This window comes from Acartia tonsa, chromosome 5, assembly GCF_053477335.1.
Source record: "Acartia tonsa isolate MP-2025a chromosome 5, ASM5347733v1, whole genome shotgun sequence".
Taxonomy (NCBI): Eukaryota; Metazoa; Arthropoda; class Copepoda; order Calanoida; family Acartiidae; genus Acartia; species Acartia tonsa.
In genome coordinates this window covers 47,022,675-47,144,665 of record NC_137264.1, presented here as the reverse complement: position 1 = coordinate 47,144,665, position 121,991 = coordinate 47,022,675, and the positions used below count along the sequence as shown (strand labels likewise).

Below are 121,991 nucleotides of genomic sequence, written 5' to 3'. Positions count from 1 at the left end.
TATTTTTCTTTTTACAAATATTTAACATCTGCTATATAACTCAGTTTGTTCGTTCGTTTGTCAATCCTAGATTTTTTGTGCTTCGTTACTTATGGATGTTATTCTTTCTTGTTTAAATTAAAGAGAACCCCTTCGAGAGCAAAATGGTTTTCTTTTTAATGAATCCTATTATATAAAGTTTGTAGCAAAGGATATCTCTAATCGCTGAACCGAAACTGTTCTCCTTTACAGTGAAGCTTCTTATAGGTACAGGGATGGTTTTAGGTTATTTTTGTAAAGTCGGGGTTTGGTTTTAGGCCTTTTTTCTGACAATCCATATAGCTTCGAATATAGAGCCCCTAGATACTAGTATAAAATAAGATAATCATATTAACTAAACATGAATTCAACAAGATTGACAACATCCATAAATTGGTATCATAGACAGCTTTCCGCGGTTAGTAATATTAAAAATCATAAGGTTAATTTCAGTTTTCAGTTGGCCCCAAGGGGAGAAAGGAACGAACCAACAATACTTTTATCTTTTTGTGATTTGTATTTGTATTTGTATTTGTGATTTGTATTTTATTATTTGTGCAAAATTTTCTATAATACGACACTATGCATGCTTTTTCATTATGGCTCATAACCGTCTCTAATCCAGCTGATATGGACATACAAACATAAGAGAAATTTAAAGAGCAAATGTTTATTGATCAAAAATAAAAAAAATATATAGAAACTCACGAAAAATTTTACTTGTGTTTTAAATATGTTTTAATATCTATATCTTTTTTAACATGAGTGACAGACTAACAGATTAAGCAAATGATATACTGAATAATTAATTGGTGTATAGAATATTTACAACAACATTTCTATCTCAAATAAGAGCCAAAAAAATCTAATTTATTTCGCCAGATACAATAAAAACAGACATTTCGAATTCTAGAGTATATTCGCCACTTATAAAGATGAATGATAAGATATGATTGACGTTGGATTATTTGCGCATTTTTGATATTTACCTAATATAATTGATAATTAAGCACGGAATATATCTTAATTGGAGGTAAACGTTTAATATTTTTTCCAACGGTTATATCCCCGTTAAAGTCAAGCGGAGCACCTAAAGCCCCCAAGGAACTAAAGGAATAAGACAATGGCCGATGAATTCATCCCAAATGATGATTCAGAAAATTCAATAAAATTCCCAAGGTTGTTAAGCCAACAAATAATATAACATTATTATAAAACTTTGGGAACTAGTGTAATAAACTGTCAAATGTCCCCTCCCTCTCTGAGGGGGAAGGGAGGGATTTAAGAGTGGTCCACTAGTGGATAAGAAGGAAGAGACCCTTTTCAACGCATCAGACAGATTGATTGACGTCAGAACAAGTGATTAAACAAATTAAAAGTATTTCAGTTTTCATCTTTTTATACTTTTTACATAAAAACATTTGTGCGCATTATCAATGGTCTTCGCAATTATCCTTATAATAAAGTAACAGGATGTCTATGTGTCTGTCTGTCGGTACTGAAGGATCTCTCTAACCTCTGAACCGATATGGTTCTTCTTCTCCATTACAATATAGGTCCTGGTAAGGTTTATATCTATTTTGGGGGAAGATAAATCGCCCGTAGAAATAAATGAATTTGTTTCTTTTAAAAGCGAAGTTTTTATATAATTAGGGTCGGTCAGTCCGTCCGTCAGTCCGCAACGGATAGCTTTTTTCGATAATTTGGGCATGTTAGAATTGTCCTATCGATTTCAAATTTTGCATGATGATTCCTGTAGTAGTTAGGTACGATTTATAAAGCGTAGCAACTCTATAATCGTTACCAGAATGTCCGTACGTCCATTTTAATCATGTTGTTTTTTTAACTTTTTAACAACAATTTTTTATGTAATGAATTCATCCGATTGATCTGATTTTTGGATTACTGATTCTAATTACAATAAGGTATAGATTATGAGCGAAGCATCTTTATAATCAAGTCCTAAAAATGTCAGTATGTCCTTCAACAGAATTCTTCATTTAAAAAATTATTATTCAGTTCTGACACTCTACAACAGTTAATGTTCGTCTGTCATACAGTTTCAGAGCTTCGCTTTTATGGATGTTGTCATCCTTGTTCTTTTTGACACTATAAGGGTAAACTCCCCCCCCCCCCATCTAACACAAGTGACCTTAGTGGCCTGTAGGGTCGTAACATAAAGGAATACATTCTGTGTAGGATAATTTGTAGGTTTGTCAACCATTCAGTATTTTTTATAAACAAGGATGACAACATCCATAAAAGCAAAGCCCTGAAACGGCCGGGTAAATGAACTTTAACAATTGTAGAATGCCAGAATTGTATATAATTGTATAGGTCTAACTAAATTGTATGTAAATTTGTTGCAAAACTGTTTAATTACAGGATGCTGTTTAAGGACATACTTACATTTTTAGAACTTGATTATAGAGATGATTCACTCACAGCATTGTACTTTGGTGTCCTAGGAATTTTTAGTATGGGATGGCTTGTCTGTCGGTTTTTCGACATGTCAGTAATTCATTCTAGCTCTTGATATCCAAAATTTGTTTAATCTATTTTCTTCTACCTCTAGGAACTCTAGGAACACACATATAGAGCATATTCATTCCTAAAAAACATACAAAAAATTATATTCTGGGTAAATGTCGAGTTTTGTGTTATTTATGTATGGAATAATAAAACTATGTTTGTCTACTTTACAGCCAACCAGGGATCCAAAGGATAAGACAATGGCCGATAAATTGATGTACATTCCTAATGATGATACCAAAATTAGTGGTTGAAACGTTTGGATACTCAAATTAATGAACCAACCAATAAAAGTCCCAAAGGTTTCTAAGTCAATGAATAAAAAACGTGATTATAAAACTTTGGGGACTAGTTAATAAACAGTCCAATGTCCCCTCCCTCCCTGACAGCCAACATACATAGATAGTAAAACCAGAAAACTAAGCACAACACAATGGGGGCTTTTCCCCACATAATGCCTGTCGAGTACTGAACCCCTTTCCATCCTCCACATGTTTAGAATAAATCTAAAATAAGGATGCTAGTCATTTTTTTCTCTATACCTAACCTTTTCAGGGTAAACACTTTAACCTAACCTAAACCATTAAACGAAAAACTACCCAATATTCCACCTTACTTTCAATTCTTTTAAAAATAATAGCGGCTTAGCCTCTAGCATCTAGCGGCTCTGTATTTCAAGAGCTAGGAAATGGCCTAAAACCATCCCAAGACATAAATCCGGAAATAAAATAGCCTAAAACCAGCCTGGGATATATTTGAAGATTCCTTGAAAAGGAGAACTAAATCGCTTCAGTGGTTAGTGAGATCCTTCGTTACAAAGAAAAAAAAGCTTACTACTTCATATTAAGGTTGGGGGTATAAGGGTAGGGGGATTTCTGTGCTCAAAAAGGCTTCTTGAGGGAAAACACCATAGAGTCTCATCAAACAATATTGCTATCATGGACAATGATAAAAATTTAATGAATTTTACCAGAAAAAATCATGTTAAGTTAGTAAAATAATTTTCTCGTATTCATTCGAATCCGGTAAATAGAAACCGGTTCTCATTCATACGAAAAAACTATGTCTAGCATCGTATTATATCCAGCTTTCTACGAATATAAAAATGTACAATCATAAGATTAAAACTTAACTTATAATTGTACATTCTATATCCGCGGAAAGCCGTTTATAATACGATGCGAGAAATAACTAGAATTATAAGAGAAGAACTATAGTGTGAACCCCTTTTTCGTAAATCTGACAAAGGAACTCCTCCAGCGGACAAAACACCTTTAAATTTTTCGAGTATATCATTTCTAGAAAGCTAACTTTATATTAAGGAATTCAACAATCCATAGCTAACTTATTAAAGGATTTGTAATATGCTTTACACTATACAAGAAAAATAAATTTTAACACGATATAATTTACGTGAGAAATGCTTTATCTTAAGAAATACGACTATTTACAGCTGACTCTTTATATGAACAAAATGAAAAAAAAAATATGCCCTTTCTTCTTACCCATATGTGTACAGTGTATACACAGTACAACGCTAGGTCCTTTTGAAAACGTAACGAACGTTCTGTTGTATTGCTATTTGTTGTTATTTTATTTTTATATAATTTATTTTGAGGTAAACATGAAACAAACTATGAATTTATGTATTTTAAATGTTTATAATATATATGAATTACAAATTAAAACCCGGTTCCAGAAAATGAAAACAAAACCGGTTTTAGGCTTCATAATTGCATCATTTTCAGTACAAATCCCCCCTCTACTACCCTGGCTTTCATTTCTCCCTGGAGCAGGCAGTGTTGCTTACTTCCGTTTGCTGGTATAGCTCAACAAAGTTTGAAAATCATGAAAATTCAAAATACCCCATCTAACTTTTTTGTTTTTATAGTAAAGTCGCTGGTTTTTTTTCGTTAAATCTAAAGTTTATTGACAAGTACATCTATTTGTGAATTCGTTTTATTTAAATTATTATTTTTTATATGATTTTTTTATCATTTTTTTTACGCCCTATATAAGCCCGGTTCGGCATTTCCATTTGGAGTCTGAAATTTTAATTACCCGGTTTTACTAATAGATCTTTTTTGACAACAACAACAAAACCGGGTTTTTTTACCCGAAAATGGCAGCACCTATAGCCGAAACACTAAATTTGAAATAAATCGCTTCGTATATTACTTGTAGCTCTATAGATTACATGAGGTTATGTAGTTTTCAATTACGGATTTTATCAAAGTTCTAAAAAGTGTTGATCTAACTTTGGGCGTTCAAAAAATACATTTTTAAATTTTTGGTCTAAATAACCGGGTTTTTACAGCAAAACCGGGTTTTAACGTCGGCGGAAACCGCCCAAAACAGGTAATAATGCCTGGTTGGTATTTATGGCCGAGCCGAACCGGATTTTTTTGCAACTTTCCTGTGCACGCCACTAGAGCAAAACAAAAAAATACGTTTTCCGTTTTTACCATTATAAAGCTTCCCTGAGATTTTTAGCTCGATCAGCCCATAAAAGTGGTGCTCGGCACTAATGGGTAAATAGAAACTCAAGAAAAAACTATGATTTTATTAATTTAAATTCATAAAGGGATTTTTATTACTTTATAACGATTTCAATAAATAAAGCATATTTATTATTAATGCACAGATAAAACATAGATGTGAAACAACAATATGAAGGCAGTACTTCATGTGATGGACTTGATTCGAGTAAAAGTTGAAAGAACAGCTCTAAATAACTCTAATGTGTAAAACTAGAAAATTTCAGTTTAATTTAACCAATGACAAGTTATGAAAGTTCTGTTATCCTCCTGCAGAATTTCACATTAGACATTATTTCTCTAGAGTAATCACTCTACTGTGGTATGTACTATAACAAGAATGACAAAATTCATAAGTAGCAATGAACAAATAATTATGGATGCACGGAGAGACAACAGGAAGAGAAAGCGTAAAGTGTCATGGGTGACGTCAAAAAAGAAAGGATGAAAGGAAAAGTGGAAAAGAAACCCCCCCAAAAAGAGATAGTTTTTTTATGACGTCACGCACATGACATTTCAGGTTTTCTCAACATGAGTTATAAAGCAGATATTGAGAGAAATACAAAAAAAGAGAATATTTGATTATGAAAAAGTATAAAATCACGAAACCTTACTAAAATATATATAAATTTGTCCGTTAAGCTTGACCAACAGACTAACGGATAGTGAATAGTTATTTCTCGCATCGTATTATAAACGGCTTTCCGCGGATAAAGAAAGTACAATTGAAGGCACCGGCTAAAAAAACTGGTTTTAATCTTATGATTGTACATTTTTATATTCGTATAAAGCTGGATATAATACGATGCTAGACATAGTTTTTTCGTATGGATGAGAACCGGTTGCTATCCACCGGATTTGACTGAGTACTAGAAAATTATTTACTAGATTCACCTAAACTTTGGATATCTTAACAAAAAAAAACAGTCTATCTGAAACATCATCCGAGAAAATATCATTTCACAGACGTCCTTGTTTTGTATTTTCTGGATAAAATAAATTGAAAAGTGAACGAATGTAACAAAAAAAGTATTTCTTAACTCATCCAATAAAATTGGGGTAAAAAAAGTGCTGATTTTTTCAGATTCAACAATTTTGAAAATTCACTTTAATCATGAAAAGCATTTAAAAATATAATTTTAAGTAAAAATACTGTTATTTGGGCGGTTTAATTTACATTGCATCTGGACAATAAAAAATTCTTATTTTCGTTAGGTTAGGTTAAGAAGCTCTACAGGGCTAGATCCCTCTTCCGCAAGGGCTAGAAAGAAGTTCTTTTCTTGTACAAAAAAATACAGATAAGGTTTCGGAGGTCAAGAAACAAGTTTGAGGGAAAGCATCTGTTGTAAGTTTTTTTGTCTGAAACTTAAGATCTCAATAATTGCAGAACCGATTGGGTTATCTATTTAAGGTAAGCTTTCAAACTTCAATCTTGAGATTGTTCTAAGCTATTTTTCTGGCCCCCCTATCTGCCCCTGTGAATATATATGATTTAAAATAATTAATGCATGTCTTTTGTACCATGACCGACAGACCGACGGACAAAGTAAGTTGAATGCGTTACGGACGGACGGATGGACTGACGGTCAGGCAAATTAAAGTATAGAGCAGCTTTGTGACTCCAAAAAAATTATATGAATATTTTAATATTTATTGAAAAAAAAACTAAATTTAGAATTGATTTAAAAATACTCCGTTCTATTCATGAAATAAAATGAAAGGTCAGGACTCAGGAAGAATTAAAACCAACTGTTATTTCTCATTCAAACAAGAATGACAATATCCATAAAAACGACGTTTTTATTAATTAAATCATGGATGGACAAACAGACAGAAGTGAGTTACGAAGCAAATGTTCGGTTGTCATGAAAACGAAAAGAGATAATATGTGGTAAATCATAGGAGGAAAAAAAATCCAAAATTTTCAAAAATATTATGTATCTATGCAGGGAGTAAGGGAGGGGACAATGGATCGAATATTCAATCTTTAGGAGTCTCAGACTTTGGGGACTGGCTTAAAGGGAATGTGCAAGAATTTAGCAGTTTCTGACTGAGTTTGGGGACTTGCGCAAGAAATGCCGTTACTCGCTATGTTAGTTTTGAATATATATAGTTTTGCAGACAGAGAGTAGTTCAAATATAAATACACGGCCCCCCTCCCAAACTATATTTCACTCCCTTCATCCCCACCTCCTTTTTAAAAGTAGACTAGAAAGGGAAATGGAGAAGGGAGGTGGGGGAAATGAACAGGATAAAAAGGGGCAGGAAGGCGTGCAGGTCATATACTTGCCCATCCAGCTACACACCTGCCTGCCCCTTTTTTCCGTGTTCACATCACTTGCCCCCAAATCTCTTTTCTCTTTCCCTGTCATCTGAAGAGATCCAGGGAGATATTTCTAGTAATTAATTACAGAATGGTTATGTCAGTCTGTAATACTGGTAATCTTATTTTCAAATGATTGCTTTTTTTCTTGGAACTTTTTTCTTAGTTTATGGTTTTCTAGATTTAATCAACAATCACTTTACAATTTCCACCATATTTTCGGGATTATTCTGGTTTTCATGGCCTTTCTTCAAAAACTCTCAAATTGAATTAATTGCCCATTGTCCCTTGAGACCATAACCAACAGACTGACAGACAAAGTAAATTATATACTGAATGCATATGGCACAGAAAATCTTCATCAAAATTTCAGCCGTCTATCTTAAATATGAACTAAGATCTTAAACTTGAAATATATTTACACATCCTCAGTTGAGAGAAGCAGAATGTTTTAACTTGACGATTATAGAGTTGCCACGCTTCCTTAAACGTACCTAATTGTTATAGGAATCATCATGCAAAGTTTGAAATCGATAGGACAATTCTAACTTGTCTAAATTAACGAAAAGCACTGACAGTTAAACGATCAAAGCTAACCGTTATAGACGGACGTACGGATTGACAGACCCTAATTATAGAAAAGCCTCGCTACTAAAAAGTCTGAATACTGTGGAGATTATCCTGACTTTGGCGTAGCTGACATTGAAAAAGTGTCGAGTTGGCACCACATGTATCATCAGATGTATGTATGTACAGTGCAGGGAGGGAGGGGACATTGGGCTGTTTATTACACTAGTCCCCAAAGTTTTATGATTACGTTTTCTTATTCGTTGGCTTACAACTTTGGGGTTCAATATATTGCTAATTATAATCTACAGAAGAGGTAATTTTGTGTATCATCATTGATGAAATACATCAATTTATCGGTCATTGTCTTATCCCTTTATATCCTTGAAATATGTATGTAGTCAATTACCTCCGGCTGTTGGTAATTCAGGATTTATGAATCAAGCTAAAACAGCTCAATTTTCACTCAATACTGATAATTTCGGTCTCGGTTATAGTGTTTTTAATATCAGGGAGGGAGGGGACCTTTTATTACACTAGTCCCCAAAAGTTTTATATGGGGACTTTTCCAAAATTTTTGCTTTGTCCCGCACAACCCCCATTGCAAGTCCATATCTAGATGCTGTGTAAATGACGTGGATCCATTTGACTCACGTTCAATGCCCCCCCCCCCCCTCCAGCTAACAGTCACCTCTCTGTAGCAACCAGGAAGGGAGAGGACATTGGGATGTTTATAACACTAGTCCCCAAAGTTTTATATTAACGTTTTCTTATTTGTTGCCCTAACAAGTTTGGGGACTTTTATAAATTTTGATTGAAAAATTAGGTTGATTTTCCAAACTTTTCAACCACTAATTTTAATCTACAGAAGAGGTAATTTTGTGTTTAATCATTGTGGATGTACATCAATTTATGGGCCATTGCCTTACCCCTTTAGATCCCTGGAAGAAACTCTAGTGAGGAGTTTGGTGTACTCCGTCGGAGCCATTAAGCAGAATCGATAGCCGCTTTTTTTTTTGTAGCGAAGCTACTCTATAATTAACGTTCTCTGTCTGTCATTCCGTAAAGCTCTATGGGGGGGAATGTGATTTTCTTAGCAGATGATTAAGGTAGAAATATTTGATGAAGAATGTCTGTTCCAATAAACATCCAGCATATAATTCATTTGGTCGGTCGTTCATGCTCCAAAAACAAAATACTTTTATCTTTGTATAGGTTACGTGGTTGCGGGAGCAAATAATTTTAAAATGGCAGCTGATTGGCATGTGCGGATGATTTGAAATATCACCTGACCAAAGTATATTTGTGGCAGCAGCAGCCGTGTCCTAGTATTAAGTGCCTCTCTCTCTCTCTCTCTCTCTCTCTCTCTCTTTGTCTCCAATTAGAAGTACCTTCATTTACATTTTACAGTACAATCTATAATACAAAGTAGCTTGATGTCTATCCGTCTTTCCGTCCGTCTGAAGCTTAAGATCTCGGTAACCACTGAACCAATCGGATTCTACTCTTCAGGAAATATACCTACTGGTCCTGTGTTGGTTTTAGGCTATTTTCTTGGGGGATGGGACACCCCCAATCCCCACAAAAACAAAAAAATCCCTCCCACATTTTTTTTTTTTGTAGGAGTTATCTTGGTCCTTTTTTTGTAGAAGATTTCCTTGGTCCTTCTTATTTTTTTTTACGAATTTCACCTTAACATTTTTTTATCATCTCTTGGGGAAAAAGCCCTTATCGGCTAGGGGCGAAGCCGATAGTAATGTATATACTATTGTATATTGTATATATTATTTGTCTGAAGCTTAAGATTCCAATAGCTATTGAACCGATTGGGCTCTCCATTTAAGGGAAGCTTAAAAATTGTTCTTGGAATGGTTTTAGGCTATTTAACTATTTAGGTTTCCCTTCAAATCAACAAAAAGGTCCTAGATGATAGGGGCGCAGCTGCTAGAAGTTTATCATGTGGTATTATTGAGACAACATCAATAATAATAACGCCATGCTGACGGACTAAGATAATGATTTAAGAGATGTAAAAAATTCCAACCGTCTATCTTAAACAACAGCCAAGAAAAGCTAAAGGATAGACGGACAGATATTTATAGGATATAGAGTAGCTTTGCTACTAAAAAGGCAGCACGTATATAGAAATATCTTTCTATACATATTTTATATTTAACAAACAGATGTTTAGGCCTTTCATACCTCGGCTTTGCCGTAAATTTAAACTAAATAACATTATAGAAACACTAGCAAAATGTAGTTTTTTTAGCCACAAAGAGGAATACTCTGGAAATTCGAACTGATATCATTTAGTTATACCTATATAGAGAGCCCCACGTTTTTACTTAAACCATAAGTGCATAGCATAAAGAATAAATTGCATTTGAACTTGAGTATATTTTTTCTTGAAAAAAAGCTGTAAAAATGTGTTTTTAACCTTAAAAAATCATAAAAAAAAATCCGCAAGTCAAAATATGAAAAATCCGGGAAGCTTTTTAGTAATAAAGTTCATTCTTAGTGTGATTATTTCATAAATAACAAACATGCCATATTTTGCAATAGATCATTTAAAAGCTCTAAAACAATTTGTGTTGCTGGTGAAAGAAAAGGCAAGAATTGCCAAGATTAAGAGAAAAATGAAAAGTTGTTTGTTCTTGCAATTCTGGTGCAAATGAAGGAACTAACAGGTCTTTGTAATACTTGTAAAACATATTTGTAATTATGAATTATAAATTCAAAGTGATGTGTCTATTAAAAGCATAACTGTTCTAAAAAAAGTGACGGTCCGTTCGCCCGTCTATATAGTTTTTTCCCTGTTAACTTAGGCATGTTAGAATTGTATTATTGATTTCTAACATTGCATGGTGATTCCTTTAGTAGTTAAGTATTTATTTAGAAAACTTAACAACTGTATAATCATTACCTACCAGAGCTGGATCTTTAAAAATGCGCCGATGTGATTGGCTGAAATTTCGCGCGGGGTGGTTTAGATCACCATTGAAATGATTTAAAGATCAAGCTCAGAATGTCTGTGTTAATGTTAAGTGTTAATGTTCGTTCGTCCTAGTGACCTATTCCAGTATGAGAATCTGAATCGCTATAATAATTTTTTTGAAATATTTATTTTATCTACTTTGAAATTTTTTTTTTAAATTTTGAATGCCATCTTAGTTAATTAAATGTAGGTATTTCTATACAAAAAAAAAACCCAAATATTATTGTGGATTTAAAACAACTTTATATAAAATAAATGAATAAAACTTGTTGAAATGATGTTAGATTTTTGGAAAATAGAGGGTTTTATTAGGTATTAAATATAAAAATATGAAAAAATTAGGCTATGCACTTATGATTTAAATAAAGACGTGGGGCTCTCTATTTAGGTATAAATAAATGAGAACAGGTCGAATTTCCAGAGTATTCCTCTTTTTGGCTAAAAAACCTACATTTTACTAGTGGAAAATATTTAACATATTTTGGACACAAACATTATAATTCTGTATATAAAAGTTATTATTATTATTACGTAGTTTATTGGTTCTCATAGGTCCAAAGAAGGTTCATAACTATTTTAGGAGGTAGGTTGCCACCATCCCAAGAAAAAAAATACCACCAAACCCCAAAAAATTAATTTTTAGGGAAGATTCTCATGTGTCCTATATAACATATGGCTATTTTAAGTCTTTGGATGGTTTAGGGCTATTATTCTGCCCTTTCTTCTCTAGTTCTCTACAGAGAGAGAGGGGACAATGGGCTGTTTTTTACACTAGTCCCCAAAATAATATAATAGCGTTTTCTTATCCGTTAACTTAATTGTGTTGGAGACTTTTGTGAATTTGATTGGTTGGTTTATTAGGTTGAGTGCTCAAACATTTTAATCACTAATTTTGATCTACAGGAGTGGAAATTTTTATAATATCTTTTGGTATGTAATTCTATTTACGGCTATTGTCTTATCCCTTTAGATCCCAGAGTTATCTGTCTCTGAAAGAAATGGCAATCCGTCCTTTACTAAGTGTTATTATAGAAATAAATAAGTAAATACAATATTCTGTTATGATTTTACCATTATAATATGTATATTATAATATTATTTTAACACTATGTGTGTTATTTAATCTATAATAAAGTGTATTATACTGTTACTTTTAGTTTATCATATGTGATTCATAATTATTGAATGATTTATAAATATGTATGATATTAAAAGCGAAGTTTTCTATATTTATGCCTGTGCCAGTCCGTCCGTTCCTTCAGTATAGGAGACAGCTGTGATCTAAAAGGAATATTCTTGTAGAGATTAGGTAGAATATAGAAAAGCTTTGAAAATAAAGTTATTATCAAAGAATAAATCTTTAAAAGTTTTATTCTTAACATTGAACACCATAGAATCTTTTAACCAGTAAGTCAAGGTTTGCTACTATGGATTCCTATGATTCCTCTATTATATTAGGTATGATTTAGAAAGACTAGCAACTCTATAATCGTTATCAGATAGTCTTACGTCCAATTAAAACATGCTGATTTTTTTTACTTTTTTGACAACAACTTTTTGTGTGTTATAATTATCCTATTCATCTGATTTTTGACAATGTTATAAGCGAAGCTTCTCGATAATCAAGTTCTAAAAATGTAAATATAATCTTAAACAGTATCCTGTATTTACGCAGTTTTGCAACAAATTTATTTAAAATTTAATTTAAGCATTTTTATATTTATTTTGCTTATTAATTTCTGACACTCTACAATAGTTATTGTTCGTTTGTCCTTCCTTCAGATTTTAGAGCTACGCTTTTATGGATGTTGTCATCCTTGTTTTTTTTCTACATACATATTTATGAAAAGCTGTATTTATTCCGATGTGTATATTAGTATATTAGTATTACCTAAGTATAAGGCATGTGATTTTTTTATGTTTATATCAAGGAAGGTATTGGACATTGGACTGTAAAATATCACTGGTACCCAAAGTTTTATAAACTTACTTTCTTATTTGTTGGCTTATAAACTTTGGGTACTTTTATAAAATCTCAAAGGGAAGCTACAAAAAGTAATGTTTAAACTTGTGAACCAATAATTTTAGGGGTTTTGTTTATGATAATTGGGAACGTACATCAATTTATCTTTAATTGTCTTATCCTTGATCCTTGATCTATATATGTAGTATTTAATTTCATTAATATCCCAGTATTAAAATGTGTGTATATGTTGATATCAATATTAGTTTAATAAGTGGAAAATAACGTGTTATTATCTATCTATAGTGAAAACACATGAAAAACTAAATATCTATAAAGTGAAATAGTACATTATCTTTTCAGTTATTAAAATTACTTGTTGCTCCGCCCCTAGCTTCTAGGGAGGGTCGGTTAGTTTGGGAAAATAGCCGAAAACCACCCCAGGATATACATAAAGCTTTTTTTAATATAAAACATCTTCAAATAGGTAATTTTAGAGATATTTAGCTTCAGACAAAATAATCTAATTACTTTTAGCAGTTTTAAGGCTATTTTTTATCTTTTTCAAATTTTACCCGTTATCTTTGAAGTTTTTGGTCCAATCTTCTAAATTATCGGCTTTGCTACAAAAGACCAACACCTACAAAATACCAACTCTACAAAAGACTAACTCTACAAAAGACCAACCCCTACAAAAGACTAACTCTACAAAAGACCTACCCCTACAAAAGACCAACTCTACAAAAGAGCAACTCTACAAAAGACCAACCCCTACAAAAGACCAACCCCTACAAAAGACCAACTTTACAAAAGACCAACCCCTACAAAAGACCAACATCTACATAAGACTAACACCTGCAAAAGGGTCGATTTTTAAAAAGCAAGGATGTATCGGGTTCAAAACCATTCTGTTATGTTTTGAATTTTGTCCCTGTATTTTATTGTCATATTGGATACCATTTAAAATTGGAAGATTTTTTCTTCAAAAATTAAAAGATTTTCATGCAATTATTTCATTACATTGATACAAAAAATAATTTTCTGTTTATTCTCGTAATTGTGTCGTTTATAATATATTTAAGCAATCATTTTATTCATTTGATAAATACAGATATAATTTTAGACCATTTGCAGCTTTAGACCTTCTAGCATTACGATTTTTTAAATGTTGGTCTTTTGTAGCAACGCCAAATTATCCGTCGTTCTAAGTGATTTTTGTATTCAAAGATGAAAGAACAGGTAGCTTATTTTAAAATTTTTTTTTACAATTAAAGATGTTCACATTAATGCTTTTCTAAATAGAATTTAGATTTAATCGGTTAATTATTTGAATATTAATCAATAATTTGTTTAACATTTTCAGATGTTTATTTTACTGCAATTTGTGGTACAATTCGACCTCTAATGGCGGTTAAGGTGGCAGCAGTTGAATTCGTCCCCCCCCCCTTTCATCTTTTATTTTAGTTTCAAAATGAAAGAAAAGCTCTTAAAATAAGTTATGCACCTTTAAAGGAACTATGAAAAGCTGCATTGTAAAGGAGAACCATGTCGGTTCAGCGGTTGGCAAACACCCAGAGATCCTTTTTCTTTTTTATAAAGAAATTTGAATCAAGAAAAATTATAAAAGCACCAATTTTATTTGTATGAAGCGCAGCCTTAATAAGTAGGGACTGTTTCACATACAATCATTTAATAACCGTCGGACTTACGTACTAACCTTAGTGCTAGAGCAGCTGCGCTTTCTAAATAGGGAAAACCAATACCCAATTAGATTTCAGGAAAAAATATTCCATAAATGATAATTATTATTCTACCATTTTACAGTATATTCATAATCCTTTTATAAAATTGACAGGATGTCTCTAGTGTCTATGTGTTTTAAAAATCAGCCATGTGACGTCATAAAATTGGGGGATTATCCAACACTTTTTTAGTGGTTTCCTTTCACACTTCTCCTCTCATCTCCCTCATTTTTATGTTGTTACATGGCTGATTTTTGAGACACTGTCCCTCTACATGTGTTTTTCGCAGGATATTGTTAATCACTGAACTGAAATGGTTCTCCTTCACAGTAAAGCTTCTCATAGGTGCAGGGAAGGCTTTTGGGAGGGTACTAAAATCCTCCAAAGAGAAAACGCCTTTAATAAATTGAACTCTCCTCCAAAAAAAAAATGAATATCCAGTTGCTAATTGACTATTTTATTAAATTAATTTACTTATTTTTGCTGCGCCACTAGCAGACCTTGTTTATGTTTTTAGTTTTATACGGTTAATTTCAATAATACGAGCTACAAAATTTTTCGCTGATATCCTGAAAGCTAACTTTATTTAGAAATTCACTAATCATTGCTGATTTTATTATACATGTTTTGCCATATTGTACTTTATGATACAAATTTACCCAAGAAAAGCTTTATCCTTAAAAATGCAAATATTCATAGCTGTCTCTTTATGTGAATGAAATGAAAAAAAATTTTCTTTCGTAAAAAATCTGTACAGCTTGTAACCAATAGTATGAACGGATTATTCTGTTTTCCTATTGGATGATTTTGAGAGTATGTATATAGATTATATCAATTAGTGGAATAAACAATGAATACATAACTCTTTATTGCACTTTGTGGAAACTTTTTTTGGTAGCAAAACTTCTCTTTAATCCTGAGGAAGGGAGGGAACAATATACTGTTTATTACATTAGTCCCCAACGTTTTATTATAACGATATCTTATTCGTTGGCTTTACAACTTTTCTTGAATTTTGATTGGTTTGTTTATTAAGTTGAGTGTCCAAACGTCCAAACTAAATAAAATCTAAAGAAGGTAAAATGTTGTGTATCATCATTGCATATGTACATCAATTTATCGGGCCATTGTCTTATCCCTTTAGATTCTCATGTCCGTCTGTAAGCTACAGTAGAAAATGTGATTCATAACAAATAAGCATCTTTCACATAACTTACTTTTTCCGTCTGTCGGTTAGTAGATTTGATAAAATTAACTGGGAGGGAGGGGACATTGGACTGTATCGTGCACTGGTACCCAAAGTAGTTTACATTATATTTTAACTCAAAAACTTTGGGTACTTCTAGTAGAATTTGATTTATTGGTTCTACATAAAGGACTAATTTTGTTTATCATCATTGGGGATGATTAATTGATTTATAAACTTTGCTCCTTATAAATATTGTCATCCTTATTTTCTTTTCTTGTTTTGTGAGGAATCAAGGATGACAACATCCATTAGTAGCGAAGCACAGCAAAAAAAATAAGGAAGACTAACGGACAAAATGAATGATATAACAGGTGTATCTAAATAAAAAATATACAATTTTTCGTATTTTCGTCTTTCGAATCATGAATGACAGATAGACGGAAAAAATAATGTATGGAATAGATGCGCACATTAGGATATATAAGTTGGAAGGAATTTTAATGTTAGGGGGAGATTTGAAAACTGTATCAAATTTTAAGGATTTTTTATAAAATTCGTTTTTTGTATAATTCTTTATCTAAAAGCAGAAATACAATTTAAGTAAATTAATTTTGACACCTGTGATTGGTGGATTGAAAACTATCTGGGGTCTGATTGGAGAAGCTTAGGTGTCGTATATCATTCACCCAATTAGAGCGCAGGTAGTTTCTAATCCACCTATCCTATTGGTCAAAATTAATTAACTTAAATTGTATTTCCGCTTTTAGATAAAGAATTATACAAAAAACGAATTTTATAAAAAAAATCCTTAAAATTTGATGCAGATTTCAAATCTCCCCCTAACATTAAAATTGACACAATACAATCTTTCCTGATTTTGTATTAATTTTGCGGAACATGATTCCAGTTACGTCATATTTTTCTTTCCCGAAAAAGGGAAGGGGGGAAGAAAATCTCTTCAAAAGAGATGGGGAAAACCCCCTTTTCTCCCATCTCTTTTTTTCTTCCCCCCTTCCCTTTTTCGGGAAAGAAAAATATGACGAAACTGGAATCATGTTCCGCAAAATTAATACAAAATCGGGAAAGATTGTATTGTGTCATTAAAATTCCTTCCAACTTATATATCCTAGCGCACATTTCCATACAATTACAAACTGACTGACTGATTAACGGACAGACAAAGTGAATTATAAAGTAGCTTCGCTACTAAAAACCACAAACTAGCCTCTAATTTAATCTTTCTTTTTCCATTTCAGAGAAGATATAAAATGAATGCTTAATTGATTGGAGAGTTATATAAAACATTATTTCTTACACATACAATTCATTTTATTCATCAGCAAACAGGAATTATTCTTAACATTTCACAATAGGCTAATTTTAGGGGAAATTTTGTACAGTACATTTTTTAAACTTTGTGTGATGATTCCTGTAACAGTTAGGTACAATTTAAAAAGCAAATGCCACAATTAATACCATGACCGGTTCTCAGCCATGCCAAAAAATTATGTATATCATCGTATTATATCCAGTTTTCTACGAATATAAAAATGTACTATCATAAAATTAAAACCAGTCTTTTAGCCCGTTTTTTCGGCATCTTGTACATTTTTTATCCGCGGAAAGCTGTTTATAATTCGATGCAATAAATAACTATTAAAACATGTTGATTTTGTAACTTTTTTGGCTGCAAGTTTTATATTATATGATATACTAGCGGATGCGCACCTAGCATCTAGTGGATCCACATTCAAAAATATATTGAAGGGGGCAGAAAAATAGCCTAAAACCATCCCAGGACATAACTGAAGCTTATTTTTTTTAGGAGTACAAACAGCATAATCTTATTTACATTAACCTTATTCCAGGGGGAGGGGGGGGGGGGTAGTCTATATGTTGCCCCCCCCCCTGCTATCTTGGAAACCATAAGAGGTAGTAAGTAGAAATCAAAATTAATTGTTTTGATTGTGTCGATTCTCTAGGTCCTCTATTTGCAATTTAAAAGAAATTTTAAAGGAAATTTATTTTTGAGGAGGGATGTCATTTTTTCTAGGGGCCAGGCGATTTCTCTTAAGAGGTTTGAGATATCTTCCCCCAAAACAGTTATTAACTTTACCTGGACCTATAAAAAGCTTCACTGTAAAGGGGAACCATAAGTCGCTACTTTTTACAATAGGATAACAATATAAGTATAAAAAACGGACAAAGCAAGTTATATAGCATATGTTCGATTGTAATGAAAAATATATTAATGTCTTTTAAAGCATGACCGATGTACTGACGTGCCGAGTAAATTATATACTGAATGCTCTTTGTTATGGAAAATCTTCATAAAAAATCAGAGCTGGATCTTTAAATCATTTTAGCGTTGAGCCAGATCGGGGTGAGCCGAATTTCAGCTAATCACAGCGCAGCATTTCATAAAATGCTGTAATCTCATTGGTGGAAAGTTGGCTCAACCAGATCTGGCTCACCACTAAAATGATTTAAAGATCCAGCTCAGCTAAATTAGAATAGCGTTACAGACAAAGTTAATTATAGAGTAGCATTATTACCAACAATGATGCCATTGTTAAAACGGTCAGAGTATCAGGACTGAATAAGCAGAATATAAATGTAAATGTCGAAACAAAATTATAAGTAAATTTGATGCAAAACTGCTTTAATACAGGATACTATTTAAGAACATTTTAGGATTTTATTACAGAGATGGACGTAGGGACTATCTGATAACAATTATAGAGTTACTGTTCTTTCTAAATCGTACCTAACTGTTAGGAATCATCATGCAAAGTTTGAAATCGATATGACGAGGAATGAGAAACTGTCCCAATTTTGTATAACTTTTACGGAACAAGTTCCAATTCTGTCATATTTTTCTTTCCCGAACAAGAGAAGGGGGAAAGAAAAAAAGGGAAGGGGGGAAGAAAAAAGAGATGGAAGAAAAGGGGGTTTTCCCCATCTCTTTTGAAGAGATTTTCTTCCCCCCCTCCCTTTTTCGGGAAAGAAAAATATGACGTAATTGGAACTTGTTCCGTAAAAGTTATACAAAATTGGGACAGTTTCTCATTCCTCGATATGACAATTTAACATGTCTAAATTGACGAAACGAGCTAACCATTACGGTCGAACGGACCGACCCTAATAATAGAAAGGCTTCGTTGCTAAAAAGGCTGGTAACTAAATTATGCTTAAGACAAATACGTCATATGTCAGCAGGATGTAAAACAATTCTACTAATTTTATTAATAACAAGGATGACAATATCCATAAAAGCGAAGCTCTGAAACGGTAGGACAAACGAACATGAACACTTGTAGAGTGTCAAAGCAGAATATAAATGTATAAAAATTGTCATGGGAATCAGTATTTAAAAAATCAGACCAAAATCGGATAATTTTATCACATAAAAATTTGGATGTTAAAAAAGTTAAAAATCAACATGTTAAAGTGAAAATATGGACATTCTGGTAACGATTATAGAGTTGCTATCTTTCCTAAATTATAACTAACTATTATAGGAATGATAATGCAACGTTTGAAATCAATATGACAATTCGAACATGCCTAAATTAACGAAAAGAGCTAGCCGTCGGACGAAAGAAAATGGATGATAAATATAGAAAATCACGAAACCTTATATATATTTATTTCTTTTCAAAGCATGACACACAGACGAACCAAGTAGGATATATACTGGATGCTCATGAATCTAGAGAATACTCACAAAAAAATATCTATCTTGAATAATAGCCGAGAGAACTAATTTTCCCCAGAGCGTTACAGACTGACAAACGGACAGACACACACGGTAAATTATAGGGTAGCTGTGATTCTCAAAAGAATGAGGGATAGGATAATGGAAAATGAATGATTGAAAATTACCCTTTAAGGTTACAATTATATGTGGAAAAGTTTGGACACTATTAGTTAGTAATTCAAAAGTTTTCAAAAACGAAGCTTTTCTATAATTAGGGACGGTACGTACGTCCGTCACAGAGAGATAGCTCTTTTCGTTAATTTAGGCATGTTAGAATTGTCCTATCGATTTCAAACTTTGCATGGTGATTCCTATAGTAGTTAGGTACGATTTGGAAAGCGTAGCAACTCTATAAGCATTACCAAAATGTCCGTGCGTCCATTTTAAACATGTTTATTTTTTTCTTTTTTAACAACAAATTTTTATGTGATCTAATCATCTGATTGATCTGATTTTTGCTATATTGATTCCTGGGACAACAAAGTATAATGTTATATGCGAAGCAAATCTATAATTAAGTCCTAAAAATGCAAGTATGTCCATAAACATTATCCTGTATCAAGCAGTTTTCAACAAATTTACTTACAATTTTGCTACGACTCTTATACATTTATATTCTGATTATTCAGTTCTTACAATATACAAGTGTTAATGTCCGTTTATCCTACCATTTCAGTGCTTCGCTTTTATGGATGTTGTCATCCTTGCTAAGCTTGTAAATAACAGAAGTTTATAAATTTTAGCGGCCAATTAAAGACGTCCAAGCTCCATCTGAAACTAATTATAGGAGCCAGCTTCATGTTTTAAAAACAGAAAAAAATTACAATAACAACAAATTAACCAATTTAGTCTTTTCTTTGTCGGAATACTTCAATTTAGAAAAATGTTGTTTCTACACACTGGAACACATACACACACACACACACACACACAAACACACTCGAACACACACAAACACACTCAAACACACACACGCACCCTTCCACCGTCGCTACTCCGATGAGAGAATATACATACATATGAACAGGTTTTAAAGCCATACAAATCTTTTGTATTACAGCATATTATGACTTGAAAACAGCCAACAACTCTATTGTTATACACTAATAATCATAGAACCAGCAATATTTATGAAGAGAAGGAGACGAAAGAAAATTAACTGTTGTAGAAAGGGGAGAGTGAAGAGAGGCTTCATTACGGTGCAACATTGAGTCCGCAAAAATATAAACACAGCCAACTCATGAAGCTGTTTGTAGTGCCTACAAAATAATTGTCACCATACAATACAAATGACCAATGATAGGCCAATTACTCAGACTAAAATACCAATGGCAGGCCAGAAAACATTTTGATTGACCAATGGTAGGCAAGTATGATGTCATTTTTTATAATCACTATAAAAAGCTTCCCTTTTACAGAAAAAAAAATAATACAATCTATATTTAGCAAAGCAAAAAGTAAAAAGCAAAAATAAAATGATTAAATAGACAGATATTCTTTATTTAAAAAGCAAAAATAATTTGAAAGAAAATAGAAAGTCACGAAACCTATCACTGACAGACCATTGGACCAAGTAAATTATATACTGGATGCTCATTGGTTAAGGGAATCTTCAGTCCTCCATCTTGAATGGCAGCATAGAAAATCTAACTGACTGACGGACAGACCGACATTTTATATCATAGAGTAGCTTCGCTACTAAGTTACATATGATTATCTTTTTGATTAAAGGATAAAACAATAGCCGATAAATTGATGTACATCCCCAATGATGATTCATAGAATCACCCCTTCAGTATATTAAAATTAGTAGTTAAATTTAATAGAAGTCCCAAAGGTTGATAAGCCAAACAATAAGAAACAATATTATAAAACTTTGGGGACTTTTGTAATAAATGTCCATTACCTTCCTGAATTTAGCTACTTTATCAAAATATTGGTTGTGCGGGAAAGATGGAACACCATTCATTACTCGTTGTGTAGAAATAGGAGTAAAATAGAGAATAGTGGTTCAAATACTAGAATAGTAGAATAATAAACTTGGTACAGACCACAACACAGCAACACAACAGCTAAAGTTAACACAACAACAACAACAATAATGAATGTGGGAGAAGTTAGAGTCGCCGAAGACACAGACTTTGCCCTGTTGAAGGTAAATTTGTTAGTTGCTTTGCTACAAAATAATTCTTTCTGTTTGTAATTTTAGTGGAGAAATTTTGCTTTTTTTAGGTTAAACCATGATTTTGACCTTGACACGATTGCTTGAAAAATGCATTTGAGCAAGAAAATAAAAATATTTTTGTGCTATTCTAAACTACTAGTGGCATATAGAGGCTCAATTCAAAAATAGAAAATATTCTAAAACAATCTCGGAACCTATGTGAAGCTTCCCTAAAATGCAGAACTCAATCGGTTTAGTATCTATTGACGAAAAAACCTTACTTCTTTATAAAAAAAAATGGGGCATTATTTTAAAGTTATATTATAAATCATATTTATATTATTTATAGACAAGAAAAGCAGCAAAAACAAAATAAAACATTAATTTAAACAGTAAAATATTTAAATTTTTTCGGAACTTAGTCTTTTAATTAATAAGTTTATTTTAAGCATAGATCTTAAGGGATAAGACAATGGACTATAAAATGTATTATGTACATTCCCAAAGATTTTAACAAAATAATCCTTTCTGTAGACAAAAATTATTTGGTAGGAAAAATTTAACACTACTATTTTGAAACCAACCTAGAGAAATTCAATAACTTTACCCCATGTTTTTTAAGTTAACAAAAAAGATTTTAAACGCTATACTAAAGTCAAAAATACTAAAATTAAAGAAATGTGTGTGATAAGCATAAAACACAGGTTGATAAATTGATGTACATGTACAATGCTAAAAAAATACCCCTTATGTGAATAAATTTTTAGGTTGAAAATGTTAGTCACAAACGGCCTAAACCAACTAATCAAGATTTTATTTAAAAGTTTGAACCTATGAACACAATTTTTTTTCTCAAGTAATTACTTATTTAGTATCCGCCCTAAGAATATAATATTCAGGGAGGGAGGGGGAGGGGACATTGAAATTAAAATAATACTGGTACCCGAAGTTTTATTAACAAGCCCTATTATTGACTGGCTTAAAAACTTTGGGAGTACTTTAATCAAATAGGTTCAAACAGTGTCTAAAGCTTGCAACCAATAATCTTAATCTACAGAGGGGATAATTTTGTCTATGATAATTAGGGATTTACATCATTTATTGTCCATTGTCTTATCCCCTACTATCCCTGATAATATGATAATCAGCTAAAAAAGTAAACAAAGCAACATTTTTTTTCACGGATTTGCCTTCATTTTTCACTGCGGCTATTTTTTGAGGGGGGTATTTATCTTTTTTTGGAGTTGTGGTTGGGGTGTCCCACACCCAAGAAAATAGCTTAAAACCATCACAGGACCAGCGGGTATATTCCCTGAAGAGAAGAGCCCAATCGTTTCAGTGGTTAATGAGTTCTAAAGCTTCAGACAGACAGACCGTTCTACTTTGTAAATTAGATAAATACAGAAAAAATAATATAAAAAATATTAAATTTTTAGAATCGTCGCCACTCTGTAACTAAATAGGGTGTGTGCGTAGGTCCTTCTGTCAATCCAAGTAAGAACAATGAATATAACTTCTTTTTATATTGATTGGTATAATAAAACTTTGACTTTAAGTGCTAAAAAAGTTATTTTAGATTACATTTTAGTTTAATAAGTTTTTTTTATAGCATTACCGGCAGACTGACGGAAAAATATAAGTTGTATACTGGATGTATTTTGTATGGAGTACCTACACGATAAAAATCTGCCTTTGATAGCATTCGAATGAAGAAAGTGTCATTTGTGACGTCATAAAAAAATACGTCTATTATCCATCTATTTTTTATGTGTTTCCTATCACACTTCTCCTCTCATCCTTCATCTTTAAGCGTATTTTTGTAACGTCACACATGACACTTTCCGCATAACAGAGACAATTTGACGAAAGGAGAGACAAAGTGAATTATAGAGTAGCTTCGCTATTAAAAAAAAAACATATATGTTAGAATTAAAAAGGTGAAATATAATACTATATTTCTTATGAGTGGATTAATTTTCTAATTTTATACTTGATAAGTTGATACCAGAAACTACAATTTAAGAGCTCTATCTTTACTTAACATTATTAAAATATAAAAAATAGATTCATTAATAGCGAAGATGCTCTGTATTTCCCTTGTCTGTACGAAAAGACATCTAGTAAACAGCTTACTTGTTCCGTCAGTCTGTCTGTTATGCTACAAAATACATAGGCATATAACCATTGAACAACAGCTCTATAACTCACTTTTCCCGTATATTCATGTATGTTTTTTTGTGGTTCGCTGCTCATGGATGTTGTCATCCTTGTTTATAATCGCGATTTCCAATATTATTCTGCTGCGTATTTTGAAATTGCTTGCGGTTTCAGCGTATTGCTGAATTTCCATAATCTAATTTTCAAATGAATGCTTTTTTCCTTAGATCTTTTTTTCATTTTATAGTTTTCTAAATTTGATTAACAAACCCTTTACAATTTTCTTTAAATTTTCTTGATTTCATGGCCATACAGCGAAAATTCTTAAATTGAATTAATTGCCCATTGTCCACCCCCTTACTCCCTGGGTAAATAAATAATATCTATATGTATTTGAGAAGGGTAAGAGCCACCCAAGAAATAAAAATAGTAAAGATTTAAGGATGGAAAATGGGCAATTAAAATTATTTCGTCGTATTTTAACAGTAGCTTTTCTCCTATTTTTAGCTCCTGCGTGGGGCTCTAGCCCTGCAGGACCAATTTCCTAACCCTGCGGGCCCGGCAATCATTAGCATTTACCTAACCTAGCCTAACCTAACTTCCAACTATGAAATTGACAGTTTTGTGAGAACGCCTATTTCTAAATATATTTGTAAAAGTTTGGTGGTGAGATAAGAATGAATTCCACTTTTCTTCTGTCCTAACTACTTTACAACAAGAAGGGAGGGAGGGGACATTGGCTGTTTTTTACACTATTACACGGTTCCACACCAAACGTAGGAGTGGAAAAACATCGGAGTGGACAAACGCAGGAGTCCCAAACGTCAGAGTGGGACAAACGCAGGAGTGGGACAAACGTCGGAGTGGACAAACGGAGGAATTTTGGGACAAACGTCGGAGTGGACAAACACAGGAGTCCCAATTTTTTTTTAATTTAAAATTTTTTTTCAATTTTGAATTATTTTTCAATTTTGATTTTTTTTTCAATTTTGATTTATTTTTCAATTTTGAATTTATTTCTCAATTTTGAATTTTTTTTATACAAACCACCACCCACCCCGCCTCGGTCTCGTTATTTTTCTTAGTTAGGTTATAGGCTAGGGGGCCGAGCGCTGCGGCTAGGCAGGCTAGGGGGCCGAGCGCTGCGTCATTATTTTATAGACAGGGGTATAAAAAATTTCAAAAGTTTGGGACTCCTTCGTTTGGACTCCTGCGTTTGTCCACTCCGACGTTTGGGACTCTTACGTTTGGGGTAGGACCTATTGCACTAGTCCCCAAAGTTTTATAATCAAGTTTTCTTATTTGTTGGGTTAACAACTTTAGGGACTTTAAAGGAATATTGATTGGGTGATTCATTAAGTTTAGTGTCCATCCAAACGTTTTAACCAATAAATTTTTAATCTACAGAAAAAGTAATTTTGTGTATCATCATCGGGTAAGGACATCAATTTATCGGACATTGTCTTATCCCTTTAGATCCCTGACTTTACAATGTATTTTAGGAATTAATGTGCCTTCGCCCCTAGAGTGTTATCCCCTATGTTATCAATATCATTATATTTCTTAAGTACTAAAAATTTCATTTTTAAAAATATAAGTTTTTCAAGTGCTTTAATTTAATTCTTATTTAATACTTATATTTGCGGGAACTTTTGTTTAATGAAATCTTCCAATTTTTAACATTTACAAAACAGCCTGCTTTATTGCATCAAGATCCATGACAGATCTGTATAAGAAAAAAAATGTCTATATATGAGCTCAAGTTTTCCAAGCAATAAATGTTTAAAACTCATTGTGCTCCAATAATCCGTAATTAACTCTCATTGACCAGTACAATAAGACCCATTATTTTACTGTATGAAGAATAAATTCCTTTTTTTTTTTCATGTTGCTATTTGAATTATATTGAAGTATTAAATTTCTATCCATAAAACCGAAAATTTAAATTTATAATAAAGTAAATAAAAGAAAACTTAGTTTAAAATAATTTGATACTAGCGATACGTGCGTAATGTGGTCAGATATTAACCCATTAGTGCCGAACCGGATTTTAAAACCCGGTGCCAGAAAATGTAAAAAAACTGGTTTTCGGCTTCATAATTGCATCATTCTCAGTATGAATCCCCCCTCTACTACCCTGGCTTTCATTTCCCCCTGGAGCAGGTAGTTTTGCTTACTTCCGTTTGCCGGTATAGATCAACAAAGTTTGAAAATCATGAAAATTCAAAATACCCCATCTAACTTTTTTGTTTTTATAGTAAAGTTGCTGATTTTTTTCGTTAAATCTAAAGTTTATTGACAAGTACATCTATTTGTGAATTCGTTTTATTTAAATTATTATTTTTTATATGATTTTTTTATCGTTTTTTTACGCCCTATATAGGCCCGGTTAGGCATTTCCATTTTGAGTCTAAAATTTTTATTACCCGGTTTCACTAATAGATCTTTTTTGACAACAACAACAAAACAGGGTTTTTTTACCCGAAATCGCCGGCTAAACACGAAATTTGAAATAAATCGCTTCGTATTATACTTGTAGCTCTTTAGATTACATGAGGTTGTGTAGTTTTCAATTACGGATCGTATCAAAGTTCTAAAAAGTGTTCATCTCACTTTTGGCGTTCAAAAATTACATTTTTCGATTTTTGGTCAAAATAACCGGGTTTATACAGGTCAACCGGGTTTTAAAACTGGGGGAAAGCACCAAAAACGGGTGTTAATGCCTGGTTGGTATTTATGGCCAAGCCGAACCGGTTTTTTTTGCAACTTTCCTGTGCACGCCACTAGAGCAAAACAAAAAAATACGAATTCCGTTTTGACCATTATAAAGCTTCCCTGAAACTTACAGCTCGATCGGCCCATAAAAGTGGCGCTCGGCACTAATGGGTTAAACTAAAATTTAACAGTTAACCAAACATTTTAACCCTTTCAGGACGATAATTTGAAATAAAAAATATTAAGATCCTAAAATAGTTTAAAGGAAGCCTGCAAGAAATACCACGCTTTAACTGCTGTAAGAATGCCACAAGTAGACCAAATACCCCAAATTTGAAGCCTTCAGCTTCTATAACAAAAAAGTTCTAGGCATTTTAAAATGACATTTTATGTACATAAAAATTTTGAAAGAATTGCAATGCTCATGTTGAAAACTTTGAAATTAAACTACCTGGCCTAGAAACAAAATTATAAGCTTATTTTTGTCATAAATTTAGGTTTCCAGTAACTAATTATATTTTTACAATAAAAATACCCATTTTTATAGTCAAAATCATTAAAAAAAAATAAGTTTTACTTGCGTTGTACCGAATGTACTGTAGCCAATCAGAAGGCTGAATCAGCTTAACAACCAATCACAGCTAAGCTTGAATTAGTTTACCCCTTTGTTTCCGCTATGATTTTCGTTTTAAAATGCAATTTAAATCGAATTTTTTTCATAGATTTTGACTATGAAATGTGGTGTTTTTATTGTAAAAATGTAATCAGTTACAGGCAATCTAAGTTTCTGACAAAGATAAGGTTATAATTTTGTGTCTAGGCGACGTAATTTAATATTGTTTTTTCTTTTATGAGCATTGGAAATCTTTCAAAAATTCCATTGTACATAAAATGCTATTTTGAAATGCCTAGAACTTTTTTGTTATTGAAGCTGAAGGCTTTAAATTTGGGGTATTGGGTCTTCTTGTGGCAGTCTTTCAGCAGTTAAAGCGTGTTATTTCTTGCAGGCGTCATTTAAAGAAAGAAATCGTCAGGGTGAAGATAATGGAAGAATAGGGTTAATAGTCAGAATTCAGATAACCAAAAGAAAGTAAATAAAACATTGAATAAACCTAGCCAATAGCGAGATAATTATATCGAGCCCAACTTTAGTACTCATATAAGTGCAAACATGTAGATTTTCATTTTATTTTTAAAAACTTACCACTTACCAAATTTAATTTTCTCTAAAGGGATCTTCATGACGTTAATGAATTTAATTAATACAAATTTTGAAATAAAATTCATCAAAATTGTTTCGACGTCATTTCCATATATTTATTATATAATATGATATCTATTGAATCTTAAAAATAGTAAAAGGATAGTTGCATGAAGTGCTTTTAATTAAATAGTTGATCAACTTGAAGTAGTGAACCTTTATTTTTTTTTAGAATTTAGCAATACACCTTTTAGAAAGTAAAAATTAAAGTTTTAACAGATAGTAGACCTTTCGCTTTTAGTTCAAATTTAAAAGGGAAAAATTAATCTTCTCTGTAAAGTAGAATCGTATCGGTTCGGTGGTTAGCGAGATCCTTTGCTACACAGAGACATATACATTAAGATATATAAGTTTTCCGGAATTTTAATGTTAGGGGGAGATTTGAAATCTGCATCAAATTTTAAGGATTTTTTATAAAATTCGTTTTTTGTATAATTCTTTATCTAAAAGCGGAAATGCATTTTAAGTTAAATAATTTTGACCAATAGGATAGGTGGATTTTAAACTACCTGCGCTCTAATTGGTTGAATGATGTACGCCATCCAATCAGAGCGCAGATTTTTTAAATCCACTAATCACAGATGCCAAAATTAATTAACTTAAATTGCATTTCCGCTTTTAGATAAAGAATTTTAGAAAAAACGAATTTTATAAAAAATCCTCAAAATTTGATGCAGATTTCAAATCTCCCCCTAACTTTAAAATTCCGGAAAACTTATATATCTTAATATACATAGATATATTTAAATAACAGTTTTTTCCTTTTTTCATTATTAGCATAGCATTACGAGATAGAAATAGGTTTTTAAAAGTAATAAAATCCAGAGAGGGAGGTTTTAAATCACGTTTTCTTATTCGTTGGATTTAAAATTTTGGGAACTTTTTATCAAACTCTAATTGATTGGTCCATTGACTATTTGTGTACAAACATTTAAATATTAATTTAAATCCATATAAATGGTAATTCTGTTTATCATGACTATACTAGGTATGTGGGTTCCAGGACAAACGCAGGAGTCCCAAACGTCGGAGTGAACAAACGCAGAAGTGTTAAAATATTAATTTTATTAAGTATTTCTAATGAATATTAGGCATTTAAAAAACCTATAAGATGGTCTAAAATAGGTTAGGTTAGGTTAAGTGTCCACTCCGACGTTTGTCCACTCCGACGTTTGTCCACTCCGAAGTTTGGGACTCCTGCGTTTGTCGTAGGAACGATATGTGCATCAACACTTATCGACCATTAAGATCTCTGAATAAACTGAAACTTTTAGGTTCTGTTGACAAGAGACGAGGGCTGGGATTGTGAATATAAGTCAGGTAACAGTTTTCCAGTATGGCTTCGATACCGATTGATATCCGCTGGATTAGAACCGGTTCTCAGCCGAACTAAAAATGATTTATAACATCGTTTCATAAGTAATTTTCCACGAATATTAAGATAAAAATAATAAAATTCATACCTGTTTCTTAACCCCGGCTCCCCTTGAGGCTAACAAAGCTGGTTTTAATCTTTTTCTGATTTTTATTTTAATATCCGCGGAAAGCTGTCTATAATACGATGGAATGGGGTGGGGTAGGGTAGGGGATGTTGTCACCTATCTGAAAAAAATGGGAAGAAGAAAACATACCTGTTTACCTAATTTTTTAAGGGGGAGGGTGTCCCAGCTCACATGTAAAATTTGTATTTGTTTACAGGAAACACAACAGTATGTAGCCGTCCAACAGAGCCTTCAAATTTCAGGTAAAACTTCTGGAGCTTTCCTCAAATTACCTGGTTTGCACAAAAAAAACTTGCATCCACCCTTTACCAACTTATTTTTTAAAACAAAGTGATATGAGAGAGGGGGTAATTGTTTTCTATATACCTAACTCTTGCAGGACCCAGTACCTAATAAAACCTAACCAAACTAACATGAACTAAAGTAAAAACAAGCACACGAAAAATTCGCTTATGATGAACTTAAAAAGAAGAGGGGGGGGGGGGGTAATGGTTGTTCTCGACTAGCCACCTTAAGGGAAACCGAAAAAAAAACTTCCAAATTAATTAAACCTTTGATAAACTTGAGCTAGATAAAGATTACATAAAATTGATTTTCCACATTTTTTTGATACCAAAATATTACCTTTTTTTACTAGGCATAAGTATAATATAAACTGAACATCTGCTTTTACATCACTTTGTCCAAATGTCCATCCATGAATCTTTGTGCTACTTATGAATGCTGACACCCTTGTTATAGGATAAACGTCTGACTTTTTTTTTAGGATGATTCGACTAAAGACGACATTCACGGATCTTTCAGCTGACACATTGTACGACGTGCTACATGATCCAGCCTACAGAAAGGTAATAGTTATTTATCGCATCGTATTATAAACAGCTTTCCACCGATATAAAAATGTACAATAATAAGATTAAAACCAGCTTTGCTAGTCCCAAGATGCCGAAGTCACGGGCTAACAAAAATGGCTTTAAACTGTTTTTAACCTATTTTTAAAACGTATATAAAAAATATACTATGACACCAGTAGAATGAGACTGCAGAGCCTAAATTTGAATTAAGTCCCCAATAAACTTTTTTTGGGGGATTTAAATATTAATTTTTACTGTTGCCGTGATCATTTTGACTGAAGCAAAAGGTCTTTTTTTTATTTGGGTAAAATTCGTAGCTTTTAGAGTGTTTTGCTTCATAAATATTGTATTCTGGTATAGAGTTAAATTAGGCCTTATGATTTTACTATAAAAATTCACTAAAAAGTTAATTCTTTATAATATATCAACGAATTAACATTAACATGTTTGTGTTCTCTCACTTATTTTAAAAACATAAAAAATGGCTGTAAAGGGTTAAATGACAACAAATGTTTATGCAACACAACAAATTTATTTTTGTCACATATACAAATGTGTTATAAAATAAGATTATTCAAACTTATCTTTTAAAATAATTTTAAAAAGTATGTATCTTTTATGTGTATGGTTTTCATTCTTTTCATTTTAATTAAATAAAAAATATTAAACTACATTGGAAATACGTCACTTTGTGAAAACACTCTTTTTTTGAATTGTAAAGAATTATATAAAACGAGACTTCTTATTGGTTAGATTTCAGAATTATTTGTTTTATTGTAAATGTTAGATTTTTTCATGAAATTAATTGTTTTGAAAAAAAAAATTATTTCCAATGAACAGAGTAATGTTTTTTTTATTGTATCAATATAAAGTGAATTATATAAAAATGTTCTGTAAGCCACAATATTACCCGAAGTAACAAAAGAGCTTTTGCTCCGGTCAAAATGATTACAGCAACACTAAAAATTAATTTTTAAATCCCCTAAAAAAAGTTTATTTGGGACTTAATTCAAATTTGGGCTCTGCAGTCTTATTCTATAGGTGTCCTAGTATATTTTTGACCCCCCATTCAAAAATAGGTTAAAAACAGTTTAATACTATTATTGTGCATTTTTATATTCGTAAAAAACTGAATATAATACGATACGATACATGAATTTTCAGTTTAACTTAGAACCGGTTATAATCCAGCAGATATTAATCAGTTTCGAAGCCATACTGGAAGTTTCAAACCAGATTGATTTCTTTTAAAAAGGCATATAGCTTTCGTTTCTTCCACGAATTAAAATTTTATTATCTAAATGGCCCTAGGGACCTCTGAAACAAGAGGTCTTAAAGTTCTCTGTTATCTATGCTTCTTCTTATTAAAACCAAAGGTTGCGTGATCATATAAATTTTAACTTGTCTATTTTTACCGGATTTTTGAGCTAACTTTATATGTAAACCCAGAACCACTTCATTATGCAATCTAAATTTTCCTGGATATTTTGTCCACGGTAGTCCATAAGTGTACAGCTTTATAGTACATTGTTTCTATTTGTTAAAGCAACAGGTATGATAAAAGAAAAAGATTCTGTTTTAAGAAAAATGCTTATATTTCAATCAAAATCTTTATTTTTGTATTTTTTACCGATCCACTTCATTATGCAAATCAAAAGAAAATCAATGGGAAAACGTTTCTTTTGCACTTTTCTCCACTTTTAAAAAATGATTCTGATAAAATAACAATTTTTAAAGGGATTTATGCATTAATTATAATGAAAAACAGTTTATGGTAGATTTTAATGATTTTTCTAAATAAGAAATAATCGAAAAAAAGAAATTCTAGCCCTATCACTTTAGAGGACAGCTGCCGACCCCCAGTCTTATGGATGAAGCTAAATACATGTTAAAAACCAAAATTAGCCTGAAAAGTATACAAAAATGTTTTTTGATGTGTTAAAAAAAATCCATTTTAAAATCTTGATTTTGAGGATGATGGCCTTTAAGATGCTCTTACTGGTGGTGATGGTGAGCTAAATGTTATCAAAGTGCATGCCCATGATGAAATCATATATATTGAACTATAGTCCAATTTTTGTAGTCATAGCAGCCTCCAGCCAAGCAATATTAAAAAAGAAAAAGATTACAATTTTAATTACTAAAATTCATAAAGTAAATAATGTAGTTTTTAGATAATGGTTATATTTCATGTCGAGAGGCTCCACTGGAGGCTGCTATGACTACAAAAAATGGTACATAGGTTAATAGACAAGTTGTTGTAATGGTCATGTACTTAGATAACATTTAGCTCACCTTCACCACCAGTAAGAGCATCTTAAAGGCCATCATCCTCAACATCAAGATTTTAAAATAAATTTTTTTAACACATCAAAAAACATTTTTGTATACTTTTCAGGGTAATTTCTATCTTTAACATGTATTTAGCTTCATCCATAAGACTGGGGGTCAGCAGCTGTCCTCTAAAGTGATAGGGATAGAATTTCTTTTTTTCAATTATTTCTTATTTAGAAAAATCATTAAAATCTACCATAAACTGTTTTTCATTATAATTAATGCATAAATCCCTTTAAAAATTGTTATTTTATCAGAATCATTTTTTAAAAGTGGAGAAAAGTGCAAAAGAAACGTTTCCCCATTGATTTTCTTTTGATTTGCATATGAAGTGGATCGGTAAAAAATAAAAAAAATATAGATTTTGATTGAAATATAAGCATTTTACTTTAAAAAGAATCTTTTTCTTTTATCATACGTGTTGCTTTAACAAATAGAAACAATGTACTGTAAAGCTGTACACTTATGGACTACCGTAGACAAAATATCCAGGAAAATGTAGATTGCATAATGAAGTGGTTCTGGGTTTATGTCTCCAAACCTTTAGAAGCCCTCATTTTAGACCGCCTCCCCTTGTTCAACTTGTTCAAATGAAAAGCTTGGACGTCCTTAATCTAAAGAAAAGAATGGAAAATATATAGATTAACGTTTGTAAAAGCGAATTAGCCAATTAGTAACTTTATACTCATATCATATATTAATTATTTATCGTATTATAAACAGCTTTCCGCGGATATAGCCTTGAGGTGCCAAAGGGACGGGCTAAAAAACTGGGTTTATTCTAATGATTGTAGATTTTTATATTTGTAGTAAGCTAGATATAATATGATGCAAGACATAGTTTTTTTTCGGATGGATGAGAACCGGTTCTTATCCACCGGATTCGAATGCATACGAGAATAGTTATTTCTCGCATCGTATTATAAACGGCTTTCCGCGGATATAGAATGTACAATTATAAGATTAAAACTAGTTTTTTTAGCCCCGAGGTGCCGGAGGCACCGGCTAAAAAACTGGTTTTAATCTTATGATTGTACATTTCTATATTCGTAGAAAACTGGATATAATTCGATGCTAGAAATAGTTTTTTCGTATGGATGAGAACCGGTTCCTATCCACCGGATTCAAATGAATACGAGAAATAAATTTATAGACAAGAAAGACTGTTTCCAGTAAAGCTTCCAAACCGATTAATATCCAGTGTATTAGAACCGGTTATCAGCCATATTGAAAAACTATGTATAGCACCGAATAAAATCTGTTTTTTTTACGAATATAAAAATGTACAATTATATATGTTAAAACCAGTTTTTTAGCCCGTGACTTCGGCATCTCAGGTCTTTACCAATCCTTTGTATTTATTGACAAGCACCAACTATATATATAGTAGCTGTGCTATAAAAAAAAGTTATAGAATATATGTGTTATTCCATTACCCCCCAGTCCTTTACTTCAGGGAGGGAGGGGACATTGGGCTGTTTATTACACTAGTCTCCAAGGTTTTTATTAACGTTTTCATATTGTTGGCTTAACAACTTTGGCGACTTTTATTGAATTTTGATTGCTCGGTTAAAAAAGTTGAGTGTTTAAACGTTTCAATCACAATTGTTATCCACAGATAAGTTATTTATTATGTTATTTGTAAGCTTAAAATTTTGGGTACTTAATTAATTAGTTAATTGTTATTGGTTAGTTCTAAACTAGCGTTGTCCTAAATATTCAACTTTTTTTATCTCAAGAAGGGGTAGTTTTGTTTATCATAATTGTATGGTTGTACATCTAATTACCGTCAATTGTCTTATCCCTGCAAACAATTAGAAACTTACTAGTTATTTATCGCATCGCTTTGTATTATAGACAGCTTTCTGCGGTTATTAAAAAAATATAAACCCGATGGACCGAAGGCTCGTTGTAACAACAATGGTATTAATTTGAAGATTTCTATTTAATTTAATATTCATAGAAAATTGTCTGTAATACGATTCTATACATGATTTTAGAGCATAGCTGATAACCGTTTCCAATCCAGCGGATATTATTCGGTTCCGAAGCAGGAATAAGGTATAACCAACAAGCAAAATAAATCTAAAATAATGTTTGGGGGGCAAATGGAGAGGTCGTCAATTTTACGATGTGTTGCCCCCCAACGACAGCTGAAAAACACGTATAGGTTTCGTGATTTTTTTCCGAATTAATTTCGTTATTGGTATAAGCTGGTTCCGAAGCCATACTGGAAAAAAAATTCTATACGTTGGTGTCAAAATTAAATGCTTTGCTAAGCTCCAATTGCCTCAAATATGTGAATATAATCTAAATTATAAAAAAGTTAACACATTTCAATACAAAGGATAAAGAACATCTAATTAAAAAAATGCCTGAGACATTATTGGCATAATTTTTCGTAATTTCTAATTTTCATTCTTCTTTTTTCTTTAAATGCTGCGCTATTTAAAACATAAATGTTTTTGTAAGAATTGTCCAAAAGTAGGATATTAATATATTTTTTTCACTGGAAATTAAATTTGGTAACCATTAATAATTATTATTTTTAGTAGCGAAGCTACTCTATAATTCACTTTGTCCGTCCGTCCGTCCGTCAGTCAGTCCGTCAGTCAGTCCGTCAGTCCGTAACGCTATGGGGGAAATGGGATTTACTCAGCTCCTATAAAAGATAGAATGCTGAATTTTTTTGACAACATTCCCATTATTAAGGAGCACAATTGACTATGAAACATCATTTGCGGTCGGACCGATTTTTAGCAGGTTTTAGGCTATTTTTATATTTTTCACATTTTTCTCCATATCTTCAGTGTTTATGGTCCGATTTTCAAAATTTTTTCAGTTACAGATATCAAAATTAAATTTCCTGTCGTTTAAAGAAACAATCATGAAGGCCAGACTGCCTTTTCAGCAGGTTTTAGGCTGTTTTTTTTATATTTTTAACATTTTTCTCCATATCTTCAGTGTTTATAGTCCGATTTTCAAAATTTTTTCAGTTGTAGATATCAAAATTAAATATCCCATCTTTAAAGGAAATAACCATGACGGCCAGACTGCCTTTTTGGCAGGTTTTAGGCTATTTATAAATATATTTAACACTTTTTTCCATATCTTCAGTGTATATGGTCCGATTTTCCAAATTTTTTAAGTTTTTAAGGATTTAAAAATTAAATTTTCTGTCGTTTTAAGAAAACAACCATGGCGGCCAGACTGCCTTTTATCAGGTTTTTGGCTATTTTTATATGTTTTACATATTTCCCAAGATTTTGATCCAATTTTCAAACTTTTATGGGATATCAGTATCAAAATAATTTTTCCCATTGTTATGAGCATCTTTAATATAATTTACTTTGACCATCGTCATCATACAAAATAAAACAAGGTTTCATATTTATTTTATCCAATAAATCTATTCTTGATTTTAGTAAAAACCTTTTAAATCTACCTGTACGTATTCCCATCTACGATTTTTTGTGCTTCGCTACTTATGGATGTTGTCATCCTTGTTTCATTCATATTTCTATTTTTAACCAAATCTGAAATAATAGATTAATTAACTCTAGATTAACAATCAGATACAATAATCGCCAAACCTAAAAAAGGGTTCCAGGACAAACACAGGAGCCCCAAACGTTGAAGTAGACAAACGCAGGAGTGTTAAAATTTTAATTTAATCAAGTATTTTCATACAGGTAAGGTTAGGTTAAGATATGAATAGACAAATAAGCCCCCCGCAGGGGTTAGGCATTTAAAAATCTATAAGATAGTTTAAAATATGTTAGGTTAGGTTAAGTTTCCACTCCGACGTTTCTACACTCCAATGTTTGGGACTCCTGCGTTTGTTCTAGGACCTAAAAAAGGAATTTCTAGCAGTGGAAAATTTGTGTATAATTATATATTCAATCCTTCATGAATCAATCAATCAAATAAAACAAGCAACATAATATCCCGATAAAAGCTTTGCCCAAAGAAATTCAAATATACAAAGCTAACTTACACTGTTAAAAATAATTTTTTTTTTTAGCATCAGATGATACTCTGTATTCTTCACATTAATGTATAGTATCAATCCGTACGTAGTAGGAAAAAAACGTCATTACGAAACAAGGAAGTTTTCAATGCTGTAATTAAGTATTAGGTAATGTTCTGTGAAGTAACAGGTAGTGCTAAATAATGTATTTGTCTGTATAGTATTGTCTAATACGCTCTTGGGAATAAAATCCGATACGGTAGAAGTATTTTTTCATTACGCTCCTTCGCAATAGTTGTTACGCTAATGTGTATGAACACTCTGTAAGCAAATCTCTCCTTTTTGTGTCCTACATTTTCTCTAACATTTATTTTTAAGCCAAATTTTCTTCACTTTTTCTTAATATTACGGCGAAATTTAATTTTTTTAATGTAAAGGAATTATAATTTATTCAGCATGTGGGTTTTAAAATAAATTTGTCCAACATTGGTGAATTAGTCCTAGAATTTTTGTTCATTCATAAGGGAATATTCGTCACACAGAAATAGTCCCATTAGAGTAACAGCTGATCTTACTAAATAATGAGAACGAGAAGATTTGATTAAAAATTTAAAATTTTATCTACCCTTTCTGTGAAGCTTGCCGTAGTGTGTTTAATTGATTTATTTATAAATGATGCGATCTGAATGCCACAATTTATTGTTAAATATATTTTTCACAACGTGCCGTGCTTATGTTTTTAATCTGTCTAATTATTTTCGTTTAGTCCTTAAATAGTTTTTTTTTTATTTTCAATAGTTAGTTTTATTTTAAATTCTTATAAAAGTAACTTGTTTAATTTGCATATTTTTAAGTTGTTTAGTTTGGATAAGTGATTCGTTTTTTTTTATAGTTACTTTTATAATTTTCTTTCATGTTTGAAGTGAAGATTTGTTGTAATATTTTATATTATTAAAAGCGAAGCTTTTCTATAATTAGGGTCGGTCCGTCCGTCCGTCCGTCCGAGATAGTTAGCTTTTATTAGTTAATTTAGGCATGTTAAAATTGTCCTATCGATTTCAAACTTTGCATGGTGATTCCTATAGTAGTTAGGTACGACTTAGAAAGCGTAGCAACTCTATAATCGTTACAAGAATGTCCGTACGTCCATTTTAAACATGTTGATTTTTGTACTTTTTTAAAAACAATTTTTTATGTGATAAAATCATCCAATCGGTCTGATTTTTTGATTACTGATTCCTATTACAATATTATTATGAGCGAAGCATCTCTATAATCAAGTATTAAAAATGTCAGTATGTCCTTAAACAGAATTCTGTATTTAAGAAGTTTTGCAACAAATTTACGTATAATTTTGCCAAACCTTTTGTTTTCATATTTTGTATATTCAGTTCTGACACTCCACAAAAGTTAATGTTCGTCTGTCATATCGTTTCAGAGCTTCGCTTTTATGGATGTTGTCATCCTTGTTTTAATACGATTCTGTAAATATTTAAACCACAAATACAAACTCCTTTTTTCTTTAAATTAAACATTCAGACATCATATTATTTTTCTATCAATTAAATACACGGAGGCGCGGAAAAGAAATCGTCTATTTTCAGTGAAGCCTTCTGTAGTAGCGGAATTGAAAATATTTCTAATCAGAAAATTAAAGAAAGATAGGATACAAATTAAAAAAAAACATAGGATACAAATTAATAAAAACATTGTTTTAAAAGTATTCTTCTATAAAATGTTATGGACGAAAAGAATTGTAGAAAAGCTTCGCCTATCTCCCTTTCTTTTTTAAATTATTATTTTCACCTGTGTTTCAGAATTAACCAAATATTGGCAAAATTTATAAAGGGAATCATTTCAGACAACACTCAAAATGCCTACCACTTAAAGCTTCTTTCGTATATACAGCCAAGAAACAAGAATTAGAATGGTTTACTGTTACTTGCAGGTTAGGAAATTCGTTTAAATGATCTTTATGTACAAAGTTTTCAAAAAAAAATTCAAGACTTTGAATTGTTACATATCGGTCCATCAATTAGCGAGATCCTTTGAAACACACAGACACTTAGGGGTCTCTAAAGAATTTTGATTGTCTGGTAGGTATAATAAGTTAAGTATTCAAACGTTTCAACCATTAATTGTAATCTACAGAAGGGGTAATTTGGTGTATTTTTATACAATTTATAAATGAAAATTCAATAAAAGTACCCAAATTTTTTTATTTAACGAATAATTCAACCAGTGTAATTTACAGCCCAATGTTCCCTTCCTCCCTGATGTAGTCTTTTTTAAAACCTATCCTATCATAGGAAGTAGTTACCTTTTGTGTCTGTAGCGAAGGATCTGGCTAACTGCTGAACCGATATGGTTTTTCTTAACAGTGAAGCTTCTTATAGTTCAAGGGAAGGTTTTTTACTATTATTGGGGATGGATGAACTTGGTGGTCAAGGAAACCAGCTCTGAAAATTAAACAACAGCCATCCCACCCCTCTGACAGGTTGCCAGGTTAGTAAAAAAATTCAATTTTAATTTTTTACCCCACCCCATATTACCACCATATTAAAAATCTTGGACGTCCTTGCGATTAAGAGCAGATTTGGCCTTATACCCTTTAAAATTATTACATAATAAAAGTATAACACAACCGGAAATAAGAGGAATTAAAAAAAATAAATTTCGTTCAGGCATGTGAACATTAGGATAAAAATCATAAAATTAATAAAGTAAGCCTGGGCCTTATATCCCTCTTGGTTAACATCTATGGGTCTAATCTCAATTTTTTTTTATTTTAATAACAGCGGAAAGCTGTCTATAATACAATGCAATAAATTACTATTCATTATTACAAAATATGGAGGCACTTTTAGAAACCAAAATGAAAAGTCAAAGGAACTTCCAATTTTTTTTTGCTCTAGTGGCGTCAACAGGAAATTTCGGACTCCTCCCCCATGTGCCGATCTGGGCCTATATAGAATGTAAAAAATGATACAAAAATCATATAAAAAATAATAAGGGGGGGGGGGGCGAAAGTGATACTTTTTGAAACCAAAACTAAAAGTCAAAGGAACTCAACTAAAAAAAGAGTTACAGGTCTGACATTTTGCATGGCAGTTGCTTTATAGGGGTACAATATGGAACTGTGAAGAAACGTCGTCGTAACCGCCAAAAACCGCCGTGAAAAGGCAAAAAAAATTTCGGCGGGAAATGGCGGTTTTCGGCGGTTGCGCCGCCGTTTTTTCACAGTTCCATATTTTACCCCTATAAAGCAACTGCCATGCAAAATCTCAGACCTGTAACTCTTTTTTTAGTTGAGTTCCTTTGCTGACTTTTAGTTTTGGTTTCAAAAAGTGTCACTTTCGCCCCCCCCCCCCCCCTTTGATTAAAACAAATTCACAAATGGATGTAGTTATCAATAAACTTTAAAGGAGGATGTGGAAAATAACCATTTGGGCAAGGGGGGGGGGGTGTTTACTCGAGAACCCTTAGAGCTAGAGGGAGCTAATTTTGGATTTAAGCTTCTGTAGGGCCAAAATTACTTTTAAAATTATCATCGACCCCCCCCCCCCCCCCGAAAAAAAAGTTTTTTTTGTGGGGGGCGGGTGGACTATACTGTAGGGTGTTTCTCAGAAACGACTTGAGATAAATGGAGCAAACCTTGGGATAACACTTTTGTAGGCCTATATTTGATTTTAGAATTATCGTTGACCACCCAACCACCCCCAAACCCCTAATTTAGGGGGGGGGGGGGGTAGATTATACTATAGGGTGTTTCTCAGAAACAACTTGAGATAAATGGAGCAAACCTTGGGATAACACTTTGATTTTAGAATTATCGTTGACCACCCAACCACATCCATACCCCTAATTTAGGGGGGGGGGGCGGGTGGATTATACTATAGGGTGTTTCTCAGAAACGACTTGAGATAAATGGAGCAAACCTTGGGAAAACACTTTTGTAGGCCTATATTTGATTTTAGCATATCATTGACCACCCAAACACCCACTAACCCCTAATTTAGGGGGAAGGGGGCGGGTGGATTATACTAGGGTGTTTCTCAGAAACGACTTGAGATAAATGGAGCAAACCTTAGGATAAAACTTATGTGGGCCTATATTTGATTTTAGAATTATCACACATTGTAGTTTGGGTCTTTCCTTCTAGGGGCTTGTGGAGCCAAAGTCCCCAAAACTAAAAATAGGAGTTCTGAGCTTATTTGAAAGATATAAAACTGATTTTAAAAAAAAAAATTTTAAAGAATAACTGAACTAAGTTACAATAACACATTTTATTTTGGGTCTTTCCTTCTGGGGGCTTGTGGAGCAAAAGTCCCCAACACCAAAAATAGGAGTTCTCAGCTTATTTTGAAAAATATAAACCTGATTTTTTAAAAGAAAACTTTTTAATAAATAACTGAACTAAGTTACCATTACACATTTCATTACAACCAAATATGTTAAGGTTACCTAGTTTAGTTATTTTTAAAAAGTTTTCTTGTATTTATTTGAATCCGGTGGATAGGAACCGGTTCTCATCCATATGAAAAAACTATGTCTAGCATTATCTTATATCCAGCTTTCTACAAATATAAAAATGTACAATCATAAGATTAAAATCAGTTTTTTTAGCTGGTCCCTTAGGTACCTCGGGGCTAAAAAAACAAGTTTTAATCTTATAATTAGTGATGAGAATCCGGATCCGGAATCCGCCCAATTTTCAGCCAATTTTGGAATCCGAATCCGTATCCGGAATCCGTTTTTTATAGCGGATTCCGGATTCTAAATTGGTAGGCTAAAATTACCGTCTTGAGTTTTTTCTTACAACTCCCTCTTTTTGAAGGCAAAGATCACCCCCCCCTCCCAACACACCACCTTCCCCCCCCCCCATTTCTTCCCACATAAACCACGAAGTTGATGTACCAACTGATAACACAGAGCTCTCATTGTCAGGCCAGCGATCACATGATGAGCTATTCAATTTCTACATAACAAATTTTAATAATTACTAATATGATGTAAATGTTTTAGTTATGCTGGAAGTCAACACTGTAAACAAATCAAGGCTTCAACCAAGTAACATAGTGATAAATTAACGAAAAAAGCTATCCTCTGTGACGGACAGCCTTTTAAAATACTGCTAGAATCTGGAATCCGAATCTGGAATCCGCCAAAAATAAGAATCCGGAATCCGCAAGAATCCGTCACTTTTTTTGATGGATTCCTTCAGAATCCGGAATCTGAATCTGGCCCAAAAATTTGACGGATTCCCATCCCTACTTATAATTGTACATCCTATATCCGCGGAAAGCTGTTTATAATACGATGCGAGAAATAACTTTTCTTTGATATCTTTAATATAAGCTTAGAACTCCTATTTTTAGTTTTATGGGGGCTTTTCTCCAAAAGCAAATGATGAATGAAAAGTCCCAAAATAAAATGTGTAATGCTTTTTTAGTTCAGTAATTTTGATAAAGTTTCTTTTAAAAAATCAGGTTGATATCTTTAAAGAGAAGCTCAGAACTCATATTTTTAGTGTTTTGGGGGGTCTTTTGCTCCACTAGCCCCTAGAAGGAAAGTCCCAAAATTCAATTTTCTAAGTTTTACCTATACATTCAGTCACATAAGAGATTTTACAAAAAGAATTAGGTTGATAAATAAAAAATTAGCATACATGTCCCTCCCAAAATTTGATAGGGTAGTGTGGGGTTAATGCGGTCGGGGGGTACAATTCTGGTCAAACGACCAACTTTTTAAAAACCGTTTTTTAACGGTGTTCTAAACGTTTGCGAGAGATCTTCAGAAAAGCAAAGTTGTAGTTTATTGCCTATACTTTCATTTCTTACTTCAGCAAATTATTGTCAGATCACTCCTTCTATGATTTTTTTGCCCTCAAAAAGTTGCAAAAAATTTGCAAAAAAAAAATTTCAAAATAGGCCATGTTCAACCTAAAATTGTGAAAAAATGGTAAGTCCTAGCGACCTCAGGGTTTTTGTAAATGAAAGATATGGCATTCATTTATCGTTTGCAATTGGAGGCGTTGTTCTAACTTGGATTTTTTCATAATTTTTTTTTCGTCTAAAAAAAATGTTATTCAGGTCACTTTTTTTACTTCTTTTTATTACTGTATTTATAAACTTGTATAATACCCTAATGTTTTTTTCAGGTGATCTGGAAGCATGAACAACCCAAATGCATGACCTAAGCTTTAATCATTGCCTTCCCTGTTGTGTGATGTACATTACTAGTCAATTTACTGCTTGTATTATGTCATGTTTTGTTGCCTAAGCTTTTCAATTTGTAAAGACATTTAAAATTTTTCAGACACATTTATATAGTAATGGGAAATATTTGCCTGAAGATCTAACAGATGCATTGGCTCATGTAAGAAGGGGTATGTCTATTAGAAAGACCGCTAGAAGATTTAAAATTCCATATGAAACCCTTGCATCTTTTTCGTATATGAGGGTGTTAATGATTTTTGCCCGGTTTGGATTTTTTATGTCAAATCGGCTAGGATTAAGCTAGAAAGGTGTTTAAGGTGTCTATAGAAAGCTCTTTGCATTTCCTAACATAAACTCCCCAGGATATGGGTTCTATCTCCAAGATTTAGAGTACATATTCAAGATTTTGTATTTTCAAAATTCTTGTTGCATTAAATGTGTTGAAATATTATAGTTAGACCCCATATCATTTCAAGTTAATTGGCAGGCATGTAATTTTACATCTTAACCCATTAGTGACGAACCGGCTTTTAACGCCTGGTTCCAGAAAATGCCAAAAAAAACGGTTCTCAGTTTCAGGATTGCATCATTCTCAGTATGTATCCCCCCTCTACTACCCTGGTTTTCATTTCCCCCTGGAGCAGGCAGTTTTGCTTACTTCCGTTTGCCGGTATAGCTCAACAAAATTTGAAAACCAATAAAAATGAGGTGATTTTAAAATACCCCTCCTAACTTTTTTGTTTATGAAGTAAAGGTAGTGATTTTTTTTGTGAAATTTAAAGTTTATTGGCAACTACTTTCATTTGTGAATTCGTTTTATTCAAATTATTATTTTTATATGATTTTTTTATCGTTTTTTTATGTTCTATATTGACCCGGCTTGGCCCAAGTAAAGATACCCACCATTTTTATTGCCCGGCTCGGCGCGAGTAAAGATACCCGTCAACTTTTAATATCAAAATTTTAAAACTTCTAGGAAATGGGCCTTTTTTAACTGAAAAGGGTGGGACCTATAGCCAAAACACTAAATGTGATATAAATCGTTTTGTATCTTACTTGTAGCTATATCAATTACATGAGGTTATGTAGTTTTCAATTGCGGATTGTATCGTAGTATTAGCTACTCTACAACTCACTTTGGACATTCAAAAATTACATTTTTAATTTTTTGGGCCAAATAACCGGGTATTTAGGACAAAACCGGGCTTGAATGCCGGGGGAAAGCACCAAAAAACTCCAAAAACGGTTACCTATGCCGAAAGAATTCTTTACTCGCGCCGAACCGGGTTTTATTGCAACTTTCCTGTGCACACCACAAGAGCAAAACAAAAAAATTAGAGTTCCGTTTTTACCATAACAAAGCTTCCCTGAAATTTTCAGCTTGATCGGTCCATAAAAGTGGCGCTCGGCACTAATGGGTTAAGACACCTTAACCACCCTTGTAGGTCAATCCTAGCCAATTTGAGACAAGAAAAAATGTATCAAAAACTGCTGTCAAAACTGGCAGGATTTTTAAAATTAAAAATTTTTTGGGAGAAAATCACTTTTTTCAAGAAATTCCAAGACCTGCGAATCAGAAATTGACTCTAATTTATATATAAAGCTTGAAAAAACCTAATCATATAATAAAAAGTATGATTTTTTAAAAAAAGTTAGCATGAAAAAAATTGATGTTTTTTTTGCGATTTTACGACTTTTTTTCAAATGGGGAAAATGTGGTAAAAAAATTGTCTGATCTGCATGCAACTAGTACCATTAGAAAGCTAATGACCTCAGCTTTCTACTCATAGTTTAAAATGTTAAAAAAATAATTTAAGGGGGTGTTCCACCCCCCCAAAGTCAACTGACCGAAATAGCCCCACCGGTAGGGTTATTCCGGTATAGGCCAACCGCCGCCCTTTAAACCGATTTTTGACCGACTTCTAGTTGCGAGATCTTAATGGGACCAAGACAGGCTTCTTCGTTATTTCCATATCTTTCACTTGCACTCTTAAAAACCAGAAAAAATTTTTGGGAAGTATGTTTTTTTTTAAGTTGAAGCAAAAAATTGACCGGAATAGCCCCGCACTACCCTAATAAATTTAATTACCTCTAAGTGTACAAACTTCCCTCCCTTAGAGTCGGTCCGTTTGTCCAGAACGGATAGCTTTTTTTTTGTTAATTTAGGCATGTTAGAATTGTCCTATCAATCTCAAACTTTGTATGGTGATTCCTTTAGTAGTGAGGTACAATTTAGAAAGCGTAGCAACTCTATAATCATTACCATAATGACCGTACATCCATTTTAAACATGCTGATTTCTACTTTTTACTAACAAATGTTTATGTGATCTAATTATCTGATGGATCTAATGTATGGTATACTGATTCCTGGGAAAACGCAAAGCAACTATAATCAAGTCCTAAAGATGTTAGTATGTTAGGGGGATTGGGGGTTGGTAGGTAGTCAATGATAGTTCTGAAAACAATTATAAGCCTACAAAAGTGTTATCCTAAGGTTTGCTCCATTTATCTCAAGTGGTTACTGAGAAACACCCAATAGTATAATCCAACCGCCCCCCCCCTTCTCCCCTTAATTAAGGGTTTGTGGTGGGTCAACAATATTTCTAAGAGCAACTATATGCCAACAAAAGACAAAAGTTTTATCCTAAGGTTTGGTCCATTTATCTCAAGTGGTTACTGAGAAACACCCAATAGTATAATCCACCTGCCCCCCCCCCCCCTAAATTAGGGGTTTGTGGGTGGATGGGTGGTCAATGATAATTCTATAATCAAATATAGGCCCACAAAAGGTTTATCCTATGGTTTGCTCCATTTATCTCAAGTCATTTCTGAGAAACACCCTATAGTATAATCCAACCGCCCCCCCCCCCCCTAAATTAGGGGTTTGGGGGTGGGTGGGTCTTGAATGATAATTCTAAAATCAAATATAGGCCTACAAAAAATTTATCCTAAGGTTTGCTCCATTTATCTCAAGTTGTTTCTGAGAAACACCCTATAGTAAAATCCATCCGCCCCCCCCAAAAAAAATTTTTTTTGGGGGGGTCGAATTTTAAAAGTAACTTTGGCCCCATAAAAGTTTAAATCCAAAATTAGTTCCCTCTAGCCATAAGGGTTCTCGAGTTTATCTATAAGTTTAGAACATACTTAAGGCTAAAAAAAATTCTTTAGTGTTCCTATTTTCACCTTATTCCTGAAAAAAGCAGTTTCTTACATTTTATGATTCTTTACATTTTATGATAAACACAATAATTGGCATAAATCTATCATCCTAAATGTTAAAATCAGATATAGAATCTATTTTAAAGTCAATATAGTGCAAAAAGTAACCAAGTATGAAAATCTAAAGAAAATAGTTCTTTTTGCTTTTTATATACATATCAGCTCAGTGTATATAAAATTAGTGATAAAAACTATAACACTTGTTACAAGTTTTTTCATCACTGTCATCAATTAAATTGAACTTTTAGGTTTAAGAATTACCAAAGTAGTGCAGAAAAACTCTTTCTATGGAGTAATTAATCAAAATAAATGTCAAAAAAAATAACTACAAAATGGTCTACTGCATTATAAAAAACGCCTAATTGTTTATTTGAATTTATTTTGTTTAATATCAAGAGTTTTTATGTGCTACTTTGGTAATGAGTAAACCTAAAAGTGCCTTTTTATCAACGATAGTATTGAAAAAAGTTATAACTTGTTTTATAGTTTTTGATCACTAATTTTATATACATTTATCTGATATGTATATCAAAATCAAAAAGAACTATTTTCTTTAGATTTTCATACTTTGGAAAAATGTCTTGGTTACTTTTTGCACTATATTTGCTCTAAAAAGGATTCTACATCTGATTTTAACATTTAGGATGATAGATATTATGCCAATTTTTGTGATTAATTAAGAAAAAAACATATTTTTTGTTTATAGACCTTTTTTATCATAAAATGTGAGAAACAGCTTTTTTCATATAACAGGCTAAAAAAGTAATACTGAGGAAAAATTTATTGTCTTATAAACTTATAGATAAACAACTTTCATTAAAAGATTTTTTCTAAATTGGTCATTTAAAGCATGAAATTAATTTTGCAAGTTATTATTGCAAATTTTTGCAAATAACTTGCAAATATGATTTCTGCGGCTTTTCTAATTTACATAGGCGTTTTCTGTGTATATTCCTCGTTCCAAAAATACCTCTCTTGTTAAGAATTAGGCAATTTGGAATCATTAGAGATTATGTTATTTTTTTTTTAAATTTCCCCTTATAACCAACCCTGCGGAGGGGACTTTTTCAAATTTTCGTTTATCAAGGTATATCTTACATTCAGTGCCTCTCCTAAGCTTTTAAAGATATTTAAACTAAATCTTTTTAGGTAGGTCAGTAAAAAATATTTAAATAAAAAATGGCAGCGGTAGCGCCGCTCCCGCCGCCATTTTCCGCCGGAGCCGACAAAAATTTTTTTTGCATTTCTTAAATTCAGTGCCTCTCCTCTGCTTTTACAGATATTGAAACATAATCTTTTAAGGTAGGTCAGTAAAAAATATTTAAATAAAAAAATGGCGGCGTTTTCTGTCGCTGCAGGATGGCTTGTAAGGGGAAAAATTGTTGAAAAAAATAACATGTTCTCAAATGATTTCAAATTGCCTAATTCGGCGAGAAACGCAATAAAAAATTGTTATTAGGCGGCGGCGGAAAACTGGATATATCTGTATAAACGAGAATTTGAAAAATATTTTTTACTGACCTACCTCAAAAGATTTTGTTTCAATATCTTTAAAAGCACAGGAGAAGCACTAAATTTAAGATATATCTGGATAAACGAGAATTTGAAAAAAATTATCAGGGGAAAGAAAGAAAAAAAAATAACATGGTCTTAAATGATTCCAAATTGCCTAATTTGGCGAGAGAGGCAATAAAAAAAATTTAGCGGCAGAAAACGGGGGTGGACGGCGGGAGCGGCGGTACTGCCGCCATTTTTTATTCAAATATGTTTTACTGACCTACCTAAAATGATTCCTTATTGCCTAATTCGGCGAGAAATGCAATAAAAAAAAATTTGGCGGCGGCGGAAAATGGCGGTGAACGGCAGGAGCGGCGGTCTCGCCGCCTTGTTTTTGAAAGATACCAAAACTTGGGGTTATAAGTGACCCAGCCCAAAAGATTTTTACCCAATTATCTCTAAAACTAAGGGAGTAGCATCCAAAATAAAATTGCTGGTATGTCATAGCACGAGTCACCACATTTTACCCCCCCCCCCCCGTCCCCCTTTTTTTCTCATTAGATTTTCATTGATAGCTTATGATTTTTTCAATATTCATACATTTTTAACTTTAATAAAATTAGAAAGTGCAAATGTAAGAAAATTTTGTAGTTGAAAAAAAGGTTTATTTAGGTATTTTAAAATTAGGCGCTTCTCGCAAATTCTTCTCCATGTAGTTTAAGTTTTCACCTAGCAATATTAAATATTAAGAAAAATCCCATTTCTCGCTTATTCGTGTAAGTTTTAATTAGATACATATTCTAGTTTTGGATTCGAATGATTCACTATTTTTTAGCCAGTGTCTTTGGCGTCTCGAGACAAAAAAAAATGGTTTTAATTTTATAATTGTACATTTTATATCCGCGGAAAGCTGTTCATAATACGTTGCAAGAAATAATAACTATTCTATTATTTAGGACGTTATCGATGTACATTCCTGGGATGCCCATCAAAGTAGTGGGCGAAACAAGCAAGACTCTACTGAATTTAAGCACTTAGTAATAGTATACAGGTATACTTACTCTTCGAAACCGATTGATATCTACTGGATTAGAACCGGTTCACAGCCAAATCATTAAATTATCGTATTACAGACAAGGGGGGGGGGGAAGTTTTGACACATTTGCGTAAACAGGAAGCATAGGCTTTATCTTTGGACTGAGAGGATAGGTTATTAGAGATAAAATCATCCTTATATAATGAATTTTCCCAAGTTTTAAGATTTTTTGGATAGGCCTCCAGGTTCCGGAGCTCCAGGCCTCCAGGTGGTTTCTGGACAGGTAAAAAAATAAAAATTTCTTATTTGAAGAGTTAGAGGTGAGTTTATAAAACAAAATAAGCTTCTTTTAATATATTATTTACATATTTAAAGAAAAAATTACAATCGACCTCCAGGTTCAGGTGCTGCAGGCCTCCAGGTGGCCTCTGGAGAGGTAAAAATTAAAATTTCTTATTTGAAGAGTTAGAGGTGAGTTTATAAAACAAAATAAGCTTCTTTCACTATATTATTTACATATTTAAAGAAAAAATTACAATCGGCCTCCAGGTTCAGGTGCTGTAGGCCTCCAGGTGGCCTCTGGACAGGTAAAAAATTAAAATTTCTTATTTGAAGAGCTAGAGGTAAGTTTATAAAACAACATAAGCGTATTTTTAGATGTTATTTGCATATTAAAAGAAAAAATTACCATCAGCCTCCAGGTTCAGGTGCTGCAGGCCTCCAGGTGGCCTCTGGACAAGTAGAAAATTAAAATTTCTTATTTGAAGAGCTAGAGGTAAATTTATAAAACAATATAAGCTTCTTTTGATATATTTTTTACATATTTAAAGAAAAAATTACAATCGGCCTCCAGGTTCAGGTGCTGCAGGCCTCCAGGTGGCCTTTGGACAGGTAAAAAGTATAAATTTCTTATTTAAAGAGCTAGAGGTAAGTTTATAAAACAATATAAGCGTATTTTTAGATGTTATTTGCATAATTGAAGAAAAAATTACCATCATCATCCAGGTTCATGTACTGAAGGCCTCCAGGTGGTCTCGGGACAGGTAAAAAATTAAAATTTCTTATTTCAACAGTTAGAGGTAAATTTGTTAAACAAAATAAGCTCATCTTTGGATGTTTTTTTTGTACATATTAAGAAAAAAATGAAATGGGCCTCCAGGTTCAGGTGCTGCATGCCTTCAGGTGGTCTCTGGACAGGTTAAAAATCAAATTTCTTACTTGAAGAGTTATGGGTTAACTTATAAACAACTTATGCATATTTTTTTAATGTTATCTTCATATTATTCAGGTGCTGATGGCCTACAGGTGGACTTGGGAGAAGTAAAAAATCTAAATTTCTTACTTGTTGAGGCCGATTGTAATTTTTTCTTTAAATATGTAAATAATATAGTGAAAGAAGCTTATTTTGTTTAATAAACTTACCTCTGACTCTTCATATAAGAAATTTTAATTTTTACCTGTCCAGAGGCCACCTGGAGGCCTGCAGCACCTTAACCTGGAGGCCGATTGTAATTTTTTCTTTAAATATGTAAATAATATATTGAAAGAAGCTTATGTTGTTTTATAAACTTACCTCTGACTGTTAAAATAAGAAATTTTTATTTGTGTTACCTGTCCAGAGGCCACCTGGAGGCCTGCAGCACCTGAACCTGAAGGCTGATGGTAATTTATTCTTTTAATATGCAAATAACATCTAAACATACGCTTATATTGTTTTATAAACTTAACTCTAGATCTTCAAACAAGAAATTTACAATTTTTACCTGTCCAGAGGCCACCTGGAGGCCTGCAGCACCTGAACCTGAAGGCCGATTGTAATTACTTCTTCAAATGTGTAAATAACATTTAAAAATACGCTTATATTGTTTTATAAACTTACCTCTAGCTCTTCAAATAAGAAATTTTAATTTTCTACCTCTCCAGAGGCCACCTGGAGGCCTGCAGCACCTGAACCTGGAGGCTGATGGTATTTTTTTCTTTTAATATGCAAATAACATTTAAAAATACGCATATATTGTTTTATAAACTTACCTCTAGCTCTTCAAATAAGAAATTTTAATTTTTTACCTGTCGAGAGGCCACCTGGAGGCCTGCAGCACCTGAACCTGGAGACTGATTGTATTTTTTTTCTTCAAATGTGTAAATGACATCTAAAAATACGCTTATGTTGTTTTATAAACTTACCTCTAGCTCTTCAAATAAGAAATTTTAATTTTTTACCTGTCCAGAGTCCACCTGGAGGCCTGCAGCACCTGAACTTGGAGGCCGATTGTAACTTTTTCTTTAAATATGTAAATAATATATTAAAAGAAGCTTATTTTGTTTTATAAACTCACCTCTAACTCTTCAAATAAGAAATTTAAATTTTTACCTGTCAAGAGGCCACCTGGAGGCCGATTGTAATTTTTTCTTTAAATATGTAAATAATATAGTGAAAGAAGCTTATTTTGTTTTATAAACTCACCTCTAACTCTTCAAATAAGAAATTTTAATTTTTACCTGTCCAGAGGCCACCTGGAGGCCTGCAGCACCTGAACCTGGAGGCCGATTGTAATTTTTTCTTTAAATATGTAAATAATACAGTGAAAGAAGCTTATTTTGTTTTATAAACTCACCTCTAACTCTTCAAATAAGAAATTTTTATTTTTTTTACCTGTCCAGAAACCACCTGGAGGCCTGGAGCTCCGGAACCTGGAGGCCTATCCAAAAAATCTTAAAACTTGGGAAAATTCATTATATAAGGATGATTTTATCTCTAATAACCTATCCTCTCAGTCCAAAGATAAAGCCTATGCTTCCTGTTTACGCAAATGTGTCAAAACTTCCCCCCCCCCCCCTTGTCTATGAATATTATAATAAAAATAATAAAATCAATACAAGTTTTTTTTATCTAAAGAAATTAAGCCTTTTCGTGGCTTACAAAACTGGTTTTAATATTATAGTTTTTTATTTAAATATCAGCGGACAGCTGTCTATAATACGATCACAATGTTTCGAGAATTCCAATATAAAACAGAAACTCATAATTCTGTTAATTTTGCTTCAATTTAGGAATTTTGTTTTAATAAGGGATGGCAATATTTTAAAAGGCTTTTTAAAAAAAGGGGGGGGGGGGTTCAATGCAACCATCTCGTAATCAATGTATAAATGGCACTTAGAATCCGAATTTTGATCTAAAATTTTGCATGAGTAATCCTTGGTAGGTCTATTATCCCTAAATCGAACAAAAAGTTAAAAAAGTAATGGCTAATAGCTCAGCCGTTTAGCCGTTTTTTGGCTATTTTTGAAACATATTTTTCCTTTAATCATTTGAAATGATACAAAACAAACATTTTATAGATTTCTAGTACCAGGAACTACCAGCTAGAACCGTTTGAAAACGTTTTGGAGCGGAAAAGAGTAATATGTAAAGATAGGTTTCGTGATGGATTTCCGTTGAAAATAGTCAAAAAATAGCTAAACGGCTGAGCCGCCAGCCGTTACTTTTTCAACTTTTTGTTCAATTTAGGGAAAATAGACCTATCACGGATTACTCATGCAAAATTTCAGATCAAAATTTGAATTCTAATCCGGTGAATTAGAACCGGTTCTCATCCATACAAAAAACTATGTCTAGCATCGTATGACATCCAGTTTTCTACGAATATAAAAATGTACGATCATAAGATTAAAACCAGTTTTTTTAGCCCCGAGGTGCCGAAGTCATTGTACATTTTTATATCCGCGGAAAGCCATTTATAATACGAGAAATAACTACCTAATATAAATATTTTTAAGGTATCAAGAATGATAATATGGCAGCAATCTGACCTCAGCAGACCTCAGATAAGTATTTTATTATCTCAATAGGGGGAGGAGGGTGAGGTGTAGGGCAAATGTTAGTAAACCTTAAACAAGTAGGAACATATGTAAACCTGCGGCCATTTTTCTCTCTCTCCATATCTCGTTAAATTAAACTGTTAGACCTACCTAATTAATTTTATTTTTTGTCCATTTTTTTTTGCCTAAAGATTCTTTGTGTTTTTTCTTTTTAGGTTACACAGGAACAATTGGCATTTTCATTCAAGAACAGTTAGCAGGTAAACAATATCAATAAAAGTGCTTTTCGTCAAAGTACCAAGTGAGCACCCGTAAAACCCTTACCCCCCACCTTATTTAAAAATTTAAATAAGCATGGATGTAGTTTTCTTTATTTATTATTGACCCCTGCGGGGAACCCTTACCCTACAGGGATATCCTGAATGTATTTTAACGTGAAACACTTGGTATTTTGAGGGGAACCACCTGAAAAAAAAGTGGCTTCGCTTATATTATACTTTGTTGATCCAGGAATCAGTATACCAAAAATAAGACCGATTGGATAATTAGATCACATAAAAATTTGTTGCTATAAAAGTAAAGAAATCAACATGTTTAAAATTGACGTACGGTCATTATGGCAATGATTATAGAGTTGCTAGGCTTTCTAAATCTTTCCTAACTACTAAGGAATCACCACGCAAAATTTAAAATCGATAGGTCAATTCTAACATGTCTAAATAAACGAAAAAAGCTATCCGTTACGGACGGACGTACGGACGGACCGACCCTGATTATAGAAAAGCTTCGCTTTTAAAAATCAGACCGATTGGATAATTAGATCATATAAAAATTTGTTGCTATAAAAGGAAAGAAATCAACATATTTAAATGGACGTACGGACATTCCGATAATGATTACAAAAAATGGTACCTAAATACTATAGGAGTCATCAAGCAAAGTTTAAAATTGATAATTCAATTCTAACATGCCTAAAAAGCTATCCGTAAGGACGGACGGACGTACGGACAGACCAACCATCTTAATATATAAAGTAGTAAGCGTTTTTTTGTCTGTCCCGAAGGATCTCGCTAACCGCTGAACCGATATTGTTTTCCTTTACAGTGAAGCTTCTTATGGGTCCTGTGAAGGTTTTAAACTATTTTTGGGGAGGGTGTCTTCATCCCCCTCCTTCCCAAAAAATATTTTTAATACTCTTTTGAGACTCAAATTTAAAATTTAAGTCCACTTTTCCCCCTCCTACATTAAGTGCCTCTAGAGGCTTCTAGGGGGCGTAGCCGCTAGTAATTTATAAACTAGAAGGTAGGAATTATTACTAAAATAACAAGGATGACAACATCCATAAGCAGCGAAGCACAAAAATTGTGGATGGGAATACGTAGAAGTAGATTTAAAGTGTATTTATTAAAATCAAGAATAAATTTATTGGAGAAAAAACAGGAAACCTTGTTTTATTTTGTATGATGAAGACGGTTAAAGTAAATTGCAAACTAGATGCACATAACAATGGGAAAAAATATTTTAAAACTGTTAATGCAAAAAAGTTTTAATAAACACCAAAGATATGGGGAAATACGTCAAACATGTAAAAATAGCCAAAAACCTGCAAACGGGCAGTCTGACTATCATTGTTGTCTTCTTCAAACGACAGGTAATTTAATTTTGATATCTTTAACTGAAAAAATTTCGAAAATCGGACCATAAACACCAAAGATATGGGAAAAAAAATGTGAAAAATATAAAAATAGCCAAAAACCTGCAAAAAGGCAGTCTGACCGTCTTTGTTGTTTTCTTCAAATGACGGGAAATTTAATTTTGATATCTTTAACTGAAAAAATTTTGAAAATCGGACCATAAACACCAAAGTTATGGGGAAAATTTGGAAAATATAAAAAATAGCCTAAAACCTGCTAAAAAGCAGTCCGACCGCCATTGATGTTTTATAATTGTGCTCCTTAATGTTGGGAATGTTGTCAAAAAATTTCAGCTTTCTATCTTTTGTAGGAGCCGAGAAAATCACATTTCCCCCAATTCATTAATTACGGACGGACGGACGGACAGACGGGGACGGACGGACGGACGGACAGACGGACGGACCGACGGACCGACATTGTGAATTATAGAGTAGCTTCGCTACTAATTAACTATTCTGCATCGTATTGATTTTTATGCTAGAACATAGGAAATTATACTATATAATAATACACATTTCTGTACCGTATTCTCCAATGCCCTAGAGCGTATGAAATAGTACTAAATTTATAAACATTTCTGTGTAGCGTATTCTCCAGTGCCTTAGAGCGTATAAAGTAGTACTAAATTTATATACATTTCATTAGCGTATTTTCCGATACCCTACAACGTATAAAATAGTACTATTTTAATATACTTTTCTACAGCGTATTCTTTATTACCCTAGAGCGTATCAATCGATACTAAAAAATGTTATTATTCTGTATCGTAACAATTATTGTGTTATATAGTATTACATAGTGTTATATATTAATTATATAGCTGTAGCGTACTGTCGGGTCCAATACTCTCCAGAGTATCATTTGATACTAAATAAAAAAATTATTTTTAACAGTGTATTTGAATTTAAAAAACAACTGCCTTTTTTACTAAAATCTGTTCACTTTCTAACTAATAACGAGGCCAAATTGTTCTTTGATTGATTAATTGATTAGCCATGGTTCTTAGAGTTTGGACCTGAGACTCCTGGAATCACTTTTAAGAATGGCAGGTGTCCCAGATTAAGTCACCATAATGAATGACACCTTCCTCAGAAGAGCCTGGGATTAAAGGGTTTGTTGGTATTATACAGTACACCTCATTATTAGGTAAAAAACAATCTCCCTTATACCGCAACTAGGGGTGTTCCTATTAGTTCAATTGTTCCTATTCTGTGTTCCTATTGGTCTAATTGTTCCTACACTGTGTTCCTATTGGTCTAATTGTTCCTATTGTTTCAATTGTTCCTATTCTGTGTTCCTATTGGTCCAATTGTTCCTTTACTGTGTTACTATTGGTCCAATTGTTCCTACACTGTGTTACTATTAGTCCAATTGTTCCTACACTGTGTTACTATTGGTCCAATTGTTCCCTTACTGTGTTCCTATTAGTCAAAATGTTCCTTTACTGTGTTACTATTGGTCCATTTGTTTCTACACTGTGTTACTATTGGTCTAATTGTTCCCTAACTGTGTTAATATTGGTCCAATTGTTCCCTAACTGTGTTCCTATTGGTCCAATTGTTCCTTTACTGTGTTATTATTGGTCCAATTGTTTTTACACTGTGTTACTATTGGTCCAATTGTTCCTTCACTGTGTTACTATTGGTCCAATTGTTCCTACATTGTGTTCCTATTGGTCTAATTGGTCTCTACTATCTATATTTAATTTCTAAGATAATCACTTTTAATACCGTGAATAAAAAGAGTGACATCATATACTTTATGGTTATAAAACCCACATGGTTCACTGGGATCTCAGTAGATTTAAGTTTACTTAAGTGATATGACAATGGCCGATAAATTGATAAATCAGTCAATCAAGATCTAATAAAAGTATACAAAACATCTAAGCCAACGAATGACAGAACGTGTTTGTAAACCTTTGAGTAAACCTTTGAGTATTAGTTTGTTTTACAACTTTGGTCCGTTGGTCATGATCACTGAACATCTGCACTTAGTGTGTTTGTCAATCCATGTTTTTTTGCTTCCCTATCTACGGATGTTGTCATCTTTTTCTTTTCTCAATACAGCAATGAAGTAATGATAATATAATGTTACTTTTATGTCAAGAAAATAATAAAGAATTAAAGCAACTTAAATACTCAGCAATCAACATATTTGCCTTACTGAACTCTGTTACAAAGAATAAAATTATTAAGATATAGATAACATTTAATATTACTTTAAGAAAAACTAGCGGCTACGCCCCTAGAGGCCTCTAGGGGGCACTTGAGGAGAAGAGAGTCAAATTTAATAACCCAATTTCTTATTTTAAATTTTAAAAGAAAAATTTTTGGGGGGGGTTATTTTTTTTTGGGGGGTGGGGATGCCTCCCCTTTCATTTTTAATTTTAGTTAAAAAAAAAATTAAAAATTTTTTTTTTTTGAGGGGGGGAATTTTTCATTTTTTAGGGGGGTTGGGGGTGTCTAACCCCCCAAAAAAATAGTTATAAACCTTCCCGGGACCTATGAGAAGCTACCCTGTTAAGGAGAACCCGGTCGGTTCAGCGGTTAGCGAGATCCTTCGGTACAGACACACAGATACACAGACACACAGATACACAGACACACAGATACACAGACACACAGACATCCTGTTACTTTAGTATGAGGATTTTAAGATCATAATTGTAAAAAAGCTGAATACCTTAAAATTGTTTTATGTTTTTCCTTACAAGGCCGGCACACCAAAAAAGGAAAATTCTCTGAAGAAATATCTTTTTTCCTCTTTAAAATGCTAAAAAATCAATAGAAATGTGATATACATTGATTTATTGACAATATCTGCCAACAATTCCTTTTATATTAAGGTGTTATATTCATATTTAAGTTATTCTTAATTGTTTTTTTTTTACTTTTATTTCTGCTATTTCTTTATCTTAAATGTCTGTGAGTCTTTAAAAAACTTAATGGCTAAAACATGAATTTCTCGACTACTGTTCAAGGTAAACAGCTGATTTTTAAAAAGCAGATACCCTGTATCAGAGAATATTCAGAATATAAATTACTTGGTCCGACGGTCTGTCAGTCACCATACAAACAAATAAAGATTAAAACTTATGGATCATAGAAAGAAACGACGTAGCGGGTTTTGTCCTATTTTCACCGTAGCTCTAACCCTGCGGGGCAATCATTAACATCTAACTAACATAACCTAAAATTACCAATCAAAAGTTATTGTGAATATATGACGAAACCCGCTACTTCGTTTTCTTTCCATTAAACATATGAGAGGTTTCGTTATTTTTTTTATGAATTTTTATTTTTAGATATGGGACAAGCATATGTTAGAAAGTGCAGATCTGGGCTGTTTAAATCCTAACAATGATGTCTCCTATTATTCAATCAAGTGTCCTGCCCCTGTCAGGTATCTATCTATCTTATCATTGCCCCCCCCCCCCCCCAAATAAAATCTACTGCAGTTCACGGTAAAATATTGCTGGTGAGCAATATTTACAAAAATCTATGAATTTTAAAGGCTGCCAGCTGCCAAACGACTGAACGTACAGATCATGCCCGGCATAAGAAGGCCTACATATAATCTGGAATAGCCATAAATCAATAATGCATAATTATCTCGCAGTGCAGAGAAATGCGAAAAAAAAACCTATTTTACGCGTTTTTTCTTCAGTGAAGCTTTCCCTGTGCATAATTGGATCTTGGCTATTCCAGATTATTTGTAGGCCTTCTTATGGTGTGCGGGTATGATCTGTACGTTCAGTCGTTTTGCAGCTAGCAGGCTTAAAAATTCATAGATTTTTGGAAATATTGCATGCAATATTTTACCATGAACTGCAGTAAATCCAAATGTCCATCTGTCCGTCCGTAATGCTATGGGTTATCTCAACTGCTCTTTATGATAGGCTGCTGTAATTTTCCCATGGCCTAGTCTTTACATTTTTTGTATGACTCAAAACCTATTTTATTAAAAAGGTTTCGTGATTTTAATTGTTTTTTTTACGACTGTAAAATGCTCTATAAATAACTTTTTTAGACATCGCTACTTATGGATTTTGTCATCCTTGTTTTTTTTCTTATATATGCTTTCTATAAATTTTCTTTTTTCTTTCTTTCATTGTCTATTTTGAGGTCTCTTGGGACAATTTCATTTCTATCTGTTACATTGGATATTTGAAATTGGATAAAACAAAACTTAAATACTTAAAAATTTATTGCAACCAGTCAAAAATAAAAAATATTTTTTTATGGGAGTTTTTCTTGATTTTAAGTCGGAGTCGGAGCTGGAGCCGGAGCCGCACCAAAATCAAACGGCTCCGAAACGCTGATTGCAACAATTACAAGTCGTTGGAAATCTATGTTGTTGTGATTCTTTTGGATATATTTGTCCTTAGATATTTTAGCATTGTTTTAATGACGTCACTCACTACGTGTAAAACATGGTATCCACTAATTTATTATATCCAGTGTCCTATTTAGTTCCCGGGGGAGCCATGTGACCTGCATCTATCTAATTTTATTACTACCACAATACAGGGTGTCCATTCATTCAATATTCAGGGACATTGGGCTGTTTATTACACTAGTCCCCAAAGTTTTATAATAATGTTTTCTTATTAGTTGGCATAGCAACTTTTGGGACGTTACTGTGTTTTGATAGTTCAATCGTTTCAACTACTAATTTTATTAAGTAATTTTGTGTATCATCACTGGATATGTACATCAATTCATCAAACATTGTCTCATCCCTTTAGATCCCTAGTGGACATTCATTTCATTCAACCAGAAGCGTCAACAGAAAAATGGAAACTTTTGGGATTAATTTTGATGGCTCCGATAGCAGATCGCTGATTAAGAAAAGAAATGAATATAATTTTAAGTCCTGCGTTCAATTCCGCTTTATTTAATGGATAATTATAAATTGATCATAAAACCTATAAAATAGATATATTTAAGCATTGCATGTTCAAAAAGTTTTATCTCTATACAGTGTACATTAAATCAGTGATCTAAATGGATAAGACAATGGCCGATAAATTAAAAAACATTCCAATGATGAAACACAAAATTACCCCCTTCTGTAGCGTAAGATAAGAAGTTTGAACCATCAATTAAATAAACAAATCAATTAAGATTCACTAAAGTCCCCAAAGTTGTTAAGCCAACGAATAAGAAAACTTTGTTATAAAACTTTGGGCTTATTGTCCCCCCTCTCTGATATTAAATACCATGGCTCAGCAGCCGAAGCAGCAACTGTGACAGTCAGCGGCTTTATTAGAAATAATTTTTATCTGCTGGGGGCTGAATTCTCTAATCCTAAAATTCGCATTATTGTAACATAACATTTAATTATTTCTTTTTATTTTAGAAATCGTGATTTTGTCCTCCAGAGATCTTGGCTCCAAACTCCAAAGGCATATTATTATTAATATTATTATCATTAGAGGCTATTACAATTCTCTTGGAGTGATTTTACTTGGGAGGATTGTGGTAACCACCCCAAAACTAGTTATCAGGGCTCGGCAGCCGCGAGTTCGCCGCCTGTTAGCCTCAGGAAAATCAATCTTTTGCAATTTAAAAAAAAATAGCTTTAAGGGTCCTGGGGCAAACGCAGGAGTCCCAAAAGTCGGAGTAGACAAACGCAGGAGTGCACACTTAACCTAATCTAACCTATCTTAAACCATATTTTAGGTTTTTAAATGCCTAACCCCTGCGGGGGGGCTTATTTGAGTATTCATATAATATAGAAATATTTACTTAAATTACTATTTATCACTCCTGACTTTTTCTACTGCGACGTTTGGGACTCCTGCGTTTGTCCTGGAACCGCTGAAGGTCTAAACCTGACCCAAAAAATTAAAAAAGCATACACACTGGTTTTTATTTGAGGCTTGGTCGCGGTTGACGCGCGGCTGCCGAGCCCTGAATTCAAAACTGATTTCCTTTTATTCTTTGCATTGATTGGATGTATAGTAAAATTTGCAAATCTTGGTGATTGGTTCGTTCATTAAGTTGAGTGTCCAAACGTTTCATTCAACCACTAATTGCAATCTACAGAAGGGTCAATTTTGTGTATCATCAATAAGGATAAATATAATTTTATCAACAATTGTCTTATCCCTTTAGATACCTGCCTCTACTTGTGCTTGATGAGGTGAGTAATAAGTTGATGAATATATTAACATAATATTTCTATAAATAAATAATATACTCATGACGTATTGAATATTATAATTGGAATAAACATTTATATATTACTAGCGGCTTCACCGGCCCTATCCTAGGTTTGCCGCATAAGGTAAAAAAATAAAATAAAAAAATAGAAAATAGCCTGAAACCACCATAGGACCAGTAGGTATATTCCCTGAAGAGTAGAATCTAATCGGTTCAGTGGTTACCGAGATCCTAAGGGACGGACGGACGGACAGATATCATTCTACTTTGTATTATAGATAAATATTAACTTCAAGATGTAACCATAGCTTATAAGGCAGGGAAAGGCAGACAATTACATTGGACTGTAAATTATTCTGATACCCAAAGTTTTATAACCCGTTTGCACAAATTTCGAGTTTGAAAATAAGATAAAAATAATAATATGTATTTGTGCAGGAGTATTATATAATAAACCACAGCGTGTTCCATAAAAGTTGTCCTAGGAAACATGGATTTGTCAGGGGAACTTCTTTTCTAACAGGTATGAAAGAAAACATGCCTGCACATACTTAAAAGTGGCATAAAAAGTCTTACAACTAATTGAATTATGCACACGTTGTTGTTGTAGTTGTAGCCATGATTCTCTGAAGTTAGGACTCAGATGCACACGGAGACTGGAAGTGAGAATCCTTTGGCCAATCTTAGATTGGTAAGCTTCGCGCACAGCTGATTGTATTCTACGTTACATTACAAGCTGACCCGCAATTCTCGTGGAAGCTACTCAATTATTACATCACCCTGGCCTAGAGTTTTGGCAGGTGTTCCATATTAAGCCACCCTAATTAATGGCACTCTCATACGAGGAGCATGGATGAGGGAAAGCATGGTTAGAGCTGCTTGATTTGTAGAATCCTAACTTCCTACAAATCTCCCCCCTTACAACCCTAGGGCATCTTAGGGAAGGATTGCGTGATCATAATCTGACAAATTGCGACAGCATTTGTCAACCAAGTGCAAAGTCTATGTGGGGACTTGAACTCGGTTTCTCCCAACCACAGCGTAGTGCGCTAACCACTACACTATGGGACACCCATTATGCACACTGAGCACATGGCTAAAGAAAACACGATGAGGAAAATCTGTCTATTTGTTCATTCAATTTTGGTCTGCGGACGTACTTAGTAATTAGTGAATTATATAGTAGCTTCGCTTCCAAAAAGAAAGGAAAAATAATAATAGACAAATTTTACAAAGGTTTCGTGATTATTGTTTTGAATAGGTTTCGTGAGTTTCAAATAATTTATATTTTATTTCAGGGTTCTTGATATCTCCAAATGGAAAAGGTTGTGAATTAGGTAAGTCTTTTTTTATACCAAAGACTGTGGCCATTTAACGCTGGAAATAAAAAAGTTTTAATGAAATAGTATGTTCTATATTTGTGAGAGGGGAGAATTGGCTGTTTATTACACTAGTCCCCACAGTTTTATAACGAGTTTTCTTATTCATTGGATTAACATTTAACAACTTTGGGGACTTTAACTAAATTTTTGGTTTATTAAGTTGAGAGTTAAAACGTTTCAACCATTAATTTTAATCTACAGACAGAGTAATTTTGTGTGTCATGATTGGGTCTATACATAAACCTATCGGCCATTGTCTTATCCCTTTAGATCCCTGGCAAATTTTTGAAACATCTCTCTAATTTTCTCAGTGGAGTGATAAAACCTCCTCCTCCTTCATGTTTAGGGTGAATAATAGTTATTTATCGCATCGTATTATAAGCAGCTTTCCGTGGATATAAAAATGTACAATTATAAGATTAAAACCAGTTTTGTTAGCCCTGAGATGCCGAAGGCACAGGCTAACAAAACTGGTTGTGATATTATGATTGTATATATTTAAATTCATAGAAAACTGGATATAATATGATACATGATTCTTTCAGTATGGCTGAGAACCGGTTCTGATCCACCGGATATTAATCGGTTTCGGAGCCATACTGGAAAATCATAGTTGCCAATTGTAAAAAGAACTTAAACAAGTAAGTTGATAATTTTTGCCTTTTCAAAGAGATTTTGCAACTTGGGTTTCTAATTATAATTTCTTACAGGTTATGTAACACATTCAGATCCAGGTGGAAAGTTGCCAACCTGGGTTTCCAACAAAATTTCTTCTGTTCTTGCACCAAAGGTATTGCACAAAATTCAATGTCTATTTCCCTCTTAGGTTAGGTTAAGTAAGGGTTAGAATACTCTCTAGCGTGGTAAGAGTCGCACAGGGGCTAATAACATGTTTTTTGGTAGTTAATTATGTATTAAAAAGCCAGAATCAATCTAGAAAATATCTTTTATAGGATGAAAATATTTCCTTATATAATCCTATTTTAATAATGTTATTATTTTAGTTGATAAAACGCCTTCAGAAAGCCTCCAAGAAGTACGAAGAGTGGAAAAAAGTAAATAATCCAGGTAATTTTGGGGAGGAGACTTTTTCATATTTTCGGGGCTCCCTCAAATAACGTCATAGTAGAGCTAAAGAGAAAGAGAAGGGGGAAAGAAAATCCCTAGAAAAGAGATTGGATGGGGTGTAGGGTATTTTCTTACGTCAAGCAGGACATCTATCCCCATTTTGCTAGGGCACTATAGACAGCTACTAAGGCTAAAGAAGGATCCTGTCTTCCCTGAGAAGCACAACCCTGTCTTAAGCTTCAGACAGACATGGAGACATCGTACTAATTCGTATTGTAGACAATATAAAATTAAACCACACCAGATTCCCTAAATTAAAGATCTTAATCTATTTTTTTAGTTTCTACCCTACAAGATTGAAATAGTTTATTACCATAGCAGGACAAGTATCTATAGTCACAGTGTCCCTGAAAAGCTTCAGACAGATAGACATCATACAACTTTGTATTGTAGGCAATCTAAAATTTGCATTATATTTTGTTTTGGATCAAGTGCTGTTCATGGTAAAATATTGCTGGTAACGAATGCTTCCTGGTTCCCGAGCTGGATCTTTAAATATGCAGCCGTTGCCGTGGCCGTAGTCGTAGCCGTCGCCACTACCAGTGTTGCCAATAATACATGGAGTTTTAATGTTTGAAGTTTTTACGTATTATAATTATTTTTTTCTTCATATTTTTACTGAAAATTCAAAAAGTGGTTGCATGATTTAAAGATCGCATACAGCCGTGGCCACGCGTAGCCCATTTGATTTAAAGATCGCTATTAGGTTAGTGGCTGTACCTCTGGCAACGGCTACATATTTAAAGATCCAGCTCTGGTATTATTACAAGTTTCCTGGAACTATAATTACAAGAAATATTTCTTTATTTAAGATTGGAAGCCGTGGTTGTATCCTGAACAAATGGAGAAAAGAGTGAAACTTGACGACTGTGTTAGGTAAATTTTTTCCCAGCATGGCTTCCGAACAATATCAGTTGGATTAGAACCGGTTCTTAGCTATACTGAAAAATCATGTGAAGCGTCGTATTACAGACAATTTTTCCACGAATTAAAAAAAAATCCTAAAATTAAAACCAGTTTTATTTAACCGTGCCTTTGGCATCTCTGGACTTTCAAAACTGGTTTTAATCTTATACTTTTTTATATCCGCGGAAAACTGTTTATAATACAATGCGATAGATAACTTCTAGTATGGCGATGAAAATGATTAATATCCGCTGGATTAGAACCGGTTCCTGGCTATACTGAAAAATCATTTCAGACAATTTTTCACGAATATTAAAATAAAAATTTTAATATTAATACCAGTTTTTTAGCCTTGGTAAGCTGTCTATAATACGTTGCCTTACATGATTTTTCATCCCACGCCTGACTTTTTATGCTATTTTATGTCCTATAAAAATTTATGTTACTTAATATGATGACATTTGTTTAGACAATCAATTCTGGTAGATAGAGATTTCTAGTAGTAAATAGTATCTAATTTGTTTAGAAATGATGATGAAGGGAGCGAGGCCTCTACTCCTGAAGATGAAAGTGATCTCTGTATGGACCAACTTAATATCAATGAGGATTAGATTTTATATCCAGAGATAGAGGGGACAAGTTTTAAATAACATTTACTTATTCGTTGGCTTAACAAGTTTGGGGACTTCAGTAAATTTTATTTGGTTCATAATTTAAGTTTGAACTTTTAAACCACCCAATCAATTTTAGTAGAGAAATTGCTTTTCAATAATTGGTTCAAGTAAGTTAAAGAAATTTAATCAAAATATGTTTCATTTTAATTAATAAATCTTCCATTTAGAATAATAGAAAGTTTTTATTTATATTATACAAAGAATTTTTTTTGCAGTTTAAAAAAGTATTTCTTTTTGAAAAGATGATATTATTAAAGAGTTTTTTTTTTACTTAAACATTGCTTTGTAAATATTTAATCAGTTGTTTCCCTCGTATTGCAAATGGACCAAAAACTAAATGTTTAAATTCATCGTTTTTATGCTTAATTTAGGTTAGGTTAGGTTAAATGAAGGATAGTATAGCCCCCTGCAGGGGCTAGAAAGTTTTATTTTCTTTAAAAAGTAAAATGTTAACAATTATAGCTATACTTAAGGTGTCTTTAAAAAGAGCGCCTATACAAATTTTCTAAGCTTTCAACATTCGATTCATGATTGTTATAATTAAAAACTTTTTTCTTACAGTATTTTTTTTCAATCGCTTTATATTTATTTGATATTTGTAAGATATATTTTCTATTTAAAACATATAAATTTATATTTATCTATTAAAGTATTTTGTATATACATATTTAGTATGTTTTGTGTTTGAAAATATTGTATGATAAAACAAGGATGACAACATCTATAAAAGCGAAGCAATGAAACGGTAGGACAAACAAACATTAACACTTGTATAGTGACAGAACTGAATAATCAAAATATAAATTTATAAGAGTGGAAGCAAAATTGTAAGTAAATTTGTTGAAAAACTGCTTGATACAGGATAATGTTTATGGTCATACTTACATTTTTAGGACTTGATAATGGAGTTGCCTCGATTCAATAAACCAAAAATCAGACCAATCGGATAATTAGATCACATAAAAATTAGTTTTTAAAAATGTATAAAAATCTACATGTTTAAAATGTCGTATGGACATTCTGATAATAATTTTAGAGTTGCCACGCTTTCTAAATCGTACCTAACTACTACAGGATCACAATACAAAGTTTAAAATCGATAGGTAAATTCTAACATGCCAAAATTAACAAAAAAATAGCTATCCGTCTCGGACGGACGGACGGACCGACTCTTATTATAGAAAAGCTTCACTTTAAAGAATAAACTTGTAATACATTTGTTTGTGATTAAAATTGTAATAAATAATCAATATTTTAAAGTTAGTATGTTTTTCAACCTGTTTTAAAAAAATACACTATTCTAAGACATGAAGATATATTTCGATTTTAGCAATCATTTTCAATTCATTTTGTCTTAAAAAAATATATGTAGATATGAGACATAAGATAACAGCAAATATGATCAAAGATATTAAACATACATTTATATAGAACAATGTCAAAAATTATTTTGAAACCTTTCATCAGAAAATACAAATGACAACTAGAGAAGTTAGAAAAAAAAGAATTAAAATATTAATTTTTTGGAGGAGGAGTAGGCGGAGTTTTGGACAGGTGAGTTTTAGTTGAAGGAGGAGAAGAAGAAAAAAACATGGGAGGAGAGAAAGTGGGGGGGAGGGGACTGAAGGAAAACAGTGGCGTGCGAACCGAAGGGGGCATTTGGGGTAATCGCCCCCCCCCCCTAGTGACCAAAACGCCCCCCCCTGCCCCCCCCCCTAGCCACCGCCCCCCCTGCCCCCCCCTAAATGTTGAAAAATGCCCCATTTTGCCCCCCCTGGTCAACAAAAATGCCCCTTTTTGCCCCCTACCCTACAAAAAGCAAAACTATCCCAGTTTCCAAAAAAAAGATCAAGAAATACTCAACAAAAAAAAAACAGACAGTTGCCATTCATTTAACCTTACCAAATTTTTTAATTAGTGTAGAAATTAGGTTATAATCTTTTTTCACTGAACATAACAAACCAGGTAATAGGAAGTATTTTATTTGGTATAATATAAACTTTTTACCTAAAGAAATGTTGTACATCCCCAATGATGATACACAAAATTACCTCTTATATACATTACAATTAGTGGATGAAATGTATGGAAACTCGACTTAATTAACCAACCAATAAAAATTCCATTAAAGTCCCCAAAGTTGTTGAGCCAACGAATAAGAAAATTTTATATGAATTATTTGGGATTAGTGTAATAAATAGCCCAAAAACCCCTCCTTCCCTGCATATTTGAAGAAAAAAAATTGCGCTTCGCGCACTTCCAAATAGTTTCTGCTTTTTATCACATGCATTGTATATTTTGTTTTTATTTCTATAAAAACATTTGTAAACAACAAATATTTCATCAAAAAGTTATTTTATATAAAAAAGAAACAGCGTTGATATTTATCTAAGCCTTTTTCTCAACACTGTATGTCTGTCTAAATGAATAACTATATATGATGTCATATTATTTTCAGGATAAGTTTATCATTTTTTTGTTTACATACACTTACAAAAAGACATGTTTTTAATGGCAATTTTCATTAAAAACCCTTAAAACTAACTACACTCTATATTCCTAACTTGATAAAATACGCCACTCTTGTTGTCTTTAATTGATTTTAGTTCAAAGGGGGAGTAAATATTTTTAGGTGCGCTTCATGCACCGCCCTTATAAATCCTTGGAAACACCACTTAATTAAAAATTAACAGAGTTTTAAAGTGCCATTTAAAAAGGGTAGGATATGTTGATATAACTTTTTAGCTTCTCTATAATTCACTATGGCTGTCAGTACGTAATGCTAAGGGGGAAATGTGATTTTTTCAACTGCAATTAAAGATAGAAGGCTAAAACTTGTGTTAACATTCCCATCATTATGGAGTATAATTAACTATTAAAAATTCATGGATGTCAGACTACTTTTCAGGACGTTTTTGGCCATTTTTGTATCTTTTAAATTTCGGGTATAGTCCCTTTTGTGACATTGCCTCTTAAGGTGCATTTCGTTGTATTTTCACAGTAGCTTTTCCCCTATTTATAGCTCTTGCGGGGTCAATTGCCTAACCCTGCAGGGAAATCACCTGACCTAACTTAACCTAGAATAACCTATAAAAAGCTACTATGAAAATACGAGGAAATGCCCCTTAAGAGGCGTTGCCACAAAAGAGACTATACCCCAAAGTTTTCCAAATTTCTAAGAGATTTTTATATCTGTAGATGAAAGGACAAGTATTTTTTTTTATTTTTTACATAGTTCTTTATATCTTTGGTTTTTATGGTACGATAATTTTTTTGTTGATTATAATATTAAAAAAAAAAAATTTCTCGCTGTTTCGAGCATCCAGGATGTAATTTACTTTGACTGCCATCACACAATATGCAGGAAAAAGGATTTGTGACTTTTTCTACCTAAAATATATATTTATTTCAACAGATGCTCTTTAAATCTACTTGTCTGTATTCTTACTAATGATTTTTTGTGCTTTGCTACTTAAAAATGTTGTCATCCTTGTTGTCATACAATAAAGAAATATTTAAAATCAGTTTTACATATTAGGTTAATTTTTGGTAAATTATTTCCAAAATGAGTGTTTTTATCTCCTCCCCCCCCCAAAATTTTTTTAATGGGGTTATTCATCCTTCCTGCTGAGATTTTATAACATCCCCTTCCACCCATAAAAAATGTTTTGTGGTGGGGGGGGGGGAGGTTAAATTATATTCTGTACTTTTTTTCGAAGATGCTTTCTAGCTCCCTTCCCTTCGGTCATTGCAGGGTGGGGAGAAGGGATGGGGGAGAAGAGATGAGGAGGAAGAGATTGGGGATATAAACGGGAAATAGGGATGGGGGAAGGGATGGGGAAGAAGGGATAAGGACTAGAAGGCCCATAATCAAATAATCCCACCCCTTAAAACGCCCTTATTTAAAATTAGTACATATAATCAAAATGCCCCCCCCCCCTAAAGCAAAGTGCCCCCCTGGGGCACTTTGATTCAGGGAGGGGCAAAATTTTACAAATCTTCAAAATGCCCCCCCCTAGACAAAGTGCTTCGCACGCCACTGAGGAAAAAGGTTGTGGATTTATGTTTGTCCTTGATTGAGTATGGGTGGAGACTTGAATTTGAAGTCTGTTGAAAAAATGGGTGGAGTAATTCCTGGAATCTAGTTGATTAGAAAAATTTTTATTCTTTATGATTTCCTTAAAGGTTAGGTTTGGATAGAGGAAGATTTGATGTTCTTTTGTAATAACCAAAAAAGTGAAAGGTATATATGTATTTTTTTGTGAAACTTGAAATGAAAACTACATGGTGAAAAATGTTAACTCATTTAAGATTTTTGGAAATATAATCTAATGATGCAAACAATTGATTTGTGTTTAAGGAAAACCTAAATATCAAAGAAACTTATTTCTTTTGAAATGTTGCCTATATTTGAAATTTTTTTTTATAAAAATTTGCAAAAGCACACAGTTGATTTATATTTAAGGGAGTGTTCAGTAATGAAATATTTTTAGTAGATCTTTGAAACTGCAAACAAATGTTATGTGCTGAAAAAAATGTTGAGAAAATGGGTCTTGTTTGAAAAAATGTTTTTGGGTAAAGCAAATTACACAATTTTATTGAGAGCAGAATCAAAAGACCTAATCAAAAGTTTTTTCCTAGCTGAGCGTATCCAGGGGTCTTCCAACTGTAGTTGAACCGGTTCTGACTGAATGGCTATGCTTGTTGAATCTGCTGGCAATCATTCTACTTGTTTGGTCCACATACTGAGGTCTCCTAACTGCACAGGATCCACTGTTTTTCCTACAAGTAATTAAATATATAACATTTTTACTAGTACAGTCTAAAGTGCTTAAAATAGGGAAGATTTCTTTGGTTTTGGTGTTAATTACTCTTTTACAAAACTGGGGGGAATTGTGACACATTTTACAATTTCTGCCTTAGTAAGAAAACCCGTTTTGGATCATGGAAAGAAAACAAAGTCATTCCTAATTAGGACAGAAGTCACTAGAAACTGGTCTAAGGAAGGCTACTTATGTCCTTCATCTAACAAAATCTAACTTAAGGGAGGTGACTTATGTCCTTTGTCTGACAAATTCTTACATTAGGAGGGCTGCTTATGTTCTTCATGTTGCAAAACTTAGCTTTTCTGTCCTTCACATAGCAAAACCTCACAAAACATAGCATTTCTGTCCTTCACATTGCAAATTCTTGCAAAACATAGCAAATTCTTGCAAAACATAGCAAATTCTTGCAAAACATAGCAAATTCTTGTAAAATATAGCAAATTCTTGCAAAACATAGCAAAACCTCACAAAACATAGCATTTCTGTCCTTCACATTGCGAATTCTTGCAAAACATAGCAAATTCTTGCAAAACATAGCAAATTCTTGCAAAACATAGCATTTATGTCCTTCACATAGCAAATTCTTGCAAAAAATAGCAAATTCTTGCAAAACATAGCAAATTCTTGCAAAACATAGCAAATTCTTGCAAAACATAGCATTTATGTCCTTCACATAGCAAATTCTTGCAAAACATAGCATTTATGTCCTTCACATAGCAAATTCTTGCAAAACATAGCAAATTCTTGCAAAACATAGCATTTCTGTCCTTCACATAGCAAATTCTTGCAAAACATAGCAAATTCTTGCAAAACATAGCAAATTCTTGGAAAACTTAGCATTTCTGTCCTTAACATAGCATTTTGGTCCTTCACATAGCAAAATCTCACAAAACATAGGTTTTTCTGACCTTTTTCTAACAGGAGATCAGACCTAAATCAGAACACACATAACAAGAGTTTTTACATAATACATTAAGATTATCAATTATGCATTTAACTCTGCATAAATTATGATAATTTATTATTATTACCCCTCCCCCCCCCCCATATAAAATTTACCCCTGCATAAATTATGATAATTTATGCTGAGTTAAATGTATAAATGCTATGTTTTGCAAGAATTTGCTATGATTTGCAAGAATTTGCTATATTTTACAAGAATTTGCTATGTTTTGCAAGAATTTGCTATGTTTTGCAAGAATTTGCTATGTTTTGCAAGAATTTGCTATGTGAAGGACATAAATGTTATGTTTTGCAAGAATTTGCTATGTGAAGGACAGATAAACTATTTTATGCAAGATTTTGCTATGTGAAGGACCAAAAAGCTAGGTTTTGTGTGGTGAAGGGAGGCTACTTATGTCCTCCATCTTGCAAAATCTTTGTTAAGGGAGGCAAGTTATGCCCTTCATCTAACAAATTCTCTCATAAGGGAAGCTACTTATGTCCTTCCTAGGAAGGTGACTTCTGTCCTAATTAAGGAATGACTTTGTTTTCTTTCCATGATCCCCCGTTTTTTTTGTCTGCTAGACCTTCTCTCTGTAATTACTGGTTGGAGTTGTGCCTTATTTAAAAAATCCCGTAGATTTTTGGGCCTAGTCCAACAAATCATGGGTGGTTCTGGAAAGGTTCTTTTGAGGTGTGGGTTCTGTGTCATGACTTTTCAAAACTAAACAAAATTATAAATATTGGGTAGTCTGGGATCAAATTTAAGTAAGAGTACAACTCTCTTTACACAATTTTATTCAGTTTTAATCAATGCTGTTGCTCTGGGTAGATTAATGACCTTTTTAAAAGCTTTGACTATGAAGTTTTGTTTGTACCCTCTTCCTAACAATTTTTCTTGTAATATGTCCAGGTGTGCTAAAAAATCTAAATTGTCAGAGCAGATTCGTTTGAGAACTAAAGAGTAGGGAATGTTTTGGGTGATGTTACCAGGGTGACAACTTGATGGCAAGAGATAGGTACATTTCTTGCCAGGTTTTGTGAAAAGGGGTGTCCTAATAAATCCTTGTTCAGTTATGGAAATTATAGTATCCAGAAATTCAACTTTTTTACTCTGAAAATCATAAGAGGCTTTAATAAGTGGATGTATGTTGTTTATGTGTTCTAAAAATTTAAAAGTTCTATTTCGGATCCAGTCCACAGCATAATGCAGTCATCTATGAACCTTCTGTACCATGCTGGGGCTTGGCCTCTCCAAGTTCTAAGCATTCTCCCTTCTATAACAGACATAAAAATATTAGCAAATGTGGGGGCAACCCTGGTTCCCATTGCCACTCCTACTTCCTGCCAATAAAATTTGTTGTCAAAAGTTAGGATATTACAACTGAGCACCATACCTAAAAGAGTTATCAAAAATTCAGTTGGAACTGTTTTATCTTTTCTCATATCTAAAATTTCCTGAAAATAATGCATTCCCTCATCTATGGATTTGTTTGTGTATAAAGCTGTAACATCCAGAGTGACTGGCACACAACCTGCAGGTTGTGGACCTTTCTGGTTTTCAGACTCTATGAATCTGAGAAGATCTGGTGTGTTTTCAATGAAGCTGGGTATATCCTTAACTAAATGGTTACTATGATAATCAACAAAATGACTGGAATTTTCAAAGGTTGTACCTGATGCTGATTCTACACTGTTAAAAATAATTTTTTCATTTAGTATCAATTGATACGCTGGGGAGTATTAGACCCGTAAGTATGCTGTAATTACATAATTAATATATAACACTATGTAGTACTACATAATACAATAATTATTACTATACAGAATCATTACATTTTTTAGTATCAATTCATATCTTTTAGCATATTGATTAATTCTATACAGATTAGTTTATTAATATAGTAATATTTCATACCCTCTAGAGTATGGATCAATACTATATAGATTAGTTTATTATCATAGTAATATTTCATACCCTCTAGAGTATGGATCAATACTATATAGATAAGTTTTATCATAGTAACAATTCATACCTTCTAGAGCAAGAATCTATACTGTACATATTAATTAAAACAGACACCAAGTGTGCACACCTCTCATAGAAGTGTTACAAGCAATGGCTTTGTCGTATTAGACAAAGATAAAAAGTTGCCTTTATAGTTAAATTTATATTTTTGATTTGTATAAGTAAAACAGTTTTTATACTCAACAGGGTAACAAAAATTACAAGGAAGAGTATGAGAAACTTCCTTCTATCATATTGAATTTTATTACATAGAGCGTATTCGATAATACTGTATAGGCACATTCTTTATTTCATCATCATCATCGCCATTTATCTCTTCTTTCCAGAGCCTAGGCCACACACAATGGTTCTCCATTTATCTTTGAATTGGGCCTCAGGGCTCCACTGAAAGATGAAAAATTCTCTTCTCTCAGTTCCTCAAGGAATTCCCTCCTCCAGGTTGTTTTTGGTCTGCCTGGTTTCCTTTTTCCTGTGAAGGGGTCCCAAGTCAAGGCTTGATTGGTTAAATCCTCATGCCCTTTCCTTAGAGTGTGCTCCAACAATCTCCATTTTCTCTGTTCTATTGTCAGTTTGATGTCTGACATATCACTGCGCTCTAAAAGCTAAGCATTTGTGATCTTGTTTGGCCAAAAGATCTTGTGGATTCTCCTGAGACATTTGTTGACATATGTCTGTAGCTTGGAGACCACTGCTGTGTTTAGGAACTAAGTTTTGGCCCCATACAGCAAAACAGACAGAACATTTGACTTGAAAAGTCTTAACTTGGTCTTTATGGAGATGTTGTTGGAATTCCAAATTTTGTTCAATCTGGCAAAGGCTGTTCTAGATTTGTTAATTCTAGCTTTAACATCTGTCAAAGTGCCTCCAGCTCCATCAATTTTACTTCCAAGATACTCAAAGCAGTTAACATCCTCAAGAATTTGGTTTCAATAGTTATTGGTTCTTGGGAGTTTGCATTTAATCTGAGTATTTTAGTTTTTGGAACATTTATTTTAAGTCCAACTTTCTTGGAAGTCACAGCTATCATGTTAGTCCTTCTTTGCATTTGACTTCTATTGCTTGTTAACAAAGCAATATCATCAGCAAAGTCCAGATCTCCCAAATATTTGGGATTGCCAATAACTGCCAGCGAATGCCATCATTGCCTTCACAGTTCTTCATGATCCAGTCAATGGCAAGGAGGAAAAGGAAGGGAGAGAGAAGGCTTCCTTGTCTGACACCTGTTACAATCTCAAAAAAGGTTGATAGTTTACCTTTATACATAACATTTCCACCTCCTTTATGATAGATAGCTTTAATGATATTGATTATCTTTTCTGGAATGCCATATTGTCGGCAGATCTTCCAGAGAGATTTCCTGTCTAAAGAATCAAATGCTTTTTTGTAGTTAATAAAGTTTACAAAAAGCTCAGAGTTCCATTCCTTGGATTGCTCTATGATGATTCTTAGAGAGGTTATCTGATCAATAGTGGAACGGTTTGGTCTAAATCCAGCCTGATTAGGTCTTAGCTTTTCATTAACCTTCTTCTTTATTCTATTAAGAAGAATCTTACTAAGGATACGGCCAGGTACTGAAAGAAGCATTATCCCTCTGTAGTTTCCACATTGGGTCAAGTCTCCTTTTTTGGCCAGTATTGAGATATGTCCATTTTTCCAGTCCTCTGGGCATAACTCATTATTCCATATCTTAATGATCAAATGTAGGAATGCCTCAGCAGATGTGTCTAGGTCTGCTTTCATGACCTCAGCTGGGATGTTATAAGGTCCAGCGGCCTTGTTTTTATTCAAACTTTTAATGGCCTCTTTGATTCCCAATAGATTTGGCGCTCGACAGTCAATGTCAAGTGCATCTGAGGGTGGAATCTCAGTTTCTTCCTCTTAAACTGGAAGATTCAGCAGTTCAGTGAAATGCTCTGCCCATCTATTTAGAATATCCTCATCAGTTTTAAGGAGTGAACCATCCTTGTTCCTGATGTGTGATCCTGATTTTTGTACTTTACCTGCAATGCTCTTAGTAATCTCATAGACATCTTTCATTCTATTTTGATTAGCAGCATTTTCTGCTTGCAAAGCAAGGTTTTCCAAGTGTTCTTTTTTGTCAATTCTGACACTTTTTTGGATTTCCCTGCTGAGCCTCTTATACAGGTCTTTATCTTCTGGAGAGTTATAGAGAGTGTCTTTTGTCTTACCTCTCTTCTTTGATCCATGAGATCAATGGATCTTTGAGTGATCCACAGCTTTTGGTTAGCCTTTTTGAAACCTAATTTTTCTTGGCTAGTATCATTATAAACTTTTTTGATACCTTGCCAAATATCTTCAACTCCATCTTCCTCTTGAAGAGTCAGCAACTCAAATCTATTCTTTAGAGTGAGCTTAAACTCTTGTAACATTCTTTATTTAGTAATACATATTACTCCCCAGAACACTAAGTAATACTCAATACAGTATTGGAATCTTCCTTGTATAGTAATGAGATATTTTTGCTAGAACATATGGGATGATATTATACATTAATAAAATGAATATATGGTATTATCTGATGCTAATTTTTTTTTTTTAACAGTGTACAGGGCGTAGGGGGGGGGGATTTTCACATGGATCCTGGGTCCACATGGTCTTTTACAAGTCCATATATATTGATATTATGACAGGGAAAAAGATTTTTAATTTAGTTTGCTAACATGGAACTCATTTATTGGTCAGTTTGCTTATCCAGTAGAAGGGGAGGATATTGGGTAAAGGGGGTTGATTGGGGTATGGTTATTTTAGGCCGCTGCAAGTTTCACTTTATTAGAGAACATGAGAATCTTGTGTAACATCCATGTAATAATATATCGATTGTTATTACCTCATTGGGGTAGGATTTTCCTTTGTTTTTAAGGAATCATCTAGAGAAGCAAGAGCTTGTAATAGGATCTAATACCCGATCGGTTTAGCAGTTAGTGAGATCCTTCGGTACAGACACACAGATACACAGACAAACATCCTGTTACTTTAGTATAAGGATACATCAACATAATAAAGGTACTAAGAAAGAGAGGTAATGTCTGATTGAGCCAATAAATGAATTGTATCGGAGCATACATGAAATCTCATTGGTTGAATTAAACTGAAGTTTTCTAGTTTTTTCATTAGAGTTAATTAGAACTGTTCTTTCAACTTTTACTCGAATCAAGTCCATCACATAAGTACTGCCTTCATGTTGTTGTTTCACATCTATGTTTTATCTGTGCATTAAAAATAAATATGCTTCATCTATTGCAATCGTTGTAAAATAATAAAAATCCCTTTATGAAATTAAGTTAATGAAATCATATTTTTTTCTTGAGTTTCTATTAAAACAAAAAAATAATATCTCGGACTTCAAATGTACATGATTTATAATCTTTAATTCGTAATTCGTACTATTATAAACATTTAAAATACATAAATTCATAGTTTGTTTCATGTTTACCTCGAAATAAATTATATAAAAATAAAATAACAACAAATAGCAATACAACATTACGTTCGTTACGTTTTCAACAGGACCTAGCGTTGTACTGTGTATACACTGTACACATATGGGTAAGAGGAAAGGGCATATGTTTCATTTTGTTCATATAAAGAGTCAGCTGTAAATAGTCGCATTTCTTAAGATAAAGCTTTTCTCACGTAAATTATATCGTGTTAAAATTTATTTTCTAGTATAGTGTAAAGCATATTACAAATCCTTTAATGAGTTAGCTATGAATTGTTGAATTCCTTAATATAAAGTTAGCTTCCTAGAAATTATATACTCGAAAAATTTTAAAGTTTTTTGTCAGCTGAAGGAGTTCCTTTGTCAGATTTACGAAAAAGGGGTTCACACTATACTTCTTTTCTCCTAATTCTATTATCAATAGAGACCCAAGTACGTGATAAATCAGAGAGAGAGAGAGGGAGGGGGGGACAATGGGCTGTTTATTACACTAGTCCCCAAAGTTTTATTATGGCGTTTTCTTATCAGGGATGTATTGTACATCAATTTATCGGCCCAATGTCTTATCCCTTTAGATCCCTGGTAATAATCTATTATAAAAGTCAATAAACTCAATTATTGTTAATTTATCAAGTACCAGCGGCTTTTTCCATAGCCTCGAAGGGCTTTCACCCAAGAGGTTTGATCAACTTGGGTGTCCCCCTCCCCAACAAAATAGTTATAAACCTTCCCGGGACCTATGAGAAGCTACCCTGTAGTAGAAACCCCCGATCTGTTCAGCGAGATCCTTCGGTACAAACAAACAATAAATTAAAACTCCCTCTATTTAAATAAACAAAATTGCCCCTTTTGTAGATTAACAAGGATGACAACATTCATAAGTAGCGAAGCTCAAAAATTATGAATGGATATCGGGAAAAAATTTACTTAAGAGCAGTGTCATGCAATAAACATTAAACTTGATAAAATAGGGAAATCACCAAGCTTTTAAAATCACGCAACCTTAAAATTACAAAACATTAAAAATCTAGGAATCGATCTAACACCGATATTAAATGATAAATCTTAATGAAACTTGATGGAAATATGTAGAACGCAAAATAAATTCATCTCTGAAAGTTTAAGCCTTCTATCTTGAATAACAATTGAGATAATCACAAAAACTTGAAAATCTAGGAATCGATCTAACATTCCAAATAACAATCAGATGGACAAAACAATGTATAGATTTGATGGGCATATGTCATAGGAATTTTAACTAAAAACTTTAGCTGTCTATCTTAAACAGGGGCCGAGAAAATCACGTTTCCCCCATAGCATTACTGACGGACAGACAAAGTGAATTATAGAATAAAACTATTGGAGTAAATGTCTGGGGAAGGGGGGGGGGGTAATGCAACCATCTCGTAATCAGTGATTAAATTAGGGTTGGGCCGGATATCCGGTGTGGCCGGATATCCAGCCGGATATCCGGCCAGTTTCAATATCCGGCCGGATACCGGATATTGAAACTATCCGGCCGGATATCCGGCAATATAATCTTTTATATTTTACAACAAAAATCTCTGTTTTTTTAAATCTTAAATGGCTGTAATTTTTTTATTATTGAAGCTAGAAGAACATTTTTTCTGAATATGTTTATCTTTATGTAAATTTTATATTAGAAATCTCAAAACATAAATTTTGGCGGTGGCAGCAGTACTTGGCAGCTGACCACAAACCGACGGTTGGCAGGTAAACGGCAACGAATTTTATGAAATTGTAATATGTCATGAAGATATATAAAAACGAATAAGTTTAAAATTTGAAATCTTCAAGTAAAAATTTGCGGTCACAGGAACCGTTTAAAGATTTCTGGAGACCTGGAGGTTCAGGACTTGCAGGATTATACCTGAAACTGAAATCAACTTGAACACATATATTACATATAAGGATGTACGATTACAGGATATTTTAGTATTAGATAACATAAAATGATTTGTTTAAGTAAAAAATATTTTTACTTTTTACCTGAATGACCTTACCAGATTTGCTGCTGGATAGGAAAAAAACAGGGGGGGGGGGGGCAGGCATTCAACGCCACCTCCCCGCCCATCCTCCAACTATTAGGGGTTTACATTACAGATTGAGGGTAGTAATAGTTAATTAGATTTATTTGCTAGGAAGAAAGATCATTTGATAGTTACTTAATTTTTAAGTTTTAACCTTAATTTTATCCTATTATATAAAGTAGTAAGCTAGTATAATATAAAACACCAGTTTATGAAGAAATTTTTGTTGCTGGTATAGTCCCTTTCGTGGTAATGCCCCTTAAGGAGCGATTATTCATATTTTCACAGTAGCTTTCCCCCTATTTCTAGCCCCTCGCGGGGTACTCTAACCTTACGGGGCCAATTGCCTAACCCTGCGGGGCAATCACCTAACCAAATATAACCTAACCTAACCTAAAATAACCTATTAAAAGCAATTTTAAAAAGTCAACGAATCGCCCCTTAAGGTGCGTTGCCACGAAAGGGACTATATCCTTTTTTGTTACTTTAATATGTAGTAATTTGGCCGGTTATCCGGCCGGATATCCGGTAATTTGGCCGGATAACCGGATATCCAGCATTTGAAATCAGACGGATATCCGGTATCCGGTACCCGGCCAAAAAAATATCCGGCCCAACCCTAGATTAAATGACACTTAGAATTCGAATTTCGATCTGAACTTTTGCATGAGTAATCCTTGGTCTATTTTCCCTAAATCGAACAAAAAGTTGGAAAAGTAACGGCTAACGGCTGGCGGCTCAGACGTTTTGCCATTTACTCCAAAACGCTATCAAACGGTTTTAGACGGTAGCTGTTAGTACTAGAAGTTTTAAAAATGGTTATTGCTATCATTCAACATGAATTAAACCAAAAATATTTTTTAAAAAGTTGATTCCTACGTAATTGATGATGAATTTACCCTGAAAATAGGCTAAAAACGGCTGAGCCGCCAGCCGTTACTTTTCCAACTTTTTGTTCAATTTAGGGAAAATAGACCTACCAAGGATTACTCATGCAAAAGTTCAGATCGAAATTCGAATTCTAAGTGCCATTTAATCACTGATTACGAGATGGTTGCATTAACCCCCCCCCCCTTATAGAAGAATGAATGTCAGTATAATTTACAATACCATGTCACGTCCCTCCCTCAGATATCTGGGGGAGTGGGGGGAAGCATAACAAGCAAGATTAGATTTAATTGTTATTACTTTTCTATCACATCGTTTTATAGACAATTTTCCGCGGATAATAAATGAATTAATTCTATAATTTTAATTTACTTTTTGCTGAAAAATCTTATTTAAAAAAAAAGAATAATGAAAAAGGACAATTCATGGCTCAGAACTGGGTATGATCCGGCGGAACTGAATCGGATTGGAAGCCATACCGCGGTTGTCAGCGCCATGTTCTCAACTTTCTAATTTTACACGATTACAAAAATGAAAAAACATTTTTTTTCTAAACATATTTATTTCGTAGCGCAGCTATCCTAAGCTAGGGATCTAAAGGGATAGGACAATGGCCGATTAATTGATGTACATCCCAATGATGATATATAATAGAATATTTCCCCTTATATAGATGAAAATTAATGGACACTCAACTTCATTATCAAAATTTAATGTTAAGCCAACGAATAAGAAAACGTAAATTTAAACTTTGGGGACAACTGTAACTGTAAAAATGTCCTCTCCCTCCCATTTTCCAAAAGTTGTTTATAAAAGCGAAGCTTTTTTATAACTAGGGTCGAACCGTCCGTCCGTCCGTCCGTGACGGATAGCTTTTTTCATTAATTTTAGGCACGTTAGAATTTTTCTATCGATTTCAAATTTTGCATGATGATTCCGGTAGTAGTTAGATACAATTTAGAAAGCGTAGCAACTCTATAATATTTACCAGAATGTCCTTTATTCACTTTTTTTAACATTAAATTTTTATATGATCGAATTATCCAATTGATCTGATTTTTGGTACACTGATTCCTGAGACAACAAAGTACAATATAAAAAGCAAAGCAACTCTATAATCAAGTCCTAAAGTAAGGATGTCCTTAAATATTATCCTGCATCAAGCAATTTTTCAACAAATTGTATCTAACTACTACTGGAATCATCATGCAAAATTTGAAATCGATAGAAAAATTCTAACGTGCCTAAAATTAACGAAAAAGCTATCCGTCACGTCTGTCTGTCCGTCCTCTAAGATCCCGGTAACCACTGAATCGATTTGATTATACTCTTCAGGGAATATACCTACTGGTCCTGTGGTGGTTTTAGGCTATTTTCTTGGGGGTTGGGACACCCCAACCCCCCAAAAAACTAAAAAACCCACCCCCAAAAAAATGTATTTACATTTTTTGTAAAATCTCAGTAACTACTGATCAAATTGGGCTCTACTTCTGGGAATATACCTACTGGTCCTCTGGTGGTTTTAAGCTATTTTCTTGGGGGGTGGGACAACCCCCCCCCCCCAAAAAAAAAAAATCCCCACTTCCAAAATTTTTGATTTTTTAAATTTTTTAAAACAAAAACCAGTAATTGGGGTGGGGGGAACCCCACTGCAACATGAAGCGAAGCCTCTATGAATCCCCCCCCCCCCCAAAAAAAAAAAATTAAATATTTTTTTTTTACAAAGAAGCTGTCTTAACTTTTTTGCTTTTTATTTAAGATAGCTAGTTGGTGCTTTTAGTAAGTAGTAGATGTAAAATATTCCATAGAATTTAGATATGCAATCGTTTTTTTTTTAAACCTCTTATTTTTTAAGTAATTTAAGTTAAAAAAAAAATTAAGTTGGTTTTAAGGTACTAAAACGGAACAAAAAAGTAGTAAGATCTTTAATTTGACACCTTACTTTTTTAATTCTGTTGAGTAATTGTTGAAAAAATCTATTTTTTTTAACCTCGGTTAACGAAAACTTTGAACTGATTTATATCCTGAAATAGACATAAAAATATGTATTTATATATACCTTTAGAATGAGAAAAATATTACAAATCCATTCTAAGCAAAATTGAAAAAAGTAATAAAAGTTGAAAAGCTGTATTATATTAAAAATGGCCAAAAATATTATACATTAAAGACAACCTTTACTTTCATTATTCAGCTGTGAATTAATTTAGCCCAATCTCAATTTCTATTTTACATTTGTTTTGTTATGAAATTAATATTTAAAGAAATACTTTTTTACGATGTATTATCTTTATTATTTTTTAATTAAAGTATTTGATTTTTGTTCTAAATGATCATCAATAAGACATCTAAAATGAATGACCCTCTTTAGATGAAAATGGAAGTTGAAAGCTAGAAAAAAAAGTCTATATAAGTTACCTTTACATAGAAGAAAGAAATTGAGACATAGCTTAAGTAAATGTTGTTAGTAATGTTATAATATTTTGGCAATTTTCATATAATTTTTTATCATAGTTTATTTACTATTTTTCAATTTTGCTTAGAATGGATTTGGAATTTTTTTTCCCATTCTAAAGGTATATATAAATACATACTTTTATGTCTATTTCAGGATATAAATAAGTTCAAAGTTTTCGTTAACCGAGGTTAAAAAAAATAGATTTTTTCAACAATTACTCAACAGAATTAAAAAAGTAATGTGTCAAATTAAAGATCTTGCTATTTTTGTTCATTATGGCTATTACACTAGAAAAGCACCAAATTCAATAATCCTTGAAACCCCCTAACGGTCATGCTTGGATGGATTCTTGTGTGGGTATGCCATCAATTCCACAAGTTGTATTGTTTCACTATGGCAAATACTCAATCCGTTCATATTAATTGGGCGAAGCAAACAGGGAGGAGATTTACAAAAACAAGGATGACAACATCCATAAAAGCGAAGCTCTGAAATATTAATGGATTAGTATAAACAAAATTGTAAATGAATTTGTTGGAAAAAAATTCTCAAATAAAGGATACTGTTTAAGGACATACTTATATTTTTAGGACTTGATTGTAGATATGCTTCGCTTATAACATTGTACCTTATGGTAATGGGAATCAGTATTTTAAAAATGAAGAGGATAATTAAAATATAAACATAATTGTTGTAAAAAGTAAAAAAGTAGTATGTTTTAAATGGACGTATGGACTTTCTGGTGACGAGTATCGAGTTTCTACGTTTTCAAATTCTTACCTAATTGTTATAGGAATCTTCATGCAATGTTTTACATCGATGGTAAAATTCTAACCTTTTTAAATTAACGAAAAGACTGTCCGTGATGGACGGTCGGACGGAGCGACCCTAATTAAAAATATGCGTTTCTGGAGGTTTATATTCTATGAGGCATGGAAGAATAACCTTTAATTTAAGTTCAGAACAAAGTTTTTAATGATTTTAATGATTTTAACTACATAAAAAATGCTTTGTCATTCTAGTCAATTAAAGCAACATTTTCTATACTTGGGGGTATATTGTAAGTTTATAATTGTTGAAACCATCCAATTAATTTTAAACCTGCTGATTTTATAAAATGATGATTTCTGATACTTAATTTGATATAATTTTTTTTATGATTTATGTGTTTTATTAATGTCCCACTTTGTAGTGGCATGTAATTTGTACGTATATCTTCGCATCGTGTTGATGTTTTCATCCTTTTTTTTAGAGAAAATCAAAAATGTTATTTTCAATGGTTCGAAGAAGCTACAAATTTTAGTTTGGTGTAATAAAACTCAAGGAGAAATGGGAGGTTAAAATGTAAATCAAATATACTGTTTTCCATTATTAGTTATTTGGGCTAAAGTCTTTTGGAAAGAAGGTGTCCTAACTTTTGTGTTTTTTTCTTGTTAAATAGCTAGTCGGTGTTTTTAGTAAGTAGTAGATGTAAAATGATCCATAGAATTTAGATATACAATCGGTTTTTATGTAGACCTCTTATTTTTGAAGTAATTTAAGTTTTTTAAAAATTTAACTAGTTTTAAGGTACTAAGACACAACATAAAAAGAAGAAAATTGCTATTATGAACAAAAATAGTAAGATCTTTAGTTGAACCCCGTTTAATAAAAACTTTGAACTTTGTAGGGGACTGATTTGATAGAGCGAGAAGGGGTGAGGGGGGGGGGGTTAATGTACACCAATACAGGGAAGGAGGGGCACACTGAGCTGTTTATTAGACCAGTCCCAAAAGTTTTATAATATTATTTTCTTATTCGTTGGCTAACAAGTTTGGGGACTTTTGAATTTTGATTTATCTGAGTGTCCAAACGTTTCAACCACTAATTGTAATTGTACAGAAGGGGGTAATATATGTATCATCATTGAGGATATACATAAATTTATCGGCTATTGACTTATCCCTTTAGATCCCTGACAGTAATATATCGTCTATTTATACCCTAGTCCCTGAATAAAATAATACACCGGATGGAACTTAAAACTGTACAAAATTTAATTGAATTTCACTGGCCTAACAATTTTAATCTATAATTTTCAGTATGACTTCGAAACCGTATAATAAATAACCGCTGGATTAGAACCGATTCTCAGCCATACTGGAAAACTATGAATAGCATCAAATTACAAACAGTTTTCTACGAAGATTTAAATAATATATAAAATAAAACACTTTTGTTAGCCTGGGCCTTCGGAACCTTCGGGCTAACAAAACTTTGGTAAATTATCTGTAATTCGTTGCTATACATGATTTTTAGTATGGCTGAAAGCAGCCCAATGCCCCCTCTATCCCTGGTAAAAATATATAAATGTTGGGTAAGAAAATTTCCTACGAAAGCCGGAGAGACAGTCGAACAGACAAATAAGCAAAGGAGTAGATTCTACTTATAAAAGGGGTATGAAGGAAAATTTTCTCCAAGGGGGGGGGGGAGTTTGAACGCATTTTCCCTTGTTATCTCGTCTTCTATTAGAGCTAGAGGGCTAAAAATATTTGTCTATGTCTCCAGTTTAAAAAAAATTCCGACCATGTGTCAGTCACAGTCAAATTTTGATTCCTTGACACTTTTATTTAATTACCTTCAGGGGCGTCCAAACTTTTTATTTTGGGGGGGGTAAAATTTTTTTAAGGGGGGGGTAATTCGGTTTTGGGGAGGGTAAAATGGCGCGCGAAGCGCGCCGCAAATTTTTTTTACCCCCCTCAAAATTTTTACCCCGGGGGTAAAATTTGCTTCGGGGGGGGGAGGGGGTTATTACCCCCCCTGAAATCTTTTGGCAGGGGTAAAATTTGTTACCCCCCCCCCAAAATTTACCCCCGGGGTAAAATTTTTTGGGGGGGTAAGTTAAATTTTATCAAAATTTTACTATTAAAAATCAAAAAATTTTTTGTTAGAGATTTTCTATTTTTTGGGGGGGGGTATTTACCCCCCCAAAATTGTTTGGGGGGGGTAAATACCCCCTCCTAAATGTTTGGGGGTGACTACGGCACCACCAGGGTAGGGGTAAATTTAAAATGGGGGGGGGGGTAAAATGAAAAAAATTTTAGGGGGGGCCTACGGCACCCCCAAATTCGTTTGGGGGGGGGGTAATCGCCCCATTAGCCCCCCCCCTTGGACGCCTATGATAACCTTTGTTTGTTTTTAGGTTCCTTTTTACTGAAAAATTTAAAAACTGCCGTAAATTTTTATTTTTAATGCTAGAAGAAAATTTTTTTTCTAAAAAATTTATTCATGTAAATTTTGTATAAAATTTTTAAAACTTAAGTCTCAGTGTCAGCGGCGTTCCATGGCAGCTGCAGGCTGCCGCAATCGGCAGATTTTGATCAAATTTTAATATGTCTTCATAAGTTGAAGTTGAAAATTTGGAGTCCAAAATTGTGTTCTACCCAACCGAAATAACCATCCAACATATCCCCCCCCCCATTCCAAATTACCATCTAACCCCCAATTACCCGTGCCATATGGTTTAAAACCTACCGTCTAACGATTGGTCCAGCCAGTTATTGTATATGTGTTTGTTTGTTCAACAATATCTCCTAAACGGTTGGACGAATTGTATACAAATTTCTAACAAAGTTTACCATTTGCATTGGGTACGATTTAGGCTATTTTTCAGGGGGGTATACTAACTTCTCCAACATATATGGTCCTATAATTATCTACCCCCTGAACAAATTTTTCACCCAAAAAAATTTTTTGGGCTTAACCCATTAGGGGGCCAGCCCCTTAAGGCCACGGCGAAGCTAAAACAAATGTTCCAATGGATATTTGTGTATAACTATTTCCCATAATTGACACTGTACATTAGCGCACAACGGTTCGATAGACTAAATGGTTTTGAGAAACTCTTATTCTTAATAAAACGCCCATTTCCGAAAGTCTACCACTGTATATATTTAGTTTGCTGATCAAAGTGCTTCATTAAAGTCAATAGGTAAGTCTTTTTTGTTATTATCCAATTTTTCTACATTTGTAGTCCATATGTCCTGTTAGAGTTTATTTGGCATGTTTGAATCGCCCTATAGATTTAAAACCTTGCCTGAGTACTTTTTATAAATTATACGAAAGAATTCGTTTTGTAATTTTTTTCGTTTTTTTATAACATTTTTTATTTTGTTAAATAATATTGTATTATGAATACATTTTACCTCAACATTTTTGTTGTTGTTGAAACGAAATACATTTTTTTTGCAGGTTGAATATGAATAAAAAAAATTTAAGGACAGACCATTCAAGTAATAATTATGTACAGTGTCAAAGAACTAAGCAATCTCGTGAGAGGTACTTTATTCATTTTCATATAGGGAGGGAGTGGATATTTGACTCAAATTATGCAAGTACCCAAAGTTTTACAACATGTGGGTCTGAAGTATATGTCACTAAATAAAATATGTTATTTTTTGTGCCATAACCAGGGATTTAAAGGGAAGAGACAATAAATGATAAATTAAAACATCCCCACTGATAAACAAAATTAACCTTTATCTGTAATACAAAGTAGAACGATGTCTGTCTGTCCGTCTGCCCCTTAAGATTTTTACTAAACCTACCCTTCAGGGAATATACCTACTGGTCCTGTGGTGGTTTTAGGCTTTTTTCTTGGGGGATGGGACACCCCCAACCCCCTCAAAAAACAAAAAGATCCCCCCCCCCAATTTAAAAAAAAAATTATGTTTGAAAATAGTGGGTGCACGTCCATTTTTTTATTCCTATATATATTTTTTAATATGTTCGAAATAAGTGGTTGCATCTCCAATTTTTTTAAAATTATCTTGGAGCAAAGCCCATATAGGCTAGGGGCGAAACCACTAGTTTTCATTAAAGTTTAAAGATTTCAAATATCAGTAAATACCCAAAGATTATAATTCAAAGGATGGGATGAGTATGTTTATAAAACTTTGAGTACCAATATAGTTTACAGCCCAATATCCTCTCTCTCTCTCTCTCTCTATCTGTGAGTAAATCAGATTCTTTTACAATTTACAAATAGAATATGAATAATTGAATATATAGAATAGTTATTTCTCGCATCGTAACTTTAAAAGATTTCGTGATTTATTTTAGTTTAATGATCATTATTTTTGACCCACCTCTATAGTTTATTTATTTCGGATGTTTATCCATAGTTTTTGAGCTTCCCTGCCCATGTATGTTGTCATCCAGGTTTACATTTTGTACATTCTTGGTGTACTGGTTTATCTATCACCTAATTGTGTTTGTGTCAAAGGAGCTTGATAACCACTGGACCGATATGGTTTGTTGTTGTTTAGACATGAGTGGAACAAATTGTGCAGTGTGTACTAAACAAATGGACTGTCAAACCCACACCTATGGAGGTAAATATTTTTGACGGTTTGCCTCAAAGTGTCTAGTCTACAGAATTTACTCGAAGTGTCTAGTCTACACAGTTTACTCGAAGTGTCTAGTCTACACAGTTTACTCGAAGTGTCTAGTCTACACAGTTTACTCGAATTACCTAGTCTCAAAGTGTCTAGTCTACACAATTTACTCGAAGTGTCTAGTCTACACAGTTTACTCGAAGTGTCTAGTCTACACAGTTTACTCGAAGTGTCTAGTCTACACAATTTACTCAAAGTGTCTAGTCTACACAGTTTACTCGAAGTGTCTAGTCTACACAGTTTAATCAAAGTGTCTAGTCTACACAGTTTAATCAAAGTGTCTAGTCTACACAATTTACTCGAAGTGTCTAGTCTACACAGTTTACTCGAAGTGTCTAGTCTACACAGTTTACTCGAAGTGTCTAGTCTACACAGTTTACTCAAAGTGTCTAGTCTACACAGTTTAATCAAAGTGTCTAGTCTACACAGTTTACTCGAAGTGTCTAGTCTCAAAGTGTCTAGTCTACACTTTACTTGAAGTGTCTAGTCTACACAGTTTACTCGAAGTGTCTAGTCTACACAGTTTACTCGAAGCGACAGTAAGAGAAAAAAAATTTCCCAGAAATAAGGCCAACTGTTTCTAAAATGTTCAAATGAACATATAAATTTAGTGAAAAAAAGAAAATCTTAAAATAACGCCATTTTGAGAAAATTAGATTTGAAAATTTCAAGTTCAATTTTCATCCCCTAGTAGTTACTGCATAATCATGACAAGAAAAGCATAGATTATTTATTTAAAATTTTGAACAACTTTGCTTTTATGAAGTCTTTCATAAAACCTCTCGAAATATTTATTTAAGGCTGAATTTCCGTGACCTTAGCAAAGCGAATGATAAAAATGGCCATTAATCAACTCCCTTCAGGAGTGGTTTTATGAAGAACTTTATAAAAGCAAACTTTTTAAAAATTTTGAATAAATAAAACTCAATTGGTTTATTAGTGATACAAGACTCCACTAACATATAATACTAGAGTTGGGCTCGATATAATTATCTCGCTAAAGGCTAGTTTTATTTACTTTCTTTTGGTTATCTGAATTCTGACTATTAACCCTATTCTTTCATTATCTTCTCCCTGACGATTTCTTTCTTTAAACTATTTTAGGATCTTGATAATTTTTATTTCAAATTATCGTCCTGAAAGGGTTAAAATGTTTAATTAACTGTTAAATTTTAGTTCAATATCTGACCACATTACGCACGTATCGATAGTATCAAATTATTTTTAAACTAAGTTTTCTTTTATTTACTATATCATAAATTTAAATTTTCTGTTTTATGGATAGAAATTTAATACTTCAATATAATTCAAATAGCAACATGAAATAAAAAAAATTAATTTATTCTTCATACAGTAAAATAATTGGTCTTATCGTTCTAGTCAACGAGAGTTTATTATGAATTATTGGAGCACTATGAGTTTTAAACATTTTTTGCTTGGAAAACTTGAGCTCATATATAGACATTTATTTCCTATATAGATCTGTCATGGATCTTGATGCAATAAAGCAGGCTGTTTTGTAAATGTTAAAAATTGGAAGATTTCATTAAACAAAAGTTCCCGCAAATATAAAAATTAAATAATACTGGTGGCTTTTCCCCTAGACTCTAGTAAGTAAGGGGTTAATCGATTTAACATTTATTAAAATCTTTAGACATACAGACTTTTACTTTTTATCATATACTACTTGCTTCGCCCCTAGTCTCTAGAGAACAAGGATGACAACATCCATAAAAGCGAAGCACTAAAACGGTAGGACAAACGGACATTAACACTTGTATATCGTCATAACTGGATAATCAGAATATAAATGTTTAAGAGTCAATGCAAAATTTTAAGTAAATTTGTTGAAAAACTTCTTGATACAAGATAATGTTTATGGACATGCTTACATTTTTAGGACTTGATTATAGAGTTGCCTCGCTTAAAATATTGTACTTTGTTTTCCCAGAAATCAGTATACCAAAAATCAGACCAATCAGATTATTAGATTACAAAAAAAATTGTTGTTAAAAAAGTAAAAAAAATCATCATGTTTAAAATAGATGTAAGGACATTCTAGTAATGATTATAGAGTTGCTACGGTTTATAAATCGTACCTAACTACTACAGGAATTACCTTGCAAAGTTTGAAATAAATAGGACAATTTTAACATGCCCAAATTAACGAAAAAAGCTATCTGTTACGGTCGGACGGACGTATGGACGGACCGACCCTAATTATAGAAAAGCTTCGCTTTTGAAAAGTCTAACACTCACCCCTTTCCCCATTCTATGGTATGGCGCCACAGACAACAAAAACAATTATTATCCCCCCCCCCCGTATTCCCTTATTTTTAAATTTGTTCTTCTAAAAATATGGAAAAGGGGGGGGGGGGGGTTAAATGCTTGAGAGGCAAATTGAGGGAAAGCACATAATTATCATTAATTTAGATGTAAAGATTTGAAGTAAAAACCTTATCTTATCTGTTGGCTCAAAAACTTTTGGGTTCTTTTATTGAAATTTAGTTTAACTAATAATTTCAATCTACAGAAGGGGTAATTTTGTCAATCATTATTAGGGATGTATATTAGGGATGTGTATTAGAACCAGGGAGTAAGGGAGGGGACAATGGGCAATTAATTCAATTTAAGAGGGTTCGCTGAAAAGCAATGAAAACCAGATTTATCAAGAAAATTTTACCATAATTGTAAAGGGATCATGGTAAACTAATTTAGAACAAAATTAGTTCTAAGAAAAAAATCATTTACTTGAAAACTAAATTATCAACACATCACAATGTAGTAAACATTCTGTAATTAATCACTAGAAAAATCTTGTTTAGAACTACCTCAACCCTTCTGATATATTTATAAATTAACCCTTAAATTCAAGCGGTTCTTAGATTATGTAATACATAAATATCACAGTAGAGTTTCTATACATGAAAAGACATTTTCTTGGGAAAAAATATTTGTTAAAACCAGCGATAAATACCAAACTTTTCTGTCTGCATATTCAAAACTAGCTCAGCTAGTTAGCGGGGCATCGATGCGCAAGTCCCCAAAATCAGTAAGAATCTGCTGTATTCGTGCACATTCCCCTTAAGCCAGTCCCCAAAGTCTGAGACTCCTTAAAAATTGAATATTCGATCCATTGTCCCCTCCTTTACTCCCTGATTAGAACGGACATACGGACAGACAAAGTTATTTATAGAGTAGCTTTACTACCAAGCTAATGTTATTTTACAATGCCAGGTATTTGTTGTTCTTCTTGTCGGTCCTTCTTTCGGCGCACAGTTATATCGGGCATGAACAAGTGGTGTAAAAAGCAGGAAAACTGTGATATCACTAATCCCAAGGAGTAAGTTGTGCTATATTCTACTAAAGTAACAGGAGGTCTTTTTGTCTGTTTGTGTGCCTGTGTGTTTGTACCGAAGGATCTCGCTAACTGCTGAACCAATCGGGTTCTCCTTTACAGGGTATCCCTTCATGGGTCATGGGCAGGTTTATAAATATTTTACCACCACCCACCATGAGAAATCGCAGCTAGAATAAATTTTCCTCCCCTTCCCATTTTTAAAAATTCTTCTTTTTAAATCTAAAATAAAAAAATTTCCATTTCTAAAAATTCTTCTTTTTAAATCTAAAATAAAAAAATTTCCATTTTTAAAAATTCTTCTTTTTTTAATCTAAAATAAAAAAATTCCCATTTTTAAAAATTCTTCTTTTTAAATCTAAAAAAAAAATCTTTTTAAATCTAAAATAAAAAAATTTCCATTTTAAAAGTTCTTTTTTTAAAATCTAAAATAAAAAAATTTCCATTTTTAAAAATTCTTCTTTTTAAATCTAAAAAAAAAAATTCCCATTTTAAAAAATTCTTTTTAAATCTAAAATAAAAAAATTGGGTTATGGAATTCGACTCCCACCTCCTTACGAGCCCCTAGAGGCCTCTAGTAGACGCTATTATTCTACTAAAGTAACAGGATGTCTATCTGTCTTTCAATGTGTAAACGTGCAAAGTAGTGTAAACGCCAGAGAAAATGTGATATTACCACAATTAATGTTTTTTTTGGGAGGAAACTCTACATAGGTCTCAGGAGTGTTAATCTTTTTAATTGTTCAAAATTCGGCCCTGTCTAAAGAAGGTGTCTTAACTTTAATTTTTATAACTAGTCGGTGTTTTTAGTAAGTAGTAGATGCAAAATTTTCCATAGAATTCAAATATGCAATCGATTTTTCGATAATTCCCTGACAGAATTAAAAAAGTAAGGTGTCAAATTAAAGATCTTACTATTTTTGTTCATAATGGCCGTTTTTTTCTTTTCTTTTATTGCGTTTTAGTACCTTATAACCGACTTAATTTTAAAAAAAACTTAAATTACTTTAAAAATAAGAGGTCTACAAAAAACCGATTGCATATCTGAATTCTGTGGAAAATTTACATCTACTACTTACTAAAAACACCGACTAGCTATAAAAATAAAAGTTAAGACACCTTCTTTTCTGATGTTTAGACTAAGGTGTATTCCCTGCCGTTACAACAAATGTAAAGCTATTGGTATGGACCCCAAACTTATTAAATATCAGGTAATTATTTTAGAAAATGGAAAAATAGTTATTTCGCGCATCGTATTATAAACAGCTTTCCACGGATATAGAATGTACAATTATAAGATTAAAACCAGTGTTTTTAGCCTTAAAATGAGAAAGCAGAAAAAGAGCCTAAAACCATCCAAAGTTAAATCTAAAAAGTAAATAGTCTATAACTATCCTGTAGTTATCGAAATCTTAAGCTAAATAGAAAAGTCTTACTACTTTATACAAAAAAATTAAGAATACTTTTTTTTCAAAGGATGGGAAAAGGATTCAAGTTTTGGAATTTGATGATAATATAACCCAATCCACACAGGACTCTAAACAAGGAATATCAGGTTTGGATTATTTCAAAAGCAAAGCTTTTCTATGTTTCTAGGGTATTTTTGGTACAAGTCAGTATGTCATTACAATAGGCACAGTTAGGTCTAATTAAATGACTGATCAATATAAATTTTGATATTTGCACAGCAGAGCTACTCTAAAAGAATAGCCTAATAAATCTAAAGTCTTATTTGACCAATTTTGCTATATGCAGTTTAAATGTATAATTTGTAATGTTCAGGGAGCCTTTTTTTAACTTCTGATATCAACCAAATCCTTAGGAATTCTAATAAATAAATTTAAGTCTCACAAGTGTAGCTTTATTGACAAAAGAAGGTGTATGATTATTTATTTTTGATGAGGAAACAAGTGGTGTATTTGTTTAACTAGCTGTTTCATCTGTATATAGTTCCAGACATCTTCTTACTTTTTCTTGTTTTTTTGTTTGTTGTATTCCAGCTGCAAAGGTTGGGGCGTATTCTTCGCTGCTTCTTTGTTTATCCCATTAATTATCTTCGGTTCATAATCTAGTTGGGGCAAAGAATATCAGGCCTTGAATACTGTTGTCTTAGATTATTGGATTACTGGAGAATTTCAAGATTCTTTAGTTCCTTTATTTTTAAAAGCAAAGCTTTTCTATAATTAAGGTCTGTCCGTCAATACGTCAATAATGGAAAGCAATTTTCAAGTCCTAAAAATGTAAGTGTAATAGGGGTGAAGCGTTCCAGCCCCTTTACGATACGGCGTGATTTCCCGACAGAGCCCCTAGCTCGATGGTTCTTTCCAGAGAGGTACTTCAAGTGTTAAAGGATTGAAGATTTATTTGGTACTTACTATGATAACAAAAATACAGTATTTATATGCAAATTACAGAGATAAATAGATAAATTGGGTAGAGTGGTGAAGTGAAGATTGATCAGAATTAGGATCATCTTAATACTTAATTTTTAAGTTATAACCTTTTTTATATAAAATAACACAATTTTACGAAGAAAACTTTTTATTGCTACTTCAATATCTGTATATCCGGTAGTAGAAATCAGCAAAATGTTTTTAATAATGAAATATTTTTTTAGCAACATCCGCTACCTGTGTAAAGGAAGAAATAATAACTGTTGAGGATGACTTGGAAGATACGGATGGTTATTCCAATAGTTTTAATACTTACCAACCAATTCAACCTCTACGAGCTTCTGTTATTCAACTCAACCCAATGTTTACCCATCCTACCCTAAGAAAACACCAGTAAAAGAGAAGGTTCAAATATTATTAAACAAAAAATAATGATTAGGAGACCTTTTTTATTTTTTTTTTATAAATGAACATTCAAATGTTGTACTTCATAAAAAAAACAGGATACTAAATAAGAAATTAAATATAATCATAGAAATTTTATGCCTATCACTTTTTTATACACTTTTCAAGTGGTCTTTTGTGAGAAGCGTTGGAAAGTGTCATGTGTGACGTCATAGAAATACGTCTAGAGATTTCCTTTCCCACTTCTCCTCTTATTACTCCCAGTAAGACATATTTTTATGACATTACACATAACACTTACTAGTGCTTTGTCTTTTGTAAACTGAGTTGCTACACACACCCCACCCGAAGGCGTGTTAGGTTAGAAAAAAACCCCAGCGGAAATGGTTTACACAGGATTTACTGGGACCTTATGGTGAGTTCAGAACATGCTTTCCCTAATTTGAATTAGTACCTTCCCATAGTAGAAAATTTTAAAATTACTTTTGGTGATAAAATTTTACTTTCATTTTAAGACTACCTTCACCTTACTTTATAAGTCAACAGGAGAAGGCTTAAATGTAATTTAATTTTAATTAAAAATAACTTTTAAGGCATCTTTAATGATATAAAGGTGTTTTAAGGTACAAGAAACTCATAATTAATTATGATTTATTATTTTTAAAATCTCATTACTAGTTTAGAGTACCTAATAGTGTATTATTAACAAAAAATGTGATCAAGAATAAATTGTTTCTTTTATTATATATGAGATCATCCATGAAAGTCTTTTAATTACTATATTTTTTAGTTAAGGTGTCAAAAACTAATTTTGTTTAAGGTTAAAAAAATCTAAAAGGCCAATCAACTATTCTTAGAAAAAATTACTAGAATTAGTAGATTACATTTGTAACCTGCTTGGAAATGCTTAAAATTCTAAACAATTTTTGATTTGTTTTCAATGGTTATGTCTATTTTTCTAAAATCCTTGCTGAAGTCGATTAAATTTCAATTTATTTAAAAAAACAGAAAATATTTTTTCCTTTAGCATTTTTAAAAATCACTTCAGCATGCTCCTATTGGCTTATGTAGTTTTTAAAAGTATGTATTTAAGTTTTCCATTGAATGTAGATAGTTTTAGTTACCTTAATTGTCCAATTTGGTCAATTTGGAGCAATATTAGAGAGATACTTGTAATTTTCTCTAAATAACTAAATTTATATTTCAACTTTTTGCTGTGTAAAAGATGATTTTTAAGCAATACTTTGAAATAAGATATCTCAAAAAGTATTAGAGCTAGAAAAATGTTAGAGACCTTTCTAGAAAGCTCCAATGTCTGTAATTTCAACTGTAATGTGAGCGAATTTGCATGATAAACATGAAAGACAAAATAAGACAATAAAGCAGGTTAGGTAAAGGTAGTCTAAAAATAAAAGTAAAATTTGATCACCAAAAGTAATTTTAAAATTTTCTACTATGGAAAGGTACTAATTCAATTTAGGGAAAGCATTTTCTGAACTCACCGTAAGGTCAGAGTACATCCTGTGCAAACCATTTCTGCAGGTTTTTTCTAACCTAACACGCCTTCGGGTGGGGGGTGTACACTTTCCATATTATACAGTGTTACAGAAATCTTCCTGTTAAGTTTAAAATTGATAGGATTGTCTTAACATGTCCCAATTAACAACCAGACTGAACTAAATGTAAAAAACACTCCTTTCAAAAAGATATTCTTTTTTCAATTTTTAATGGTGATTCCTGGGACAGACAACCAATCATAATTTTGCTACTGATTTACAGAGATTTCTTGTTATTTACAATTTACACTGACAAAAAAAAACATCTCTAATGTAAAATAAATTGTTAATGTTTTAATTTGTAAAAATTTCTTTGATCTTGTTTCTTATTTTTTACAAATTATTATATCCTATTATATAAAGTAGTAAGGTTTTTATTGCCTGTAGCTTATGATTTCTATAACTATTGAACTGATTGAGTTCTCCGTTTTAGGAAAGCTTTTCAAAGGTGGTTTTAGGCTATTTTATATTAAGATTTTAGTCCTGGGATGGTTTTAAGCTATTTTTCTGGACCTAGATGATAGCAGTGTAGCTGCTAGTATTTATATAAAGGGTATTTAAAAAAACAATTGCTTCACCTTTTTCAATATGACAATAAAAGATAACCCAATTTATGCTCAAATTAAATTTAGAATCTTTTTAACCTCTCCAAATTACTACATCTCGAGACCTAGCCCTTGTGGAGTGATTGGTTTTTTTTCAACCCCTTGGTAAAGTGTATAAATATTAAATAATGCCCCCTAGTAGTTTCAAACACTTTTTGGTTAGATTAGAAATTCACTGTCACTAGATTCCAGATTTAAATCTGTCACAATATGACTCTATGTTACCAAAATTCAGAATATGGCATATTATATATGACATTATGTCAGGTTATTTTCTCATTTTTGTCGATGCAATCAAATCTGACACAATATTACCAAAAGTCATATATGACATTAAGTGAAATAGAGTCAGATTTATCAGATTATAATCGGAAATCCCCCTTGTCAGATTAAAATTTGTCGGCAAATCTGAGTTTTACTTACCAAAAATGGACCAAAACTCAGGATCGGCAGATTATAATCTGACGAAATGTAATCAAAAGTCAGAGGTTATAGATAAGGAGGACAGGATTTAAAACCTGACCAAATCTAGTGACAAAAACTTGACAAAACTCAGATTAGTCAGATTTAAAACTACTAGGGGCCATTTTCAAGTTATGCAACGGTTAATCCAAGTTATGTAACTACTAAACAATGCATAATATAAATAATATAAAATATTAATGATTTTATTAAAATCTATTTCATCAAATAAATTTTTTATTGTAGCAAAGCTACTCTTTAATTAAAAATGTACGTCCGTCTGTGTATTCATCTTGGATGGTCAATGTGATAAATAAAAGGAAGTTCAACTTACATTAGTTTTATTTTTTCCCGCTATGATTTTTTGTCAGAAACTTAGACTGCCAGTAACTAATAACATTTTTACAATAAAAATGTTATCAGTTACTGGCAGTCTAAGTTTCTGACAAAAATAAGCTTTTAATTTTGCTTCCAGACGACTTAATTTAATATTGAAATTTCCATAATTAGCAATGAAATTTTTTCAAAGTTTTCATTGTACTAAAATAATCATTTTGAAATGCCTGTTAACTTTTTTGTTATTGAAGCTGGGGGCTTTAAATTTTGGGTATTTGGTCTACTCGTGGCAGGCTTTCAGCAGTTAAAGCGGGGTATTTCTTGCAGGGTTCCTTTAATATATACTTTTATAATAATAGAAAGATGATATTTCATTTCATAGTAGGCTATCCATTTATCCCTGGCTTTCACTCTCAGGAAAAGATAAAACTGCAAGGAATAAGAATGGGTAGAATAAAAGTAGATATAGTTCAAATAATATACAGGGATATTAGGGGTTAGACAGTGGACAATAAATTGATGTACTGTACATTCCCAATGATGATGATAAACAAAATTGCCCTTTCTGTAAAATTAATTATGGGTTGAAAATATTGGACAATACTTTCGAACCAACCAAGGAAAATTTACTGACAGTGCAGTAACCAAAGTTTTGAGCCAACAAATAAGAAATGTTGATTAAAACTTTTGGTACCAATGTAATTTATAGTTAAATTTCGTGTACATCCAATTTATCTAAAATACCATTAGAGTATGTCGTTATTTTATCAGCTAGGCCACCTTTATTTAATCACATATGCATAGCCAGAAAAGATAATGGACAGTAATCATGTAATGAAGAAGACTAAGAGCAGAAATTTTGAAAACAATAAAGATCCCCAAAATGATAATAGATATTATGCCAAGCCAACTTCACAATATTTCTCTAAATATAAAAAATCCCCTAACCATCCACCCCCCATTTTTAAAGAGAAGCTTGCTATGATAATGGTCGGTCCAAAGGTCCTTCTGTAACGATTGGCTCTTTTAGTTTATTTATACATGTTAGAGTTGTCCTATGGATTTCAAACTTTGCATGATGATCCCTATAACAGTTAGGTACGATTTAGGAAGCGAAGCTACTCTATAACCGTTGTCAGCAAGTCCATAAGTAAATTTTAAAACATGCTATTTTTTTTTACTTTTTGGGCGACAACTTTTTGTATGATACAATTATTCAATTTATCTCATTTTTGAGTTAAATAATAAATACAATTTGCAAAATTAAATTGCCTTGGCTTAGCACGGAAATGTGCAATTTTTTTGTAATTTTTGTTTATATATTCTTCTTTTTCTTTACTCTCTCAACTACATGCCTGCATATTTTGTTTATAATTTCCAACAGCTTCACTACTATTGAACATATTCGTCCTTGTTTAAGTTATTTAATACCTATATTTGAGACAACTTTTATAAATAAGATATCGCCAGCATTCTCTACCTGTAGACCTCGTCGTTTTGCCATACAAAAATTATTCCTGTAACCTCAATTATCTTAAATTTCTTTTAGAACCAAGTCTTAAAATTACACATTTCTTGAAACAGCCAATTTTGAGATATTTAGCAACATACATTCTTAATTATTTCATTTAAATCTAATTCAATTAGCTTGATGGAATAGAGGAAGCGTGGATTGAAAACAATTCTTTCAAGAGGTGGTTCACATCTACTGGAAGGGAAATTTCAACTTTCTCCCTCACTTACATTCAGAAGATGCGCGCTCAGTAAAATACAATTTTAAACAAGGATGACAACACATATTCATAAGTAGCGAAGCACAAGTGAAATCATGGATACAATTAGATTTAATGAGAATTTGTTAAAATCAAGAATATATTCATTGGAGTAAATAAACACAAAACCTTATGTTATTTTGTATGGTGACTGACAGACGGCCGGTCAAAGTAAATTACATACTGGATGCCCAGAACAATGGGAAAAAATGTTTTGATATTGTCATCTCAAAAAAGTTTGAAAATGTAAAAACAAAATAAAAATAGCCAAAAAATGCTAAAAGGCAGCCGACCGCCATAGATGTTTTCCTAAATCTAATAACTACAAAAATTTTGAAAGTCGAGCCATAATAACCAAAGATAAATAAAAATAATGGGGGAAATGTGAAAAATATAAGAATAGCCAAAAAATCTGCAAAAAAGGCAGATGGACTGCCATGAATACTGTTCAATTTTGATATCCTTAACCACAAAATTATTTTAAATCGGACCATAAACACCAAATATATGGGGGGGAAAAATATGAAAAAAATAGCAAAAATCTTCTAAAAAGCAGTCCGACCGCCTTTGATGTTCTATAGTTAATTAAGCTCCTTAATGGTGGCTTAATCGCGGTTTCCCCCATTTGGTGTCTAACGGACAGGCGTACATTGTGAATTATAGAGTAACTTCGCTTCTAAGAAATGGAAAATTGAAAAGTTTACGCAGGGATAGGAATGGGGCAGTAATTATATCTTTATACCAGGGATAAAGTGATAAAGACCTCGCTTTATATATTTATTGTTAGATTTCAAACAAGGTTGACAACATATATAAGTAGCGAAGCACAACAAATCATGGATGGACTAACGGACAATGTGAGTTATAGAGTTGATGTTCAGTTGTATTCATGGCTTCACTCCTAATGATTCCTCTAACAATAAAGAATACAAATATTAATATATCCAATATAATTACAAAATAAAAACAAATATCATTATATCTTATACAAACATAGAGTTTTACATATATAAACCTAAAAAAAGTTGTCATACCTTAAGTAGTGAAACTTCATGTTTTTTTTGTTGTAGAATATAATATATATTGGTTAGCCATAAAGATAATGAAAATAAAAATAAACTTTTATCAGACGGTCTTTGATTTATGTAAAAAATTGTCAAAATTCGTGTAGTCAAAAGTTACGATTTCAGAAAAATTATAACAAGAATAAGTTACAAGAATACGGTCTAACAAATAGAATTTTGTATAACATTAAACAACATATACTTTGGCATAATTTATATAGTCGTCGCACTGTTCTTTCTGAAAATAAGCCTGACGTCTAAGATGCATATATCACAAGAGTATAAATTTCAAGTCATGATAGTTTTAGGGATGACATGGTAAAAAATTTAAATCCTTTGCAATATGTCCAGGGTGGCCACAGACTTTTTTTCAAAATAGCATAAAATAGTATGCAAAAAAAAAGTAAATAGTATGCAATAGTATGTAAAATTTTTAAAAATAGTATGCAAATTTTTTAAAAATAGTATGAAATAGTATGCATTTTAAACAAAATAGTATGAAATAGCAAGCATTTAAAACACTATAGGGCCTTAAAATGTTGGTTAGCTATCAGTAATTTGAAATGTCCGTCTGTCCGTATGTCTTAGTTTGGGGGAAACGTGATTTTCTCGGCTCCTATAAAAGATAAAAGGCTGAAATTTTTAGACAACATTCCTATTATTAAGGAGCACAATTAACTATAAAACATCAATGGTGGTAGGACCGCTTTTTAGCAGGTTTTAGCCTATTTTTGTATTTTTCACATTTTTCTCCATATCTTTGGTGTTTATGGTCCGATTTCCAAAAATTTTTCAGTTCTAGTATCAAAATTAAATTTCCTGTCGTTTCAAGAAAACAACTATGACGGTCAGACTACCTTTAAGCAGGTTTTAGGCTATTTTTGTATTTTTCACATTTTTCTCCATACCTTTGGTGTTTATGGCCCGATTTCCGAAGTTTTTCAGTTATATATATCAAAATTAAATTTCCTGTCGTTTCAAGAAAACATCAATAGCGGTCAGACTGCCTTTTTGCAGGTTTATGGCTATTTTTATATTTTTCACATTTTTCCTCCTATCTTTGGTGTTTATGGTCCGTTTTTAAAAATTTTTGTAGTATAATATATCAAAATCAAATTTCCCGTTGGTTTAAGCATCCAGTGTGTAATTTACTTTGACCGTCAGTCTGTTAGTCATAATACTGAAATATAAATATTAAGAAATTAAAAACAAATGTTGAAAAGGTTTCGTGATTTTTCCTAATATACATGCTTTAAACAACTAATATCTAAATTCTTATTTATTTGTTTGTGCTTCGCTACTTATGGATGTTGTCATCCTTGTTGTTCATATATAGGACAATCCGGTCCAAAAGTATGTAGCGCAGCGATAACACTAAATACTGAAATAAAACTGATATACTAGATATGGCATATTTATTTAAAGTAGATCGACACATTCCAATAGTATACAATTGATTCTAAATTCTTAAAACCAGCCTATCTATGATTAGAAAGAACGTAGCATTTTTAACATTTTTCATATAGACAGTAGCTGCGCTATTTCAAGTTGTGTATGTTCAATTTATACTTTTTACGTCAATATTTTGTCGCGACAGGTTATGTTCAGTGTCAGTATATTGTTTACCTTTACTACAACTGGGAGTTTTTTTAAGTGCTGCTTTTCTATAAAAAGGTTCTCATGTATGTCCGTCCGTACGTAACGGATAGCTCTTGACGATAATTTAGGTATGTTAAAGTTGTCCTATTGTTTTCAAACTGCATTATATGATGTCCGAAACCGTTAGATACTTTATAATTATTGTCAGTATGATTTAATTTTGATTCAAAGGAAGATTAGCCACAATTTTATGAACGATTATTTTTAGTTTAATTTTTATCCTATAATATAAGTAGTAGGTAAGTTTGTTTTTCTAAAGCCAAAAGTATGTTGGTCCTAATCGGTTATACTTTTCAGCTAAGCTCATAAAAAACTTGGTTGGTTTTAAGCTATTTTCCTGAGGCGAGGGGCGAAGCAACAAGTGTTATGTAATTGATAAATCAACCCTATCATCTAATTGCAAAAAGGGGGGGGGGGGGAGAAATGTGGTGACTCGTCACACGTGACACGACATACCAGCAATTTTATTTTGGGTGCTACTCCCTTAGTTTTAGAGATAATTGGGTGAAATCTTTTTGGTTGTGTCACTAATTACCCCAAGTTTTGGTATCTTTCAAAAAAAAATCTTTACATTGAATGTAGAAATACCAATAACTTTCAATAAAGGTACAACAATCTGAACTGAAAGACTACTTTCTTCTGGAAACATTTCTAAAAAAAAAATTGAAAACAAAGTAGCGATTTTGCCGTATTTTCACGGTAGCATTTGATAGGTTATTTTAGGTTAGGTAAGTGTTAATGATTGCCCCGCAGGGTTAGAGCCCCCCACAGGGACTAGAAATAGGAGAAAAGATACTGTGAAAATGCGATGAAACCTGCTACTTGGCTTTCTTTTCATGATCAAAAAAATCAGTTTGTTTTAGTTACCTAAAAATTAAAGATTTATCTGAAATCCAAAGAAATAGTGGAAATAGTATGCAATTTTGGACAATAGTGGAAATAGCATATTTTTTTGGAATAGTTTGCATAGTATGCAAAAATAGTGGAAATAGTATGTTTGTGGCCAGCCTGTATGTCCTATAAATATAGGAAAAAATATTTGATTCACTAGATTTAAGATCAAATGCATTTTGCTATCAAAAGAAAATTATTTTTACGGAATCAGCATCATTAAAAAAATATTACTTAAAAAGTAAACCTAATTTTTATGGAGAAAACGGATGACAACATCCATAAAAGCGAAGCTCTGAAATGGAAGGACAAACGAACACCAACACTTGTAGATTGTCAGAACTGAACTAGCAGAATATTAATGCATCAGTACAAACAATATTTTAAGAAAATTTGTTGCAAAAGTAAAACTACATAAATAGATACTGTTTAAGGACATACTTACATTTTTGGGACTTGTTTATAGAGATGCTTCGCTTATAACATTGTACCTTGTTGTAATAGGAATCAGTTTTCAAAAATCAGAAGAATCGGATAATTTTAACATACAAAAATTTGTTGTCAAAAAGTTAAAAATCGACATGTTAAAAATGGACGTACGGACATTCTGGTATTGTTTATAGAGTTGCTACGCTTTCTTAATTGTACCTAACTACTATAGGAATCATTATGCAAAGTTTGGAATCGATAGGACAATTCTAACCTGTTTAAATTAACGAAAAGAGCTAACTCTCTGTGATAGACGGACGGACGGATCAACCCTAATTATAGAAAAGCTTCGCTATTAAAAAGAGTAGAGGTATTTAGTTCTCAATTTATATCAATAATGTTCTTTATCAGAATTCTGTTCACAAGAAAGAGAATCTTCATTCAAAACTTCTTCCTTTACTTCCTGTTTTATAGTTTCTTCAACATTCTCAGCCTCCATCTTAATAGAGAGAGGATCTCCATCTAGTGTTTCTTCTACTTTTATTTCCTGTTTAATTATAATATCAGAAGTTTCTTCTTCTTTTATTTCTAGTTTTACATCAGATTCACCACAATCAACAAAACTGGTAGAAGCAGAAGGTTGCACTGTATTATTAGTATATTCTAACTTCTTGAGATGTCTAACTGATTTATTATGGTGTAACAATTCTGACATTGATTTAAAAGATTTCTGGCATAATTCACAAGAATATGGCTTCACTTCTAAATGAATCCTCTTATGGACAGTTAACTTATCATTTGTAATAAAAGCCTTTGCACAAATATCACAAGAGTATCGCTTCTCTCCTGTATGGATCCTCTTATGAACATTTAAGTCACTATTTGTACGGAAAGATTTTCCACATGTCTCACAGGAGTGTGGCTTGTCTCCTGTATGGAACCTTATGTGCACAGTTAATTCACTTTGTTGTTTGAAAGCCTTTCCACATGTATCACAAGAGTATGGCTTCTCTCGAGTCTCCTGTATGGATTCTCTTGTGTACAGTTAATTTACTTTTTTGTTGAAAAGCCTTTTCACAAGAATCACATCTGAATGGCTTCTCTCCTGTATGGCTTCTCATATGTCTTGTTAATTCCCAGTTGAAAGAGTATTTCTTGGGGCAAATATTACAGGACAACATGATATTTAGTTTTTTCTCTTGCACCTGAAATAAATATTGACATCAGTAGAAAACAATTGATTTATTAATCCTTTTATTCAAGTTTAATCATCACTTTTTTATGAAGTTAATATGTTTAAATTTTTAAACAAATATTTTTAGCTCATGCAAAAGCGTTGAACCATAGCTGGATACAAAAGAAGCCCTTAATTCATATTATTAAAAATATATGCTGTGTCTGTACCAAAGGATCTCGCTAACTGCTGTACTGATCGGGTTCTCCTTAACAGGGTAGCTTCTAATAGGTCCCGGAAAGGTTTATAACTATTTTGGGGGAGTGTACTACCACCCTCCCCATAGAAATCGACAAAAATAAAAGATAATTAAAAAACGCAGCCCTGCGGACATTTTTGCAAATAGCTAAAAACATAACTGACACCATCTATCGCCAAAAAAAAATATTTTTATTAAATAGCTGATTTTAAAATAGATTAAAAGAAACCATTTTACGTATCCCTAGAGGCCTCTAGGTGCGTAGCCGCTAGTTATAGGATAAAATAATAAATGAAAATTTTCATAAATCAGAAAAAATTCATTTACCTGATATTTTTTATGTTAGTTGCATTAAAGATGCGGAAAATAATTTAAATCAATTCAAACATTTTATTGTTGAGCTTCATCTGAAAAATAAAATGTATAGGTAATGTAAGAGTCGATATAAGATAAATAAAAAGTTATCCTTTTAATCGGAGAAGAATCTAAATAGTAATATAAAAAAATATTCACCAAAAGATAGATTTTACAATTGATTACCAGGACAAATCTTCATATTTCATTATTATAAACAAGAATGACAACATCCATAAAAGCGAAGCACTGAAACGGTAGGACAAACGGACATTAACACTTGTATAGTGTAAGAACTAAATAATCAAAATATAAAAGTATAAGAGTCGAAGCAAAATTGTAAGTAAATTTGTTAAAAAACTGCTAGTTAAAGGATAATGTTTATGGACATACTTACATTTTTAGGATTTGATTATAGAGTTGCTTCGCTTATTATATTGTACTTTGTTGTCCACGGAATCAATACACAAAAAATCAGATCAAATAAAAATTTGTTGTTAAAAAGTAGAAAAATCAACATGTTTAAAATGGACACAAGGACATTCTGGTAATTATTATAGAGTTGCTACGCTTTCTAACTCGTACCTAACAACTACAGGAATCACCATGCAAATTTTGAAATCGATTGGACAATTCTAACATGCCTAAATTAACGAAACAAAACTATCTGTCTCGGACGGACGGACGTACGGACCGACCCTAATTATAGAAAAGCTTCGCTTTTAAAAAGATAGATTTTACAAAAAATTACCAGGCCAAAACAAAGAGTATAACTTACAAAATTATATATTGAAATTCCCAATCTTAAACAGGCCAATACATCTACCTAGCTAAACAATTCATTCAATTAAACTTAGGTTCAGTTTAGCCTCGCAGGGTTAGGACTACGTTGGTTTATGTTTTTGAATAAAAAATATACATATTTAATATGATAATTTGGTTGAAAAACATATTTGAATACATTTTTATATAGTCAATGTCAAAAGAATATTTCCACGAAATGTATTTGAATTTAATATAAGAGATCCACATATTTGTTCATGTTAAAGGGGGGGGGGGGGGGTTAATGCAACCATCTCGTAACCAATGCGTAAAGGACACTTAGAATACGATTTTAGTTATGAAACTTGGTAATAATCCTTGGTAGGTCTATTTTTCCTAAAATCAAACAAAAAGTTGGAAAAGTAACGACTTAGCGTTTCAGCCGTTAAGCCATTTTTTTTCTTTTTTCAGGGCAAATCCGTTACAAGCTCTATCTACAAATTATACTCTTTGCCGCTCCCAGACGTTTTCAACCGGTTCTAGCCGGAAGCCGCTGGTACTAGAAATCTAAAAATTGGTTTTTAGTATATTTTCACATGAATTAAAGCAAAAAAATGTTTCAAAAAATTGATAAAATAAAAACGTACCTAGGTAATTAATGATAGAATTGCCCTAAAAATGGCGTTTCTACAAAAGACCAACTCTACAACAGACCAACACCTACATAAGACTAACACCTATATATTGTTATATAAACATCAAATTTATTAATAAAGTAATACATATTACATGATCAATACATGAACGCAGCGCTCAGCCCCCTGGCCTGCCTAGCCGCGGGCGCTCGCCCCCCTTGCCTATAATCTAACCTAACCTTACCTAAATATTGTAAAAAAATATTAAAAATTTGAAAAAAATCTACCAACCACTTTTTGTAAAATCCTCGAAATTCTAAACTATAAATAAGTTAATGTACATTATACATTCATACATATAGGTTAGGTTAGGCAAGTGAGCCGAGCGCCCGTGGCTAGGCAGGCCAGGGGGCCGAGCTCAGCGGCCATGACCTTCTAGCATTACGATTTTTGAATGTTGGTCTTTTGTAGGTGTTGGTCTTTTGTAGTGTTGGTCTTTTGTAGGTGTTGTTCTTTTGTAGGAACGCCGAGTTGGTCTTTTGTAGAGTTGATGTTTTGTAGCAACGCCCTAAAAATAGGAACAAAAAAACGGCTAAATGGTTGAGTTTGTATTATTTACAAAAAACAAACAAACATCATAATGACCACTTTAGTGATAAATCATAAATTTCCATGAAGCAAACAAAGAACCTATATGAGATACTACCTACCTATTTACACATTTTTAAGATTTATACAGAGAACATTTTTTTCAAAGTAACATGATGTTTGTTTAGAATTGTGTTTAAAGAAGCAATGCTGTTTACACATGATTTCTAATCTCAAACACAAACATAATAAAGCACTTGTTAAAAGCAATTACTATAAATCGGTAAATTAGGTTCATTCTTAGTTTAATCAAACATTTTTTTTATCTAATTAAAAAAATCTTGACTCTCAATTTCTTCTTCCTCTTTAATTTCCTCTTTTATAATTACTTCTACACTCTCAGCCACCATGTTGTTGATAGAGATAAGGTCTTCATCAAGAGTTTCTTCTTTTATTTCTAATTTAATACCAGCTGCATCATAATCAACAAAACTTGTAGAAGCAGAAGGTAGAACTATATGCTCAGTAGATTGTAACTTGATGTGTCTAGCTGTTTTTTTGTGCATTGACAATTCTGAACTGGAGTAATAAGATTTCTGGCATGATACACAAGAGTATGGCTTCTCACCAGTGTGGGTCCTTTTATGAACAGTGAATTCGCCAATCCTACAGAAAGCTTTTCCACATGTTTCACATGAATATGGTTTCTCTCCTGTATGAATCCTCATGTGTATAGTTAATTCACTTTGTTGTTTGAAAAACTTGCAGCATATATCACAGGAGTATGGCTTTTCTCCTGTATGGATCCTCTTGTGTACAGTCAATTCACTTTTTTGTTTGAAAGCCTTATCACAAATATCACAAGAGTATGGCTTCTCTCCTGTATGGTTCCTTTTATGCACATTTAAATGGCCTTGTTGTGTGAATGCCTTATTACATGTATCACACTTGAATGGCTTCTCACCTGTATGAATTACCAAATGTATTTTTAAGTTTCTCTTGGATGGAAATTCCTTGTCGCAGATATGGCACTTGTTCATAATGGATTCTTAATTTTCTTGCAACTGAAATAAAAGAAATATTAGAATTAGAATTGCATAATTTCAAGTCTTACTTTACTTATAAATTTTACTATATATAACAAATACCTACTTATTACATAATTTAATTGACTCAATAATTAAGGATCCTCCGTACGTCACTCACTATGTAGATAATGAAAACATTTCCCTCTATCTCTTCTCTCTGATGTCACATGAACCCGTCCAATACAATGTACAAGTCTCACTTATAACAAGTATCCACTTTGCTGTTTTATGTAATGTTAGGCTTTTCAATGCAAATAGTAGGTATCTTAGCATTAACTTATGATAACAAGGTTTTTTTTTAAAGTTTTAAACTTATTGTTGTTTGTTATGGAAAAAATTCATGTTAAAAACTAACTCACTTTTTCTGATCTCAAACTAACTGGCGTTTTGTTTTTCTTGACTTATTTCATTTTATATTAGGTATATCTGAAAATAAATATAATTAGGTACCTATTATTTAACAAGAAAAATAATTTTGATAATAAGGAAATAATGAAATATTAATAAAACAAGAGGAATATTGCTTTCCAGAGAGAGGTAACAAAATTAATCCTTTTGAGTAAAAGTAAGTTGTGTAGCTGGTGACAAGGACGTTCAAGCTTTTATTAGAGAGGGACAAAATGAGGGGTTTCGTAGGTTTGAATGGAGTATTCTAATTTATTTTTTAAATTTTTCAGCAGGTTTCAAAACAACCCTCTCCTCTCCCCCCCCCCCCCCCTTAACTTGGACGTGTGTGGCTGGTGCAAAGCATATTTTGGAAGGTAATGAATATTAGGGTAAAGAGGGTGTAGATTATTTTTGTCTTAAATAGTACTTGTTGATTGTAGATAGGTAAAACTTAACATCCAAGGAAAATAATGTAAATAATGTTTTTTTTGTAATCTTTTTTTCCGTTTTATGGTTTCTTTAACATTTTAAGCCTCCATACTAATGGAGAGAGGATCTTTATCAAGAGTTTCTTCTTTTATTTCTATTTTAATATTAGCCTCACCACAATCAACAAAACTGGTTAGAAGCAGAAGTTGGAACTGTATTTGTAGTAGATTCTAACTTCTTCAGATGTTTAACAGATTTATTATGCTTTGAAAAATCTGAACTAGAGATATACGATTTCTTGCACAATTTACAAGCATATGGTTTCTTACCAGTATGGATCCTCTTATGCACGGTCAAGGCACTTTGCTGTTTAAATACTTTTTTCATATGAATAAAATTTGAATGGTTTCTCGCCAGAATGAATTCTCATATGTATTATTAACTTGTCTCTTGCTGTACACGATTTTTGGCATAAATCACATTTGAATGGCTTCTCATCTGTATGAATTCTCATGTGTTTTATTAAACCATTACTCTGTCTAAATGCCTTTTCACATAAATCGATTTGAATGGCCTTTCACCTGTATGAATTCTCAAATGTTTTATTAAAACGCTGTGAAAGGAGAATTTCTTGTTGCAAATATCAAAGGACAACATGTTGGATTGTTAGTTGTACTCGCACCTGGAATAAATATTGTAAAAAGATTAAATTTTTTTAATGATGACAGCATTAATGGATTACAGAGCTCTTATATAAATATATAAAACTAAGACCAGCAAAGAAAATAAAAAGAAAAACTAAGCACAACAGACAGATTGATACAAATAAATAAGTTGTACTGTACATATGCCAAGTGGTTATACAAATATTCATGTTAATCCTAAATTAAGTCTGAGAAGCTTTCAGCGATATGCACAGTTATACACAATTTTGTTTAGACTTATAAATTAATACTCTGATTATTAAGACTCAAACTGAAAGTGTTCATGTTTATTTGTCTGATTTAAGATCTTCACTTTTATGGATGTTGTCATTGTTATTAATTTATATATGAAACTATCTTACTTTTATTTGCTCAAATAACTCGGGCTTTCTTTCTCTCTGAGTTTATATTGAATTCAGTTTTATAATCTTGAGTCTTATATCATTTTATACTCTGTCTGAAAATAAATAAGATTATTATTTTACAAATAACACCAGTCTAATAATGAATAAAAATAAAGAAATATTGATAAACAGAAGTTGAAGAGTAAATATTTACTTTAATAGCTGGTAATATTAGAGTAAGAAACATAATTATCATGAGTTAAATTTTCTAACACGTAGTTTTTAAAACATTAGGGTTCATATTTTTTCTAAAACTTGCAACTTAGATGTCTGTAGGTATTGTTTTCACAAAAACAACATGATGACAATTTTAGTGTAAAATTACAAATATCAATCAAGCAAACAAAGAACAGAGCTGGATCTTTAAAAGTGTAGCCGTAGCCGTGGTCGTAGTCGTAGCCGTCGCCACTGCCTGTGCTGCCAATAAAACATGGATTTTAAAATGTTTGAAGTTTTTACGTATTATTATTATTTTTTCTTCTTCATATTTTTACTGAAAAATCAAAAAGTGATTGTGATTTAAAGATCGCAGCAGTGGCGACGCGTAGCCAATTTGATCTAAAGGTTAGTTGCTGTACCTCTGGACACGGCCACGGCTACAGCTAAACATTTAAAGATCCAGCTCAGGGTGCGCCAAATGAAACTGAAATTTTTAAATGGCATTGTAATTTTTGAAAAATCTAATAGTCATACACCTGTTCTGATTCCCAGTTTTTAAAATTTAATTAAATCTTTAAATTTGACGATTTTACAGTCATTTGTTCAGAAATTTTAAAAAGTCTTGTTTCATTAGGCGCACCATGTATATGAGTTACCTGTGTATGAGATACTAGGTACCTATTTACACATTTTAAAGACTTACAAAAAACATTTTTTTCAAAGAATCGTGATTTTTCCTTTATAATTGTTATTTTAAAGCAATATTATTTACACATCACATCATAAACAAACATAATAAAGCTCTTGTTACAAAGACAACAAATTTGCAATATAGGTTCATTCATTTATCAAACATTATTACCTTCTACTTTAACAAATTCTTCACTCTCAATTCCATCTTCCTCTTTTATTTCTTCTTTTATAATTACTTCCACACTCTCAGCCTCCATCTTTATAAAGGTAAAATCCTCATCAGGAGTTTCTTCTTTTATTTCCGATTTAATACCAGCTTCACCACAATCAACAAAACTAGAGGAAGCAGAAGGTAAAACTGTATTCTTAGTAGATTCTAATTTCCTAAGATGTTCATAAGTATTATTATGTCTTGCTAGGTTTGAACTGCAGTAATAGAATGCCTGGCATAGTTCACAAGAGTATGGCGTTTCTCCTGTATGGATCCTTTTATGTAAAGTTAAGGTACCTTGTTGTGAGAAAGCCTTTCCACAAAGATCACAAGAGAATGGCCTCTCTCCTGTATGAATCCTTATATGGTCGGTTAAAAGACTTTGTCTTGAGAAAGTCTTTTCACATGTACTACAAGAGTATTGTTTCTCTCCTGTATGTATTTTTCTGTGTCTTGATAAATTACTTTTGTCTGAAAATGCTTTTTCACAAAAATCACAGTTATATGGCTTTTGTCCTGTATGAATTCTCACATGTACTGTTAAACGGCTCTTTGAAGAGAATTGCTTGTTGCAAATTTCACAAGAGAACATGATGGATTGTTAATTGTTCTTGCATCTGCAATAAATATTATTTAAAATTTAATTCCTGAGTAGAAAAGAAAATACGTAATAATTTTTTTTTGGACTATTTTATTTAATCTTAGACTATTAATATTAATGTTTAACTAATAATATCAATTTTTACTTTGCCCAGCGAGACTAAGCATTACCACCCCCCCCCTCCCCCCCAACGAACAATTTTTTAGAAAATGAGGGGTGGTTGGTAATTATTTTCTTCATGCCTGTTCACTAAAAATATACCTGTGGTGTAACCCAATATAACCTAACCTGACTTAGAATTAAACATACAAAAGATAATCCAAAAATATCGAAAGCGCAGGGGGATTCTTAACTCGACTAGGCACTTTGAAGGAAACCATTCTTATTGTAATGAGAAAAAAAAATCGGAACCTTTCTAGGGGCCTTCTCACATTATAGGTTTGTACTACAATCCAACAAAAAGTGAAAAAAAACACACCTAGACTTCAAGACTAATTTCGGGCGTTGCTACAAAAGACCAACGCCTACAAAAGAACAACGCCTACAAAAGACCAACGCCTACAAAAGACCAACGCCTACAAAAGACCAACGCCTACAAAAAAATCGTAGAGCTGGAAGGTCTATAGTTGCAAATGGTGTACCTGATCTGCCTAGCCGCGGGCGCTCAGCCCCCTAGCCTATAACCTAACCTAACCTAACCCAGGACATTTATTTAAGAAAAATATCCTCAACTGTTAATACATAGGTGGTTTAGAATTTCGTGGATTTTACAAAAAGGGGTTGGTAGATTTTTATTATTGTTTTTACAATTTTTATGTTAGGTTAGGTTATAGGCTAGAGGGCCGGGCGCCCGCGGCTAGGCAGGCCGGGGGGCCGAGCGCTGCGTCCATGACCTTTATTTGATCACTGTGGGCTACAATTGAATCAAGACAAAAGTAAGTGCCGAGCCCTGGGACCTATGTAGGGTGAAAATAGACATAAATCCTATATGATTCCAGGTGGAGACAAAATATTTTAGCGGGGTCTTTTGGTTTTTTTTCAATTTAAAGTTCTGAAAAAAAATTGAAAAAAATATGAAAATCTTTAATAAAAAACAAACAAAAAAAATTTTTAATATTTTTTTTTATTTAAAGATACAAACAACTTATATAAATACTATAAGCTTTAAAAAAATCACAATTTTCAAATTTAGACTTTCAATATAAAGATTTGTAGAAAAAACCTAACAACAAATTCTAACATATTTCTGATCAACATAGCAATAAAACGTCTTTTGCAAAATCTTTATCATCAAAAATAAATAGCACTTACTAAAGACTTTTTTTCATTTAAACTTATACTTTTCACATTAATTAACTTTAAAGATTGATTTTTTTAAAAAGAAAGGTTGCGTGATTTTTTTATTCATAATTAATTGCCTAATTTTGAGATTCAGATAAAAAACCTTCCTGCTTTATATCACTGGATACTCTACTAGCAGCGGCTACGCCTCTAGAGGCATATAGGGACCCTTAGGTTGGGGGGGAAGACGAACCCCCCCTTACAATTACAGTTTTTTTTAATGAAAAAGTTAAAAACATTTATTTTGGAGAGTTGATTCTCTTGGGATAGTGATGGTACCCATCCCCAAAATAGTAATAAACCTTACCAGGACATATAAGAAGCTACCATGTAAAGGAGAACCATTTTGGTTCAGTGGTTAGTGAGATCCCTTGGTGCACAAAGACTTACATAGAACGTGTTACTTTATTATAAAGATTCATATATACACAAAAAACTCTACAATCAAAGTATGTCTGTTTGTTCATCTGTCTGTATAAAAACTTTACAGAATATATTTATTTGGTACTAGCGGCTACGCTCCTAGAGGCCTTTAGGGGCACTTGAGAGGGGAAGAAGTGGTTGAATTCTACAACTAGATTTTTATTTTAGACTTAAAAAGAAAAAGTTTTTTTTGTGTGTGAAATGGGGTCCTTTTTTAGGGGTTGATTTCTCCTAGGATGGTGGAGGTACCCTCCCAAAATAAGTTATAAACCTTTCAAGTACCAATGAGAAGCTACATAGAAAAAAAAGAACCATTGATCATTGTTAATTACTATTCAGGGATCTAAAGGGATAAGACAATGACCGCTAAATTGATTTACATTCCCAAATATGATACATGGATAACCCTTCTGTATGTTTCAGTTAATGGTTGAAATGTTGGGCACTTAATTTAATAATCCAACCAAACAAAAATCGCAACAGGTCCCCTAAGTAGTTAAGCCAACGAATAACAAATTCCTATATTAAACTATGGGGACTAGTCTAATAAATAGCCCATTGTCCCATCTCGCTCTGATTAATATATTTTTGTATCTGTATGTTACACTTGCTATTTTCTTTATTTGCATTCTTTTAAACTTCAATAATTATGGATGTTGTCTTTTTCCCTTGTTAATCCAATTACCTAATTCTTGATATTCTTTGAGGTTAATAATTACAATTATATTTTATTAAATGGAAAAAGAACAATTTAATCATAATTCAAGATAAAATTTATTTTATCACTAGCGGTTTTACCCCTAGAGGCATCTAGGGGCCCTTGATAAGTGGGGGGAAGTTGACCCCTCCCCTACTTTCAGTTTTAGTATGTAAAAGAAAAAGTTTTGTTTAAATGTTGGGTAAAAACTAATTTTTTCTAAACTCAAAACTTCTCAGGACAATGAAAAACTTGAACCAAGAAGAACTATATCAGTTAAGCGGTTACAAAGAATCTTCGGTACCGACAGACACCCTCACACACACACACAAACAGACAGACACAGAAACTGTTACTTTTATATAAGGATTAATAGACACTAAACTACTCCTTAATATGTTGATCCTATTATCAGTCAAAAAGATAGGTCAATAAAGAAGAACCAAATTGGTCCAGCGGTTAGCAAGAACTTTAGGCACAGACAGAAAAAACACACGGACATCCTATCTTTTTTATACAGGGATATAACTTTTAAACGATAGGAAATTTTTTTTTTCCAGATGATTTTTCTCCCCTGCTTTAAAGCACTATTTATGATACAAAATAGATTGATGTCTGTTTGTCCATCTTTCTGATGCTTAAAAACTGATATGGTTCTTTTTTTACTTTACTATGTAGCTTCTCATTGGTCCTTGGATCGAAGGTTTATAACTTTTATTGAGAAAGAGAAGAGAAATCGCCCCTTAAAAAAGGACCACAACACACAAAAAAAACTTTTTCTTTTTAAGTCTAAAATAAAAATCTAGTTGTAGAATTCAACCACTTCTTCCCCTCTCAAGTGTCCCTAAAGGCCTCTAGGAGCGTAGCCGCTAGTACCAAATAAATATATTCTGTAATGTTTTTATACAGACAGATGAACAAACAGACATACTTTGATTGTAGAGTTTTTTGTGTATATATGAATCTTTATAATAAAGTAACACGTTCTATGTAAGTCTTTGTGCACCAAGGGATCTCACTAACCACTGAACCAATATGGTTCTCCTTTACATGGTAGCTTCTTATATGTCCTGGTAAGGTTTATTACTATTTTGGGGATGGGTACCATCACTATCCCAAGAGAAACAACTCTCCAAAATAAATGTTTTTAACTTTTTCATTAAAAAAAACTGTAATTGTAAGGGGGGGTTTGTCTTCCCCCCCAACCTAAGGGTCCCTATATGCCTCTAGAGGCGTAGCCGCTGCTAGTAGAGTATCCAATGATATAAAGCAGTAAGGTTTTTTATCTGAATCTCAAAATAAGGCAATTAATTATGAATAAAAAAATCACGCAACCTTTCTTTTTAAAAAAATCAATCTTTAAAGTTAATTAATGTGAAAAGTATAAGTTTAAATGAAAAAAAGTCTTCAGTAAGTGCTATTTATTTTTGATGATAAAGATTTTGCAAAAGACGTTTTATTGCTATGTTGATCAGAAATATGTTAGAATTTGTTGTTAGGTTTTTTCTACAAATCTTTATATTGAAAGTCTAAATTTGAAAATTGTGATTTTTTTAAAGCTTATAGTATTTATATAAGTTGTTTGTATCTTTAAATAAAAAAAAATATTACAAATCATTTTTTTTTTTTTTTTATTTAAGATTTTCATATTTTTTTCAATTATTTTTCAGAACTTTAAATTGAAAAAAAAACAAAAGACCCCGCTAAAATATTTTGTCTCCACCTGGAATCATCAAGGATTTATGTCTATTTTCACCCTACATAGGTCCCAGGGCTCGGCACTTACTTTTGTCTTGATTCAATTGTAGCCCACAGTGTGATGTTTATATAACAATATATATTTGTTGGTCTTTTGTAGGCGTTGGTCTTTTGTAGTGTTGGTCTTTTGTAGAGTTGGTCTTTTGTAACAACGCCTAATTTCGGGGGTAGCAAAAAATTTGCTCAATTAAAACTTACTTATGTTTCTATAAAATCCAGTTTTATAATTTTGAGTCTTATTTCATTTCATATTCTGTCTGAAAAAAAATAATCATTATTTCACAGGTAAAACAAGTCTAATAATGAATTTTGAAAAGTAATATGTTTGCTTTAGTAGTTATATAATATAATGAAAATAATATCAAATTTTGACATTCAAGAGGACAAAAAGAATATATAAACAGAAAAAGTATCTACCTACATGATTAAGAGGAAATATAATTAATTTTTACAATTTGTGCAATTACTTTTCCTCAAACTTAGGTTAGGTTACAAGGAAACCCCGCTGGGTTAGGGCAACGTTGGTTTATGTCTTAGAAAAATTTAATAAAATATACTATTGTATAGTCGATGACGTGGAGATATTTGATTGAAATGCATTTAAATTTAAAATTAATGATCCACATAGGTACCTTTTTTTTTATTTTTCTTTAAAATTATTTTTAAAGAAGTACCTAGGTAATATTATTTACACATTTTATCAAAATATAAATAGGTACAAACATAAATTCTTATAATAAAATAACAGGATGTTTATCTGTTACCAAAGGATCTCGCTAACCGCTGAACAGATTTGGTTCTTCTTTACAGGTTAGCTTCTCATAGGTCCTGGGAAGGTTTATAACAATTTTGCGGGAGGATATAACCACCCTTCCAAGAGAAATCGCCCTTAAAAAAATAATCCCATCCCCCCAAAAAAATTTCTACCTAACTTTTAAAAAATTATAAATGTGAATGGGGTGGTCGCCTGTAAGCCGTATATAATAAAGCACTTGTTAAAAGACATTTACAACAAATTCGCAATCTAGGTTCTTTCTTTTATAAAACATTTTTATTTTCATATGCTTAAAAAAATTCTCCACTCTCGATTCCTTCTTCCTCTTTTATTTCCTCTTTTATAATAACTTCCACACTCTCAGCCTCCACATTTATAGGGATAAGATACTCATCAAGTGTTTCTTCTTTTATTTCTTGTTTAATATTAAATTCACCACAATCAACAAAACTGGTAGAAGTAGAAAGTGGAACTGTAATAGTAGTAGATTCTAACTTCTTGAGATGTCCCGCTGTTTTATTATGTGTTGCCAGGTTTGAATTAGAGTAAAAAGATTTCTGGCACATTTCACAAGAGTATGGCTTTTCTCCTGTATGGATCCTCTTATGGCGAGCTAGGTCACCAACTTGTATGAAAGCCCTTTCACAAGAATCACAAGAGTATGGTGTCTCTTCTGTATGAATCCTCTTGTGGGTTTTTAAACTACTACCAGTAGTAAATGTCTTTTGACATGTATCACAAGAGTATGGCCTCTCTCCTGTATGGACCCTATAATGGACTGTTAGGGCACTTTGTTGTGAAAAAGTCTTCTTACATATTTCACAAGAGAAAGATTTTTCTCCTGTATGGACTCTCATATGTTTTGTTAAATCACCTCTCCATGTAAATGTTTTTTCACATAATTCACATTTGAATGGCTTTTCTCCTGTATGAATTCTCAAATGTTTTTTCAACGCGCTCTGGTAGGAGAATTCCTTGTGGCAAACATCACAAGTTAACATGATGGATGATTGATTGTTCTTCCACCTGGAATAAATATTTGTTTAACATAATTCCGCGGCAGGATAAAAGGATGATAACATATAATGCGAAGCTCTTAGATATAAAAGTAAGAAGCAAAGGAAATGAAAAAAAGACAGATGAGTATATTTAATAAGTTGTTCAGTACAGATGCTCAGTGGTCATATGAATCTTCAAACACAATTTCAGAGGACTATATTTTATATAAGCTGAGAAAACACTTAATTCCTATATGTAAATTTAAGAGCAGTAAATATCACGTTCTCTGGATCATTACATACAGACTGACGGACAAAGTAAGTTATTTAAAAGACGCATTTTAGCCATTTATCTTGAACAAAATCTAAGAAAATCACTTTCCTCCTTACCTGACACAGTTAAATAATTAGTTTTGATCCTAAAATTCGACCTCAACTATTATATGTAGGTAGTTAATTAAGGCATATAAGAATTGTTTATATCGATTTTGGTGATTCCTGTAACAGTTTGCTATGATTTTGAAAGTGTATTAAGTTTAAATTACTACTAGATTGTCTTAATGTCCCTTTAAAACATGCTGAATATTCAATATTAAGTCCTAAAAGTATACTGTTATCAAGTAAATTTTGATTCAAAATACAAAATACGAAGAGTCTTATCTTATATTCTGCTTAAGTTTTGACAAGTGATTTCTCGTCCTTCTGTCTGATTTTAAAACAGCTCTTTTATGGATGTTGTAATCTTGTAAATATATAAAACTGACTTACTATTGTTTACTAAACTCAAATAACTAGTGTAATTTTCTCTTTATGTTTCTTTTGACTTCAGTTTTAAAATCTTCAGTCCTATTTCATTTTACATTTGGTCTGAAAATAAATAAAATTATTTTTTACTAACACAATTTCGGATCATGGAAAGAAAACGAAGTAACGGGTTTTGTCGTATTTTCACAGTAGCTTTTGATAGGTTATTTTAGTTTAGGTAAATGTTAATGATTGCCCCACAGGGTTATAGCCCTCCACGAGGGGTAGAAATGGGAGAAAAGCAAAATTAAATTAGCGATGATGATCAGAAAAGGACGAACATAGTGCCAAACATCTCTGAATCAAACTAGACGAAAAAATAAATTATAAGAAACATTTTGTCAACCTACATCTAACATTAAAAAAGGCCTGTAATGCTGCAATGCAATATAAAGAGAGGGACGCAATTACTGCACAGGAATAAATTAAAATTACATTGAATATCTTCAATTCTCAGAGAATCAACGAAATTCAGAGCTTCACAACTGCTGAATAGCGGCACTGGATTGGATACCTGGGCCACAGAATATTGTAACCAAGCCAAATGCTAAACCTGAATATGTACAACTTCATCAGGATGTAGCTGCCTATAAATAAGCTGTTGGTGAATTTGGAGGTATGTGGAGCTGTGTTTTTGTAGGTACCTAAAGAATTGAACAGCAAGGTTGCAGAATTAAAGTTCCTTTGTGTTTAAGTTCAAGACCTACCTGTCATCCAGAAATATCTAAGTTGCTGTTTTAATGGTTTGCAACAAGTTTTTAGTGATGATTCGTGCAGTTAGATAGTCCACACATAGGAAATAAACTCCAACCTAGTTTGGCAGAATATTAGAATTAGGGTTGGCAATCCGCCGAATTTTCGGGTCGGATTCGGATTCTTACAAAAATCCACCAAGAAAAAAAAACGACCATTTCCTAATTTAACCGAACATAACCTAAAATAAGCATGAAAAACTAATGTGAAAATAAATTACAAAAAAAACTTTGGATGCTATCCAACATTCTTTTAGTTAAGAAACAATAAAATACTTTTTTGGTTCTTCTCTGCCACATTTAAATAAATTTTTTGAAATGTTACACAAAACATAAAGATTATCAATCCGAATCCGCAATTTAAATTGTGGATTCGGGGTTCAAATTGGTTCCAAAATTTGAACGGATTGCGGATTCTGATTGCCAACCAACCCTAATTAGAATGCTGCTAAGATTTTCTTGGTAGAAATAAATAGGTAGGATAAAGGAATAAATAGTGGTTTAGCTGTTATAAAAACATTGTGACAAAAAGATTAAGTAACTAAAAAACTAAAATTGACATTATTAAAGATCGGCTCTGACTTCATAACTTTTTAAGTTTAGTAATTATATGTAGGCAAGAGTTGATTTTACAAGAATATCTGGTCTGTACTGGTCGAAGTGTCCAGTCAAAGTCGATTAGGTGGCACCAAAATTCTAAATTAAATCATAATTTGTATATTATGACTTTTGTGTATAAGAGAGAGACCTAAATTTTTTTATGAATACTTATATATCAATGAACATCTGAGAAAAGTGGTGTTATGACCGTTTGACCGCTCCCTGGTAGATTTTTTGTCCGGTTTTTACTATAGACATATATCATGAATATCGTTGCTCCTTTTTCTATTTCATACCTGAAACTCTACATATAAGACTAACATTAAAATTAACACTTTTAGAATAGAAGTTAGGATTATTTTTTACTTGAAAGTATGTAAGAAAGACATACTTAATAAAAAAATATTTCAGACAATTGCATTATTTAGTTTTTTCCTCTAGCTTTTAAATCATAATAATAAGTACCTAATCAAAATTCTTGTAAAAACATGTGTTTGCTCTTCAATAATCTTGCTTTAACACAAATGAAGTTTAAAGTTTTTTTTCATGCACTTTTCATTGACTTAGAGTTGACAAATTTTGATATTTTTTTAGAATTCCTATATCACAATTCTTTTTATGCATTCTAAGTTTAGAATATTCGTAGATTTTTAAATCCTGCACACATTGTTGATATTATACATTCAGTATAATTATAATTCAGTATAAAATATAACTTAATACAATAAAATTCTTTCTATACATCTAATAAAAAAATTTTAGAATCATGCAATACACTAAAATTATCAATTATTAAGAAAATACAGTCAATTTTAATTGAAGAACTATATATGAAATTAAACTGCATCTAAAAAGATTTTTCACATTATTACTGCTGATCATCTATGTTTTAATTACATATATGGTTAATATTGATGATAATTTAATTCCTTTTCATTGATTTATTTGTAAAATTAATAATAATAATGTGTTACAAACATTGGATTCTTAAATAGCCGTTGTTTATAAACAATGCTCAAATGCCGCACTTTATGTAGTTTTTAAAATGTCGTTTTCTAAATTATCATGATTTACGTCTGAAAAATCCCTTCCTATTCACCAAATAATAAGATAATTAATACAATTATCTTTTACAGTTTTATTATAAATATCAATTTACACTATTTACACCGGAAGAAAGTGATTCGTCTATAGAAAAAATTGAAATTACTATGACAAAATAAATCATGTTTTGAGGGAAAATATTGTCTAGTATATTTTGACCAAACAATTTTCCAAAGACGACATTTTGTAATATATAACTAGTGCGGCATTCAAACGAAGTAAATAAAACATTGTTATGTGTTAGTGTTACCAAATAGCATATCAAAACAAATATTTGTAGAATAAGTAAAAGTTTTAGTTTTATTGTTGATCAATCACAACTCATAGCAAGAAGAAATACTTAATTATACATAACTTTTGCCAATATTATGATATCATCATAATTTGTAAATAATTGATTTCATATTTATTTAAATTTTCAGATGAAGCAAAACTTTCAGATACAAAAAGATTAATTAAGAGGGGGGGAATTTGAAAGTAGAACTGAAATAAATTACCAAGAAATAAAAGTACATATATTTTCTTGCATTGAATTGAAATAATGTGAATATAAATTTCTGCAATTAATAGCATGTGATCATAATTTGATTCTGCCATGTATCTTTAGTAGTGAAAACACAATAATATATTCCTAAATAATGTTAGGAATACTATTAGAAAATAATGTTGTGACTACATTAAATGCTTAATAGGTATTTAATACCTATTTTTTGTTTCTATTTGCAATGATACATAGCTGAGTGAACCCTGTATTTATTTCATATACATTTGTAAAGCATATAGAAAGGGGGAGGGGGAAATGTTGTGACTCGTGCCACGACATACCAGCATTTTTTTTTTGGATGCTACTCCCTTAGTTTTAGAGATAATTGGGTAAAATCTTTTGGGCTGGGTCACTAATTACCACAAGTTTTGGTATCTTTCAAAAAAAACGGCGGCGTGACCGCCGCTCCCGCCGTTCACCGCCATTTTCCGCCGCCGCCAAAAATTTTTTTTATTGCATTTCTCGCCGAATTAGGCAATTCGGAATCATTTGAGACCATGTTATTTTTATCAAAATTTTTCTCCTTATAACCAACCCTGCGGGGGGACTTAATCATTTTGTTCAAATTCTCGTTTATCAAGGTATATCTTACATTCAGTGCCTCTCCTAAGCTTTTAAAGATATTGAAACAAAATCTGTTTAGGTAGGTCAGTAAAAATATTTGAATAAAAAATGGCGGTGGTACCGCTGCTCCCGCCGTCCGCCATTTTCCGCCGCCGTCGCCAACAATTTTTATATTGAATTTCTCGCCGAATTAGGCAATTTGGAATCATTTGAGACCATGTTATTTTTTTAAAAAAAATTTCCCCTTAAAATTAACCCTGCGGGGGTATGACAGAGGAACATTAACTCTTCTAGAGTGTCTGAACTGAATATACAAAATTCTTATGTACAGAATTCTGTTTAAGGACATACTGACATCTCAGGACTTAAATAATAGAGATGTTTTGCTTATAATATTGTACCTTATTGTAAGAGGAAGCAGTACTCCTAAAATCAGTTCAATTGGATGATTATATCACATAAATAAATAGGTTGTTAAAAAGTCAAAAATTCAACATGTTTAAAATGGACATACGGAAATTCTGGCAATGTTTATAGAGTTGCTACACTTGCTAAATCGTACCTAACTACTAAAGAAATTATCATGCAAAGTTTCAAATCGATTGGACAATTCTAACAAGCCCAAATTAACGAAAAAAGCTATCTGTTTGCTTTAACAATATCAAGAATTGAAAATTATGCATTTGTGATATATTAAAGCATCTTTTCAATACCTTTGTAATATTTTCCTATTAAAGCAAGGCGATATATTTGGTAACTAGGGCGCAATTTTAATTTTTTTCTTATGAAATAGTAACAGTACTTAATCTGGTGAAGTATGGTATTTTTCTGAAATAAAAACCCAAACAACCACAAATAAGTTGTTTTTCTTTTGAATATCTTTATTGCAAACCTATAATTATCTTATTCTACAAGAACATTTTTAGGCAGGGTTGATAACCTATAATCCACCGCAAAAACCCAAATCTGGGTTTTTATGTGGGTTATGAGTAGTTATTTAAAGCCCATTAGGTTAATTATAACCTAGTGGATTTAATTATAAATTAAGTTATTAATACATGCAAGTGGATTAAAAATGAAAAAAAAAAAAAATTTTTAAAGTTACAAATCAACTTATAAAACAAAATATGCATCTTTTTTCTTCAAATATGTGAATAATATTAAAAAAGATGCATATTTTGTTTTATAAGTTGACCTGTAACTTTAAAATTTTTTTTTTTTTCATTTTTACCTGTACAGAGACCACCTGGAGGCCTGGAGCTCCGGAACCTGGAGGCCTATCCAAAAAATCTTAAAACTTCGTGAAATTCATAATATAAGAATGATTTTATCATTAATAACCTATCCTCTCAGTCCAAAGTAAAGCCTAGGTGCCAGGTTTACGCAAATGTGTCAAAACTTCCCCCCCCCCCTTAAATTTAAAGGGGGGAGGCGGATGTGCCACTTTTTGAAACCAAAACTAAAAGTCAAAGGAACTCAACTAAAAAAAAGAGTTACACGTCTGAGATTTTGCATGGCAGTTGCTTTATAGGGTTACTATATCTAAGAAATAAGGGCTGTATACCCTAAAAGATACTTTTTCGAGGGTCATACTGTACATTTTGAAATTGAATAAATAACAATTTTATAGTTGCCTCTCTGTATAGATCTGTAATTATGTTAGTTTTCTGTACATTTAACTTTTTTATTTCTTAATCATTTTTATATTTTCAGAGCACAACAATGTTTGATTACATGGAACATTAAAAACATCATAAATAAAAGCAGGTACTTGGACGCTCGCTAGTTATTTTGTTAGGCATTAATGTGAAACCATGGATGTTAAGAGATTTCTCT

General features: G+C 32.4%; 4 protein-coding genes and 1 long non-coding RNA gene across 9 annotated transcripts in view; 3 read left to right on the top strand and 2 right to left on the bottom strand.

Annotated features, from left to right (window-relative positions):
* The first annotated feature begins 17,117 nt into the window (after nucleotides 1-17,117).
* Nucleotides 17,118-65,587, top strand: LOC145319679 (START domain-containing protein 10-like). 2 transcript variants are annotated; one of them, XM_080161966.1, is made up of 13 exons: nucleotides 17,118-17,213; nucleotides 21,676-21,781; nucleotides 29,198-29,243; nucleotides 29,622-29,667; nucleotides 30,192-30,273; nucleotides 57,376-57,473; nucleotides 59,433-59,478; nucleotides 60,677-60,761; nucleotides 61,537-61,575; nucleotides 62,331-62,410; nucleotides 62,625-62,688; nucleotides 63,561-63,624; nucleotides 64,181-65,587. In XM_080161966.1, exons 2-13 carry the CDS (start codon nucleotides 21,728-21,730, stop codon nucleotides 64,263-64,265), a joined length of 789 nt encoding a protein of 262 aa, XP_080018092.1. In that variant the 5' UTR covers nucleotides 17,118-17,213; nucleotides 21,676-21,727; the 3' UTR covers nucleotides 64,266-65,587. The 2 variants fall into 2 exon arrangements, with proteins under 2 accessions (XP_080018092.1, XP_080018091.1); XM_080161965.1 differs by lacking the exon at nucleotides 17,118-17,213 and having other exon boundaries at nucleotides 21,628-21,781.
* Nucleotides 65,588-84,922: 19,335 nt separating this feature from the next.
* LOC145319681 (uncharacterized) lies at nucleotides 84,923-93,034 on the top strand. Its single transcript, XM_080161968.1, has 6 exons — nucleotides 84,923-84,952; nucleotides 86,289-86,354; nucleotides 89,655-89,760; nucleotides 90,914-90,986; nucleotides 91,252-91,330; nucleotides 92,393-93,034. The coding sequence occupies exons 2-6, from the start codon at nucleotides 86,291-86,293 to the stop codon at nucleotides 92,563-92,565; spliced, it is 495 nt and encodes a 164-aa protein (XP_080018094.1). The 5' UTR covers nucleotides 84,923-84,952; nucleotides 86,289-86,290; the 3' UTR covers nucleotides 92,566-93,034.
* Nucleotides 93,035-103,186: 10,152 nt separating this feature from the next.
* Nucleotides 103,187-116,690, bottom strand: LOC145320175 (uncharacterized). The gene is made up of 5 exons (XM_080162616.1): nucleotides 116,556-116,690; nucleotides 115,083-115,815; nucleotides 109,153-109,426; nucleotides 105,242-106,167; nucleotides 103,187-103,330 (listed from the first exon to the last, which is right to left on the bottom strand). Exons 2-4 carry the CDS (start codon nucleotides 115,788-115,790, stop codon nucleotides 105,446-105,448), a joined length of 1,704 nt encoding a protein of 567 aa, XP_080018742.1. The 5' UTR covers nucleotides 115,791-115,815; nucleotides 116,556-116,690; the 3' UTR covers nucleotides 103,187-103,330; nucleotides 105,242-105,445.
* LOC145319683 (uncharacterized) lies at nucleotides 106,633-108,195 on the bottom strand. Its single transcript, XR_013879989.1, has 2 exons — nucleotides 108,090-108,195; nucleotides 106,633-107,705 (listed from the first exon to the last, which is right to left on the bottom strand). It is a non-coding gene; the product is annotated as an uncharacterized LOC145319683 (long non-coding RNA).
* A 5,157-nt stretch (nucleotides 116,691-121,847) lies between the features above and the next one.
* LOC145319668 (uncharacterized) overlaps nucleotides 121,848-121,991 on the top strand; it is a 5,377-nt gene continuing 5,233 nt past the window's right edge. For all 4 annotated transcript variants that reach the window (XM_080161953.1, XM_080161949.1, XM_080161952.1 and 1 more), the window contains exon 1: nucleotides 121,848-121,922. The gene's annotated coding sequence lies outside the window, so the exon portion shown is untranslated. The remainder of the gene's footprint in view (nucleotides 121,923-121,991) is intronic.

Coding starts and splice junctions, on each gene's coding strand:
- LOC145320175 (XM_080162616.1), bottom strand. CDS start 115,790: ATGTTAACTTGTGATGTTTGCCACAAGGAATTCTCCTACCAGAGCGCG. Junction 109,427..115,082: donor TCGAGAGTGGAGAATTTTTT/TAAGCATATGAA, acceptor GAACTATGCCAG/GCATTCTATTACTGCAGTTC. Junction 106,168..109,152: donor AGAATTTGTTAAAGTAGAAG/GTAATAATGTTT, acceptor AAGAAAATTAAG/AATCCATTATGAACAAGTGC.
- LOC145319679 (XM_080161966.1), top strand. CDS start 21,728: ATGAATGTGGGAGAAGTTAGAGTCGCCGAAGACACAGACTTTGCCCTG. Junction 29,244..29,621: donor GGATTGTGAATATAAGTCAG/GTAACAGTTTTC, acceptor ATTTGTTTACAG/GAAACACAACAGTATGTAGC. Junction 62,411..62,624: donor CTTCTGTTCTTGCACCAAAG/GTATTGCACAAA, acceptor TTATTATTTTAG/TTGATAAAACGCCTTCAGAA.
- LOC145319681 (XM_080161968.1), top strand. CDS start 86,291: ATGAGTGGAACAAATTGTGCAGTGTGTACTAAACAAATGGACTGTCAA. Junction 90,987..91,251: donor CCAAACTTATTAAATATCAG/GTAATTATTTTA, acceptor TTTTTTTCAAAG/GATGGGAAAAGGATTCAAGT. Junction 91,331..92,392: donor CTCTAAACAAGGAATATCAG/GTTTGGATTATT, acceptor ATATTTTTTTAG/CAACATCCGCTACCTGTGTA.